The 143,884-nt window shown below is 50.2% G+C and overlaps 1 protein-coding gene across 3 annotated transcripts; it reads right to left on the minus strand.

Annotated features, from left to right (window-relative positions):
* Window positions 1-5,863: 5,863 nt before the first annotated feature.
* Window positions 5,864-70,617, minus strand: NR3C1 (nuclear receptor subfamily 3 group C member 1). Of its 3 annotated transcripts, none has more exons than XM_068206257.1 (9): window positions 70,307-70,617; window positions 67,298-68,486; window positions 32,250-32,413; window positions 28,286-28,402; window positions 22,854-23,132; window positions 20,221-20,365; window positions 14,566-14,696; window positions 10,941-11,098; window positions 5,864-10,103 (listed from the first exon to the last, which is right to left on the minus strand). In XM_068206257.1, the coding sequence occupies exons 2-9, from the start codon at window positions 68,470-68,472 to the stop codon at window positions 9,951-9,953; spliced, it is 2,322 nt and encodes a 773-aa protein (XP_068062358.1). In that variant the 5' UTR covers window positions 68,473-68,486; window positions 70,307-70,617; the 3' UTR covers window positions 5,864-9,950. The 3 variants fall into 3 exon arrangements, with proteins under 3 accessions (XP_068062358.1, XP_068062359.1, XP_068062360.1); XM_068206258.1 differs by lacking the exon at window positions 70,307-70,617 and adding an exon at window positions 69,776-70,052; XM_068206259.1 differs by lacking the exon at window positions 70,307-70,617 and adding an exon at window positions 69,241-69,425.
* Window positions 70,618-143,884: the final 73,267 nt, after the last annotated feature.

The raw sequence follows: 143,884 nt of genomic DNA on the forward strand, positions 1-143,884 counted from the left end.
GCGTTTTCCTAGCTGGTCCATCTCCATCTTTGCATTTTATAGCCAACTTTTGTGCTATTTCTTGGCTTTCCTGAAGCCAAGGATGAGGCCAGGCTTTATCCAGCCCTGGCATCAGATGGGGCTGGGCTGTATCCAGCCTTGGCTTAGGATGAGGCCAGGCTTTATCCAGCCCCGGCATCGCTCCGTGGCGGAGGCTGGTGCTGGGACCTCGGGGCTGCCTGGGGCGGGTGTGTGAGAGCCCCTCCCTGGGGGTGGGAGAGGGATGGGGAGGGCTGATGGAAAGGATTTTTAAAAACCCTTAATATTTCATCTCTCAGCACTGTTTGTTTGTGTTTGTAACTGTCCTGTGCCGAGCCGCTCCCTCCTGCCTTCCCGGGCTGCTGCTGGAGCAGAGCGAGCGCTGGGGATGAATGGGAATTGCAAACCTGCCAAGAGCCCTCCAAAAGGCATTATTTGGGGACAGGGTATTTAGGGACCTGCTTAGCAATGCTGTGTGAGCACCAGCACTGCTGTGTCCCCACAAAACCTTTCCGTGCAGGGTCCCCCTCCGGCTCCTTGGATACTCCAGTTACTCTGAGACCAGAGTAAATTCCTTTTCAGAGGCACTTGGGAGCTTTTGGATGTGCTACCTAGAGAGTTTCTGGGAACAAAAGTCCCACACACATGTATTTACGAGATGTCTCCTGGAGGAAAGGAAATCAAACTGAGGCAGAAGTTATTGCTCTTACAGGAGAGCCAGTGGAATATTTTTTTTTTAATTAAAATTTTCCAAAAAGAAAAACTTGTCTGGAACGCTTACTAAATGTTCCCATTTTGAGCCAGCTTTAATAGTGTAGTAAACACTGGTTTATTCCAAGAGAAATTAAAGATAGGAAATATTTTTTTAAACCAGCCTGACACAGCATTTGATGCTTAATATTAAAGTCATCAGTCAAAATGAAACAAAAGCTGGGTGGTAACACTGCCAGTGGGCAGAGCCTCTCCCCTGGCCCCTGGTCAGTCACAGAGAAAAAGAGATGGAGCAGTGATGGCTGTCGGAACCGGCATCAGAAGAGTCTCTTGGTGCAGCCCTGCCATGTTTGACATCAATGGCTGATGTTCTACAAGTGCGCCGTAAGTTTGGTTTGGGTTTGGTGGCAGTTGGATTAATGGGGGTAGGCTGGGTTTGGGTTTGGGCTGGGTTTAGTGTTGGGTTGGGCTGGGTTTGGTGTTGGGCTGGGTTTGGTGTTGGGTTGGGTTTGGTGTTGGGATAGATTTGGGTTTGGGTTTGGGCTGGGTTTGGTGTTGGGTTGAGTTTGGTGTCGGGCTGGGCTGGGTTTGGGTTTGGGCTGGGTTTGGTGTTGGGTTGGGTTTGGTGTTGGGATAGATTTGGGTTTGGGTTTGGGCTGGGTTTGGTGTCGGGCTGGGCTGGGTTTGGGTTTGGGCTGGGTTTGGTGTTGTTGGGTTGAGTTTGGTGTCGGGCTGGGCTGGATTTGGGTTGGGTTGCTGGATTAGTTGGGCTGGGTTCGGCGTTGGGTTTGGTTTGCAGTGGGACTGGGGTTGGCTTGGATGCTTGAGGCCATCTCCTCTTGTCCTGTCCCTGGTTGCCTGGAGAAGAGGCCCCAGCCCTGGTTCATGGGCAGCTGTGGAGCACAGGGCTGGATCAGGGGCAGCTGAAGGGGAAGTCACCTGCACAGAGCCCGAGCGTGGAGAGACGTGTTAATGTTCCTAATGAACCAGAAACCTCAAAGCAATTAAATCTGTACATTTGGGCTAATTCAGATTTTTAGCTTTTGGGAAATAACAATTAAAAGCAAAGGTTTTTAAAGAAATAGCTGTTTAAACTCTGTTCTCTGGGTGAGGAGCTGATTGTTTGCAGGTAATTTAGCACGATGCTGACGGCTCACAAGGTAGCACCTACCTATTACTTATTGGAAATCCTCCCTTCTGCTAATGAAGCTTATTCTGCTTCTAAACCTCAGACAAAAGGGTCTAGAAAATCACACCTGGGCTCTAAACTCACTGACGCACGCAGGAAGGGGAAAAAGTGCAGGAGCCGGGTGCCCCGGAGACCAGCCTGGCTTGGATTAGGTGGGGATGGCAGAGCAGGGGCTGGAGCTGGGAGTGTGGGGGAGTTGGAGCAGTCCCATCTCCACAGGGAGATTTCTGTGTCCCTGCTGTGTCCCCATCCCTCTGGGAGCCCCCGCAGCCCCCATCGCTCCCCATCAGCTGCTCCCCCAGACCTGCCCTGCCCCGGGATCCAGCTTACCCCAGCAATCAGATAATTAAACATCTGCAGATTGCTCAGAGCTTTTGCTCACAGCCCCCTGTGGGCGAAGAGCAGAGCAGGAGGGACAAGGGATGAGAGAGTCTGGGGATGAGCCCCAGAAGGGCTGGAATGTGGCTGGCAGTGAAGGTTCCACTGGGGTGAGCATCTCCCTGGCACAGGGGGCTGGAAAGGACTTTAAGCCCCTCCAGTGCCACCCCTGCCATGGCAGGGACACCTCCCACTGTTCCAGGCTGCTCCAAGGCCTGTCCAACTTGGCCTTGGGCACTGCCAGGGATCCAGGGGCAGCCACAGCTGCTCTGGGCACCCTGTGCCAGGGCTGCCCACCCTCCCAGGGAAGGATTTCTTCCCAATCTCCCATCCAATCCTGCTCCCTGGCAGTGGAAGCCATTCCCTGGGTTCTGTCCCTCCATGCCCTTGTCCAAAGCCCCTCTCCACGGTCACACAGAGGTAAGTGCTCATTCCTAGCCCATGGCACCGTGTCCTGCTGTCCTGGCAGCCAGCAAGGAGCTTTTCCCAGGGCTGCCCCAGCTCTTGAGCAAACAAGCTCGTTCTGGCCCCGGGTACCTCAGCCAGCCCTGCCCATGGCACTGCAGTGACACCTCGGTGACACCACTCTGGGACAGTGCCACCTCTGCTGGCCCCATGGATGAGGACAAGGATGGGGCATCCTGGAGATGCTTTGTTCCTTTTTAAAGGTTATTAATTTTACTGCAGCATTATCATAAATATTTCTGACTCTGGGAGATGCACGTGCTGCTTTTCCCTCTGTTTTACTGCCGGTTATTTTTTGCCAAGTTTGTGTTTGGCTGGGCTATTTGTTCAGCCACTGTTGTTGTTGTTTTTGCCTAGTTTTTGTTGGGTTTTGCTGCCCTGTGTGGTACCCGGAGCGCTGCAGCCCCAGCCCGAGCAGAACCAATGACTCTGTGCCATCCCCATCGAGCTGCTGTTTATTATTTATTTCCCCAGCAACGGGGATATATTTAGCCCGACAGCTTTGAGCTGTTTCAGCCCCATTATGCTCAGCAAACCCAGCAGCGAGCAGTGGCCAAGGGGCAGCAGGAGCCCCCGGGACCCCAGCAGGGACCCCCGACCTGTCCTTGCCCCGGGCAGGGGCTGCAGGAGGGGAGGGCATGAGAGCCACATCCCTCGGGTTCCCTTGGACTTGCCAAGGGTTGGGTTGGGCTGGGCAGATTTTTAAAAATTATTTTTAGTAATTGCAGTGTTTGAGCCTCGCAGGCCAGTGCTGGGTTTGTTTGGGGTAGGAACACGTGTGGCTCAGCTGCAGCCAGCTGGAGGAACTCTGCCTGCGAGCCAAAAAGGGTAAAAAGGGAAAGGGCGGGAGAGAAATGAGGAATTAAAAATGCTGGGGTTTAATTCTGGATTTGTTCTTGCAGGAGCCCAGATAGGCATGTGCTGGGGCCAAGGCAGGAGCCCAGGGTGACAGGATGGCAGGGACAGCCCCCCTGGCCTGTGTCACTGCCTGTGCCCCCGTTTCCCCTCTCAGCTCCTCAGGGATGCAGCTCCCCGTGTCCAGTCCCTGGAGATGATTTCCCCTCCGTGCTCTGTTCCTTGGGGACACATCCCTGAGCCCCCTGCCCAGCCCTGGGCGCACCAGGTCACCTTTCTCAGCAGGAAGTGTCACCCCATCTCCTGCATCAGGAGCGCAATTAGTGCCCACATCTGATGCTGCCTCAGCAGTTTTGCCCCAACCTTTTTATGTGGTTTGATCTCAAATCAACAGATCCCGTAATTAGAAGTATCCAACTTGTTATTTTTTTAACCCAAGGTTCCCTGTTGTGACCTCAGAGAATACCCTTCATTATGCTCTGGAGCTGTGCCGGGCCTGTGATGGATTGGATAAGGCTATTTAATGCCACCACCCCTCCTCCAGGATGGATTTTATCAGCTGACCCACGGGCTCAGGCCCTGGACATCAGTGAGCTCCCTTCTGATGGTTCCTGTCCGTGCCGCTCCTCCACCAGACTTTGACAAGTTCAATATTTACACTTTTTTATTTTGAAATGTCCATGTACTATATATAATATATAATGCATTTTCAGGTTCACCAATTATTGAAGTTATTGGTAACCCTGGTAAGGAAATGCACCAAACTTGCTGGACCCTGGCAGGAGCTTGGCAAGAGCACTGAGAGCATCTGGGAGCCCCTCTGGGACAAGCAGTAATATACAGCCAAGGAGTCTTTTATTCTGTGAAAATCCAGAATTTGTGCCTGACAGAGAACAGCTCCGTGTGCCCAGAGCTCGACGCGAGCTCACGCTGCAGAGGGGACACAGCCAGGGACAAACCAGCCCACTGGGGACCCTCCCGGGAGCAAACACGAACTCGAAAGCTCAAATCTTAAATGTCAGAACTGTAAAAATGGCATTTAATGGCATCTTTTCCTAACCAGTTTGAAATGCTGTCATTTTACTGGGATAATGTGAACACAACAGAAGTCATGAATTGCAATCACATGCTGGGCTTCACCCGGATTTCTTGGAAGCTGAGGATAGAGTCCAGGAAAGCAATAACAGCAGAACAAGGTGGCAGGTGAGGGAGGGCAGCGGCCTGTGTCCCAGCCCAGCCCCAGGGCCATGGAGCACGGGAGGGTGCAGAGGGAAAGGGCAGAAATCCTGCAGGAATCAGATCCTGGGCCACAGATGCTTCTGCTATCAATGCTTTTGCAAATGGAACGGGACAAAGGGGATTTCGGGTGGAATGTGACCACACTGAGGACTTGGTGCACTTATCACGAGGCTGGAGCCCGTGAGGCACTGAGCAGTTCCTTGTCCGAGTGGCTGATGGCTCTCCTTATAGCATCTTGCCATAACTGTAGCCCGAATAAACGTGGTTATCGTAAATCCCATCCTTGCCTTGTCCCTGACCCCCATCCGCAGCCATCCAGCTTGGGAATTACCAAAGGGAAATTTATGTAAGCTTTGTTTTAATTGCAAACAGTTCAAAGAAATCATTCCCTGCTGGGAACTCGGCCTTTTCTGCTGCAGTTAAATGGGATTTTATTACAGCAGGCCTCGCTCTGTGGCTCGGGGGAAGGCTGAGCTGTGCTGGGGGAAAACCGCGGCGGTTTGAGGGGTTGGAAACGTCAAAAACTCCAACATGGCACGGAAGGAGCTTCATGGCAGCATCTTCTGCTCCAGGGCTGAGACTTTCTGAACCCAAGTGCAGCATCTTCACAGCCAGAGAGGCTCCTTTCAGCCCTGCTGATCTACCAAGTCCTTTTCCCATTTTCCTGGGTTCAATTCTGTCTCTGCACAGGACCCCACCACCCGTCCCCTGCCCAGGGCCTCTGTCCCAGCCCACACCTGGGGAGCCCCGAGGCTTTTCAGTACATTTTATTTCCCTCTACCACTAATGTTTGGCAGCTGGCACCTGCTGGGGGAGGGAGCTTTTATCACATTCTGATGAGTATCAGAGAGTTGGGAAACACCTCAGTGACAAAATACATTTAAAATCATAGACTTAAGGAGGGATTGATGTTGAAGGGACCATAAACTCAGAGTCCCTCCCCTGCCATGTGAGACCCGACCCTCTCCAAGACCACAACAAAAACTCCACAAAAGCATTTTGGAGCCATTTAATGAAAAAAGCAGAATTTTATTATATGGTTTCTGTCCATTATTCGGCATTGCTGTAAATGGCTCACATTTACTGCAACTTCTGTACAGATGTGTGGCTTTGTATTACCAGAACAGCAAATTTAAATGAAAAAATAAATGTTCAACAATTCCACACAAGCTTTTACAGTCCAACATTTCACTGAGTAGGTGAAAACTACAGACTTGTTACTACAGAATTATTCAGCATGAATAAAAAACTACAACTTTTATTTTTAAACAGGAGTCACTGGTTTATTTTTTTTTTAATGCTGTTTAAAATTGCTGTGATAAAAATAATGATTTTTTAATAATGCCATACACTGGTATGATATAGGATTTGTCCCCAGTATATATCTTTTTGTTTAATATACAAAATAGAGTAATGACCCATCGCTGCCTCTGCTGTGGGCAGGGGGCTGGAGGTGGGGCGCTCCCACACGCTCCCAGCCTTCCCTCGGACACGAGGCCTCTGGCTGGAGAGGCCCTCAACCTTCACGGAAAATTTGGTTCCTATGAGACATCGATGGCTCAGCAAGCCCTGGCTGCAGACTGGGATAAGGGCAGAGCGTGCCTGGTCTGCCACCATGGACTCCCAGCCCGGACTGGGTCGGACGGGACCCTAAAGCTCATCTGTTCCCCCCTGCCATGGGCAGGGACACTTCCACCAGACCAGGCTGCTCCAAGCCCCATCCGCGCAGGCCTCGAACACTTGCAGGGATATAATAATACAATCTTTATAAAATCTCACTCTAAGTCATGTCCCTGAAGTCCTCCCTCTCTGGAGTTCGGCTGCAGGATGTTTCCCACAGCCCACGTTCATCCAGGCACTTCCTCCTTTCCTACCTTTTCCTGTGGAAATGGCGAGGTCATTTTTCGGCATCGATTGGCACCGGTCCCCAGCCCCCCCGCCCCCCCGCGTCCCTGTCCCCGTCCCCGTGTCCCCCTAAGGCCATTGCGAGTCCTGAGCTGCCCCCGCCGTGCGGGCGGATCCGTGCACTTTGTGATAAGGCACTGAAGGGCCAAGGCCGAGTTCTCCCTGCTTTATCCAGAGTGCAGGGACTCCCCACTGCTACACGGACTACGGATAACAGGACACGGACTTCTCACTGCTGGCTACAGCACTACGGAGTCTCACTGGTGAATTTAAACTGAACAGCATGTACAGGACGATTCTTCCTCTAACATCACAGTTTCCTCTGTTTTTTCCTTAAATCCAGAGACTAAAAATGAATATACAGGCAAACAGACACAAGGGGCAGAGAGCCTCTCCTCCTATGTGACCGGTTCTCTCACAGGGGGATCACAGAACCCCACAATTTGGGTTGGAAGGGATCCTAAAACTCATCCAGTTCCAACCCCCGACTCCACCACCTGCTGGAGTTCACTGCAGTTGCTTTTGCTGGCAAAAATGACAATTTGGGGTCCTTGCACCCCGACCCGCACAGCTGTCCCCAGGCTCCGACCGAGGGCTCTGGGGATGCAAGTTTATAAAACATTCTCCAAAGTAAGAGCAGGTTTCCGCTACCCCACGGCCCCCCAACCCCACCAGTACAAACTCCTATCTGTATCCCAAACGGGCGCGGGAGGATTCCCAATGACTTGGGCTGGAAGTCGTAATTGAGTCCTTAGAAAAACTGAGTCGTAATTGGGCCCTTAGAAAAATCCTGACCTTTACCTATTACAAAATGTACATATTCCTTACAGATCAAAGAAGAGACTGATTATTTTATTATTAAAGATGCTATTTTACTCCAAAGTACTGAATATAGGATCTTTTTTAATAGGTATAACATTCAAAAAGAGCTTTAAGAAAGGATGAGAATTGGGTTTCCTATTTCAGTTGGAAACCAAGGTCTGCTCAATGTAGAAATGTGCTGTGAACACCCCACGCTCTGTATTTACATATTGCTGGCACCTGGATGTGGATTATTGCCCAATTTCTAAGCTGTTTTTGCTGTCAGAGCTGTGACAGTTTTTGCAGCGGGGTCTGGTTCAGCCGTGCCTCGGGAGCGGCTCCCGACCATACAGATAGGAGTATCCCCCCCAAAACCAACGGGAATTTTACACAGTGATTCAATGAACACAACCCAACCCTACAAACACCCACGGAGCACAGGTTTCCCCCTCGGAACTGAGCACTTCTTTGGATACCAACACCGACAGCCCCGGTGCTGCCTCCGGCCAAACCACGCACAACGGTTTCCACTCAGCATATCTGTGACCCCTACAAAAAATATAATTACATGTATCATGATAAAGCAATCTGTCATCTAAAAATCATCCTTATTATACACTATACAAGCTATTTTACAATCATTTAATAAATTGCTTTTAAAGCTGCAGTAGCCCTTCCCTTTTTTTCTTGGATCAGCGAATATACCGATTATACATATTTGAAACTATAACTAAATATAAAAATATATTAGGTTTTGTATTTTCTCAGATGATCTTTCTCATTTCTATTACACAAACGATCTGGCCACTTCGAGTAAAAATCAAATTTTAGAGTGGCATAGTAAATATTTCAGTTTTGAGATACAGAAAACTGTTAAGGTGCATGTAGAAAAGGCTACTACAGCTTCTAAATGTCGAAAATATCCTCATCAATGGCAACAAGGAGAAATCCACAAGGGCTGTGGGAATTTATGGCACGCCAGAAATTCAGTGTGAAGGGCTGCAGCCTTACAAAGACAGAAAGTTTGACGGACAACTCTAAGACCACGAACTCAGTAGCGGAGCTCTCCTGCTCTCCAGGAAAGAGGATGGAGCAGTCAGTGAAGGGTGGAGATGCGGAATTGGGTCTCTAACCAGGTGAGTTCGGAGCTGGGAGATCCAGTCCCAGCTGCGCGGACAAGTCCCCGGAGAGGAGGATCCTGGAATCCTACAGGAGAACAACCCCAGCCACTGGGTGCACTCGCACGTCCTCCCCCGTCCGTGGGGTCTCCAGAAATACTTGTGTGACGGCAGCTTTAAGTGTATAGAAAACGGAGTTTCTCCACACAGAAGTAAACTTTTCTGAAGCTATGCATATTTTCCTGAAAATTTCCTGATGGGCAGTCAGGACTGATCTTCTTGGCATCAATGCAGCCCGTGACTCTTTGCGTTATGGCTGTAGCATCATATGCAAAAATCAGGCTTCTTTTTTTTTTTTTCAATATATAAAATAACCTGCTCATTTACATCCAGTTAGGACTGGGTTAATTTTCTATGAATCTGCATATCCAACACTTTAGCAATGTACCAAAAGGAGTTGCTTCATCTGGATCTACTGAAATGAGATTTGAGAGTGTTCTCCCACCCACCCTGGCCCTTAGAAAAAGCCCAGTTTTCATGGCCATTTTGCCGGTTGAAAGCATTAGGTTAGAAAAGCCCAACCCGGTTTCACATGAGTCTACTCGAGTATTTACTGTCTAGAGGTCATTTAGGAAAGCTACGAGCTGCCCCACCTTAAAAAACCAGCTGTACAATAGGCATCTTGAAGTATTACAAAAAAATTATGTAAGAAAAAATGAACAAGCCGAGTTCACGGTATATAAAGTTAAAGGAAATTGCTAAAACCAGACAGTAATAGCTATAAAAGGCACAACTTCCCTTTTCTGATATACACTTGTAAACTTTCTTCAGGTTACATGCATAAACCAAAATACTACCTTAGCTTAAAAAAAAAAAATCCAAAACACTTTACTAAAATAAAAAAAAAAAAAGCCTAAAAAATTGTCTCCAGCCAACTGCAGCAATTAATTAATTAATTAGCAGAATGTTCGTAACAGCCTCAGAGCTTGTCACTGGTGGTTTGATGCATCCAGGGATGGTGCACAAGGGGAGAGAGAAAATTTCTGCCAAAACTGATTTCTTTTCCTTTCCTTTCTCCCCAATCCTTCCCCCAACGCGAGAAATCCGCTGCTTCTCCAGCCTAACTCTTGGCCCTCTGTAAACCACATGTAGTGCATAATTACAAAAGAAACACCTGCGAGGACAAAAGGAACAAGTTCTGTAGGTTTTCTCTTTACAAAACAAAGCTATCGTGTGACGGTTTCTTAAGGCAACCCTTTGTGTTAAGGCAGTCACTTCTGATGAAACAAGAGCTTCTTGATATTTCCATTGGAATATTTTGGTATCTGATTGCTGATGATTTCTGCCAACATTTCTGGGAACTCAATACTCATGGATTTATCCAAAAATGTCTGGAAGCAAAAGCTCAGAAGATTTTCAACCACCTACGAGTGATAAGACAAAGAATTACTTGCACGTGAAGATGTTCAGAGAACATTCACCTCCCTCCTCCCCAGCTCCTGCCCACAGGATGGGGCTCAGGCAAGACGTGCACAGGAATCCTCATTTAGTTCATTAATTATTGTCCATGGCACTCTGATATAAACCAAACAAACAGACTGTGCAAGGCTTTACAAACTGAGGAGATTCAGCACCAATTCCCACTCCAGCAGATGAATAACGCACACATGGATAAGCTAAATGAGACATTTCCAGGTGCTTGGTACAGTAACAAGAAAAAACAGTAATTCTGAGGTCTCAAACTTACCCTTGTCTTAAACACTGCTTTGTGCTACATGTGTAATTAGAATTAAACTGCCAAAGGAGACGGTCTGAATTGGAAATTCCTTCAAAATTAGATCACTGCTAACACCACACACAGTGCCGAGGCATTGTTTTAATGGAATGACAAACTATTCCATAAACTCTATTTCTTGGGCTCTGAGATAAGACTGCTTTTAAATGTCACACTTCTGCTTCTACTGCAAAGTCATTTAGCTCCTGAGCTCCTCCTCTTTAGAGCAACGTAATTTCTAAAAACTGGAGAGACTGAAAATGAGATTAATTGTACAGTTAATTGCTGTGGATTGCACTGCAGAGGCAGCCCGAGAGGACCATGTTCAAGGCTGTCAATTTGCCTTCCATGAGACAGCAGAGGAGCAGGGCCTCCTCCTCCTCCTCCCTGATATCTGTCCCTTTAAATGAAAGAGCTGGAGGAGCTCGCTGTCCCCGCCCCAAACGTATTTCTCTGGAATGCCTGCAGCATTCCTGTCAGGACTTACATCATGCATAGAGTCCAGCAGTTTAGTCAGTTGATAAAATCGCTGCCAGTTCTGGCTGGAGTTCCCTTCCCTCTTGACGATGGCCTTGCCCAGCTCCTTGATGTACGTCATGCGGATCTCCTCAAACAGGGACTGGCTCTTCAGGCCCTCCTTGGGAACTGCAACATGGACACCAACCTTTAAAACACTGTCAAACTGAGCTGTGGCATGACTGAAGTTCTCTGACATTAGTTACACAGAGAGGGAATCTTCATCAGGAGCTTCAGTGACAGGTCAAGGAGCAAGAGGGGAAATTTAGGTTAAAATATGGAATTCTTCCCTGGGAGGGTGGGCAGGCCCTGGCACAGGGTGCCCAGAGCAGCTGTGGCTGCCCCTGGATCCCTGGAAGTGTTTAAGGCCAGGTTGGAATAAAATGAGCTTCAAGGTCCCTTCCAACCCAAACCATTCTGTGATTCTGTGAAAATGAGCAAAAGGAAAAGGACTTGGACTGACTGAAATGACAGCAGAGAGACAAAGAGAGAGCAGGATGGGACAGTGACCAGCTGAACACAAAGCACAGGCTTGTTGCAAAATGAAAAAAAAAACTCCAAAGGTACTCCACCAAAAAACAGTGGGAAGGGAACTGGACCATGGAGGCAACAACAGCCAGCCCTGGAAGCACCTTGATGGAGAAGCACCAGGGCTGGAGCTCCTGTGCTCTCCAGCCCTGGGGAAATGTGACATTAGGAAGGTTCCTTAAAAATTCTGCATGCCCAGGGAGCAGCAAGGGCAGGATCACAGGATGGCTTGGCTTGGAAAGGTTCTTGAAAGATCATCTGGTTCTGAGCCTCCTGACATGGATCAAGTAACGGGTCCAGGCAAGGCAGTGACAGACTGGACAACAAACAGACTGCACTGGCCATGGGGAATCCGGGCAGGGACACAGCTTGTTTGGGACAGGGCTGGGACATCGAGACAGCGCTGGGCACATGAGGAGCTGGGGACAGAAACCCAGGGCCTGGGGATTCAAATCCAGGTGAAGTCCCTGTGCCTGTCTCCTCCTATGGGGCTGGTCCCGCCATAGGCCAAGGACCAACCTGGACAAATGGAGCACGTGGACTCCAGAAGTCCTTAAGGTGCTTCCTTTTGAGGCCTCTGATCACCTCGGGGAAGGGAAAGAGTTGAAGACAGAGAAGAGGAAGAGCTGAGACAAAGGTGACTGAAAGCACCTTTCAGACAGGAGGACAGAGGCCATAGAGCACATTCCCTTCCCTGGGAAATCCAACCTTCCCTGCACTGTCAGCACCCGAGAGATTCTGGAATGAAGTCTCTTGTCTGTCTTGCCTACACAGGAGATGAAACCTGTCAACTGTTTCAATACTTCACATGGAAAAGGTCTCTGAGCTACGTCTGTGTGCAAGCTACAAGTCTAGACCTGTGTGGGATTCCTGTTTTACTCCTCCTCCTCCTCCTCCTCCTCTTCTCTTGGAAAACTTAACACAGAAACACAATAAACAAATTCAAATTGTCAAGTCGTGGCTTAAAGAGCTATAGAAATTTCAGCTATTCAATTGCAGAAGTTCCCCCATGTACCACTCACACAATGTATGTACTCAGCAAAATGAAGATAAATTGTCTCCCACTGGAAATGGAGTGGAGAGGCCTCTCTGGGCAGTGCCAGCCCCTGCCCAGCCCCACTGCTGGAGGGGCTGAATCCTGCCAGTGCTGCCTCCTCGCCACTTCTGCCATGGAAATTTCTCCGTGGAAATTTCCAGCTCCTGTGAGGAAAGTTGGCCTACAGTACACCCGAAACACTTGAGGAATTTCTGGGAGAGATTTCAGAATCAAACAGGAACTGTTTGAAATCTGCAGCTTCAGGGAAGTTTTAAGTTCCTACAAAGCCCACGGCCGTGAGAGGCTGAAAGTTTCCTCTGAAAAGAGCCCTTGTCCCAGTTCTGGGCTTGGCTGTGAGGCAGTGCTGGGCACTGCCAGGCTGGTGGGGCACTGGGGGAACTGGCCATGGCACCCTCACACCCCCCTGCCCTCACCCATCACCCATCACCCTGATATGTGAGCAGTGCTGGGGCTCCCAGTCCTCCTGCTCCTATCTGAAAAAAGCCCAAGGTGAACAAATTCTCATTTCTGTATAATAATCAATGCTATTATTCACTGGAAACATTAAAGATAAGGAATGTTTACACCTTCAGTGTAATAAACTTAGTAATATTTACGTTTCATCACATTTCAGGTCCCTTCCAGGCCAAGGCACCTGATGAGGATGATGTACAAGCACCGAAGTCTGTTGACAAATCTTCACTTGCTCTGCTGCCACCTTTCAGACACGCTGGCACCTCTGTCACTGCTCTGAACCAAACCCCTCGTGCCAGGCAGGAGCAGGAACACGTCAGGCCCTGCCTGAGGCAGCTCCCTTGGGATCCTCTGAGCGTGGGATGGGATTTCCCAGGACACAGAGGCTGTGCTGGAGCGAGGTGCCCGGCTCACACCCACCCCAGCACACTCACACCCACCCCAGCACACTCACACCCACCCCAGCACACTCACACCCACCCCAGCACACTCACACCCACCCCAGCACACTCACACCCACCCCAGGACACTCACACCCACCTCAGCACGCTCACACCCACCTCTGCACACTCACACCCACCCCAGGACACTCGCACCCACCCCAGGACACTCACACCCACCCCAGCACACTCACACCCACCCCAGGACACTCACACCCACCCCAGGACACTCACACCCACCCCAGCACACTCGCATCCACCCCAGGACACTCACACCCACCCCAGCACACTCACACCCACCTCTGCACACTCACACCCACCCCAGCACACTCACACCCACCCCAGGACACTCACACCCACCCCAGGACACTCACACCCACCCCAGCACACTCACACCCACCTCTGCACACTCACACCCACCCCAGCACACTCACACCCACCCCAGCACACTCACAACCACCCCAGCACACTCACACCCACCCCAGGACACTCACACCCACCCCAGCACACTCACACCCACCTCTGCACACTCACACCCACCCCAGGACACTCACACCCACCTCTGCACACTCACACCCACCCCAGGACACTCACAACCACCCCAGGACACTCGCACCCACCCCAGCACACTCACACCCACCCCAGGACACTCACACACTCTTTCTCTCTCTCTCTTTGCTCTCTGAGTCCCTGGGTTGCAGCCGAGCCTGGGCTCAGCTCAGACCCTGAGGGAGCTCCAGCCCCACTGAGCAGGAGAGAACAAAGTCACTGGCTACCAGTGATATCAACAGAGGGGAAAACCAGCACTGTAAAAGGTATTTGCACATAATCACTTGATACATTTACACATAATCCCTGTGAAAGGTATTTACACATAATCACTTAGGTTAGTTTATTTCTGTATATTCTAAAAGGACTGTTTTTGACACTGCACTTTGAGCTTTCATGCAGTACAGACAGAATTTACTAAGCTGTCACTTGTTTAACTCCAGCATATCCTACCTAAGGATAAAAACCAGCATGCAGCATATTGTATAAATCTGTCTCACAATATCTATTGCAAATCCACCACATACTTCTGTAGAAGTAAAAGGCTTGGGATTGAGGTGTTCACCTACTTGTAGAGAGGAGAAGCAGTGTCTTCATGCAGAGATACTCCTCGTAGGAGACTTGGAGCCGGGACAGCTCGCGGGCCACCATGAGCATGTGTTTGCATTGTTCATACATACATGGGAGATTCATCCTCTGCCTGAGGAGTAAAGCACAGCAGTTAGTGCAATGTCTGCCTATCTGCACGCCCGGGGTCTGTTTTTGCACGCTGCAGATGCGGAGCTGCAGGTGAGCCGGGGCACAGCGAAGGAGGCTCCATTTCCCAGGGCGCCCCTGAGCTGACTGCCTTGGTGGCACAGGCGAACGCTGGCCCTGAGGGCAGGAGGAGCCCCGTGCCACCCTGAGTCCCAGTGCTTCACGAAGGCAGCCTGTCTGCACCAAGGACTCGGCAGCCAGCTCTGCTCTCAGCAGCCCCAGCACCAGCGTGACACAGAAATCAAGTTCAGCCCGAGCTCCTCGAGCCTGGCAGTCCCTCTCATCTTCCCAGGGAAACATGATGGAGTGCCACACTAGAGCTGGGATTTCTCTAATTCTTTCAATACCTTTGAGAACTGCACCTAATTTAATGCATCTATATATTTATATTAAAAAATACATTAAATATTTATAGAGATATAAAATATATAAAAATATAAAATATATACAATATAAAAATATATATTATATAAAGATTTATATATTTAGGAGTATCTTCCTGTAACTTCTCAGTTTTCAAAGTGACTTTATACTTGTGCCTATGTTCCTGAAGCAACGACCAGCACTGCAGTTAAACTTCATTATCTTTGTACTGTAATAAACTTGTTTCTAACCATAAATGGAAATTCATGTTGACAAGCAAAGGCAAATCTTGGAATCAGAATAACAAACATTATGTTTTTGTATTTTTTTTTCCTATTTCAATGAAGCCTTGCATCAAGACAGGAACTGCTTTTATCTAATGCCTCATCTGACACAGCAATCTAGCTTATCTGTGCTCTTACAGCTGGTTACTGTGAATATTGCAGAATTAGTTTTGAGTGGGAAATGAAGAACAGACTAATTCTGAACAGTGTAAGACAGATTTATGGTTTTCCATGGGTTTTCTTTCATAGAGAAAAAGACAAGCAAAATAACTCCATGCAATGAGTACACAATCTCTCTGCAGCGATGCCAGCACTTCATTTTTTTGTTAATAACGTGTCACCTTTCCTTGGTATCACCTATACAGCATTGTAATCTACACAGCCAAAATGGGACCCCTGTGGGAGTTACGAGTAACATTTGGTTATGAAACAACAATTCCTCCAAAGTTGATCACGTTTCCATTCTCCTGCCTCAGCCCTTAAGGAAGATTATACAATTTTCTCTCACAATCACCCTGGGAAACCCTGAGTGGAAACAGGGAACAGCCCCTTCTCAAGGTGCAAAAACCAGGGGGAATTCTGATGGCTTTTGAAAGACAGAAACACAAACTACTGAAACTGCATTAAAGCAGACCAAGCACAAGAGTAAAACCCCAGCATTTCCAAAGGCAGCGGCCGGACAATTCCTGCCACACGGAACTGGGCCACGTGTGGCACTGCCCCACAGCCAGAGCTCCGGCCGTGGGCACTCCCAGCAACCCAGACACCCCGGCCTCACCTCAGCACTGCACCACAGGGAGCACCAGCACGAGGTGCACACCAGGTGATGCTGCAGGAAACGGGAGCAAGGGCAGCGCTGGGCTGTGGGATGTTTCTCAGGGCACTTGGCACAAAGCCACCACTTGGCCAGGTGGCAAACACTGTCCCAGCCCCTCTGGGCTGTACCAAAGGGCATCTCACGTATTTCAGATTGAGTAATTTAAACCCATTCTCTGCCAGGGATCAGCAGTTTTCCTCGGGTAAAACTGTGCCCATTTCTGGGCCGAAGGTTCAAGTAACCATTAGGAAAGGGCCTGTTGTTTGTTTCTGCCTGCTGGGAATGCAACCCCATCCAGGAGGCTGAGGATGCAGAGGAAGACACACAGCTTTTGGGCAGGGCCAAGGCTGCACAAGCTGTAGTTCCCAGAGCACGGGAGCAGCCACGGCCCCTGTGCTCAGCCAGGCTCTGCCCCGTGCCCGCTGTCAGAGCACAAGGAGGCTGATTCACCACCCTGTGCCAGGTCCCAGTGCTGGCACGGCTCTGGGAACAGCTCCCAGCCAGGCCCATCCTGGTCAGGGCACATCAGATGATCTCAGCTGGCACAAGGAGCTGTCCTGGGGACACAGCTGGGACAAGGGCAGGGCTCAGGGCTCTGCCTGCTCAGGATCCCAGCTCCCCTCCCTGCACTGGGCATTCAGCAGCCCCACGGCCCCACTCACCCCACACAAAGCAGTGGAGCCTTCACGGGTGCTACACTCAGCTCATGGGACAGACTCATGCTCGGGGAGGCAGCACACACCTGCCTTCCCAGCTGCCCTGCCACGAACAGGCTGAGCCCTCCTTGTGCCCCCAACACCCACCCTGTGCCCCAGCGCAGGCCTGGCAGTGCCCAGGGCACAGGGATGGGCATGGGGATGGGCATGGGATGGGCATGGGGATGGGCACGGGGATGGGCATGGGATGGACACGGGGATGGGCACAGGGATGGACACGGGATGGACACGGGGATGGGCACGGGATGGACACGGGGATGGACACGGGGATGGACACGGGGATGGGCACGGGATGGGCATGGGGATGGGCACAAGGACAGACACAGGGATGGACACGGGATGGACACGGGGATGGGCACAGGGATGGGCACGGGATGGGCACGGGATGGGCACGGGATGGACACGGGATGGACACGGGGATGGACACGGGATGGACACGGGGATGGACACGGGATGGACACGGGATGGACACGGGATGGGCACGGGATGGACACGGGATGGACACGGGATGGGCACGGGGATGGGCACATGGACGAGGGAAGCACGGCAGGGTTTTTGCACTGCTCTGAGTTACCCAGTTCAGCAGAGCTGCACAGCACCAAACCCCAGTAAACAAGATGCTGCTGTTCTGCAAACCAGATGGCACCGACTCCACACAAGGAGTTACAAAAGAATGTTGGGGGAAAAATTCGGGGAAAAAGGGAACTGACAAAGCGTTGCTTACAAAACTGACCTCACTTGTTGTTTTGCTGCTCACAGCCAGCAGCACAGCTACCCTGCACGGCACACGAGATCAGGAGGACAAACGCGTGACCTCGCTCCTCCCAGCAAGGAGCTACAGTGACGAGCATGGAACCAGAGACAAAATCCTGGGGCCCAGGACTTCCAGGAACTTCTGCCTCCAGCTGGACAGCAATTAAATGGCATCTGCTACTCGAAGAACACCACTGTGCACTGTCACTGTGCTCACTGTAATTTCAGGCACCCTGTGACATACCCAGAGGACGAAAGCTGAGCAGAAGCAGTGCCAGTTCCAGCAGGGCATGTTTTCAATCACAAACTGGGGAAACAGTTATACAACACTGCAAAATCACAGGTTTAAACCCTTTCCAAGTACTAAATAATGGCCTAAAGCCGAAGATATATTCAGCTGCCAAACTCTTCAGCAGCTTGAATCAAGTTTCATGTGTGTGTGTATAAAAACACGTATAATATATATAAAATTGCCAGCTAGTATAGACATACTTCCATAAAAATAAATAAATTACAGGAGCACAGACATAAAAGTGGAATATTCAATAAATATTAAATTTTTAGGAGAAGACTGAGCAAATGACTAATATGCCAGTTTAAACCATAAGAAGAGAACTTAATCCTCTTTCCTACCACAGACTGTGAGCTACTGGGTGTTGCTACTCCATGTAAGTAGCAGTAAATACACAGGAACACACTGGACAGGGCTGCCACAAGGATAAATGCATGAAGGACTGATGCTGCTCAGATGCATGAGGCTAAAGAAAGTCTAATTCATCCCATAAAGAAATCTGTCAATAACTGCCGTTCTGCCCAACTGAACCACCGAGTCTTGGAGAGATGGAGTTCCCCTTTGTGAAGCTGAAGACACTGAACTGCACCCAACACGAGGGTAAGTCCCACAAGCTCACAAACAGAATAAGTGGTTTCTAAATGCCTGTAAAAGCCCAAGAGAATTAACCCCTCTCTGTAGCCACGGCAGTGGCCCCTGCCCCAGGGGCAGCCGCTGCAGCCCCAGCTCAGCACCGCTCCCAGCCCTCAGCTCACCTCCCCACGTGGGCACAGCTCATCACCCAAACCCAAGGGTATTTATTTTTGTCTGCCTGCCCACAAGGTCTCTCCTGCAGGGCTCTCATGTCTCCCTTGGTGTCTGTCAGGTTCCACCCCGAGGTGGCTCTGTTTTATTGAGGGATGGGACATAAAAAGTTATGAGCAGAGAGTTTTATGGAGAACCTGTAGCTCACTGGAAGGAGCTGCAGTGCTCTGTCAGCTCAGTGTTTTATTGAAAACAAATGTCACTCTGATCTACGATTCACCAAACTGTAGCTGGAAGGAATTTGGGAATTACTGTTTGCTGTAACAGCATTACTCTTTCAATTCTGGGGGTTTTCAAGAGTTCCAACACCTAGCAGTGAAGCTCTGTGGTTTTGACCCACTGATAAAACAGCAGGAGACCTCTGGCTTACAGCAAATTAAACGTTATTACACTTAGTGACAACCTCAATTATTTCAATTCCACCACATACAAACTATTCTGCTCCAGGGACACATTCTTAGCACTTTAATAAACACAAGGACACAGATGGGCCCTCACCTGCCATCTCCTCCTCAGCTTTTAAAAAAAAATATTATTATGAGGCAATGATTACAGTTTATAAAAGCCTGGATAAATATTTACAATGAAAAAAGAAAAAAAAAAGCAAGGGAATAAATAAACATGAACTATAAATCGCTGATCCCACAGAAAATGCAACAATTATTATATTTTTTGAAACAGAGAAAATATTTGGGAGATCTGATTTTGAAGTGAAATAGGACCAAAAATATTAAACTGTACCAAAGCAGGCTAGGAGTATTGCCTCCATATCAAAACCAGAAAAGAGACACATGAATAAGATCCAATCACCTCAACAATCTCAAATTCCCTCTTCCCTCTTCTACAGCACAGAATTACTGCACAACACAAAGCTGGAAAAATACAAGGAAAACGATGTGTGGTGCGAGAAAATATATATTCAAACATTCCACCAAATTCAGCTCTGCTTGAAAGCTGACAACAAAGTTCAACAAGCAAATATACACCAGGCAGGCTGTTCCATCTTTAACCTTGTCTTTTCAGCCCTAATTTCATCAGATCAGACAGAAATGTTTCACTCTGGCAAACTCATAGGGCCATATTGCCACTTTGATACACTAAACAGACAGAACATTATGCAATTTGCCAAACTTTTCTCTCCATCCCAGGCATATTTTTAGCTGTGACTGTGTTGGCTCTGATAAAATGAATGATTCTAGTGAATGGTGCAGGAACAGTCACAATATGGAATGTTAAAGCACAAACACCTCCCACAAAAACTTCTGGATATAAATACACTTTAATATCTCAATTACCTTCCGTTTGACTCAGTGGAAAACGCTAAGCAAGCTGCTAGGGACAAACAAGTGGGGAAGGAGAGGGGCTGTGGGTGCCTGGGAGGATTCAGCAGCCCCAGATCCACCCCCAGGCACAGCCCAGCACTGGCAGCTCCTACTCACTCGTTAATGATCAGGTCTGGAGCAAAGCACAGCAGGTTGCCATTGGACTGCTTGTAGGATCTCCAGCCTAAAGCAAAAGCCATCAGGAACATCCAGGAGTACTGCAGAAGGGTCATTTGGTCATCCAGGTGCAAATTTCGGAAACCTGGAGAAATAAAAATTACGAGGGGATGGTGTCAGTTGCAAAAAAGCAACAAAGGACAAAAAAGTAGCATGGCTTGGAAAAGGAGCAGGGTTATGAGCAGCACAACTGCTGTGTTATCAGTGCACAGGTACTACAGGGAGTAAAAGAGATGTAATATTAAAAAAAATCACAGCAGATATGTGTGTGGTTATCTGGAACTGATGGTCAGTCAGATACATCACAAAAGGCAACAATTATAGTTCACATACACTGTAATTCACTGGGCTGCCTTCCAAAAATAACAGGTTTAGCTCCTTTTCATGAGAGCAGTCTGCTAGACAATAAATGGTTTAATATCAAATGTCGTTCTTATTCAACAACAATTGCACACTGAACCCACAAAGTAAGTACTGCACTAGTTACCAGCATGAACTGCTTCTAATCTCACATGCAGCATGAACACAGGCAACTGAACAGGGAGGAAATGAGTAAAACCTGACAACTGGTCCCTCAAAGAGTCTGAAAATGCCACCAGCTTTGGATTTGCAGCACCAGCTCATATCAGATCCAGCCTACACTTACCAAGAAACCATCGTGCCATACGGAGCCATTATTAGACCCTGAATACAAGCTGATTTTATCTATTTTTATTAAGCATCTGACATCTAAAGAGCTCATAACATCTGAAGAGCTGCTTCCTGAAGCTGTGCCAACAGACAGAGCCAGTGGATGAACGTGTAACAAACTTGGTGGGTCTAAACACAGCCCTCGGCTTTGGAGCCACCAGGAATGACCAGCTTCTGCCTCTAAATTACAAAGAAAGGGTCTCAAAGTGATTCCAGTCTTTCTGGGTCAAACCTTGAAATCTGTGCTCAAACCCTCCCCAGGAAAAGGTTATTTTGAAATCCCAGCTAAAGGGTTTGGCAAGGAATGCTGGCGTGCTGTCAGCATGGCTGATGGGCTACAACAGGAGCAGGATATACAAATTAAACACTCATGAGGAACCACCTCAGCAAACAAAAGAAAGGAGATAAAAATGATAATAGTTGCTATTAATGTAGCTATTAAAGAGAAGATTGGCATTTTCATTGAGAGCATAAGCTCTAACCTGAAGGGTTTGGCTAATTACAAACATCTCTGCTGAGCAGAGATGATGAACAGAGAAGCGTTTTATAAACGGAATCTAAATCTGGATCTGGGAATACCAGATGGTCTCCCAAAAACCTGTCCCAGAAGGAAGTGTGTGCATGTGAGCCTCTCCTTGAGCAGACTGAGCTAATTCAGCACAAGTGCCCAGCGCAAACAGCCCTGACACAGAATGCCAGAATCGCTGAGGCTGGGAAAGTCCCCCAAGATCACTGAGTCCCACTGGTCCAACCTGCCCCACCTTGTCCACCAGACCCCACACAAACCTCTCCAATCACATCTCTGCTGGACACAGATGTATTTGAGTTTTCCAGCCTTTCTTTCCTACTGTTAATTTACTTCCCCTGCTCAAAGAGACACAGTTATGACTCATAAATCTCATTATCAGGCTTTTTTCTTTTTTTTTGGCAGACCTGTTCTGTGATGTTATTTTTGGGCAACCTATGCGTCATGGAGGTGTTTTTGCCAGGGATTTTGAGAACAGGTAGTGAACAGCACTGACAGGGGTGAGAGGGAGATAAACACTGGGCTTTGTTCTGTAGGAACAAACATCTTCAGCTCCCCTTGGCCCTGGCCTCTCCAAGACAGATGCCACGTGTCACATCCAAGGCTGAGATCTGACATCACTTCTTCCGTGTCTCACTGTGTCTTTAGGTGGGAGCCAGAACAGCAGCAAACCTCCCTCTCTGCCCAGGTAAGAGTCAGTTTGAACAGAGCAGGAGAGAAAATAACACCTTGACTTCCACCCTGGAGCTGGACAGTGAGGGGGAGTTGGGAAAGATCCACCCATGAACACAGACCCGTTGAGCCAGCACAGTGATGTTGGGCTGCAGAAGTCAAGAGAACTTCATTGCTAAAAATATTCAAGAAATAATTGTTTAGTGCCCAGAGCAGCTGTGGCTGCCCCTGGATCCCTGGCAGTGCCCAAGGCCAGGCTGGACAGGGCTTGGAGCAGCCTGGGACAGTGGGAAGTGTCCCTGCCATGGCATGGGTGGCACTGGGTGGGCTCTGAGGTCCTTCCAACCCAAACCATTCTGGCATTCTGTGAATCTGAGGTACATCCAGATATAGAGGTAAAGATAGAGCTAATACAAAAAGTTCTCTGTAATACTTTTACAACAAATATCCATTTAAATAAGAATTTCAATATTCAGTGGTTGAAGTGTTCAAGTAAAACGACCTAATTTATGGTAAATAAATGTTTGCAACTGCAATTTTTTCTGCTTTTCTCCTCCGGAAGCCCTTGAGACATGAAGAAGCCCCGATGCTACCAACACTTCACGTGTAGAGCTCCGAAGGAAAAAAGGCAGATTTAGGCTCAGCAGGAAGCCTGCAGGCAGCACTCCCTGTGTGTGTGCCTCACCTGGGATTGCCTTTGCCCACTTGACTGCAGCGACCACCTGGCGGCCGCCCAGCATGTTGAGTGTGGAGAGGATCCTCCAGCTGGAGTCGGGCAGGGAGCTGTCGTAGCCCGAGTAGAGCACCTCGGGCTCGATGACCTCGAGCAGGGACACCAGGGTGGGCGTCAGCTGCGGCAGCGAGGCGGGCACGATGCTCTTGTTGCCAGCCGCCTCCGGAGCCTCGCGCGCGCCCGCCGCGCCGCCCTGCTGCAGCCCCTTGATCTTCTTCTTCGTCTTGCGGGCTGCAAAGGGTGGGGAAGCCACAGGTGAGGGCTGGAAATGACCACACAGAGATAAACACAGCAGAGGAAACGCTGCTCTCCTCCCCCCACAGCTGGCAGCAGGGCAGCGAAACCTGCACGGCATTGGTTTGCAAAGTCAGGATTTTCACATTCATTCCAAGCAAACTTCCAGTGAAAATAATACTTTGTGTTTTAATAAAAGTCACATTTATGCCAATGCTTCCAAATGTTCAGTAATGTCTGCAGGTACCTTAAGAGGCTGACCCTAAAATACAAGGCTCAATCCCATCGCTGGAAATATCTGCAGGACTGCACACTTTAAAAGTTCCTTTAAATAGCAAACAGAGAAACTAGGCAAAAGAAAGGAAAAAATATGTTTAATGGGTAAGAAGTTACTGGATCTCTCAAGCCAGGGAAAATGTTTTTTTTTTAAAATGCTGGGCAGGAGGAACTTTTTCTCTTGCCAGCTCCCTTGCATATAAATCACTGCTGCGTAATTAAACCATAAAACTCGTTCGCCAAATAAATAAAACATCACACAGAGATGTTAACTGCAAACTACAAAAAGCTGGAGCAACGATTTTATTAGCATCTTGTCCCTAATGGAGTCTCCTGCTTGGCTCTGGCTCTCCCGGGTGCAGGCGGCCACACGGACCTCGCTGCTAACGGAGACCAAACGAGCCCAGCTCCTTCCCTGGGTGCCTCAGTTAATTAATTGATTTCTGCTCTGGAACTTCCGAGATAAATCTGTAGCCCGTAAAAGCATCACGTCATGTGGTTGTGCATTCCAAGTTTCTCCTGACCTGCTCAGAATGCCTGAGCACCCAAAATGCACCAAGCCCGCAGTGCCAGCACACAGAAGCCCCTCGTGGAGCTGCGTCTCCCTCCGGCTGCAGCAGAGCCTTCGGAAATCAACTGCCAAAGACAAGGAATCCTCTACAGACCTTGGATAAACTGCATTTTCCCAAAGTTTTGTAGACTGGCCACATGTGCCAAGCCTGCCATGAGGGAATAGCAAGAGTTGTTTCCTTAGAGAAAAGAGCTTCTTGTTATTCTTATCTCAATTTTGAAATGGCTGCTTCAAAATCCTTTCATATTCTGGCATTTTTTTGCCCCATTATCCGTGTTCTGAAGAGCAAATGAACTGCTTTTACTTAAATTTAGAAGCACATGCCTTCAGCTTCCTGCAGACACCTGGATGGAGTATTTCCAGCCCAGAAAGCCTGATAAAATTATAATCAAAATAAACAGATCTGATAAGACAAATTATTATGCAAGAATTTTTATTAGGCTGTTACCAGTCCTGACTTAGATATATAGCGGTACCTCACAAAAAAAAAAAAAAGAAGAAGGTTGAGATAATGTATTTCTTTGCAATTAATTCTCAAATAATAATAAAGACCACTAATTTAAAGCCAGCTCCTCAGGGCACGTTACAGGAGATAACCCCCACAGATAAACTCAGCGTGGAGAGAAAAGCATGCAGGATTTTCTGTTCAAAACAAACAAAACCCCCCAAGCCCCAGCCTCCTGCAGTCTGGCATCCACCAGGCTGCAGCGGCTTCCTCCTCCCTGCCTGGGGGCAGATGGCCGAGCACCTGAGCCAGGTGGGCAAGGGACCTGCCACCACCCCCGGCAGCCACACGGCCACCAGGCACTGCCCTCCTCAGCTGGCAACCAGAACCAGCCCACTGCAGGCAGAGCAGGGCAAAGAATTAGAAAAAAATACAGATTCCTCAAGAAATTGAAATAAATTCCAAGTGAAGACTGCAGAAAAAACCTAATTAATTGCCAAGTTTAACTGTAAAATGCGGCATGAAAAGACAAAAAAATTGTAAGACTGTTTTTTTTACAGGCATAAAACCTAACAATAAATCTTTTCTTCCAGCACATCACAAAGAGAGAGGGTGCCAAGGAACACCAATTAACAGTGAGAGCGGAAATGAGAACTCAAGGAAATAAAGGCTGGAGCACAAAATATCATCATTGTGCTGTGTAAATCTCTGGTACCTGCAGCTTGATAGTCTGATGTTTTTCTTCTAGTCCCCTACGCCCCAGAAAATATGCACTAGAAAAAAGAAAGTTCCAGAAAAGGATGATATGCAGGGCCAAAAGGATGACTGACAGACTTGAGGTCTTTTCCAACCTTAATGATTTTGTGGTAAAAAAGACTAATAGAAAATTATCACGTGACTAGAAAGAGGCACTTTGAACTCAGGACGAGAATGGGTCAATTAAAATACTGCACGATGGAATGAACGAATGAATCCATTAATTTAGAAATAAATTTGTTTTCTACCCAATACCTAACAGTGAAATCCACTGTAGGTACCAGAAACTGAGAGATACCCAAAACAGGACAGGCTCCTGGAAAAAGTCCAGCAGGAAGGCAGGTGAGTGCCAGGGGCCCAAGGACTGATGGGCTGGACACTGGGATCTCTTCTGACCACTCTACTGGCTTGCTACAACCATTGTTCATGCACTGAGGATGCAGCTGGGGACTTTTCAAAAAGAAATTACTGTCTAAAAAACATGCAAATTTAATTCTCTTTTGAACAACAGTCATTCTTGAACTGTGACCCTAAAATAGACAAGATAAACTGGAGTCTGTTCTGCACTTTTTGCTGCCTCCCAGTTTGCTTTTCTGCATGACCACTTCTCCATCTGTTCAGATCTGTCCCCAAAATCCTTGTTTTCAGGGTGTTTTTCACCCTTTCACACTACTCTGGGTTCTTCCATTTTGTGCTCCTGAGTTTTTAGATTCCTTTTCCCTCTCAGCCATAAAAGCTTCCCTCTCCCCACCATCTCCAACAACTTATATAACAAAATCCACCCTCCAAAACCTCACTACTCTTTAGGATTCTCTGTGCCAAAATTCAGACACACTAGGCTGGAAGGGCTCCAAGCTACACGTGGAGAAGTGACCAGAGCCCGACGCCCTCGCCCTGCGCCTTCTGTGCTGCACAAAGGGCCAGGCTGCACCGGCGTGGGGCCACCAGGGCCAGGGCAGCCCGGGCTGCAGGAGCTCTGAGGACTTCCCAGCCCAAAGCTCCCCACAATTCCCTGATCCCATGTCCTAGAGCCACAGACAGCAACTCTGGTGTCCACTGGAAGTGATGTGGGAGGGAAAAGCTCGCAGTGGGAGTACTAAACCTGAGTGTTAGAGAACTATTCCTTACTATGAGAGCACTTTTTCACATAGGTAAATACATGAATATCACAGATGCATTTTGAAAACAACTTTGAAGAGGAAAAACCAGAAATCAACCTTAATGAAAATGCATTCTTTCCCACCTCAAAACCAAACCTGTGGGGTTTGGCATTATTTAAGCTGCCTTTAGGCTCTGCTGTTACGTGTCCTTACTCCCAGCCACACTGGCAGGGCAGTGACCTGTCCCCATGGACACCAGGAGTAGGCAAGAGACCTGTCCTGCTCTGACCTCTGAAGGATGAGGTCCAGCCCACTGTGAGTGTCAAAAACCCAAATCCAGCTCCTGGGAGACACTCCCAGACCATCCACGGCCTTTAGGGATTTTTTTCAGAACCCACTATTGCAGGTTTTGGCTGTAGCCTCCCCTCCTGCACACAGATGATGACAACAGCTCAACAAAGGGAGCAGCAGCATGCCAGCCTCCCCTGAGGAGGGGATGTGCCTGGAAGGGCAGGTCCAGTCCCCTGCAGCCCAGGAGAAGTGGTGCTGTGTCCTCTTGAGGGAGGCTGGGAGCAGAAGAGGAAGGATGTGCTAACACAGACACCAGCCTGTGCTTCACTGATCTCTTTAACTTATCACTTACACCTCACCAAGGATGTTAGCCCTGACTGACATGAAATTCTGTTCATCCTTGGAGCTGACAAACACATCTCTGACATTTTTATTTTATCTGACAATTTTGATTATACACGTACCACCGGGATAACTGCACTAGTAAGTGCTGCGTTAATCTCTGCTGCTCAGGGAAAAATAGCAAACATAAAATGAAGCTGACACTAATAAAAGTGTTTTATGCCATTTTACAACTGCTGATAAATCTCTGGTTGATGTGGCCTTCAGATTCTCAGGAGTCATTCAGGACTCAGCAGAGAATCATGTAGTGGTATGTTAAATTTAACCAACGTTTTCTAGAGAAATTCTGACAGATATTTAAGAAGTATCCACAGCATGAACAGAAGTACTTTAATTTTCCTCAGCTGGAAGATGCAATCCCCATTCCCATCCCTGTGCTCCATGGTCTGTGTCAGGTCACTCAGGCAGCACACCCTCCTACAGGTGTTACACCTCCCTCCAGGTGTTCTCCAAGAGTTCTGCTGTCCCACATTCCATGAAAAAGCCATGAGATGTATGTGCTGAGAGGAACGAAGAACAGCCCCTGTCTGTGTGCGTGACTCACTTGTGCTGAACACACAGAGCCAGCAAGTGAGCCCGGACAGGAGAAGCTGCAGCACCAGCCCTGCTGTGTCTCATTACAATGCCCACAGAACGCAGCACAGACTGAAGTTGCCCAGCAGATGCCCCAGCAGTTACCCCAGCAGCTGTCCCAGCAGCTTCCCTGGCTGTTGCCCTGGCTGTTGCCCCAGCATTTCCCTGGCAGTTACCCCCAGCATTGCCCTGGCAGTTGCCCCAGCAGCTGCCCTGGCATTGCCCTGGCAGTTACCCCCAGCAGTTGCCCCATCATTGCCCCAGCACTGCCCCAGGGTTGCCCTGGCAGTTGCCCAGGCAGTTGCCCCCAGCAGTTGCCCCAGCACTGCCCTGGCAGTTGCCCCATCATTGCCCCAGCATTGCCCTGGCAGTTGCCCCATCATTGCCCCAGCACTGTCCCATCATTGCCCCAGCACTGCCCTGGCAGTTGCCCCATCATTGCCCCAGCACTGCCCTGGCAGTTGCCCCATCATTGCCCCAGCATTGCCCTGGCAGTTGCCCCATCATTGCCCCAGTACTGCCCTGGCAGTTGCCCCATCATTGCCCTGGCAGTTGCCCCATCATTGCCCCAGCACTGCCCTGGCAGTTGCCCCATCATTGCCCCAGCACTGTCCCATCATTGCCCTGGCAGTTGCCCCATCATTGCCCCAGCGTTGCCCTGGCAGTTGCCCCATCATTGCCCCAGCACTGCCCTGGCAGTTGCCCCATCATTGCCCCGGCCAGCTGGCAGTGTTACCTTCCAGGTTCATGCCCGCCTGCAGACACTTGCGGTAGCGGCAGGCGGGGCAGTTCTTCCTGCGGATCTTGTCGATGATGCAGTCGTTCCTGCCGGCACACAGGTAGTTGTGCTGCCCTGGCACAAAGACAGACAGACAAATGTCAGCTCCCCACGGCACAGACCCACTCAGCCCTTCCCTCAGCGACAGCCAGGACCATTGAAAACCTTCCCGTGCTGCACTGCGTGCCTTGCAGAAACATCAGTGCTCACCTGACTTCACCAATCCAAACCCATTTCTCATGTTTAGATCTCAAAGCCAATACATTTAGGTAAAAACATTATTTTCTATTTGTTAACACCAGGCAACTTCTGGTTTTAAAACTATTTCCCCTTGCATTTACCAAAGCTGCCTTCTACAGCAGGTTTCCCATTTCTCTAAATACTTTGACGTGAGACATAAATAATGTGCACAAACACATTCTGAGAAAACATTTGTAAACATTTCTACAGAACACAGACACAGCTTCATCAGCTGGACAGTCATGAAACCTTCCTGTAACTTACAGCCTGACCTGGACAAACCAAATTCTCTGACATTTTTATGGATTCGCAGATTCAGAGCAAAACTGGCCCTGAAAACAGGACAAGTTTAAGTACATAAATTAAAATAACTGTATTTCTTAGCTGCTTAGAGCAGGCCAACAGAAGTATCTATTCTTAATTATATGGGTTATGTGAATGAATGTCTGAATGTAACTTATTTAGGGAAAGGTATTACCGAAGAACAGATCCTTCTCCCAGACAGGGGTCAAAAAGCATGTTTTTCCTGAGGGCAGAAAGCTGCAGCCTGGGCTTTTACTCTGTATTGCAAAGTACTGACAGTACAATATTGTGAGAAACAAACAGATTTTCCAAATACTGAGTTATTAAAAACAGAGTCCAAGAGTTTTCTCACAGGAAAACAGCTTGGAGAAGGAATTTCTTACAAGTCAGCTGTGAAAATTATGGGCATGCAGAGTTCATTCCTATGGCTTTGGCCAAACTTCTCCTGTGAAGCGTCTCAAGCTGATATTCCAAGGAATGTTTTTCTGAATGACGGCCCTACCTCTTCCACTCAGGGAAGAGAAGCCTTCCTGACCCTTGTGCCAGCTTTGTGTTTAGTTAATTCAGACAACAGATCCTCCACTCACCATTCTGGCTGCCATTAGCATCCTAACACACAGGAACACACACGAAACATGACTGATGCCCACGTGCCAGCACTGCAGTGGAGCAGAGACAACAGCTCCATGTCCCTCCGTGCTGTCTGATGAGACCACAGTTTCACACCTCAATACAGACACTTCAGGTGAGGATGCTCCTGAGCTGCTCCTAACCAAGAGCTTCCTCTCCACAAATGCTCCTTTTCTTGTATTTACTGCTCACCTATTCCTGCCTTTTCTAGGACCAAGCTACACTATTTCTTTGTATTACACCACACCAAAGCCTCTTGCCACGTGACCATTTTGGGGGCGAGTGAAGGGAAGTTGGTGCTCCATGCCCGCCTGCTGCCCAGGGATGTGCCAAAGGAACGCGCTGCGGTTCTCTCTGCTGCTCAAACCCAGACACTCCACAAACACTCTGCTAAAAACCAGGAGTGAGCCAATGCAGCAGTTTCCAGGGGATCTGGGGCACACAGGGGCATTTTTCAGAGGCTGGCCAATCCCATCCCCATCCCCACGCTGCCCACAGCCCCGCTGGCACCAGGGGTCTGATGCACTGTGGCACCAACAGCTCTGTGCCCATTTGAGCACAGCAGCCTACAAAAAGGTTGGGAATTGCAGACAAAGGACTTCGGAAGATGGAATGGAAAGTGCTGACGAGCAAGGCTGATCTGGAGCAGAGCAGGAGGGAGAGGTGCTGGGGAGTCTGCAGGGAAGGAGGTGTGAGGAGCTGTGAGGAGCTGGGGAGGATCCAGGTTGGGACACTGGGTGAAGGGCGGGGAGCTGAGCGGGGCTGGGGCTGGAGAAACTCAGTCACGAGGGCTCTGGGCTCTGAAACACCACAAAATCAGAACTAGAAAATGCTCTCTTTGGCCAGCCTGGGCTCCTGAAGAAAAGGCTTGTCTGCCTCAAGAACTGCACATAAATCGACAGCTGCTGTCCCACCTTCACCCATCCTCTTCTCCTCTGGTTCTACTCTTTGCTGAAAAAATGCACTTTATATTGACTTCCTAGACTCTGACACTTCCAGTTTCTGTGACTATTTCTATCACAGTACACAGGCCTGGAGGCAAAGGTGGAAAAAAGGGCTTTGGCTAAAGGCCGGATAATGAGTGTGCAGAGTCAGCTTGATCTGAGCACTAACAGGTGCCTGGCAGCCACTAATAAAAAGGATATTGCAGAAACAAATTCTTTTTACATGTGTTCCTAATAAAAAAAATGCCTATAAAAGATAAAACCAAATTATTTGTTCCTTGAAGTGAGGACTAGGACGAAGGGATCCTGGAAGCGGTCCTACAAACACCCATGTCATCGAATGGAAGGGTTTAGGATGCTCAGGCCTTGGTGCTGTGGCACAGCTGATCGGTCAAAGGCTCAACTTCATGAACTTGGAGGTCTTTTCCAACCTTAATGATTCTGGGATTCGGTGAAAAGTGGGATAATTTGTGGCACAGTCAAAATGGAAGCAGAGGTGAGCCTTGAGGAACTGATTGCCACAAGCCTGCTTACATTTTTAATACCAAGACAGCTGATTTATGGTGTGCCAAACCCAAAAGGAATCACTGGGGTGATTCCTTCCAGTATCAATACTTTTGTGATATATTTAAGCTTGAGAATAGGCAAACCCATGGCTATGGCACCTCTCCAGCTGCCTGATAAATTGTCTTCTGAGGGATCTCTGGTGACCATGTTTTAATCAAAGGTACAGATGATTATTTGCTTTGCACTTGAGCTCATTCCGCCTTGTTATACTTCAGCTGCCACAGAGCCAACACCCCTCTGTGACCAGCAGAAACCACGACATGAGCTTGACTTTCCTGATCCCTCCGAGGGGCTCTGCCCTTCCACAGAGCTCCCCATGGCACCCGGTGAGCCAGGAATTGGGGGAAGTGCTGCTTCTGAGGACTGAATAGTGGCTTGTCTTCGTCAAACAGCCGTCCCTCTCCTCCAGTGACCCCAGCTTGCACAAATGTCAGCAGAAAGAGCCTGGTTCAGCGAGGGCTGCACGAGGAAGGCACAAGACACGAAACCCTGAGGGCCAGAACTAAGAATGATGTTCTTCAGACCTAAGGAATCACCATCTGCCCAGAAACACTGGGAATATGCTCCAGTTTTTCTGCATGTGATACTGAAGCACGGTCAGATCTTGAGGTACAACCTAGTCCCTTACAAAATGGCTACTGACGCACCCAAAAATCACACAGCCCTTATTCATGTTCGTTTTCCATCACTTCTGTTTTCCGGAAGGATTTTCTCTAATCACAACGAGACAGAAATCTCAGTGATCCAGTCCCACACATGTACCTGGTACCCAGCGTTCCTACAAATAACACCCAGGGACATGGATGCAACCAACCAACACTGTTTACAGGAAAACTACAGTAACCTCACACACAACAGATTTACCAAGTTCCATGTAAGTTTTCTACACAAACCAACTAACCTTAAATTGAAAAATCACAAACTTTACAAATCTATTGCACACAGACAAATATCTGTATAAAAACAGGACAAATAAACAAAAACAACAGGGAAAGAGACAAAAGCCAAAACAACAATAAATTCTTTTACGCAGAGTGAATGGGAGCATTTTATCAATGTGAATGGAATCTGTGCTTTGGATAATGCACCATTATCAATGAGATTTACTATGACAAGATCAGTGATCTAATGGATGGGATGTTCAGTAGGATTCTGGCAAAACCATGGATGCTGGGCTTGAAAATGGATGATGTGCGTGGGGATCTTATAAGCAGCAAACTCATCCAAGCAGGTCCTACCTTCCACTGCCCTTTTGAAGAACACTTTGCAGCTGCCACACGTCAGGACACCGTAGTGGCACCCGGAGGCCTCGTCGGAGCACACCAGGCAGAGCTTGGGAGGTGGTCCCGTAGTTGTTGAGGTTGTGGATGGAGAAGAGCTTACATCTGACCTCATTCCAGGGCTGAAACAAAGCAGAAAAATACCTTTAATTGGGATAGAGGCGAGCACAGGGCTCGTACCTGCCAGGAACAGCTTGTCCCCACCCTCGCTAGGGCAGGTCTGCACACAGAGCGCACCAGAAACAGTTAAACAAGGATTTCTGTAAAACCCCATTAAAGCTGTATGGATTTTTCACAGCCTATTTGGCTGCATCAAGATTCCTTCCCTTACACGTTTCTGAAGCCAAGTTTCTTGCACAATTATCCCAGCCTTTAAAATTGACTCTTTAAACACGCTCTTACTCCATATTGTTTCCATTACTGCCACATTCCCTGCAGCCTGCACAAGGGCTCCCTTCCCAGCACCACCACCGGCTTTTCTACTGGGAAACTGTTATGCAAGAAGCTGTGCAAATTGGGCCATATAGCAGCAAATATTCACAGTAACAAGTGATCCTTTCACCCCAGCAGTTTAGGAGAAGAGTGAGAAATACTCCTCATTTCAGGATCTGGATGTAAACACCCAGCCCAGCTACAAATGAAGGATTGGTTTGTTAAGAAAAAAAACCAAATCCCTCTTATAACAACAAACAGTCCATCCTAATCACCTTGGAGCTGCTCCTAATTCTCAGTGCTGACCCAGCAGTGCTGGGCCAGAGCTCAGGGGCTGATTGTATAGAGCTCCGTGGCACTCTTACAGACCAACCATGACCTTATAGACCAACCGTGGTCTCACAGACTAACCATGATCTTACAGACCAACCACGATCTCACAGACGACCCAGGCACTGCATCACAGCCCTGGAAAGGCCCAGCTGTTGAGTTCATCCACCTCCACATGAGGAAGAACTTCCTTCCATGGAGGGTGGCAGACACTGGAACAGCTGCCCAGCAGGTCATGGAGTGTCCCTCTCTGGACACATCCCAAACCCACCTGGACACGTTCCTGCGTCCCCTGCTCCGGGTGACCCTGCCTTGGCAGGAGGTAGGACTGGATGATCTCCAGAGGTCCCTTCCAACCTCAGCTCTTCTCTGATTTCCAGCTAAGTTTGAAACTCCTAAAACATGATTTCTATACTGCCTGCTTCACTTGAAACTGATTTTCACAGAAAATCCTGTTCACCAGGGTTCTAGTCACTCTCCAGATGAAGCTAGAAAAATGACACTTTTATTTAAGGTTTTGGTGCCTCTCCTTGGAAACTCTCCAGACCATCCACATTCCCCGATGTGGGCTTAGCATTTGTATGTGGGATGGCTTTTGCATGGAAAATTCCTTTTCCCCTCCTCAAGGAAGTCTGACCAGATTTGGTCACACATTTAAAAAAACCCACAGCTCCAACACGCTCACGCAAACCTTAAAATTCCATCCCAAATGAAGACATTCCAACAGCTGGGAGCTCTGCTTTTGCACAGGTCCGTATGTCCCATCCCTAGAGTGCACCTGAGAAATGTCCCATCAGTGAGCCAAAGGACTTTGCCATTGTGTTCATCCTTTCCTATAGGGATTGAGGCAATCAAAAGATAAGGAGCAGGATCCTCCCACTCAAACACAGAGGGATCAAAGTCAAACCACAATAAACGTGTCAATGAAGTTCTCACTTTGACAGAAATGGAACCAGAAGGCAGAGAGAAGTGATAATTACTTGCGTTAGGGGGAAAAATGAGACTGCAAAGGCAGGCGAAGACCTAAGGGATGTGCAGACCCCCTAAAAGCAGTGTCTGAGCTGGGGAGAACCTGAGCTGTGTCTCAGAGCAGAGAGGGCTGGGCAGAAGAGAAAACACCACACAGGAACACAGCAGCAGCTTCAACGTGCTGCAAGAGCAGTGGGAAGAGGAGAGCAGAGTAAGAGCAGAACAAGGGTGGTGCAAAGCCCTCAGTAGGAAAGGCTGGCAGCAGGAATGGAGGAGAATGAGTCAAACTTGAGGAAAAAGGGAAGAAAAAGGCCCCTCTTTTCCCAAAGGGAAGCATGCTTCTTTCCAGAACTTGGAAAAGAACTCAAATCTGTCACATCGCTCCTCGGCGTTCAGAAGTATCCGTGGAATGTTCAACACGTCTCCTCCGTGGCTCTGCCACGAGCTGCCAGCCCCCACAGCGCGTCTGTCAGCTGGAGCAGTGCTCACTGATGGACTGCATCCCTGCTCATCAGCCATGGCACAGCTTTCCTGGCTTTTCCTGTTAATTAGTCTTCTTCTAAAGAGCAGCGTGCTTTGATAACCCTCTGGCTGCACCAGGCAGCCCTCGGCGCCCGAGCCACGGCAGAACAGAATCCAAGCCAGTCCCAGGAATCCATGTCCATAGGAACACACCCCTTTAGTTACAGGCTCACCCTGCTTTCAGGCCTGCCTGCCTCAGGTGCATGCACCTCTAGGAACAGCTCTGGCAGGACGGAGGAGCACTGCCCTGTCCCCTCCGAGCACGGAACTGCCCCGCTGCAGCTCCCGGCTCTGCGGCTGCAGGAGCTGAGACCTCATGGAAAGGAAGCTGAGGATTCACATCTATTTCTGCTGCGCTGGCTCTGGCTCTGCTGCTCCGTGGAGATCTCAGAAGGAGCCCAGAGACGAGAGGAGAACCTCAGGCTTGAGAGCTGCCCTTGGTTCTTTGCTCTCTCACAGCCTTCCTGTCTGATCATCAGAAAAGGAATTTTGACCTCAAAGCTTTGCTTCCTTTCATGTCATACGCATATTACTTTCTTCTTTCATTTCTTTTTTTCTTCTCTCCCCAGCTTACTGATATATTTGGAAAAAGAAATTTATTTCTCTACTTTTAGACTGTCATGTGCAAAAAAAACCCCAAATAACAAACCCATCACTTACCTCAAATCCAAGCAATACCCTTTCTACAAGCAGCAGTCACTGTCTGGCTACTCTAAGATGCCTTATTTTCCCTAGAAGTTTAGGCCCAATAGCTCCTTTCCTAAGACTAAATATCTCAGATTAAGCAATGAAGTACAGGCTAGGAGCTATGAGTTTAAATAAGGAATATGTAACTTGAGAACTTCGCTTCATTAAAATTATTAAAAAGATGGAAACATCTTTCTATGTATAGTTTTGAAGACAGCTAATTTAGATACAAAAATAAAACTCTTTATACCTCTCAAATTTCTGACAAAAGCATTTTTAAGAAACATTCATCAGCTGTCAGGGAAACCATGACAGCGCCAAACATATTCCACTGAAACTTTTCAGTCACCTTTAATTTTTAAACAGGGCTCATTTTCTGTACCAGCACCACAGAAAATGTAATATGAGAAAGAAAACAGATGATATGACTTCTAAAACTAAAAATAAATGATTACATTGATTAATACAGCAGTAGCCAGCAATCTAATCCGGGCTGCAGGCATATCTTCCCAGCCTGGCTGTATCAGATAAGGGCAATATTTACTAACCGTGTGGAGAGCTGCCAGACAGCCCCGCTTGCAGAACACCACCAGGAGGGATTGCAGGGCAGCAGGGCTCCTGCAGCAGCCACAGCTAACCAGCCTGACATTTAATAGAAATCTCTCACCTATAAAGTTATACACAGTAAAAGGCAAATGACCACTTCCTAAGGAAGTGGTAAGGCAGGGAAATTACACTCTGAGATAATATAATAATGGAATACCTTTCAGTATTTACAGAAATTGCTTTCAAGTCAACAAAACCCTAATAAACTGTGAGTCTTATCTAGATAAAAGAAAAAAATCAAGCAGCATAGATTAGAGAGGGAAAAACCTCCCAAATTTCAGGGTTCCAAATTGGTAAAAATTTGATTAAATTTCATTTTGGGAGGCAAGGTATTGGTATGGGGTACTAAACCTAGTACATTCCCATGTATTTTTCAGAAATTATGAATATATAATCTGATTTTATTTCTTTGTATAGATGTGTTTATCATTGCCAGTCAATGGGACATAAAGGGGCAAAATGGGAAGCCTTAAAGAAGGGGGTGAAACGGGCAGTTTTAATGAAGCGGGCAAAATGGAACGGCTTAAGGAAGATGCCGCGCCGGTAACGAGCTCTGCAGAAATCAAGCTGTTTAACTAAGGCCACTGCAGGGTTAATCATTGACCAGAGACCTCTACCCCGGCTCAAGGGTCACCTGCAGCACCGGGGTGTGGCAACGGCGCTGGGGACGGCTCCTGTGCCGGGGTCCTGCTGGGGGATGGTCACAGCCACAGCCTGGGCAGCAGGACACGCGGACACGGACACGCACACAGGGACACGCGGACAGGGACACGCAGACAGGGACACATGGACACACGGACAGGACACACGGACAGGGACACGCAGGGACACACAGACAGGGACACACAGACAGTGACACACAGGGACACGCGGACAGGGACACGCGGACAGGGAGCACCGGGCTCTGGCCCTGCCACCAGCCATGGCCACGGAGCAGATGCAGGGCAGGAGGGATTCACAGCGTGAAGAAATAACCTCTGCCCAGTGCAGGGCACTGCTGAGGAGAACATTGCTGGTCTCTCTTCTTTTCCTCTTTGCTGGGAAGGACAGAAATCCCCAACACACGGAATGGGCACAGCCCCACGTGCTGAACCTAGCAACACTGTAATGGAACTTAAGAAATACAGCACCCTCCTGTTGCTTTGCATTATTAAATGAAAATCCAAAAGTACTGAACTTTCAAGAGCAGGTTTAGATTAGGCCTTGGGAAGAAATCCCTCCCTGTGAGGGCGGGCAGGCCCTGGCACAGGTGCCCAGAGCAGCTGTGGCTGCCCCTGGATCCCTGCAAGTGCCAAGGCCAGGCTGGATGGGGCTGGGAGCACCTGGGACAGCGGAAGGTGTCCCTGCCATGGCAGGGGTGGCACTGGATGATCCGTAAGGTCCCTTCCAACCCAAACCATTGCATGATTCTCTGATCCTATGAAAAACAACTCTAGAGAGACAATGACAAGGGGAACACTTTCAGGAACCAAAATTACTGATCATTTCCAGCCTACAGCCTGCACCCCTTTCCACCAGTGTGTGAAAGGGATGGCCAGCCTGGATCACATTCTGTGCAAACAGGAGGTCACTGCTGACACACCCAGACACCAAAACGTGGCCACCACACATCAATGGATTCCTAAAAGCAAGTTACTTATTGGTGTAAGTGGTATCACCAAACTAAGAGTAAAGAAACCATTTTCAATGTCATTGCCATCTGGGCCTCCTCCTTATCTTCCAGCAATGAGAACAATGTAAACACTAGGCTGTGGACACCGCCTGATTACATTTTTTGAATTGTTTATTTATTTCTTCATTAACTAGAGAAACTATTAATTATTTTTATATCCTTTTAGGCAGGGAAGTAGTGAGTTCAAGCAGGAAGAAATTTTAATCCAAGGCTGTTGACATTAGACTCGCCATGACTATTAAAACAGAACTGTGTTTGCCAATTTGAAATAATTCCAAAAAGGCATTTTGCTGAGAACCTGAACCATTAGTTTCTTCTGTGTCTTGAAATGTTTTCACTTGGTTTTGAAGAGACTGAGAATTGGTAAGAACGCAGGTTTTCCTCCCGGGCTGCCTGAACTCTGCAGACACAGAGCCCTGGCTGGCTGGGTGCCACAGAGAGGGCACAGAGCCACTGCAGAGGCACAAAGCGCATGGTGACAGACTCCAAGCCAAGGTGTCCTGGGGTGCTGACTGCTCATAAAGCCACAAATCCTCCCTCGCATAACTTCCTTACAGACCCACCCATTCTTCAGTTCTCTTTCCTATTTTCTGTCTAAAATGGAGGCCTGGATGGTTTTGGTAGGAGTGCAGGTCTTGACGACAAGCATGTCCACAGTGATGCCGTAACAATTGAAAAATCTACTCTGGAGTATTTAACCAAAGCCTGTAAATAAAAGCCCCCAGCATTTCTGGTTTCCAGCTGCTCTGAGAACCAGGACGATTAACACGGTTTCCTTTATCGCACATCCAGATAAACACTGTATTAAAAACCCTGATAAGCCAGGAAATCAGCTTTTGAACTAACGGTCTCATTTCGTGCAACATGCCTACGACACGGCCAAGATAATGCCACCGTGAGGGATGTGTCGCTCCGGAAGGCCACGGCCGAATTTCCTTCACTGCCAGAGCCAGAACCTCACAGCACAGAAACTCCTGGTGTGCACTCAGAGGGGCAGGAACTGTCCCTCCTCCTGACCCTGCCACAGAAAATATTGCTAGGGCGCTGCCACGGTTCTAACAGAAACATTTAAAATACGAGAGACACCTCAAGAAGCAAAGCCTCGGGATCATCCCCCACCTGCAGAACACCCCTTTTACCATCCCTTCACACAGCTAAAGCTGGCTGCAGAACTTGTGGGTTTGTACAGTCAAACAAAGACTGCTGGCAAATGCCAACGGCACGGAAGCAGAAGAGGAATGTGCAGATGGCCAACCCAGCACACGGAGCACAGCCGCTCCGGCAGCCACGGCTCCCCACGGCCGGCGGCGCCCCAGCCCTCCCCGGGCCCCAAATCCCGAGAGCCGACCGCCGAGGGCTCGCCGAGCTCTCTGGAGGCGCCGAGGAGCCGCTGGCAGCTCCAGAGGCACCGGCCCCGAGGCCAGCCCTGGCCCTGCTGTGAAATGGCGCCCGCTCCCATCTTGGCATCACTGGGAGCGACGCCGGAGCGGCCGCGCTCCCGCTGGAGCCTCTCCAGAACGTAAAGGTTTCAAGGGCACAGGCAAAGCTTTCTTGGAATGGATAAATGGTAATTGATGTTGCAGCTGCAACCCCAGCCAGAGCTCTTGGGATTTCAAATGTACTACAGACTTAAAGCATTTATGGCCAGAATATGATAATTAAATTATATGTTCTAAACTTTTATATTTATTATAGTGCTCCAGTAAAGCAGCCAAAAAGTCTTACCTTCAAGGGTAGAACTCATTTCTATATGAATCAATTTAGGCATACTTTTCCAAAGCTTTGTGCTGTTTTTTAAATTTCATTCACCCTTCCTTCCCTAAATAAAGAGGAAGCAAAAAAAAGACGCAGACAGAAGCCAGCACCTCTATACTTAAATACAAACTTTACAAAAAAATATGGAATCAAATTATCCTGGGCCATACTAATTGCTTATGCTTTGCTGGATGACAAAACAGCTATTTGATCTACCTATATTTACAGCCTGTGGATCATCTCAAACCTGAAGGCACAGGGACACGCTCCGTGCTCACAGACTGAGGTGAGCCACGACCACGACAGCTGCAAAACAATGCACTCTACAATAAAGTGCAAAAGTCTGAGTAGAATTAAATTTTTTTTAAATGTTCAGTGCATCCCAACAAATGTCTCAGCCTGGAGAAAAGGAGGCTCCAGAGGGACCTTGTGGCTCTGCACAACTCCCTGACAGGAGGGGGCACCCAGGTGGGATTTGGCATCTGCTCCCAGGGAACAGAGACAGGAGGAGAGGAAATGTCCTGAAGCTGGGCCAGGGGAGGCTCAGGTTGGACATCAGCAGGAATTTCTCCATGGAAAGGCTGGTTGGGCATTGGCAGGGGCTGCCCTGGGAGGTTTGGAGTGCCCATCCCTGGAGGTGGCACTCGGTGCTCTGGGCTGGGAACAAGGTGGGGATCAGGCACAGCTTGGACTCAATAACATTAAAAGTCTTTTCCAGCTTCTGTGGGTTCTGTTTCAGCTCTCAGCATCCCCAGAGCTGCTTTGCCCTTCTTGGAAGCAGGTTTTTCTTTTTCTGAACCTTGCAAATTAACCAAGAGCCAAGATACTGCCCAAAAATGCATTGTGTTAACACTGACCCTTTAACACACCAATTCCGTGGGCCAGCACTTGGAATTCAACAGCAGCAGAACTGCACTGAGACATTCTGCAGTGATCACAGGAGATTCAAGAGCTCAGAGCAGCTCACAGCATTTTGGCTCTTCCTCCACAGTCAGCATAGATCGGATCTGACCCCTTATTCCAGCACACATTAATGTTGTACCAGAGGAACTGAACTTAAAATATTAAACAGCACTTGTTCCATTAATGACCTCAGTGTGAGCCGTGTCCAGTGCTTGTGTCAATCACAGGACTGTGTGCAGGCTGCCAAAGTGATGCTGCTAGGAAAGGGGAGAGACATCTGGAAAGCTGATTCTAACATACATGGAAAAATATTAATGATACAGAAAGAAAGGCAGTAAAAGATTAAACTAAACTGCAGTAGAATCACAGAATCCCAGAATTATCTGGATTTTAAAGGGTCTTAAAGACTCCCTGCCATGGGCAGGGACACTTTCCACTGTCCCAAGGTGCTCCAAGCCCTGTCCAGCCTGGCCTTGGACACTTCCAGGGATCTAGGGGCAGCCACAGCTGCTCTGGGCACCTGTGCCAGGGTCTCCCCCCCTTCAATGTCCCACCTAGCCCTTCTCCCTGGCAGTGGGAAGCCATTCCCCCTTGTCCTGTCACTCCTTGTCCAAAGTCCCTCTCCAGCTCTCTTGGAGCCCCTTTAGGCACTGGAAGGGGTTTCAAGGTCCCTTGGAGCCTTCTCTTCTCCAGGCTGAAAAGCCTCAAAGCTGCAGTATAGTCCTTCCACAGTCAAATAACCATCAAGATATAAACAAATTTAGACTTGTAATTTGTAAGTTCATTTCTTCTATTTTGAAAAAAAAACCCAATAAAATCAAGACTCTCCTGCTGCCAGTGGAACAGCGGTCTGGACTCAGAGTTGTACCAACGTGGACACACAGACTTATTCACCAGCTCATGATTTTACCTGCACTGCAGAGCTAATTCCTGCTTTACAACAACAAAAACCAGAAGAAATATAAAGAAACTAAAAGTAATGTAACTCAAACACAAATAACAGAGCAGAAATAGCACCTTAACTCTGAGCAGGAAGAAGAAGAGGAGAAGGGGAAGATGAAGAGAGGGCAAGAGAAGCAGAAAGGAATGCTTTTTCCTTCATTCCTCCTCCAGCCCTTCCAGGAAGCTCTGTTCAGAGGGGAAGTGATACTGAAGCAACCGAGGCTGCTGAACTCCTCGGAGCACAAAGCCCGTTTCCCTGTTTCCCTGTCCCTCTGGAGGGAGCCCTGCAGGACACAGGGGTCCTGCCCCGCACGGGCTCTCTCAATGGGAGGCACACATTCACACGTGCAGCACTTCTTTATGGAATATTAACCAACGTGTTGCACTCTGGGCTCTGCTTCAGTGCAAATCTATGGAGAACAGGGACGGGGACCGGTGCCAACTTTAGGTTTTGGCCTCGGTCCATTTGGTGCAGGGCCAGGATGACTTGGTTGACTGTTGAGTCATCAGTTGGTTCAATTGACATTATTTTACATTTGACTGGTTATTGTTCTTTAAACTTTGAACAGAAGTCCAGAAGCTCAAAAAACACCAATGGACCAAAAAGAAAGCGGCCAAAGCAGAGTTTAGACAAGGCATGTAAGCAAGAAAAATAGTCTCCTTCAATGCTATTTGCTTTTAGCAGAAACTACTAAAAAATCAAAACCCACCTCGTGGTTTAAAACATGTCTGTTATATTCCCAATATCTGTAGGAAGGAAAGAAAACTTTTTCCCCCAGAATAAATCAACCAGTGAATGAGAACTGTATTTTTAACAGCAGAATATTCCTGAATTTTGGATGGGCATTGGGCACACTGCTCATTTGCTTCAGCCACCGCTCAACCTACAACTGAAAATGAAAAGATTTAACCCCCAGAAGTTACTGCTTCAGTATGGAAGACACCCTTCTGTTTGGCAGAAGAGAAGCCCATGAACTGTACTGGTTTATTTCCACATGGATGTGACATGAAATGAGCTTGTTACACAGATCATTTGCATTTACCAACAGGAATTTGTACTGACGGCTCATTCCTGTTGTTTTCAAACTGTTTACTAAGCTCACTGCGTTTCCACTCTAACTTCAGGTATGTATTCAGTACGTTTTCATCCCCTGAGAGGGAAATTCATTGTTATATCCACTTATTTTCATCATCAGCTAAAGAAATCACCGAGGAGGAGCTTGAGCTGGCTTTAATGAGAAGAGCAGTGGGAAGGGAGGCTGGGCTTTGCTACAATAAACCCGCCAGGACAGAATCAGCTTTCGTGACGGCTTCCAAGAGCATGAAAAACAAACAAAAACCAGTAAAAACATCATATCCTGGGTACTTTGCTGGAAGACAAAAACACTTGTGATGATTTTGAGATCTTAGTCACAAGGATGACGACTGCAAGCTGCTGTCAGCGCCACGGGCCCGAGCCGAGGTGCAGCGCCAGCTCGTGTGGATGATGCTCCCCATTTAGTCATGAGCACTGACGTCGCTTCAAAGGGTAGAGATTCTTCTTTACCACCTTACAGAGGGAACAGGAATTCTTGCAGGAAAGACAAGGAGCAAATTCAAAATTCCTGTTGATTTAAAAATCAGAGAGTTGCTGACGGACTAGCACGGTGATGGCGCAGGGCCCTGAGGGAGAGGCCGAGGCCTCCCCCCAAACCCTACAAAAAGCTTTTCATTCCTGTTTCACATTTAGCTCTTGGTGCATTTTATCTTTCATATCCAGATCAGTGTGTCTACATAACAGAGCTCAAAATGGAGTGAATCTGTTCAAAAACCATTTCCCAAACTCTTACAATGAGATTTACCACCCTTCAGAACACAATTTCACTGCACTTTAACTGGCCCCGACACAGTGGATGCAAAGAACAAACACGAAACCACTCTTCCCCGCATGAACAGGAAGAAAAGCACATCCTAAGTTTGCTTATTGACACAAAATCAGCCACAGAAACTTGTGTAATATTCTCAGAAGGCCAAGGAAGGAGTAGCACCCCAGACCTGTATGACATGTATATTGTATGTAATTTCCAAGGCACTTTTAAGTCAACTTTACTGAATTATCCAGTAGAGTGCTGTAATTACTTTTGTCAACACTGTTAAGCAATTACAGATACAATTTCTGCTATAACATGCACACACAGTAGGTTATTACCTGCTTTTATTTCCACTTGGCAACCATGTCACACACTCAAGACTATAAAGATGTTTCACCACATCCCTCCTGCTGCCCACACCCGGCCTTTACAGGCAATTCTCACCTTGGGGCTTTGGGCTCCTTTGTGGTGTGCTTTTTTCCCCCCATGATCCTTTTAGCTCTGTCTTCTCTCCCTCTCCTGGGCTTCTGGTTTTATTTTATCCACTTTCCTCTGTCCTCTCCCCTCCCTGTCAGCTGAAGGAAGCTCTATTCCTTCCTCGCTGAACCTCACACTGTTTCCTGGCCACATTGTTCGTCTCTGCCTCTTTGTGTATTTTCTCTTCCTGAGCAGCACTGGGAGCCCCTCCCAATTAAACTCCATCTGTAAACTTCATTAATGGGCTGTTTACCTCTCTCCACAGCCACCACGACAGGGACAGACAGACAGACCCCGAGGTCTCCACACCATCCCTCTCCTCCTGCGTCCTCGGGGCCGAACCCACTGCAAGTGTCCAACAGCAGCAATCCCAACATTCCTTCCGCAAAGTATTAAAAACTTTCCTGCTGGGAAACTCGTTTCTTTTCCTGAATTAGAACATGTCACAACAGCTCAGATCAAGCATTTTAACTGTGGTCATTACCCAAGATTTACTCAAAGGAGTATACATTGCATTCACAGCTGCAACAGGATTTGAAGTCATCTAAAGACTGTTCCAGTAAGAGAGCTGTTGTATTACGGAAAAATTACTGGGCTCTTACTGCTGAAATGTGGGAAAGGCAGAATTCACTGCATGCTGGGTTTGGGAGGTGAGCTCACTCTACTCAGCACCTGAAGAAAACAGGTGTTTAATTCTGTTTTAAGACACTGTATTAGTCCCTAAGTCCCTATATCCTTACATAAGCATAATGACACAGGAGGTGACAGAACAGGTATGGCAGTCTGTTTCCCATATTACTGATGAAATCAAACTATAGAAAAATATCAAAAAATGCTTTTTGAGATGCAGCTAGGAAAGGTTTCAAAGCTATGGGCACCTGAAAAGAGTGTATCGGAGACAAAAACCTGACAAAGCCAGACTCAGGACAGGGTAGGAAAAAATGAAAGTTCATCAGCCAATTCCTTCAACCCACCAGGTGATGAGTCAATCCAACAATCCCACCTTTAAAAATATTAACATAAAGCAAAGGAGAAAAAAAAAGATCCATTTCAATCAGACATTACTGAGAAGACCTCACTGGGGTACAACTTCATTTACCTCAGTCTCAGCTTCATAATCAGCTTTTTCAGCAGCAAGTACCAGAGAAACAAACCAAAGCAGCATTGAAACTCCCAGGGTGCAGACCCCACACAGGCGCAATCACACACACCAAACAAGCTTCCAAATAACAGGGGATGCTGACATTCACAAAGCCTTCAGTTTACAAATGAAAAGCACATGGAGGGGCTTTTATCTAAAACACAACATCCTTGTTTCAACAAGCATTTCTGTCTTGCTTTAACAGCACAATAACTTCAACTGCTACTGCATCTTTGAGAGACACTGATCCAATGGCGCAGCCAACTCCAATGCAGGGATGAGGTTCCCTCAGAAAAACAGCTTTTCTACCCTTGAAAAGCTTCTTTCAGATTCGTGGGGCTTTAGAGAAATTAGCCCTGAAACAAACCACCTTTAGGAAACAGAAAAGTGGTTAATCTTTCCTTGTTTTTACCAGTGGTTCAAGGCAAAGCAGCACGTGAGACTCCAGACATGTCAGCACAGCCAGGGCTCTGAGAGCAGAGGCTGGGACCAGCCTGGCTCCCCAGCACAGCACTCCCACCCAGGCTCTGAACAGCCCCCAGAAGGTGCAGCCACCCCAGGAGTATTTTTAAGGTGTAATAAATACATGTATGACCAAAGCATCACTGTATTTCCAGGCTAAAACCTGCCTGACAATGTCCAACTGCTCCTATGTCACTTACATGTTCTGTCTGAGAAACATTAAACAAAGGTCACGCTGACAAACACATTTGCAACAGGAACAAACCCAGCTCTGACTGCACACTTAACTCTTTGTGAGGAGAGGGCTCTGCGGGAACCTGCAGATAAGGCCTTGTTTGGACAGGGATTCACCTGGCACAGGTTTGTGGCTGCAGGTGCAGGGCTGCCAGCAGGACCCGCGGGGTGTCAGGTGGGATCTGCTGTGCTGGCCCTTCCTGGCAGAACAGGAGCTCCTGGTGCTATGGGGCCATCCCACTGATTCCCAGGAGAACAGGAGCTCCTGGTGCTATGGGGCCATCCCACTGATTCCCAGAACAGGAGCTCCTGCTGCTATGGGGCCATCCCACTGATTCCCAGAACAGGAGCTCCTGGTGCTATGGGGCCATCCCACTGATTCCCAGGAGAACAGGAGCTCCTGGTGCTATGGGGCCATCCCACTGATTCCCAGGAGAACAGGAGCTCCTGGTGCTATGGGGCCACCCCACTGATTCCCAGGAGAACAGGAGCTCCTGGTGCTATGGGGTCACCCCACTGATTCCCAGGAGAACAGGAGCTCCTGGTGCTATGAGGAGAACAGGAGCTCCTGCTGCTATGGGGCCATCCCACTGATTCCCAGAACAGGAGCTCCTGGTGCTATGGGGCCATCCCACTGATTCCCAGGAGAACAGGAGCTCCTGGTGCTATGGGGCCATCCCACTGATTCCCAGGAAAACAGGAGCTCCTGGTGCTATGGGGCCATCCCACTGATTCCCAGAAAAACAGGAGCTCCTGGTGCTATGGGGCCATCCCACTGATTCCCAGGAGAACAGGAGCTCCTGGTGCTATGGGGCCATCCCACTGATTCCCAGGAAAACAGGAGCTCCTGGTGCTATGGGGCCATCCCACTGATTCCCAGGAAAACAGGAGCTCCTGGTGCTATGGGGCCATCCCACTGATTCCCAGAAGAACAGGAGCTCCTGGTGCTATGGGGCCATCCCACTGATTCCCAGGAGAACAGGAGCTCCTGGTGCTATGGGGCCATCCCACTGATTCCCAGGAAAACAGGAGCTCCTGGTGCTATGGGGCCATCCCACTGATTCCCAGAAAAACAGGAGCTCCTGGTGCTATGGGGCCATCCCACTGATTCCCAGGAGAACAGGAGCTCCTGGTGCTATGGGGCCATCCCACTGATTCCCAGGAAAACAGGAGCTCCTGGTGCTATGGGGCCATCCCACTGATTCCCAGGAAAACAGGAGCTCCTGGTGCTATGGGGCCATCCCACTGATTCCCAGAAGAACAGGAGCTCCTGGTGCTATGGGGCCATCCCACTGATTCCCAGGAAAACAGGAGCTCCTGGTGCTATGGGGCCATCTCACTGATTCCCAGGAGAACAGGAGCTCCTGCTGCTATGGGGCCATCCCACTGATTCCCAGAACAGGAGCTCCTGGTGCTATGGGGCCATCCCACTGATTCCCAGGAGAACAGGAGCTCCTGGTGCTATGGGGCCATCCCACTGATTCCCAGAACAGGAGCTCCTGGTGCTATGGGGCCATCCCACTGATTCCCAGGAGAACAGGAGTCCTCTGCTTTTATGGAGTCATCCCACTGATTCCCAGGAGAACAGGAGCTCCTGGTTTTTATGGAGTCATCCCACCACACGTGGGGCTTTTCCTTTCCACCCTGCCTAGGAAAGCTTCCACTATCCAATCTACTCGTGGCAAGGTAATAAAGGATCTGTCCGAGAGACAAACCAGGTTAAAAGTTAAGACAACATGTGGATCATGCAAGATGTATACAGTCATAACATTTCAGTGTCTCAACGTCCAATCTGTAAAGTATAATTGAGACTATTAACAAATAAACCACCATCACAGAAAATGAAAAATAAAAGAACCAACACCTCCTAAGAACAAAATAGTAAAAAAAAAAATCTAGGGTAATTTTTGCCCCCCAAATTAATTTCATCTCACTTCAGGAACCAAAAGAGGTACTAATTTTAGAAGTATGGCTATAATGAACACTTACCTGGCAATACAGAGAAACACTGAACAGCCAAGAACAATCCAAGCCTGTTTCTCCTCCCCACTGCCTCCTGGAGAAAACTGAACTATGGATAATTATGCTCTTAAATTTGAGTCCTCAGCACGTCTGAATTTAGATGAGATTAACCAACGCCTGAATATAAATTATCATCAAAGTGACAGGAAGGAATGTCTTAAGTTTGGTATTTTCTAATTCGTGATGCTGAACATGCCATCATTACCTACAGCTTTTCCTACCTGTAACACAGATCTTCCTCGTACTCTAAGCTGTATGTGGAACCTACAGCTGGTTCTGGAAGAAAAACCCAGGAAGCACCATGAGAGAAATACAGTAAATTATAACACAACAAGAGCAGACCCACCAACTTCCATTACTGCTGCTACTTCTCATATTTCAGAAGCTGTGGTGCTTCAAAAAGCTTGGAAAAGTCACGAGTTCACCCCATTTTCCCCTGCAACAATCCATAAGGAAATACCAGATCCAGGCAAAAGGCTGCAGCTCCTCACCTCAGCTGGAGATAAGCAGGTTGGCCTTTCCAAGGAGACAATGATGAGTGTTTCCCTGGACTGCTTATTCTTGCAACTTTCATTACAAATCCTGCAGCATCTGGCACTTCTCCTTCAGCTTCACTTAAGGGCTGACAATGAAGAGAATCTGTCTTTTCTCAGAAAATCTGCTCTGGGCTGAGAAATGTATGTGCAGAAGAGCTAAAGAACAAAGCAGCGCTTCTGATTTCAGCCAGGGAGAGAAAATGGGCTTAAACCGATGCACAAAGAAAAGAAAAAGGAAATATTATTGCTCCCAGCTCCTGCATCCTTCAGCCTGGGATAAGGTATGGACAGGTTTGGAAGGAGCTGCCCAGGGAGGGCTGGAGTCCCCATCCAAGTCCCCTTGGAGATGTCCAAGGAAGGGCTGGAGGTGCTCTGGGCTGGGGACAAGGTGGGGATGGGGCACAGTGGGGCTGGATGGTGTAGGGGGTGTTTTCTCACCTCAGTGATTCTGGAATTCTGTGATCCTGCATGCCCTTTTCTCAAAGACCTCAAAAGCTTCCTTCCTAATTGCCCAAGCCTCAATATCTGAGAAGCTCTTTCCCTAATTTTAATATTTAGGCCAGGAAAGCAATTTATTTGGAGAAAAAATGTTTTACTTTTTGTATTTGAAAGGAAATTACCAACTAAATCTCACAATTAGATTGAACCTCAACCATGACCTGGTAGTGTTTTTAAGCTTTGTAAGAGGAACTTGAAATATTTTATGGACTTTGTTGAAGCAAGGAACAAATTCCACGTCTCAATGCTAACACCAGGTGACAGATCCCAGCTCCATATGCAGCCCACTGTTCCCAGGGTGCAGGAGGTTAAGGACCAGCCCCGAGGGGAGTACCCGTGGCCGTGTTCACCTGCACAGCCCTACACGTACGGACAGGCATTTTCCAGAAATTCGGTGTATTATGGGAACATAACGTGTTCAGGTGCCCGAAGCCCTGCAGGGCCTGCACATGGCAGCCTGGCAGAGGGCTCCTTACAGCCTTAACTGCAGCCAGGAATGTGCTCCCAAGACACGGAATAAACCCACGGTTACTGCTCTCCTGCTCGGTGCCAGCCTCCTCCTTCCCCCAGCAAGAGCCACCCAAGAGTGCTGCAAAGTCAGAAATAACCAAATTCATTCCTCCCAGATTCACTTTTTCTGCGCGACATTTTTTAATAACACCACCAAGTAAAAAAAACAGTTTTATAAATACCACAGGGACTGTCATTTACAGAAAGCAAGGCCTTGAGAAGATCAGAGAAACCACCAAGTAATCTCAATGTGATCGTGGAGACGGGAAATGGACTTGATAGGCTTCAAAGTGCTCAAATGGAAATTAATAATGAAGAAAACTATTCAAAATACTCAAAACCAGTTTCCACTAAGTATTACTGATTTCAAAACCAGCCTTTAAATTCAGCCCTGAATTACAATATGAAAAGAAAGTTCTTACACACTTTTTAAAGGCAAACTCCCTCACACCCTTGGTGGGTAAAATAAGCATTTTACTTGACATTTATTGGAGGCAGCTGGAAAAGAAGGTGGTTCCTATCATCAGCCTTCACTCTCCTGAAAGCCTCCGCTATTTTGATTTCCCAAGATACAGAATGCTGGATCTCTGCTCAGACTTTCTGCAGCCTCTCAAGAAGCTCAGAAGACACATCCATATGCTCCAAGCCAGCCTCCCCCGGAGCACTGCCCTACGAGCAGGGGCAGCTGCGCTCTGCGGAGGCAGCTCTGTCACCCCAAGGAGGCAAAACCAGCCCAGGAGTTGCCAGAAATGCAACTGCTATTGCAAAACAGCATTACATGGACAGAGACAACAGATCAGAGGAAGAGATAAAATTAAGTTGGAAATAGGGTTCTGTAGAATAAGTAAATTAACCCCAAGATCACCTGTGCTGCTGTTTCAATCCCATTGCCAAGGCACCCTCTGATTTCTTTTTCACCTCAAACTGGAGTCAAGAAGAGAGATGATATCTAAGACTGCTGTGTAAGAAACGATTACTGTGAAGTTCCCTGCAAAAGCAGATTTACTCCAACATCCAACGATAACTCCTTGGTATATGTAACACTGGTGAAAGGATGCCATCAAAATCACAGAATCCTTCAAACTGGAGAAGACCTCCGAGGTCATCAAGCTGTGCTCAATCCCCACCTTGTCCCCAGCCCAGAGCACCGAGTGCCACCTCCAGCCCTTCCTGGGACACTCCAGGGATGGGCACTCCCAACCTCCCTGGCATCTCTTTCCAAACCTGCCCATACATTATCCCAGGCTGAGGAAGCCATGAGCTGGAGGGAATAATACACACATTGTGTTGGTGCCCTTGAAAAAATCCTTCTCACATCAAAGAAGGAGCCACAACCACGAGCCTCGATTCACGTGCTGAGGCTTTCCCAGCAGAAGGATTTTGTTTTGGAGTTTCTGAGCACATTTTGAGGGGAGAAGGAAAGGGATGCGGGAAAGGAAGCAAATTTCCTGGCAGGTCTTTAGTATAATAACCAGCAAAAAGATCAATTACAGGCATGCATTCAGTCTAACTATTCTCCAGCTTACAGCATAGACATTTTTAACTCCACATTACAGAAATGTGATTGCTCAAATACTGGATGAAAACTAGTCACAGTGCTGCAAAACACCACGATACTGGGGCCAGGTATGTCCCAGGGTGCTTCAGGTCATGTTCTGAGTTGCCTTCCCCACCCTGGAGTTCAAAACATGCAGGAAAGGGGATTTTCCAAGCAGAGAAAAATCTCAGCCTCAGGGACACAGCCCATGGGGGGTCAGGGCACTGCCCCTCAAGGGCTCTGTGTGCCCCACCACCACTCTCGGGGCAAGCACAGCTGCCACAGACAATGCAGGCCTCAGCCAGGGAGAGAAATTCAGTGTTGAACTCCCCCACAAAGAAAGGGGGGAAAAAAGGGATGAATTTCAAGCCCAGTCACTTCCCAGCCCAGCGACTGTTTCTTGAGGGCTTCTGTGCAAACTCAAAAGCTGCCTCCCAAATTGCCCAAGCCCCAATATCTAAGGAGCTCTCTCCTTAATTTCAATATTTAGGCCAGGAAAGCAATTTAATTGGAGGAAAAAAGTTTTATTTTTTGTATTTGAAAGGAAAGGAAATGACCAAGCAAACAGGCATTCTTCTGGGGCTGAAAGCAAGTCCCGAGCTGCCGGCTGCCAGGGCCAGCTGGCCAGCAGCCCATGTACAGTACGTGTTTACTTGTTGTCTAACCACTGATAACTCCAGAGTGCATCCCCAAATGCAAAAAAGAACCGAGTTTTCTGGTCAGAGAGGAAGGAAGAACAAATAGACAACAATAAAAATATTCACTGCTGATGGTTACTACACTCACTTCTGAATATATACAGTGATTAAAGAATCCAGCGTCAAATTAAAACTCTTACGTATCAAACCAGCAAGAGTATTTAGAAACAAGCAGGAATTATATTATTATAGAGAAATAATGCTGCTATGTACATGTCCCCCATGTAAAACTCCAGCTCTCAGGATTCCGTGCTCCTTGAGCCAGCACAAGTACAGAGCACATGCAAACCTGAAGCAGACACACAACACAGATGTTTGCTTCCTTCCAAGAGCTCTCTCAGTTATTTAAAACCAATCTTAATCTTGTGATTCAAGTGGAAAACCCTTGCTGATGGGGTCTGGCAAGTATTCCACAAGCCAAGTCCTATAGTGTACAGAGAACACTGTCACAGCACCTTCACCGCTCACGTCACTTGGGAGTCACAGTGCTGGTGTCCCAGTCCCAGCCTCAGCAGCCATGTGCCAGGGGAGCTGGAGCCTTGGCACGGCTTTGGGAAGTGCCTCTGCCCCTCACGAGCAGGGAGCAGTGGCTTCTCCAAGCAGTTTCTCCTCCCTTGTAGCCATAGAAAGCACGAAGCTTTGGGCTGAGCCCCTTGCTGACCCCGAGCACTGCGGGAGCTGCTGCTGCCAAAGCCAGCCTGGGAGCAGCTCTGGGAGCAGCAGGGACAGCAGGGGCTCTGCCACCAGCACCTTCGTCTGCCACCAGCACCCTCCTCTGCCACCAGCACCCCTCCTCTGCCACCAGCACCCCTCCTCTGCCACCAGCACCCTCCTCTGCCACCAGCACCCTCCTCTGCCACCAGCACCCTTCCTCTGCCACCAGCACCCCTCCTCTGCCACCAGCACCCCTCCTCTGCCACCAGCACCCTCCTCTGCCACCAGCACCCCTCCTCTGCCACCAGCACCCTCCTCTGCCACCAGCACCCCTCCTCTGCCACCAGCACCCCCCTGGCAGGCTGAGCTGAACTCAGCTCACTGCACACACCCAGCCCGGGCTCCAGGAGCCACGGCCAGCACACAGCTCCTGCTGCTGGCCAGCCTGAGGGGCTCCGTGGGCGTGCAGAGACAGGGAGAGGGTCCCTGATCCCAAATGGGGAGAGGATGCCTGATCCCAAACAGGGAGAGGGTCCCTGAGCCCAGACGGGGAGAGGATGCCTGATCCCAAACAGGGAGAGGGTCCCTGAGCCCAGACGGGGAGAGGGTCCCTGATCCCAAACAGGGAGAGGGTCCCTGATCCCAGACGGGGAGAGGGTCCCTGAGCCCAGACGGGGAGAGGGTCCCTGAGCCCAGGTGCTGCTGGGCTGGATCTGCAGCTGCACGTCAGCCCCAGCTAATCCTGCTCCGTGATTCCAGCAGCACAGGCTGCAGCAGAGCTGATAAGGAGCTGGCAGGGGATAGTGGCCGAGTTCTCCCTGCCTTCATGTGGACAGTTACAAAACCCGTGGTTTGTTAAAAAAAAAGACTTGGTCCTTGACCATCTCTCACAACCAGACACTCTAATCTTGTCCCACAGGCTGGGACTGACTAACAGCCTTCCAACCTGTGGCTCAAAGTGTTTGTCTTACATTTGCATGTCTACCCAGAGACAAAACCGGCACCCTACTTCTCTAAAAATATTAAACATCAAATACAGACCTTCTATATTTGCCTTCTAATCTAAGTAAATATAAGTTTCATAACAGAAAATTTAAAATGTACTCCCATATGGTAAGAGAGATAATCACAGCTGGTGATTTAACAGAAAAAGGCATCACTAGGGTGAAGAAGCAGTTTTCACTGGGCAAAAGGATTCACCAAGTGAATTCCGACACGCCTGTCCTGTCAAATGCAAACCCAGACACTGCTTATTTATCAAAGGCAATTGCAAAATCCAGAATGACTGGCCTGAAAACTAAAATTTGGACTGGCAAAAGGTTACTTAGAAGGAGACAAAGGGCACTTTCCTTTTTTACACAGGGCTGGGGAAAGGCTTTAAACTGACAGAGGGAAGGGTTAGATGGGATTTTGGATGAGTCCCTGGCACAGGGAAGCCGTGGCTGCCCCTGTAGTGCCCAAGGCCAGGCTGGACAGGGCTCGGAGCAGCCTGGGACAGTGGAAGGTGTCCCTGCCCATGGCAGGGGTGGCACTGGATGGGCTTTATGTCCTTCCCAATCCAAGCCATTCTGTGATCCTGTCTTCACTGTGCCGGCAATAATAAAAAAAGAAAGTAGAAACTTCACCAGCTCAGGGATCCAAAATAAAAGGTGAATGTGTCAGTGCTGGAGTGCTACAAAATTATCATCAAATATTTGATTCCACTTTTTGAGATGGAGGGTGGTAAGAGACACAGCCCCTCCCCAGACAGCAGCAGCTTGATGAGCATGATGCTGCAAAGGCATTAATAAAGGCAGGTGGCAGCTCAGCCACCTGCAGAAAGAGGAAAGTAATAACGTTCTGCAGATCTTCTGTGAATGGAAAATAACAGCAACAAGACAACAGGTTTGGTTAGAACAGGTCCAAAGAAATTCAAGTGCTCAGGCCAAGAGACAGGCTGTGAGAAGAAGCATCTCAGGTAGTCCAGGGCAGTGAGAACAGTGGAACAGCTCTTCCTTGAGAAACTGCTCCAGTGTGCAGTGACACAGCTCTGCTCTTCCACTTCCGTGCACAAACCGTGGCATCCTACAGCAAGGATACCACTGCCCAAAGACTGACTTAAACCAAAAAAATACTGCTTTGGAAGTGATCTGATAGCCTGACTGAGCTCCAGAAATAAGAGCAAAGCAACGTGCCCTGGAGCAGAGCAGCAGCCATGGAGGACAGAGCCATTAGCTGCTCCCAGCCTGGTCTCACTCATGGGCACAAAAAGGTCTTCAAAATACGGGCTGGAGAAGCCAGTGATTGTCATTTTAACACAACGTCTCCTAGGGCAGCATCTCATCACCAGCTTGTTTGTATTACTGTTAATTTTCACATGTTGTGCGAGGCTAAGTCCAAGCAATTAATGCTCTGCAGTGTCTGCACGTTGACTTTCTACTGGAAAGAATTGGAAACCCCCTCAGGGCAGAAATACGCAAAGGATTCCCAACACCATTCCCCGCTCCGGCATCGAGAACAGCTTTATTCACTAAAACTACAATTCTGGGAAAACTGTTGAGATTCATCATCACCCTGGGAAATGTACAGCAGTAACACAATGTACTGCACACACGGGGTGTCTGAGGAGGGATCTGCGCCCTCGCATCGGCCCCGGCATCCCCCAGCCCCAGCCTGTTCCAAACACACCCCAACAGAGGCAGCTCCTCCCCGCAGCCCCACTCCTCACCTTGGAAACCCCCTGGATTGAATGCACCTTCAAAACCAGGAGTCTGAAGTACCACAGCACACTGTTAACACAGCAACAACAAACGCAATCACCTTCCCTGGGAAAGAATGACTGGCGAGAGGAGAGCTCCGAGTTCTATCTATATTTCTATAAAGAAAAATAAACTACTGGAATGGCTAGACCATGGTAAAGTTCTCATTTTTCTTGAACAACTAAAGTTCCTTCTTGCTCTGTTTGTAGAAAATGCATCAAAATATTACTCTTCAGTTAAAATTTTGTATTAATTCTATTATATTGACATTCATTCTATTCACTACAATCTCCCTGAAGTTAAACTAGTGAAAAAAATTGATTTTTGCCAAACTGGAGTCTGGCTGCTTTTGGTAACACATCTGTGGCAGCAGCACAGGAGTGAAAAGAACATTCCTCAGTGCTGGTACAGCAATCCAAAGCATGTGGGTCCAACAGGGACAGCCAGGGAAACTACTGATGGTAATATGCATGACAGAGTAACCCATCTTTATAATAGAAGATTTTAATTTCCTAGATGTCTCTGGAATGATGAGTACAGCATGGAAGAAGTGAAGGATGGCTTTCAAGCCCTTAGGAATTTTCCCAGGCAGCATCTGGCAGTGCCTGTTTCCTATAATCACCTTGATTTATTTGAAATTTTAAAGACAAAATGAAGTATGGAATTTAACACATGGAGCGGGGGGAATACACAAACATGTGAATATCCCAGTATCAGAAACGAGGAAAGGAAAGAAGTGATGTGCAGGAGGACATCACTGCAACCACCCTGGCTTTGCCACTCTCCCCCCTCCATTTTGGCTGCTTATCTGGTGGAGTCTGGGGACAATTTCTTAAGCACTGGAGCCAAACCCATGCAGAGGAGTGAGGAGCTCCTGGAGCCCTTTCAGGAACAGGCAGCAGGGAAGGGGCAGTGCTGGGATGGGAGCACAGCCACAGCTGCTCCTCCAGCCTTTCCGGTGACAAACGCCCTCATCCACCCGCACACTGGGCTAAGGGTGCCCCAAGAGGACCAGCGACAACCCAGAAGCCCTTCCCGAGTCCCAGCCGGCAGCTCCGAGCTCCGTCCTGCGCAAGCAGTGCACGGGTGATGTTCCCCAGGCTCACAGCCTTACATTTCCAGCTGCAGCTCCCTCTCTGCTCGGCTCTGCTGGCAGAGCTCTCCAGCCTGGCACTCAGCACCCAAAACAGCTCAGGATCAGCTAACCCAGACACCTCTGTGCATGCTCCCTCCCCAGCCCAGTGCTGACCCGCAGGGAACCAGCGGCCACTCCTCAGCCTCACCAAGCACCCCCAAATCCTGCCCCACTGCCCAGCTCTCCAGCCCATAAAAAACTGCTCTTCCAGTTCCATGACAGCCTGGGGGAGTTGTTGGGCTCCTTCCTGTGAAGTGGCCTCTGGCAAGGAATCGTGTCCAAGTCTTGAAGGAAGGAGAAAAAGCAATTCCAATCTATTTGGGTTGACTGAACTTCCAGCTCATCGACAGCCTCAGAGAAGGCCAGGACGCTGGATGAGGGGATGTTTTCCTTCCAGGAGCAAGGACAGCTCTTTCGCAAGAGCCTCCACGTGCTCAGTGACCTTACAGGTTTACAGCCTCCCCCTGTGCCAAGGGCCAGAGCTGGGCTCCCAACCCACAGTGCTCGAGGTCCCAGGCAACCGCAGGTGCTCCAGGAGCCCCATCACGGTGCTGGTTTCACTGCAGGCATCTTTGAGGGCTGGCAGCTCCTCCAGGTCTGCTGGGCAAAGCCACCCCAGCCCAGGGGATCGCTGGCACTGCACTGATCCCATGGAGCTCGCCCTGCCCAGGCTGAAGGGTCCCAGACCATGTGCCAGCAGCCCCACTGGGCTTGGGCCATCCCTTCCCACTCATCTCCTTCCACCCTGCCTGGGCTTGAAGAGCTGCGTGCCAGGCAAAAATAGGATGGTCGGGATGTTTTTGATAAAATCTGGAACTGCAAGTTTTGCTATTTCCATGAATTTTAGGGCTTCCCTTGTTAGCCCCCTTTCATTTTGAAATTAGGACAGCTTTAAAATGTCCACGCCTTGAAACGCCGCATGCAGGAAGCCAGTGCTGGTAGCACTTATGAATACTTGGAAAGATTCAGAGAGCTGAATGCTGCATTTCCTTTAAAGCTCTTCCTCGGTTCCGAGGCTGGGGTCAGCCAGGAATAGAAACCCAGTCACTTCCTCCTCCCCAATGGTATGCCGTGCGACTCAGCCGGGCTTTGATCTGCAACACGGAACAAGCCCAGGCACTAAAATAAGTGGACTTAGAAACCTCCAGATTGTTATTTAATAAAATATCACATGGCCCAACCTTTAATGTGTTAAAAGAGTCTTTAAAGATTTATCTTTAAAGATTTATCTTTAAAGTGATAAAGTAAGTCCAAGCTCATTTGTCAAACCAGTTGCTCTGGTTGGAAAGTAGCTGTCAAGTATCTCGATGACTCAGGATGTTGTCGTGCCGGCATCCTAATATTAACTGCTCCCTTCAATAAGAGCTGAAAAAGAAATGCTCTGCTACTCATAATACAGAATTCCAAGCACTCAGGTTCTTACAACACTTACATTTTAGATGAGGCAGTTTCAGCACTAGATTTTTTATCAAATCATGCACAGAACTTGCAAATCACCTGGCACTGCATGAGAACAGACTTGTCTTCTCCAGCTACGGAAACCAAGACAGCACAGAACTTGTTAGATGGGTTTTGTTGAAAAAGAAGGTGTCAGAGAAGCTTCCTTTTCAGTTCAGAAAATGGCAGATGTGTGGGGCTTAGCAGAAACACGTGTCCAGGAAGGGCAGAATTCGTAAAGTGACATGAAAATGAAACCGAGGGAACTCATACCAGAGCAGGGCTCGGACCCTACACCAGAGAACCTCCCCCACAGGCAGGGTGGCCAAGGGACCTCTCAAAAGCCTGGGCTGGGCTAGGACAAAGTAGGTCAGAGAAGCCTTTGCTGAAATATGGATTAAAGCAGCAGTGCTAGTCCAGCTGGGAGAGCCTATCTGTGATCCAGGATCACAGCTACACTTCGTGCTGCTTCAAACAAGAGCATAAATTTAACCTTCAGTTTTCTTTTAAACCTGCAGCTTAGCAGGATTGTTTGGTCAAAGCAAACAACCCCAAAAGCATTACGAGTCTTCCTTTTCCCCCAAATGGGATTACATAATTTTTTAATCAAAAGGCAAAGATGTAAGAGCATTCCCTACAAACTAATTTTAATTCATGTCTGGAAATCCCAGTAAGGTACTGAAAACAACCTGAACGTGGCACTCAGTGCTCTGGGCTGGTGACAAGGGGTCTGGGCACAGCTTGGACTCAGTGGTCCAGGAGGGCTTTTCCAACCAAAATGATTCTGTTTGGAAATGACTTTTTAATAAAAGCCAGGTCTGGGGAACTCCAAAGGCCACTCCAATGCCATCACTGGGGTCACTGCCAATCCTTACCAACAGGCAGTACATCCCCCACTATGCCATTGTCCCAGTAAACAGGTGATAAACATGTATTATCTTACTAAAATTACGGTGTGAAGTGAAATTCAATTCCATACATCTTCAGCATCCAAAAACTATTCTGCACACGAAGTTTAAGATTTCTAATTGTTAAAGCTGTTTTAAAAGTCTGTTTTCAGATACAACTGTTTTTCTCATACTGCCTTATGTTCTAATCTAGTCCATGTTTTAAGAGAGCCGAAATGCAGAAAAAAATGTCTTATTATACCTACATCACCCTCATACGGGGACAGCACAATTGATTTGGGAGCAATTCATATGGAACACAAGATTAACAGAAATTCAACAGGCAAAAGAAATCATCAAAGGCCCTGGCAGCAAAAGTAACCCACAGAAAAAAAGCACAAGAGGGAAAACAACAGCCGGGTAGTAGGAAACTGAAATCGACATGCAAACTGAAATCCACATGAAACTATCAAGTCTGCCAGTTCTTTTCTTTATTTAGTTTTGGTTTTTGTTTTTGAAGTTAACAAGCCTGAACTGCATTCTTGCACAACAAATCCACACATGTGCATGCAGAACGTGCACGTTTTCAGCATGGATTAATTCAAAACCTTGCTGATGGCTTTAGGAAGTTATTGCTTCAGAAAGGTAACAGAAACTCTTAGGGGAGGGAAAAAACTGAGCAAGAGGAAAAAAATATATGGGTACACAGCAACGGAGAGCGTGCCTGTGGATAGGTGTGTTAGTTTAAAACACATCATTCTGAATTCACAGCATCTGACCAGCTGAGAAGCTACCGAAATCACAACTAAAATGTCGAGTTATTACATTACAGCTGTACTCACCCCCCCACACCCCATTTTTAAGCGATGGGGGAGATCCCCCTGCCCTTTCCTGGCAGTGCATCCATCGGAACACGGCCCCTCCTGCACAGCCACACCGCAGCTGGGACGAGCGACCGCGGGGACCAGCGACCGCGGGGACCAGCGACCGCGGGGACCAGCGACCGCGGGGACCAGCGACAAGCTCAGCACAGCCCCCCGAGCCCAGCCCAACCCAGCTCCCCCTGCCCACCCAAACCCCGAGAGGCTCCCCAGGACCCCCTGCCCACCCCAGGTACCCCAGAGGCTCCTGCAGCTCCCCCTGCCCTCCCCAGCCCCCCAAGAGCTCCCCAGCTCCCCCTGCCCTCCCCAGGTACCCCAGAGGCTCCTGCAGCTCCCCCTGCCCTCCCCAGCCCCCCAAGAGCTCCCCAGCTCCCCCTGCCCACCCCAGGTACCCCAGAGGCTCCCCAGGTCCCCCTGCCCTCCCCAGCCCCCCAAGAGCTCCCCAGGTCCCCCTGCCCTCCCCAGGTACCCCAGAGGCTCCCCAGGTCCCCCTGCCCTCCCCAGCCCCCCAGAGGGTCCCCAGCTCCCCCTGCCCACCCCAGGTACCCCAGAGGCTCCCCAGCTCCCCCTGCCCTCCCCAGCCCCCCAGAGGGTCCCCAGCTCCCCCAGCCCAGCCCCCCAAAGCCCCCAGCCCCCCGCTGTCCCGGCCGTGCCCCAGCCCAGCCGGTGGCACCGCGGTGTCGGACACGCTGTGGCAGCAGGGCCCTGGCACGGCTCCCCGGCCACGCCGAGCCCTCCCAGGCCCTGGTACTGCATCCCTACACACCAGCACACCTTGAGCAGGTTCTCCAGCCCTGACGGCGAAAATCACCCGTGTCAGCTGCTCGTTCTGTCACCCATTCCAGACTCCTGGCTCAGGGCAGAGCGGCCCTGCTGGAGCTTGGCAATAAACATCCCCGAGAGCCCCAAACCCCGCAGAGGTGCTCTCAAAGCAGCCTGGAAGGACAGGGAAGGCAAGGGGACACCTCGCAGGCTGAAGCCCAAAGCAAGGCCAGGCGCACACGCGCCACGCAAAGCCGTGTCCTTCCCACTGTCAGCTGGGAAGGAAGAGACCCACGGCAGCCCTCCCCTGTCATACCCAACTCACACAGCTGGAAAGGAGCCGTGCAACACCTGGAGGATTCTCATCTGAGGGCAGAACCTCACTTTGTAAAAACGTCACCGAATTTCTAACCCCAGATGTGCTGTTGTCACATCCCTCTCACCAGTGAGACGCAGCCAAGCCGCTGCCCACTTGTGAGCAAAGAGGTCACCCACCTTCCAGCCCCTCTTCTCCATGAGAACTGCCAGCAGGAACAGGGATTCATCATTCAGGGACAGGAACACGCACCAACCCCCCCCCAAATCACCCCTGCAAAGTTTCTTATAAGAAAACACTGAAGTCCCTGCTGCACCCAGAAGTTCACCACAAGGGATCTTCTGGGTAGGGACAATGACAGGACCTTTTCCAGGTTTCTTGGAAAAAAGAAAACCAAGCCAGGAAGCTATGAAATCACTTCCATTATTTGCTTCTAGAATAGATGACAGACTTCAATGATACTTCATGATTTGCTCCTCCTTGACTCTACAGCACATTTCTGAGTTTCTCAAGTAGTATTTTGAGGCAAACTACTCATTTGTGCCCTCATTTCCTTCTAAAAAGTCCCATCTTGAGCAATACTTGCTAACTTTAAACTCAGCTACACAAATAAAAGCAACGAGAAATAAGAAGTATCTGAATAAAGCAACACAAGAGTAAATGGCGCCCTGCTGCTCACAAGCTTCATATTAAATCTTGTGTGACCGTGGTGCAGAAATTTGATGATCTCCAGCTGCTTTCTGACACACAGTAACTGTACAAACATATTACAAATAGTATGAAGAATGTATTACTGTAAAATCCAATATGAAACTAGTTTTCTCTACTAAATTACAGTAGCAGTGAACTGAATTCAAGAAAGACATGATCATTATTTTAGAATTCCTTCCCCAACAGTACCTTTGCATTTCCAACGTCACAAAACCCAAGATATTTAGTCAAAAAGGGGAAGTTGTGTATGATATTGCATCCCCACAGCCAAGTATTGGAAGTCTGTGGGATATTAATTTCCAAAATACATCAGGATTGTCATTTTCTAGGAAGATTTAGCATGGGCTGGTTGCTCCACAGGTAGAGCTGGAACCTGGAGGTTTAATGGTGACCCACTGGCACTGGCTGGATTAAAAAGGCAGTGGGCTGGTACAGAAACACTCTCCACACACAATGTCAAGACGACTTCTGAAGAGCACAATTTCCTCCAGAAATCCAGACAATTGTGGTGATTATTGATTTAAGACACCAGGATTATAGAACTCTACATGATATCCTGGGTAAGTAACACCATGTCCTGGAGTCCAAACTCGCTTTCCACACACGAGCAGTGAGAAAACCCGACCTCATCTCCATCCCCTGCATTCCAAAGCAGCTCCAGGCTTACGGCTCCCTGAGCCAGAGGAGCTGCAGCTGCTCCTCCTGCTCCTGCCAGACACCTCTGGGACACGGAGGTGACACAGCCAGCGGGCCAGCCCACGGCAGAGGGAGGAAAATCCTCTGTCAGGGTGTTCTATAGCTCTATTTCAAGCAATACAGGCATGGCTTGAGCACAGGGAGACACTGCTCCATGCAGGGATGGAATCCCAGCAGGAAACATTATGGCAGAGGTCTGTGGGAGCTGAGTCAGGCCAGGATATGGGAGGCACAGGCACAACACCTTCTTTGGAGTAAAGATGAGGTAAGGAGGAAAACCCCCAGGAGAGGCACAGTAATTGTGCTGGATTGTCCTCCCAGCCCAACCCTGCACTTCTGGGGACAGAGTTACTCACAGCCCAGTGAGGACCTGGGTGCTGGACTGGTTACACATGGGGACAATCCACACCTGCTGCTTCTCCTGCCCACAGGCAGCAAGAGCTGCATGGCCAGAGCCTTCCAGCTGCCCCTCAAGTCTGGGGTACCAAGTGCTCCAAGCCACGGATGGAGCTCGCTCCGTGCAGGTGACCCTCTGCTGACGTCCCTCTGCAGGTGACCAGCAATGCCACAGCCACAACCGGTCACACCCTCACAAAGGGGCAAACAAACCATCGACTGCGTGTTTTGTTTTTTTCCCACAGATAGCCCAAAAGAGCTGCTCTGGAGTCAGAGCCAAGACAATGAGATGAAATTATTCTTTTTTTGCGTGTGTCATCTATTCCAGCTGTACTGGTTCACTCCTGTCCCAGGGGGACGAGGCCATCCACTGACAGCATCTGACCAGTATTTCCAGAACCCAGCACTGAGAACAGGATTAACTCCTGCTCTGCTAGGGCCTCGGCCGTTTAGGCAAAGGCTGTGTTACAGAAGGGCATCAGTGGATCTCCCACTACAGTGGCTGTTACAAATGGTTATCAACGGATCTCACACTAAGTGAATCAGCCGGAAAATCCCTGGGATGAGAACAATCATCTGTACATGCAACAGTGCCACACATTAATTCTTCAGTAAATAGATTAAAATCTGTGTATACTTAGGACTCCGGGAGACAAAGGCTGGGAAACCAAAGAGAGCTTAACCCAAACTCCCTGGGTCTGGTGCACAGCACTCAGCACATCCCAGTGTTCTGCCCAGAAACCACCTTGTTGCACACACACTTGTTCTGTGCTCCTGAGTTCCAAGCTGATCACTTTACAAAGGCATTTCCAAGTTCATTTCCCTACACCAGAGGTGACACTCAGTTATTTTAACAGCACAAACCCAAGGTAATTGTAACCACAGCTCTACAAAGCTTTTCCCATTGCCCGTAACTTGGACTGAAAAGAGGATTTTATTGGGATGTCGTTTTCCTCCAGACTGATGCCATGGGGACTGTTTGCAGAGTGCATACATGACACTGCAGCAGCAACTCGGGTTGGCTCCAGCTACCCCAAAAATGAATGCAAATCCAAAGAGGACTTGGGAACCTTTTAAAGTGCAGAAATAATTCCAGTCTGCAGTTACATATACACAGAATATGCACCACTTGTTCACTTCCAGAATGAGCAGCAATAATCAAAGGAAGAGGGGAAATTTGCTTCCCCCAGATAAATTGCTCCTACTGTAAAAGTCATCTTTAGCATGGTAAACACACAGTGTAGGAGTTGGATAATACCTGTATTTCACATTTCTGGGAAGATTCGTGAGTAGGACTCATTCAACCACAGCTTTGCCTTCACTGGCAGCAGGAGAGTACAAGGGGTTTAACCATGGAGATTAATTAAAAAAAAAATGTATGGACAACAAAAATAAGGCTGTTTTATAAGCCAGAATTAAGTTTAACATGGAGATCATTGTCGGGGGAAATAAATTTGCAGAAGGTAACCATTTGGACTGGACTTGCAGCAACCTCCTTGGCTATGAACTCGATGGAAGGATCAGCCAAAACTGGGAAAAGTGGATTACATCTTGCATGACCTCTCATTTATCCAGTTACCTTTTCACAGCACCTCAGAGCACGTTCTGCAGGACATTCCTGATTCACCCCTTTCTGCCAGAACAACGGGGTTTTTTGCCATGTACTTCCAGAGTCAAAGCCCCGAGTACAGTATTACATTAAGCTGTGTTGTTAAATCACAACACAGACGACTGGAACCCTGAGCACTCCAAACACCAGGCCTGGCTTTTATATCAATACAGAATGATTAAAAAAGCCCCGATTGCGGATGTCCCATACATTTTACTCTGCTGAGTCAGGCAGCACTGAAAGCACTGCATCCAGCCCTGCCAAGCCACCGGCCTTGGCCAGCAGCCGAGGGAAACAAAGCGGCAAGACAAACGGACAACTGACCTTTACCACTGCTGGCAAACGATCCCTTTCTTCCCCTTCCTTCTCACAGCACCTGAGCCCATCAAGAATCCCAGCTAAAGAGTCAAGGGTAGAAGGGCAGAAGGGTAAAATTTTGGAAGCAAGGCTTTGGACTGGGACCGACCAGCGAAACTCTTCCTCCTTCCAGACTCTCCTCCTCTTTAATGGCTTCTCTCAGCTCTTGCCCTTTCTTAAACTTCCTTAATGATCCTTATCCCCCACAAGCTTAAGTACTAGGAATGATTTCAACTGTAATAAGAGAAGCCATAACAGTGCCAGTGGGGCCCAGTTTCTGTGAATTCTGGCTGTGGGAGCAAACCCTGCATTGCTGGGCTGGTTCTTGGCATCCTTCGCTCCCCCCACAACAAGCCACATCTCCAGGAAGTCAGAGCAATAGGAGCTGAGCAAAGGATTTAATGTATATACCACACAAAGGCCCCACGAGTGTGCGTTGCTAAAAGCATTTCCTTGAAATGGAACGGTTTTCCCTGGGTTTGTGCAGTAAATCACAGCAACATCCCATCGGAGACAGACGCCAGCAACCCTCCAGCCCTTCAGGGAAGCACTGCAGCGCGATCTGCTCCTCTTCCAGCTGCTGTCTCGCTGCCATTGAGGACAATCTAAGGTAAAATGTCTGTAAGCCTACTTTTTCCTCCCTTTCACTCTGTCCACCTTCTTCACGGACCGCACTCGCTCCGAGGGGAGACCCGAGAGATCCCAGACGAAGCCGTCCTGAGCCTCCCCGCTGCTCAGGTCTGGAGTCTGAGGAGCTGCAGCTCAGTGCTTCAGCAGCTCAGCACAAGCACAGGCTGGCTCTTCCACAGACAGCAGCTTATTGATTATTGCCAATTCATTCCCATTAATCAAACTCCTGAAGTTTGCGTTCTGCTTGTTAGCTTCCGGATCCCTGCTGCAGTTCACTGCAAATTGATTGGTTTTCTTGGGCCTGATTATCACTCGTCTCATTAAAGCCAGCATGCTGGGCTACCTGGAGGAGCAAAACCCCTCAGAAATGGCATGACATCAATTCCAGCCTGAGTGGACAGAAAGGGACATTCCAGGTTTCCCATTAAACAGGCAGATGAAATACAACCTGAACACCAGGGCTGAACTGCAGCTTTTCTTCCCCTATGTTCAGTCTACAATTAATATGTTATTAGTAGACAAATAATTCTACAAACACCAAAGAGTATTTCCTCCTGGAAACTGAAGCTTCTCAAAATCCCAGCCTCCACCTCTCACATTTAGTACCTAAAAAAAACCAGACCACGGGAACCTGGCAAGAGAGTCCTTCCTTTGTTTCTAAAACAAATGCCAATTTTGTTAAGTCTTCTGCAAGAAAAACAAACAAATCCACAATACATCACCTTAAACTAACCCAGTTTAGACCAAATATTTCTGGCAAGGTTCAAGAAGAAAAAAAAACTCCTGCTTCAAACCCGGGGTTCATTAATACCGCAAACACTGTAAAAGGAAGATGGACTTGCCTGAATGTTATAGAGTAAAAATAATAAAGCAAACCCAAACAATGCTGTTTTTAGAACTGGATTTTGTAGCTGGAGTGTATAAAAATCCTTGGGAAGCAAGAACAGCTTCCACAAAGTTGTGAATAATGCATTTTTATGCAAAGCTCTACTAGGAGCCACCTCGAAATTCTTTACACATTCCATAAAGAAAAAAAAAATCCATTATCTTACAGCAAAAAGGAAGCAATAAAATGTAAGATGACCTTGCAGGAAGCAAGAACGTCAGTGCTGAAGCCCCAGCGTGGATAACCCTGGGCAGTGGAGGAGGCAGCTGGTGCCGGGATGCTCCGGGACGGTCCCTGCGCCGGCCCGGGCACTGCCAGCCCTGCCCCAAACTGCTCCAGACAGCCCAAACCATCTCCCCCTACCTGCCCCTTCCCTCCAGGAGCAGCTCTGCCACGTTCACAGCCCAGAGGAGCTCCCATCCCTCCAGGATCACACACAGGACTCGCCGCCGGTGCCTGAGCTCCGCGGGGCCGGGCACACATCTGCTGCCCACCCCGACACAGCTCTGCCTGCGCAGCCCGGGCAGCACCTCCTCGGAATTACCCTCAAAAGCGACACTGGCATTACCTGGGGGAATCTGCTTGTTTCAACTGTCCCTGAAAGCCTCCTCGCCAGTGCAGAAACATCTCTTGCTTTGACACCAAGTTTATGATTATCATTAAAGATACAGTAAGAACAGAGGAAATAAACTCCCAAAAAAAACCCCACGAAACAAACTGAACACAACACAGAGCTGGACTAATTATGCAAAAGGTTAGCACAATCCAGTCTGTTGAAATAAATGGTAAGACACGCTCAATGTTCACGTATCAAGGTGGAGTCTAGCCACAGATTTTGATTTTCTTTTTGGGATCACTTACATTACAAATTGCTTTAAACACTTCAAAAAAAAAAAAACAACAAACCAACAAACATTTAGAACAGAAATCAAAATCTATGAAAGAAATTGAGAAGGAAAGCAAGCTAAAAGCTGTCTAACTGAAACAAAGAAGGAATCCTCGCACACTTCATTCCAGCCATGGGAAAATGGAGCAAATATTGTGCAGGGAGAGCCCCGGGACTGGTGGGAACACCCTGGGGATCCAATTGTCAGCAGAGCAATAAAACCCAGAATGTAAAACCAGATCCTTCATTAAAAGCCTACAAATGCCGGGTTTCTGTAGAGGCACTTGCAGGGCCATTTTCTAACAGATTCCACAAATCCTCCTCCGGGAAGGCTGCTCCTGCAAGGAGCTGTTGAACACAGAGCAGCTGAGGGAGACACAGAGCTGGGCGTTCCCCTGGAACCAGAACTGCTCCGGTGGCACAGCCGAGCACCCCTGTCCCAGAGCTGCCCCAGAGCTGCCCCAGCCACGCTGCTCCTCCAGCAGCGCTTCCCTGCAACACCTGCACCTCTGCATCACTCCAGGAAACACAACCACCAAGGCACTGGCCACAGGTAGGAACCAGCTGCCCACACCCCCTCCCAGCAGCCCTCCTGCCGTTCTACTTGGAGTTAAATTCCAGGTACGTTTAAGTCTGACTGCAAATACTCTTATCTCCTTAAAGGCAGTTATTGAACAAGCTGCTGAGCATTTCCCACTCGGAATTTTCTTTGTCCATGTAAGGTAAATGCGATACCGAGCACAGCGAAAACTCGAGTTCAGCTTAAACGTAATTCTAGAAATTTACCCAGCAACCAAGTTATTTTTGTGCATAACATTTAAGTAATGCTAGGAAGGAAAAAAAAAAGCCCACAGTGATTGATCCTCTAACCCCTGGGAACGAAGGAGCTTTTGTATACATTTAAATACTTCCTTCCATACTGCCTGTGTATGGATCCTGCTACCACATACTCGATTTTTCCTCTAGGCTGCATCTTGGACGTTTTATTTTTATTTATTTACTTCTTAGAGCACGCCAGCTTCCCTCCAGTTTTCTTCCCTTTAATACCAATAATTGAGTAGTTGCTTAAAGCTGATGTTGTACTGTGGGATAAACACTCCCCAGTGATGTCTGATCAGCCACACATACCAAATGGAAAAAGAAAAAAAAAAGGAAAAAAAGCCCAAGCAACAAACCAGCACGCATGGAGTTGTGCTAAACACACTTGAAGCATTTTAATAAAGAGCAACACAAACTAATTACCTTGAATAGCCATTAGAGAAAGCAGGTCTGCCAGAGAGGTTGAGCGTTCCCAGCGGAGCCAATGCTTCGTCCCCCGATCCCTGGCACCTATTCCAATTTTCTGACCCGGCAGGAAGAGATGGAATGATATTAAAAATTGGTTTCTGATCCTGCTGCTGAGAGAGCGACGCAGTATTTAAATCATAGTGGTACATCTGTCCCCCAGAGGTGCTGACACCGTGGATGGAGATGGCCGAGACTTTCGTACCCAGCAGGTTCGGCCCGGAGAAGCTGGCCTGGCAGTACAGCGGGCCCACGTTTTCCTGCTTGATGCCGGGAGTACACAGTTCAATGAAGTCTTCCTTTTCTGTTTTCACTTGAGGCATTGGCATTTTGGAACTGGGTAAAAGGTCACCACGGTCATTAATTTTAGGTTTAGTGTCAGATAAAAGAGGAGGCTTGCAGTCTTCGCCGAGACTTCCTTCCAGGAGAAAGGCGTCGTCCGCGGATATGGGGGAGAGCAAGCCACCGTCATCGAGCAACGGGTCCAGCCGCCACGGGCTCCCGTTGGGCTCCTTGCCCGGCGACACCGGCGGCAATTCCAAATCCTGGAGGATATCCAGGGTGCTTTGGTCTTCAGAGAACAACTTCAGGTTGCCACCATTTGAGCTCACCTGGCTTTGGACTGCAGCTCCCGACTCCACGGGGACGCTGCGCCCGGCCATGCCTGGGAAATCCGGCTCGAGCGGCACCTCAGAAGACGCGGTTCCCTTCGCGTCCTCGGCCAGGCTCGAGGACTTGTTCAAGCTCGCAATACTTTCCTCCAGGAGCCTGAAGTCCGTTTCTCCAGAAGAGATGCCGATTTGGCCCTGGTGCGAAAATCCAAGGTCGTTTCCCATCACTTTTGTGTCTGTTTCACCCATGTACAGTCCCATCGAGAGCGACACTGCCTTGGAAAGGTCTGGCTGAGGCACATTGTTTCCTAATCCTTTTGGAAAGTCAGCCAAAGCAGGTTGCTGACTGGAATCCGACTGAGAAGATGCAGGGAGAGGAGAAGTAGACACAGGGGCTTGGACAGTAGCTCCACCCCTGAAGGGTGGATGGAAGTCCATCACGATCCCTCCTTTGGTACTGATGAGTGCATTTTTCCTGGTTTCATCTTGATCCAACGGGTTAAGCAGTTCTTTGGAATCCATTACTTTACCATTAACTATAAAAAGATGAGAAGCAGTCAAAGTCAGCACAGCAAAGACACATTAGTAACAGCTTTAAAATAAAAAGTCTAAATCCTTCGCCAGGCTAACCTGGCTCTGCTGTTGTGAGAGCGAAGGCACGGCACACCACACTCTGGGCTGGCACGTGCACATCTCTCAGACACACTGCGCTTGTTTTCAGGGGGTTTTAGGTTTTGGTTTCTGTCTAGTGAGGAGGAACTATGTATTTTAAAGCTTTATTAAACCTGGATGAAGGAGTAAGTCTGCCTGCACACAACTCAGAATCAAGCTACAGCACGTGACATCTGTGTGCACACTCTCCAGCTCTGTCACCGATCCCTGCACCAAGAAACTGTAAGAACTGCTAAAGGACCCAGTTCACACATTTTGCCAGGTAAATTTCCCTGATATTTAACTACACCTTAAGCAGGGGAAAAGGACATTTGCCACCTTTCCCAGTAAGCACTCCTCTTGCAGAGCAGGTCGGAGCTCCCAGAGGCAGCACCTCCATGGCTTGGCATTCCCCAGGACTTGACCTCCCCACCACAAAACACAGCGTTTGCCACCTTTGCACGGGTTCAGTCTTAAAATGCAACCTGCCCACCTCGCAGTAAACTCCGCATAACTCTTTAAATACATCTCAAATTTATAAATAACACCTAGCTAAAAATAAAGCAGGATTTTTATCAGCTTCCAGCACTCTACCCGTTCACGGTTACTCTCCAAACACACCCAACACTGAAAACAAACCTCGTAAGTTTCAGATGTTTGTATTTGCTACGTGTTTTTTTTTTTTTTTTTTTTTTCCCAGCGGAGAGCATAAATATTTGGAGAAACACTGTAAATTCTTCGGCAAACTTCCGACACGGTGTCCGGCCTTCCCCCGGCAGCGCCCAGCCCGCACTGCCGCAGTCCGGGGGGCACTGCCAGCCTGTCCCCTCCCGTGTGCCCGGCACGGGGACACCGGCACAGCCCGCAGCCGGGCTCACCGCGCGGCTCCCGCAGCCCCGGCCCCGCCGCTATTTCTGTGCGCAAAGTTAAGGCTGCGAGCGGCAAAAAGGCCCCACGTGTAAAACCTTAAGGTGGCCCGGGCGAGCTGGTCCCGGGCGGGAGCGGTCAGCGCCAGGAGCTTTCGGCAGCGGGGCTCCGGGGGTCCCGTCCGCGCCGCCCGGGGAGCGGAGCCCCAGGGACCGCAGCCCGGCCCGGAGCGGGAGCGGGGCACCCCGAACTGCTGGAGGTGGACACCCAGCAGCGACCGGAAAGAATACAGAAAGCACAAGAATACCTCCAGCGCTGCCTTCTTCCCTTTTACCGTGAAGGGCAGGGAAAAGGTAGTTATTTCATTTGACAATTCCCCCAACGCCCAAAAAAAACAAGGCAGCGAATCACCCAGCGTAGGAAACGTGTCAAAAATCAGCTGCGAGCGTCTGCCCAAGGGCGGAAAACGCTGCAAACACTTAAAACCGCCGGATTGCAGTAAAATCGCCTTTGCAAAGTACAGTTTTCAGAGAAATGTGTCGGGACCTGTTGAGCCGTCTCCTGGCACACCCACTTCTGCAGAACCAGCCCCGCGCGGGGCTCGGCCGCGCTCCCCGCCCGCGCCCCCCGCTCCCCCGGGACACGGACACCGGGGGCCCGGCCCGGGGGTCCCCGCGCCCCGCCGGGGCCGCCCCGCTGCCGCCCCGCCCCGGGCTCCTCCGGGGGCGGCTGGGCTCGGCTCCCGCCGCCCCGGGCATTCCTGCGGGGACCGCCGCACCCCCCTCGGCAAGTTCCCCGGGGGCAAGCGCAGCCCCCGCGGGACCCCCGCCGCCCTTACCTCGTCCGGGGGAGGGCGCTGGGGCTCCTTCAGCCGCCCACGGCCATGGCGCCCCGCGGCGGGGCCGGCAGCCGGCTGGGGGGGTCAACAGCCGCCCCTCGGGGCCGCGGCGGCGGCAGCAGCACCGCTCCCCCCGCCGCCGCCGACGCTGCTCCGGCCGCTGCCGCTGCTCCTCCCGCGGGCCCCAGACCCCGACCCGTCCCCGCCCGCCGCCGCCGCGGCGCCCCCTCCGTTAATTAGCGCTAATTGCCCCCGCGGACCTCGCCCCCCCGCGCTCCCCGCCCCGTCCCTCCGCCGGGCAGCGCCGCGCTCGGCGGTTCTGCCCCCGCCACAAAATGGAGGACGGCGGCGGCCGCCTCCTCCCCGTCCCCTCCCTCTCTCCCTCCCTCCCTCCGCCTCCCCGACGTGGAGAGGGAGTGGAGACAGCCGGCTCGGCGAGGGGCGGCCACGGCCGGAGCTGCTCCGCGCCCCGGCTCGCCTCGCCTCGGCTCTGCCGCGCCGTGCCCAGCCCGGCTCCGGCCCCGCCGCCGCCGCCGCCCGGCTCCGGGGGCAGCCCCAGCCGAGGGGGAACGGTGCGACCTGTTGGCCGAGACGGGAAAGTGCAGCCGGGCCGGGCTCCAGCGGGCACGGCAGAGCGGGCAGAGCGGGCTGGGCAGGGCAGAGCGGGCAGGGCAGAGCGGGCAGGGCAGAGCGGGCTGGGCACGGCAGAGCGGGCTGGGCACGGCAGAGCGGGCAGGGCAGAGCGGGCAGAGCAGAGCGGACAGGGCAGAGCGGGCTGGGCACGGCAGAGCGGGCTGGGCAGAGCGGGCTGGGCAGAGCGGGCTGGGCACGGCAGAGCGGGCAGGGCAGAGCGGGCAGGGCTGGGCAGAGCGGGCTGGGCACGGCAGAGCGGGCAGGGCAGAGCGGGCAGAGCAGAGCGGACAGGGCAGAGCGGACAGGGCAGAGCGGGCAGAGCAGAGCGGGCTGGGCACGGCAGAGCGGACAGGGCTGAACAGAGCGGGCTGGGCACGGCAGAGCGGGCAGGGCAGAGCGGACAGGGCAGAGCGGGCAGGGCAGAGCGGGCTGGGCAGGGCAGAGCGGGCTGGGCACGGCAGAGCGGGCTGGGCACGGCAGAGCGGACAGAGCGGACAGGGCAGAGCAGAGCGGGCTGGGCACGGCAGAGCGGACAGGGCAGAGCGGGCAGGGCAGAGCGGGCAGGGCTGAACAGAGCGGACAGGGCTGAACAGAGCGGACAGGGCAGAGCGGGCAGGGCAGGGCAGAGCGGACAGGGCAGAGCGGACAGGGCAGAGCGGGCAGGGCTGAACAGAGCGGGCTGGGCAGGGCAGAGTGGACAGGGCTGGGCAGAGTGGACAAGGCTGGGCAGAGTGGACAGGGCAGGGCAGGACAGACCTTCTGGCAAGACAAGAAGCTACTGGAGAGGGTCCAGCGAAGGCCACGAAGATGTTGAGGGGCCTGGAGCATCTTTCTCATGGAAGAGGGACTGTGGGAGCTTTGCTGGGTTAGTCTGGGGAAGACTGGGAGGGGATCCCATCAATCCACACAAACATCTCCAAGGGCTGGCAGAGGATGGTGCCAGACCCTGCTCAGTGGTGCCAGTGACAGGACAAGGAGCACTCAACTCAAACACAACGAGTTCCACCTCAGCACAAAGAAGAACTTCCTTTCCCTGGAGGGTGGCAGGCCCTGGAACAGCTGTCCAGGGAGAGGCTGGAGTGTCCTTCTCTAAAGACATCCCAAACCCACCTGGATGAGTTCCTCTGTCACCTCCAGGTGACCCTGCCTTGGGAGAGGGTTGGACAAGATGATGAGATTTTACAGCACAATTATATGTCCTCTTGTTGTTTTGAGTTATAAGTTTTTTTCAGGCCACATTGACTTTTGGAAGCTGTTGTTTTACTTTTAAAATGCAAAACACATGCACACAATGGTACATTAACATTATTTTTTTCCCCACGAGTTATGAAAAATGGTTCTAAAAATTATAGCTCTTCCCCATTTTTGAAAGATGTGTTTAAAGCAGCCCTCAAAACTGTCTTGTGGTGCATTTTGAATGATGCAATGGATTTACAGCTCTCAGGAAACGCTTCTTCCCATGCGAGGGAACTGGAATAGCAGAAGTCAGAGTGCTCACAGAGACTGTGAAACCTCTGTCACCAGTGCAGGGCTGTTGTAGAGGTCCTGGTTGTTCAATAAAGGCAATGACGTCTCTCAAAGCATGAAATCCTAAAGTGCTGCTGGGACTACCCCTGGGAAATTTACACTACTGCTGTGTGAATGTTCTGTTGCAGAAAATGTCCTGCATTTGGGGACGCCTCTCACTCCTTCAATTTGGGGAACTCAAATACTAGGGTACATATGGGAGAACATCAGCCTGGAGGAGAGCTGTAGCTCCTTCTGTAGTTTGGGGAAACTGGAATAACAAAGCTGTTTATTTCTAAGACATTTAGATGAGAACATCTGTTTATAAACACCCGTTCAGATGTTTAATTACAGCTGGGTTTGTGCAGTAATGGGGAGGACACTCCTTCTCTAATGAATAATTCTTTATCTTAATGTCACCTTTGATCCGAAAGAACCCGATTTAAATTATTATACAGAATGTTACTAAACCCTGGGAGAGGGGCAGGCCCTGGCACAGGTGCCCAGAGCAGCTGTGGCTCCCCTGGATCCCTGGCAGTGCCCAAGGCCAGGCTGGACGGGGCTGGGAGCACCTGGGACAGTGGGAGCTGTCCCTGCCATGGCAGGGGGTGGGAATGAGGTGACTTTGGGGTCCTTTCCACCGCGAGCCGTGCTGTGGTTCTGTGAACTCATCCAGCCCGGGGCTCAGTGCGGCGCTGGGAGCGGCGGGCGCGCCCCGCTCCAGCTCGCCCTGCGGGAGCTGCGGCAGGCGCTGTGTGCGGGACGGCTCTGCCCGGGCCACGGCGGTCCCCCTCTGCCGAGGGCCGTTTCTCCTCGGCGCTGGCTGCAGCAGCGCTCCGTGCCAGCCCTTTTGGTGACACTCCCGCCGTGTCCCCGCAGCTCCGGCCGCGCTCCGCCCGGCGCTGCAGCCGCGCCGGGTCTGCACCGGATTCTGTCCCTGAGATCCGTTCCTTTTAAAAGCTTTCCTACTGAATGGAGCAGATAAAAAATATCAGACGTTTTCTGCCTCTCTGTATAAAACTGGGAGAAGAATGTTACAGGCTCGCCCTTGTCCAGGTGCGCCGCGGGCGGGGCGAGCCCGGAGCGTCCCGCGGGGCAGCGACCGGGGGATGCTCCTGTGCCCGCGGCTCCCCTGGAGCTGCACAAACCTTTGTCACACAGCCCTCTGGGGCTCAGCCATCCAGCAAACCACCTCCCCTCGCTCTCCTTCAGACAGAAGTGTCCCCTCGGACACTCCTACACTGTAAGAATAAATGTAATGTAAAAGCTGATAAGCTGTGTTTTCTGGGTGCTTTACAATGTTAACGTGTATCCAGTACAGAACAACTTCAAATGTGTTATGTGATGATGGCCAGAGTTAAATACAACTCATCTTTGCTAGTTTATACAAATGCATGGAGTAAGTTAGGCTTTAAAAAACTTGTGATTTTTTTTTTTTTCGAGTAAGTGCAGGGCTGGTAGGAGCCCAGAGCCCCAGGAACTTTGGGGAGCCACAAGGAGAGTGGTGCCAATTGTCATACTACAAATTTCAAAAATCTATAAATGGCTGCACATTCCTACACCACAATGTAATAATACTGCAGAGAAAATGAGCCTTGACCTTAACAAACACTAAATATAGGCTTTAAAATATAGAAGTGGAGAATATTATTAAATCATTAAACATCATTATGGCTCTCATTGAGGAGATCAGGCAATTCATGGAAGCAGGAGCCACTTTGAGCTCTGTGTGGAGCATTCCAAAGGTCAGAAAGAACATCTGAAGGGAACTCCTGTGGCTGCCAGAGGCTGACATAAATCTGCCTGGGGTCAGCACAGACAATGGGGGCACCTGGAGATAAGCAGATCCTGTCACATCTGACAGAAGGGAGCGTGCAGAACGTGTGCCACAGGAAGCATCTCGGTGTGGAGTCACTCGGGGAAAGATCAGAGTTTGCACTTACGGAATGAAGGCTGTATGGACTCCACACATTATACCTCCTAAAGTCCTTAAGCCTACTTGGAAGTGCTTCCAAAAGTAAGGGTTGTGTTGCCTTTTCCTATGAAATGCCAGTTGTGTAGCTGTGCCTCAGACAGCTCATGTAAAGCAGAGTTTTGTAGTTTTACAGTTTTATATTGCTCCTCCCTCTGCAATCTGCTCTCTCCCAAAAGGGCAGTGACATGCCCAGTGACTAAGGCTCTTCCCAAGCCCAAATCTTTGAAGATCTTGATTGCCTTGTAAGGAGCTGTGTTTTGTTTCCTATCAGCTTGAGAGTAATTCTGCTTAATTCTTGAACATGCATCAAAGTCGCTGAGCCAGTGCCTGCAGCCTGTCAATAGCTTTGCAGGGAAGCCAGGATGGGATAAGGATGTTCCCCAGCTGTGGCTCCCACAGCTCAGGAGCTGCTGCTTCACCAGCAGGACATTACAGCATCCTCCACGTGCTTGTCAGGGGAGGCTCCTGGCTCTGAGCTCACTCCAAGTGTGCTTTTGCCATTAGCTGTGGTCAGACACAGAGTGAGGCACAGAGGGGCTGGGCCATGCCCTCCTAACTCCTCCTTGCATTAGTGACTCCTGGTATTTTTCCTATTTTTACCATGTTTTTTCCTGTATTTCCCAGGGTAGCCCTTGTCTGTTGTGGTCTATTTTGTGCTTTGATTTCCCACCAGGTCTTTCACTTCTACATGAATCACTCTGTAGTTCTCCCTCTGTGACATTCTCCTTCCCAGCTCCTTCCTCTTTTCATGTATTGATCTGCTTCATCCTGAATCCCTTCCCCTAAAGGATCATGGAATGGCCTGGGCTGGAAGGGACTTTGAAGCTCAACCCATTCCTGTGGGAGCTGTGACAAAGGGCTGAAACTCCAAGGTGCTGGGACAGACAGACAGTGAAATGCAGTGGTCAGAAATGGGGGTGAGAACGGGAGAGGAATTAATTGGGTTAATTGATGAGGAGGAGGAGCACTTTGTGACAGGCATGGGGTGAAGTCATATGCAAGTACACAAAAACAACTTTGTTGTTCTGGAGCTTTGCAGAAACATCTGGCAACAACATGCAAGGAAGAGGAAACCTTTGGTTTATGCATCAAGACCTCTATGAAAAAAAGAAAACTTGAGCTAATTACAGGATGCCTGCAAGAAGAGAACCACCTTTGATTGCAGCTGTATTTTTTCCTGCAGCACAATGCCTGCTGAAATCCAGTAGCCAGTGGCACACAGATTTGAGTGGAGTCTGGGCTCTGTGGCATTGCCAAGGCAGCCCCTCCACGGGCAGGGGGGCTGTAGGGGCTCCCTGTGTCACAGAGACCCGAGGGCAGCTCCCAGGGCCACCTTGGCTCAGCTGTCCTTGGGGACAGGGAGAAGTTACCTGGACAGGTGAATCAACGGAGGCCTGACCTGGCTCACCAGTTCCATGAACTGCCACGTGCAAGGAGCCAGGCAAGCAGAAATGATGAACAGCAGTGTTGGGAGCTCTTTGTTTTGGAATGTTGTGGTGGTGCTGCTGCTGCAAGGGGGCAAATTAACACCACTGCCAAGGCAGTGCTGGAACCAGAGTGGGCACAGCTGTGTATTCCCAGGGAGTCTGGAACTGCATTCCCACGTGACTCCACCATGGCAGATCCATTGCAGAAGTGCACCACGCAGCAGGCTGACACCTATTTTGTTTTAAAGCAAGTCCTACTTCCCCGCGCTGGTGATTTCAAACCACGTTCTATAAATCCAGGGCTTGTCAGCAATAACGCAGAGTTATGTGCAGCTGGGTTCACTAATGAAACAAATTCAGCTGTGACACTGGCAGAGTTTTCAGCTCGGACTCAGGAGTGAAATATCTAAGTAAAGGTATGAAAAAAACCAAAATGTTACCACTAAAAGCGTGTTTTATGAAATGCCACGTGCCTTTTAAAACACTTGCCTTTACAGCAAGAGATACAGTACCTCTTCAAACTGAAACCGTAATTCCAAACTCTGCCATGTTTAGTACCCTGGATGGGTCCTAAATTAGAGCGTGAGGCAGCCCCAGGGGCCAAGGGGAAGGGCTCTTGGACTTGCAGTATGAGTGCCATATGAAGAAAGGATTTTTAAACCTTTTCCTAAATATCACATACCCAAAATGGGAGAATTCAAAGGGAGTTAGGTAAGGAGCTGGGACATAAAAAATTAAAATGATTTTTCCGGAAACAAGAAAGGAATACGGTAGAAATTGATTTGATGCAAGGTCTTGATCTTTTAATTCCTTATGGAAAAAGTGCTTAATTGTCCTTATCCTTTGAGATCCATCCTCTTTACTCCCTCTGTTTTGTTGTATCCAGTATTTACATGGATACAACTTTCAAAGCACTGCTGATTTAAACGGGCATTTTCTGTGATTTAGTTGGGAGTTCTTATAAAAAAACAGAAGACTTACCAAGGCATTTCCTCTGTGGGATTGTGCTTGGCATCAGATTTACATCACAGAAATTGGTGCTGAAAAGAGAAAACAAATAAAAAGAAAATCATATTGTCTTGTCTTATTTAAAGATGAGTTTAGAGACAGCCTAAACATTCTGGTAACACAAAGCTCTCCAGAACAGGTGGTTATTTTGCCACCTGAGAGTTCCTGCATTGCCAGCAGCATTGAAACCCAGACTTGCGAGTGGCTCTAAAGCACTTCAGTGTAAATAAGCAGCAGCTCTGTCAGAAACAGCCTCACTTAAAATATTTCAAGGAGCAGGGCCTCTCCCACTTTTTGTTCAGAAATAGCCTGGAGCCAGCCCCCTGCAGCTCCTGTTCTCCCCTGCAGCCCTCGCTGGGGCTGGGGTCAGCTCTCCCCAGGACATGGGAGCAGAGGGGACGTGTGTCCCGTGTCACACCTCGTGCCACAGAGCTCCCCAGGGGCAGAGGCACAGTGACAGGAGCCTCATCCCCAGCTCCAGCACCACGGAGCCAAGCAGGAGTGTGTGCTCTCCAAAGCTGCTCTTTTGCCCTAATCCTATTTCTTGATCTTTTCTACAGCTTTTCTATCTAGATATGCTCGCTGAGAGGGGCGACCAGAAGCACACACAGTACACAAGACATGGTCACACAAAGCTCTTTTCTCTCCCTTCCCTCATCGTTCTGAACATTCCAGCGGATTTTTCTGAAAGCCAGAGGGGAGTTTATTTCAGAAGAACTCCATATCTCCAGTGGCAATATCTAATTTACAGCTTGTCATGGCACACACTCATTTGTTTTTCTTGCTTCTCCTTGTGTGCATTATAATCTTCTGTGCATTATAAATTCAGCCTGGCATTTGATCACCTGTTCACTCTCAGGTCGGACACTGGTCAGGTACTTCAGCAGCTCTTTACAGCTAGATTTTGGGTTTACTGCTTTGAATAATTTCTTTTCAGCAGACATCTTTGTCACTTCCTGCCACCTCCTCTCCTTTTCCAAGTCATGTATGAATATTTGGAATGGCAGAGATCTCTGTGGGACTCCACTTAGTTGTGAAATTATCTATTTCTTACCACTTTTTGCTTCCACATTTTAACCACTTTTTGACCCTTTAAAGGATTCTCTCTGTTTCCCTGGGCAGCTCAATTTGTCTGACACGAAAGCTGCCTTGAAGGGGCAAGAAAGCAGAAAACGAACCTGACCTTTTATTAAAACCCCAGCAAAGAGAAATGACGGCCCAGTTCTGCTGTGGGTGCCAGCACAAGGAAATCAAGAGATTCCTGCTGAGAGGAGCAAGAGCCTGACTCACCCTGCAGACAGAAACCCTCAGCTGCAGCAGCGAGGAGGAGCTGGCGCTTTTGCCCAAGCACAGACTCGCTGTCAGGATTTAAACTACTCAGCTTGCAAACTTCTCCCCAAGAGAACATGAGCGAGGTTAATTGGCTTAGAGGCACTAACGAAGCTGCAGGTTTGGCCTCTCCTGTATCAGTGCAAAACTTAAAAAAAAAATGTTTCTCCTGTGAAACAAGTCTTCTCTGGTTTTTCAGGTATGGTGTGGAACTCGTCGTTAATTTGCAGGTAAGAGCCAGCCGCACCCCTGCTGTCACAGCCGAAGGGGCTGCGTGATGGCAGAAGTCCTGCAGGTGTGATGATTTATAGGGTTTAGCAGCGATGAAGAGAACTCGAGGCTCGGCACTCGCTGGGAATTAATACAAAAGTTCCTCACGTCTCTCAGGAGCTGAAGCTCCCCGGGTGCTGTGAGCAGTCCAGCGTTGAGCCTTGCTGCATCATTTGCTGCAGGAGAGGGTCTGCCATCACACGGGGGTTTGTGGTGTGTCAGCATCCCCACCGTGGACCTGCACCCACGGGCACGGCCTCCTCAGGGCGTTCTGAGTGCTCACAGCACGCATTTCTTTTTGGGAAAGCCGAAGGAAATGTTCGGAGAATTAGGGAATCCCAGACTGGTTTGGGCTGGGAGGGCCAGTAAAGGTGATTTTGATCCAACCCCCTGCCACGGGCAGGGACACCTGCACCTTAAATGAGCAGTGTCAGAGGATACTCGCCAATGAATGGATGGGACTGGGAAATATTTACTAATAAACGAATAAATACTAATTTAAAATAACTCAGTCATCATCAGAGAGGAGGGAAAAAGCAGACTATGAACAGTAACTTTTACCGAGACTTGTAAAGAACCACAGGAGTCCTCAGGGGTTGTTACAGTGCCCCAAAAGGCTCTTTTGTGCTTACACAAAGGTCAGTGTTTGACTTCTCCCATTACTGTTTAACAAGCAACAGGACCTGAAACAACTGCAAAAGGCAAATAAAAGCTTTACAGCGTGGTCTCCTTGCCAAAACTCTGCTATGCCTGCAGCCCCCGAAGGGCTGAGATAGAGGCAAGAAAACTGGAGGCCAGATGAGCGCAAATTCCACGGCAGGTCCCGGCCCGGGAGCGCGGGGCTTCCTGCGCGCTCCTCCCGGAGCGTGCACCAGCTCCCTCCGGGGTTCTGAGCGGCTCCACGGAGGGGCTGCTGCAGGGCGAAACTGCCGGGGGGCATCTGCTCTCCCCGGCAGAACGACAGTGAAACTCCGCCGCTGATTGCTGCCCGTGCCCTCGGCCCCTGGCAAGTACGTTTGTAGCTTTAGTATCTCCTTTAAATGGTATGTTAATGTATTATAGCATAGTTATAATAGAGAAATCATTCAGCTTCTGAGCTGGAGTCAGGCATCCTCATTTCTTCCCACCGGGGTCGCCTGCATTTACAATCCTCAGCCTTCAGACAGCGCAGGGGGACGGCCTGGGCAGGGACAGGGAGCAGGAGCTGGGAAAGCAGTGCGCTGTCAGTGTGCTCCCAGCGCATCACACACCGCTGGCGTTTGGAAACAGCTGGTAACAATGGTCCGGAGAACAGTAACGTGGATCAATGTACAAATTCAATTATGAAGAGAAAATGAAAATATTACGTGGAATGCTAAGCTAACCTGATATTTTAGCCTTGAGTTTAGAATTTGTTTGGTTTAGAGGAGATGTTCTAATCAGATTAAAAGGAGGTTTCAAAAAAATTACTAACAGATGTGAATGAAATAGATAATGATTTTCATTCCTGATTATGTGACCAAGGTTATAGATGGGAGGAGGGAGTTTAATGGAAATAATGTGGCCATTATGTGTGCTTAAGTGTGCTTATGCTTTTCTGATAAAGATTAACTCTTTGCAGTTTCTCTCATTTAGCGAGTGCCCAGTGATCCATTCCCGACTGACCTGAACCCAGGAAGGAAAATTGACAGCCTCAGTTTCCGCCTGCTGTCCTCAGAATGTAATCAGTGTCTGAGCTATGAGATTCCTTCTGTGGAAGGCCAGAACACCTTCCCAGAGGGAAGCAGTATCAGGGCTATCCTTCACACTGAGAGGATGCTACATCTTCAGCCCAGTCCATGAGATTTCCAGCTCACAGGCTCAGGGCACACACAGCCCCAGGACCTGCTCTCCACAGCCAAAGCTTTCCTGATGGACTTAAACTGTTACAGCCCAGAACAGAAAAAGTAAAGAAATCACCTCTGGAAGCAGGGACAGCCAAGTGCACAAAGCCCTGAGGGAATCTGGGAGCTGTCACTGCAGGGGGGGAATTGCTGGAACTGTTTCATTCTGCACATGGAATAAGAGAATCTGTAGCTTCTTGCAATTTCCTGATAGGCACAACTCGTGGAGGGACCAGTTGGACTCACTGGTGAGACAGCTTCACTCTTCTCCTGTCATTCCTCCCATGTCCAGAACATGAAAAGAGTGATGGCAGAACCTCTCCATCAGCCCCTGAGATGGCTGAGGAGTGTGGTGGAGGGGAGTGGGGGATGCTGCGGGTGAGAGCATCTCTGTGGAGCATCCAGGGCACCTCAGCCAGCAGTGCCAGGTCACTGTGTTCCAAATAATGACCTGGGAGCAGCACTGCTGCTGCTTGGCCTTGCTTGGAAAAGCTCCATGGAGCCAAAGGCTGCCAGGGTGGGTCCATGTGGCCCCTGTGGCTCCATGCCAGGGAACACAGCCCTGCTTCGAGAGGACAGCTCCGACCCCGGATCAGTTCCTGGGATTTTACACTCTCTGCACTTCTCAGATCTTCTATAACTTCTGAAATGTCTCAGTTGCAAGGAGGAATTTTGGTAAATGAGTCAAATCTTGTCTTTAGAACCTGTTCAAGCTAACAGCCTGAGGGGTAAGGGATTTCAGCCTTCCCTTCCCCTCCCATGTCATATTTACTTGGTTGTGTTTCACATCTTTAAGCTTTGGAGTGAAGAGAGAACAGAGACAAATATGTTGTTTGTTTTCCCAGTGCCAGATGGATGGATTCAATTTTCAGATTCCTTAAACTGCCAACATTGCAAAATTGTAAAGAAAAAAACACCAAAATCATTTGTTTTAAAGATCTGTTGTGGTTTCTATAAACTGCACAAAATTCTTTTGGCATTTATAACAGAATTGATGCCACATGCACATTATATCACCCACATACTTTAGTGAGAAGTTTAGGTAAGGTGAAAATGAATCAATATATTGCTTCTTTTTTTGCTACTACATTAATTTAACCACAGAGCTGCAGGTAGAACTCCTCCCACCCTGCCTTGGGTGTGAGTAGCACACCCAGGCTGTCCACAACCCCACCTGTCAGGGCCTCAGTCCTGTCCCCTGGGGTTACCCCTGGAGCTGGTGGCCATGTGGAACCCCCTGCCCACCCTGCTGATACGCTGAAAGGACTCAGGAAGCAGAAAAGCTGCGTGGAAGAGTTCTTTCCAAGCGTGTATTATTCCCAAACAGGCTCTGTAGCCTGAAGAGCATTTGGAGAGGGAGCTCTCTCTAGCAATCTACGAAAGTCTTGTGTGAATCACTAAACTATCACAACAATCTGGAATAATTGGCAGTTTTCCACTCAAAACCCCTATTTTATTCTGCTTCTGTCTGCTGGGTCTGAAAAGAGCTGTTTTTGTACAACATCCAGAATTCCAGGAAAACCTGCCGTTCCCATTACTCTGCCATTTCTCCGCTTCCAGAAACAATCTGCCACTACCCAGAGGCTTCCAATCATTCTGCTGAGCTGACTTTTGCCTGCTAACTGGGGAATGTTTGTGCCCTCTGAGACTTTCCCAGCTCCTGGATGAGGTCAAACTGCTCCTGTGGCGTGGCAGAGCTCGCCCGGTCCCTGCCCACACCGCCATCCCTCGCTGCCTGCCCCAGCGGTGAGCAGCGCTCTGCGCTGCACTGGAGCCATCCGGGGATGGGTAAAGCTGCAGTCCTGCAGCTGCATCCTCCATCGAAGGCCAGCTCCTTGCTGTGCACAGGGAAACCCTAGGAATGCCCCCAGTGCCTAAAAAACCAAAAAAGCTTTTTCTTGCCCATTTTATTAATCAAAATTCTACTCACTTTTCCAATTATAGACTGAAAAATCTTCTGATTTAATGCCTCATCCTGTTTTTTCTCCTTGTGGAGGCAGGCCTCACATTAGACAATCATGGGATCATTTTCCTCTCAGTGGCTTGGGACTTTGCTAACCCAGATCCACAGAGCAGCAGTCACAGCCCGGTGGCAGAATCAGAAATTCATTTTCATTTACAGAGTGCCTTGAAGATTTAGCATTTCCTGGGACTGGACCATTAGAACGGACTAAAACTCCAGCATTTTAGATAAAACAATGAGGTTTCTCTCCACCTGGTGCCCCAGGGTTCCAAGGGTTAAACAGTTTTTGGCAGCTCTGCTGGGCTCAGCCCAGAGAGGGCAAATTTCTGCAAGCAGGCTGTGCTGTGGGGACACCACCAGGAGATTGCTGTGGGTGTCATCACACACCAGAGCCAAAGGCAAAGTGCTCCCGAGAGGGGACTGCTCCTCCTGGAAAGGGGGCTCAGCACAAAGGGGATTGGGAAAGGGGATTGCTCCTCCTGGAAAGGGGGCTCAGCACAAAGGGGATTGGGATAGGGGACTGCTCCTCCTGGAAAGGGGGCTCAGCACAAAGGGGATTGGGAAAGGGGATTGCTCCTCCTGGAAAGGGGGCTCAGCACAAAGGGGATTGGGAAAGGGGGCTCAGCACAAAGGGGATTGGGAAAGGGGATTGTTCCTCCTGGAAAGGGGGCTCAGCACAAAGGGGATTGGGAAAGGGGATTGCTCCTCCTGGAAAGGGGGCTCAGCACAAAGGGGATTGGGATAGGGGATTGTTCCTCCTGGAAAGGGGGCTCAGCACAAAGGGGATTGGGAAAGGGGATTGCTCCTCCTGGAAAGGGGGCTCAGCACAAAGGGGATTGGGAAAGGGGGCTCAGCACAAAGGGGATTGGGAAAGGGGATTGTTCCTCCTGGAAAGGGGGCTCAGCACAAAGGGGATTGGGAAAGGGGATTGCTCCTCCTGGAAAGGGGGCTCAGCACAAAGGGGATTGGGATAGGGGATTGTTCCTCCTGGAAAGGGGGCTCAGCACAAAGGGGATTGGGAAAGGGGATTGCTCCTCCTGGAAAGGGGGCTCAGCACAAAGGGGATTCGGAAAGGGGGCTCAGCACAAAGGGGATTAGGAAAGGGGATTGCTCCTCCTGGAAAGGGGGTTCAGCACAAAGGGGATTGGGAAAGGGGGCTCAGCACCAGGGGCCCATTGCTCTGTGTGTGCTGAGACCTGCAGGAGCAGCTTCTTGGGGTTGGGCTCCTTTGTGCTGTAATTGAACATTTCTAAATCTGCAAGGCAAAGGGAGCACAAGTGGATTTAAATGGCCTTATTTGAATTTAACAATCTATTATTATTATTTTTTTTAAATTAGAAGAGCTCTGGCCATGCAACAGCAGCGAGGGCTTACTACAGCCTTGAGCAGCAGTAACTATGACTCAGACTTATGTGGTTTATTCACTTATTTTCTCTGATTACAGCAAGAAATGCAGATTTGCCATGGCAATCTCTTCATCACATGTCAGGACACCCATTCAGACATAAAGGGCTTCTCTTCCAGAGACCCTCTGAGGTCACTGCTGCTCTGAGATCTTTGGGGACAGAATGTACACAGTTCACTGAGAGGGGCTTTTCATATAGTTTAAGAGCAAGATGGTCTCTGGCTGCAGAAGTAATCTAACAACAGCCTTCCTTTGGTAGATTGTTCTTCTTTTTTTATTTTTCTTTTTTTTCTTCCCTAACATAGTAGGAGAATATTTTTAAAGGCTTTTGCCTGGCTAAAATAGATATGAAATTGTATGTATTCCAAGGGTTTAGGGAGATATTAATTAGTGTGGGAAAAAATTAAAAGAATAAATAAAGATTAAGTAATTTAAACTAGTACCTGAACAACCTTAATATTTGATAGAATCTAGATATTTGATCTAGGTGTCAACTCTGTTTTTCCTTTAAGGAGCTACAATAACTGAAATTCCTGTTTGCCAAACCAGGATGCTGTCAGTAAATCAGCCGTGATGAGGAGCCTGAGCCTGCCCTGGTGCATGGCTCCCACTCCTGCAGAGATCTTCTCCAAGGAATGGAGTTGGGATGAATCCTGGCAATGGGCAAGAGCCCAGCACGGTGAACAAGGAGAGGCAGAACTGCAAGTGCAACACCTCATGCACAGGGCACTGTTTAATTGCTGTGCAATGAGCTCTGGAAGGCAGCCAGCCCAGGGACAGCAGGGGAGTGAGGTTTGCCCTCAGCTGGGGAAGGGGTGCTCATGATGGGGCACTGGGCAGGTAGGAGCAATCCTCACAGCTTGGTAGCCACAATTTTCCAGGTCCTAGATTCCAGTTTACAATAAAACAGAGGCCTGAAACTCTCAGTCCTCCTCTCTGCCCAGAGTCCAGCATGGGTGGGGTCCCATCTGTACCCCAGATTTTGGAGACTGCCCCGACCCATTTGCTGTGAGGAGGTAACACAGCGAAGTCTGAGGCCACAAACGCCTGAAGAACCTGCCTGGCACTGGGACATTTGCTTTGTCTTTGCAATAATTCCCATTCCAATCTCCCCAAGACAAAATCCTGAGAAAACAACCCTTGACACCCACGGAATTCTGTAAAAGTTAAAGCACTTTGTAGATCAAGCATGAACAAATATGCGATGAAAGGCCCTTTAAACGAGTTGAAAGCAAGATGGTTTTGCTCCACAAGATTATGCATTTAATAAGAAACTTCTAAAGAAGCTGCTCTTTTCATCTTTAGGGAAAAAGAGCCCGTGTGTGGGGGTGATGGAGCCGTGCAGGCAGCTCAGCCCCGGCAGCACCTGCGGCACAGGGGAGGCAGAGCACAGCCGGGATGCTCTGGCTGCACACCGCACCGCTGGGCAGGGAGAGGAGGAAGCGTGCTGGGACAGGGCTCAGGAGGCAGCTGCAGGATTGACCGTGACAGTGGGAGCAACAGCAGCTGGGCCACCACCCAGCAGCGGTGTCGCAGCGAGGGCTTCAGGGCTCAGCTGCTCCGGGTACAGGGCTCTGCCAGCCCAGACTGCAGTGAGAGCCTCGCCTGGAGGGAAAACGGGGCATTAAATCAGGGTTTGGGCTTCCAGGTGACATGGCAAGGGGAACAGAGGAGAATGAACCCCAGGTGTGGCCCTGGCTGCCCTTTGTCCTGCCCGGGTCCAGCCCTCGGTGCGAGCTCCGTGCTGGGACCCTGCTCTCCCTCAAGCTGGCAGAACGTGGAGGTGCCACCCCTTGGCAGCGCCAGCTGCAGAGACACGCCTGTCCCTGGCTGGGGGGCGACAGGGACAGCATGGGCAATACAGTGTTGACCACGTAAAGTGTATTTAGCATTTTTTCCTGAAATAAATAATCTCTGGAGCATTAGGAAGTTGCTGAACGGGACTGTGCTAGGGAGAAATAATTGCCTTGCCATCAAAGTGAGTGCAGAGGTATGATTAACACAGTATTTATGCAATTTCTGGGATCATATAAATAGAGTCGCTGTGCAGAGATGGAGCCTGTGAATCACTCATTTGCTTTATGAGAGTGCATAAGCTTTGACTCCATCAGTGTTATCAGCTCTGAAGAAACAAGCCTAATGCTATAACCACAGATCCTTCTACTGGAATTATTCTTTCCGAGTTATCTCTAAAGCAAAATACATGATTTCAAATTATCTCCAAAATTAAACACTTCCGGGTTAAACATAAAACAGATGCTTCCAAACACAGCCAAGTCTTCCTTTCCTAAGGGCTCACTGGGCTCACTGGGCTCACCCAGGGCTCACTGGGCTCACTGGGCTCACCCAGGGCTCACTGGGCTCACTCAGGGCTCACTGGGCTCACCCAGAGCTCACTGGGCTCACTGAGCTCACTGGGCTCAACCAGGGCTCACTGGGCTCACAGGGCTCACGGGGCTCATGGGGCTCACTGGGCTCACAGGGCTCACTGGGCTCACCCAGGGCTCACTGGGCTCACTGGGCTAACTCAGGGCTCACGGGGCTCACTGGGCTAACTCAGGGCTCACGGGGCTCACTGGGCTAACTCAGGGCTCACGGGGCTCACTGGGCTCACTGGGCTCACCCAGAGCTCACTGGGCTCACTGGGCTCACCCAGAGCTCACGGGGCTCACGGGGCTCACTGGGCTCACCCAGAGCTCACTGGGCTCACCCAGAGCTCACTGGGCTCACCCAGGGCTCACCGGGCTCACTGGGCTAACTCAGGGCTCACTGAGCTCACTGGGCTCACCCAGGGCTCACTGGGCTCACTGGGCTAACTCAGGGCTCACAGGGCTCACGGGGCTCACGGGGCTCACGGGGCTCACCCAGAGCTCACGGGGCTCACCCAGAGCTCACTGGGCTCACCCAGAGCTCACTGGGCTCACCCAGGGCTCACCGGGCTCACTGGGCTAACTCAGGGCTCACTGAGCTCACTGGGCTCACCCAGGGCTCACTGGGCTCACTGGGCTAACTCAGGGCTCACAGGGCTCACGGGGCTCACCCAGGGCTCGCAGGTTTGCTGCAACCCTTTACTGGCAGCTGGAGAACAGAACGTTGGGGTGCTCAGTGGGAACTTTCAGCATCACAGGAAGCCCAGCTGCACTCCCAGCCGGGAGCTGCTCTGGGCCACACTCGTGGGGCTGTTGCCAGCACTTTTCTAATTTGGCTGCAGATTTGGTGACACCTGCGCAGGGTCCCAAAGGCCACGGGGAGCTCAGAACGTGGCTCCAGCCATGACAGGCACAGGGATGCTGTGCTCCAGCTCCCAGGTACAGGGATGGATGTTCCCTCTCTGCTTTCCTGCTGGCAGGAAAATCCACTGCACCCATTTACTGCTGCCCGGAGCAGTTTCAGCACTGCCCTCACTCCCACTCCCACCCCAGCAGGACGAGGGGCCAGAGCCCTCACGGGGCTGTGCTCAGCCCCCTGCCCACCACAGCCCTGTGCAGGCAAAGCCCTTGGCATATTTTTAAATCCCAAGATAATCTTAAATGATTTTCTTAATTAGAGCTTGGAATTTTTTGAAATTATTTCTGGCTGCTTGGGATTCTTGTTCATTAAAAGGAAAAAAAAAAAAATCTTTAAATCTGCAGTGACTTACAGTACAATTTTATTGACTTCATATTTGAGGTATATTACCTGACTCCAACAAGGCTGCAGAGGGAATTACAAGCCAGGCCAGAACATATTTCCAACTAAGACAAGCATAAAAACTTTTTAAAATCCATAGTTCAATACCAAATGCATCATTTAAAAAGAGCTGCAATAATTAGCCAAGAGGGGAAGAAGACACGGAGCCACAGGTGGAAAGCAGACGTCAGAGCCCGTGTCCTTGGAGGGGCCAGCAGTGCTCGTGTTCTGCAGGAGCAGCAGGCAGAATTTCAGGGATCAGCAAGCAGGATTTCAGTAACTGTTCACGGATGGGTGGACTCAAACATGATTAGGTCCATGTGTGCAGCCACTGGGGGTGAACACGGTGCTCAGGGCAGGGCAGGGTCCCCTGCCCACGGCCCCGGGGTCACAGCCCAGCCCCGACCGTGCCACCCCCCGCAGGGCTCCACCAGCACCTGCCCAGAGGGTTTGTGTCCCCAGATGGGAAGTGCACCCCGTCCCTGGGACACCACAGAGTCACCCTGGCCACGGGCTGGGGCGAGGAGCGAGCAGCTCTCACTCAGCCAGGGCAGAGCAGCACGGACTGCTGGTGTTTGGGGTGACTGTGCCCGTCCAGGAGGCACAGTTTGCATATTTTCCTTCCCACCCCCACAAAAAGCATTTGGTTGTGTTCAATGTGCATCGCAAACAAATTTCAGTCTAAGAGCTTTCCAAAAAATGACATTCTTGTGTTCCAGCCAGACCTGCTCACTTCTGCAAATTCAGTATTTTGATAACACAGTGAGGGCTGAGCAACAAATTAGCCAAGAAATGAAACTGATTTTAAAATCCCCCTTTCTGAAGAGATGCCCTTTGAGAACCTCTTTATGGTCTCCTTGAACTTGAAGAAATGAGTTGAGTTTTTTATCACTTTTACAACTTTAGACAAGCAGAGAGAAAAACCAGTGTTTTATGGAGGCAGAACGGCTCCCCTCAGAGCTCCTTCACCAACAGGAGGGGGAAATGAGACTTTGCAGCTCTCTGGGCAACTGAAAAGTAACTGAAGATCATTGGATAAAGATGTAATTGGCAGGAATAGTTTGTGCTTCGCTCAGCTCAGCAAGAAATTGGCTGTAGGTCACAGATATCAAGACAGGGAGAGAGGTGAGGTGGAGCCACACACCAGGGTGTGAGGACATCCAAGTACTGGGGAGGAGATGCACTGGCAGAAGGAAGGGGCAGGGGAAATTCCCAGACCCAGAAGTGGGAAATAGCTCTAAGCAGTAAGAGAGGGCTGTGATGAGCATTTATTTAGTTATTTATTGTCTGCTGTGTCCCCACATCCCCGGAGAGTGCCCGTCCCCAGCAGGTCTGGAGGGGAAACGCTGTCCCTGTCCCTCAGGGATCTGTGAGCACTCTCACACCAGGTGGGAGCTGGCACAGGCTGCAGGGACAGATGCTCACCCTGAAGGAAAACTCCAAAAATAACACGGAGAAAAGCCCACATGAGGTTTGGAAGGTCAGATCAGTGGGAACAGCTCTGCAGAGCCCCCAGCAACCTGCCCCAGAAACTGGAGGCAAACCAGCTTCCAGCCCTGCCTATCTGGAGTGCCAGATGAGCTATAGAAACTATAAAACCCAAATGATTTATGGTCCATAAAGCCCAGGGATGCTCAGTTCTGCCTCCCCACATCTGACTATACATGGTGGGGATCAGAGGTGCTGCAGACCTGGGAGGAGGATGGGATTAGGAGAGAAAAGGAGATTTTAGAGCCGAGAGCTCGACAGGGGTGACACACTCCAGACTCCCGAGCCCCATCCCAGCAGGGATGCCAAGCTCCTGGCAGCAGCTCCAGGGGCTCCACGGCCCAGCACAGCAGATGAATCCTTCTGGAAGATGTACAGTACAGCTCTCACTGCTGCCAAGGGCTGAGGTCATCTTGGAAGGAATCTTATTTATTCAGGAAATATTTCTGGAAATATTTACATGTCAAGACTACATGTTTAAATTCTTTGACAAAGCAAGCTCCGGGCCACTTGCAGAATTTCTGAAGAGCTTTGCAAGTATTTCTGTAGGGTTTTCTGCAGACAAAAGGCTTTACTGCATCACCATTCTGGTGGAGGCATCAATCTCTTTTCTAAACTAAAGACATGCAGTTCTGTGTTGGAGAGTCCAGTCCGAGCAGGAGGCTGCAGCTTTCATTCTGTGCAAAGACACGGAATGGGAGGCACTTCCAGTGCATGGGCTCAGGACCATGCATCCAGAGCCTGTTTCCCAGTGCAGGGCTGTAAATACAGTGAAATTCCTGCCCAGGACAGGGACCCCAGGCTGCCTGCCTGCCAGGGCCCCCCCATCCAGCTGAGGAAGCCCTGGAAGCTCCACTGGCCCTGGGCATGGTTAGTATTTTGAGTTTCTGCCAGACCTAGGCACTAGTATGGGAGAAGTTTTTCAGTCTTCTTTAAACATATCTATGTATATGTGTGTGTATATATATATTGAATAAAGCTGTTTCCAGCTCTGCAAGACCATTACCAGCATGAAGAGCAGACCCTTCAGGGATCACTCCTGCTCTGGAACACACACAATGAAGCCCTCTGAGGCACGGTCTGTCCAGGAGAGTGGCTTTGTGCTTCCCTGGGGTGCTGCAGGGGGCAGGAGGAGATGAGCAGGGGTGAGGGAGAGCTGCGGGTGAGAGAGGAGCAGCCAGGGAGTGACTTCAGCCCTGGCTGCAGGGGATGCGTGGGGACCCAGCCTGCAGAACGACCAGTGGCAAAGAGAAAGGAGCACACCTGGAGTTACCCAGCCAGGGCTGGGAGGACCCCAAGCTGCACAGAGGGGACGTGCCAGCTCCTGCCCACCCTGGTCCTCCGGGGCACATTCCCTCTTTTCTGCTAAGTAACAAGTTATCTGAAGCCAGAAAATGAAGACAGCATGAAGTGACAACTGTGTGTGCTGGTTCTGATTTGCCAACATGCTGCAATATCTACTCTACCTTCCCTCAGCTGTTGCCTAATTCATGAGGTCGAGGTGAAATTCCCAGAAACGCAGAGGAACTGTGGCACAGGACCATCTCCTAACAGACTCAGCAGTGTTATTCCTGGGGTTACACACAGTATTCCTGAAGTTACAGCCAGATCTGCACTCTGCCTGAAGCATAAAAAAAACCCAGGCTAATTAAATACCAGACAAGAAGACACTGCAAGGTAGGTGAGATTATTCATAGAGCTTCAGGCAACACCACCTTATCTGGTTAATGATAAAATCACAGCCATTCCTGTGAGAAAGAAATACACCAACCCTTCTCCAGGCAGGAAAGCCTTGCACTCAGCCTCTCCATGGCTCAGCCTCACCCAGCACAAACCCACCTTGAGCAGACTCAAAATTATACGAAGTATTCACAGAAAGCACCTTTGGAAGAAACCCCAAACCACAACAAGCACAGCACCAAAGTAACTCCCATGTTTTGTAACACCGGGATGCTTTTGCTTTGCCCAGGAAATCTCAGGGAGGTATCCAAACCATTCCCTCCCGAGGGGCTGCAGCACAGTGAGGATTTTCCCCTCAGGCTCCCTCTGGAGACTGCAAAGAACACCAAGCAATTCCTCTCTGTAAAAGAACAGAAATCCACATGGAGAAGCAGAGCAGGGGTGGCCTGTGAAACAGCCTGTCCTGGATGGATGCAGGATGCCAAATGTACCACGTACAGCTCCTCACACTCCCCTGGAAACTTCTGGCTATGGCTTGGATGCTCATCAGCATTATTTATGGGATGCATATGAAGATAAACACAACAATATATTCTTGAAAGAATATAATTCTGATGAGATTGGGGAGATGCTGAAATACAGGAGCCCTGGGATTAACAGCCTGAACTAATATTGCGATTGTCATCGCATTTAGAGGCTCTCGGGAGACTGGAATATTGATATAACTGTGGTGTGAAATCAAAATCTTGTCATTTATAACGAGAAAAAAAATGTCCCTGGCATGCAGACAGCTGGTTAGGCTGGAGTGTAGCACATACAAACCACAGCGTTAGAAAAGCCCCAGGAGAGGCTGTGATTCCGCAAATACAATAAAATACTCAATATACCCAAATGGAAAAAGTTCATCTTTACCACACTCCTCAATCAGTTATTTACATAATTTCAGGGCTGCTATCCCGTTTTAACTTTGATATTCCTTATTAGCACCATTTGTGGCAATTGAGCTGCGTGCAAGACTTGGCTGTAAAGCAAAGGTGCTGCCTGCTGGGCAGGGAGGGGCAGCAGAGCTGGTGCTTGTGCCACACACAGCTTATCCCTCAGCCAGGGCCGGACTGGGAATGCTCCCCGTCCCCTCCAAACACCACCACCACTGTGCTTGGCTGCACAAGCAACTCCTCAGGCAGCCCTTGGAGCAACATCAGCAAAGCTGCTCCACCCAAACACCCACCTGAGCATTGTCTCACCCACCTGAACATCATCTGAGCATCATCTCACTCACCTGAACATCATCTCACCCACCTGAGCATTGTCTCACTCACCTGAACATCATCTCACTCACCTGAACATCATCTGAGCATCATCTCACTCACCTGAACATCATCTCACCCACCTGAACATCATCTCACTCACCTGAACATCATCTCACTCACCTGAACATCATCTGAGCATCATCTCACTCACCTGAACATCATCTCACCCACCTGAGCATTGTCTCACTCACCTGAACATCATCTCACTCACCTGAACATCATCTGAGCATCATCTCACTCACCTGAACATCATCTCACCCACCTGAACATCATCTCACTCACCTGAACATCATCTCACTCACCTGAACATCATCTGAGCATCATCTCACTCACCTGAACATCATCTCACCCACCTGAGCATTGTCTCACTCACCTGAACATCATCTCACTCACCTGAACATCACCTGAGCATCATCTCACTCACCTGAACATCATCTCACCCACCTGAGCATTGTCTCACTCACCTGAACATCATCTCACCCACCTGAGCATCACCTGAACATCATCTCACCCACCTGAGCATCGTCTCACTCACCTGAACATCATCTCACTCACCTGAACATCACCTGAGCATCATCTCACTCACCTGAACATCATCTCACCCACCTGAGCATTGTCTCCCCCACCTGAGCATCATCTCACCCACCTGAACATCACCTCACTCATCTGTGTCACCTCCACAATGCCACCTCCACTCTGCCACTTCTGCCTCCACAGTGCCACCTCTACCTCCACACTGTCATCCCACACTGACACCTCCACAGTGTCACCTCCACCTCCACACTGCCACCTCCACCAGGACTATTTGGGAATTGCTCCTTGCAGTCACAGCTCCACCACCCCCAGCTCCTCCCATTTCACAGAGCAGGACACAAACCTGAGCCCTACAAGGTTTTTTGCTTTAGCCAGCCAAGTTTCTGTTGCCCATGGAAGGCAGAAGGTCAAATGTCTTTTAGCATCATTACAGGGGGCTCAGGAAAATGCAGCAACTTGGATGCTCCTGGAAATCCCCCTCCTGAACCTCTTGGCTGAAAATAGGAGTAATTGGAATAGGAGGGCTAAATGATACCTGTGCCCATTACATTTTCCCAGTCCTGATTATAATATAGACGTGAAATCTGGATACTTAATTTAGAAAATGTGCATCTATAATGAATAGAGCTGACAAGTAAATGAAGAAAGTAAATTAAGTGCTGGTTTCTTCATGACTTGAAGGCAAAATGAGCAAATAGGTATTTCACCTGTTGATATGTAATGCAACCTAAAGCTAAAATATTATATTATAGTATATATTATATTAATTATATTATATTATATTATATTATATATTACCCAGAGAAGCTGTGGCTGCCCCTGGATCCCTGGCAGTGCCCAAGGATCAGTGTCATCCAGGGGTGACACTGGATGGGCTTTAAGGTCCCTTACCATTCTGTGGCTCTGTTATTCCATTCTAGTTGTCAACATCGTGGGTGACATTAGCATTGTATGAAGTATTTTATTTATATTGTCTCCTCTTGGGAAGAAAAACTGATTTTGAAACTGATTTTTCCATAAGGAGGGCCCCGTGGACCTTGGATTATCAAGGTCTGTGGATGAAATAAAGTGTTCCAGCTATTCCAGTGCACTCTCACAAGAACACGTGGTGGGAAGTGGAAATGCAAACACCGTGTGCTCTTATTGAGGTTGTAATTGATGTATTTGGGAAAGGAACCAATGTAAATTATTTTTCATAACAGTGAGCCTTTATATAGGGTTGGAGTCTTTAAAAGCCTGCCCACTGTGTACAGGCAGCGAGGGAAATGTCAGGCCATGTTTATGAACAGTCAAGGTTGAGTTGATTTTTGTCAAACTCTGCAGTAATGGTTTCTAATTCTGACATGCAGGAGCTCAGGTCTCCCCCACAGTTCATAAAACATGTTTAAATCCAGGTGTGAGTGACTCCCTGCACCATCGGGATGGGGAGGGCTCACTGTGCCCAAGCAGGCCTGAAGACACCAGACAGGCTGGAAAAAGTTTTAGTGGAGCTCCTGTTTTGGATACTGGTACCAGCTGCCCAGAGAAGATGTGGATCCCCATCCCCGCAAGTGCCCAAAGTGGGGACAACTGGGAGAGGGGCAGCCAGTGGCACCTGCTGGGCTGGGGGTCAGCTCTGCAGGGAGCTCCATCCATCTCTGCATCCCTGCATCCATCCCTCCATCCATCCCTCCATGCATCCATCATCCATCCATTATCCATCCATTATCCATCCATCCATCCATCCATCCATCCGTCATCCATCCATCCATCATCCATCCATCATCCATCCATCATCCATCCATCATCCATCCATCCATCATCCATCATCCATCCATCCATCCATCATCCATCCATCCATCCATCCATCCATCCATCATCCATCCATCATCCATCCATTATCCATCCATCATCCATCCATCCATCCATCCACCCATCATCCATCCATCATCCATCCATCATCCATCCATCCATCCATCCATCCATCCATCCATCCGTCCGTCATCCATCCATCCATCATCCATCCGTCATCCATCCATCCATCCATCCATCCATCCATCATCCATCCATCCATCCATCCATCATCCATCCATCATCCATCCATCATCCATCCATCCATCCCTCCATGCATCCATCCATCATCCATCCATCATCCATCCATCCATCCATCATCCATCCATCATCCATCCATCATCCATCCATCATCCATCCATCATCCATCCATCCATCCATCCATCCATCCATCCATCATCCATCCATCCATCCATCCATCCATCATCCATCATCCATCCATCCATCATCCATCCATCATCCATCCATCCATCCATCCATCCATCCATCATCCATCCATCCATCCATCCATCCATCCATCATCCATCCATCCATCATCCATCCATCATCCATCTATCTATCCATCCATCCATCCATCATCCATCCATCCATCCATCCATCCATCATCCATCATCCATCCACCCATCATCCATCCATCCATCCATCCATCCTCCCATCATCCATCCATCCATCCATCCATCCATCCATCCATCATCCATCCATCCATCATCCATCCATCATCCATCCATCCATCATCCATCATCCATCCATCATCCATCCATCTTCCATCCATCCATCATCCATCCATCATCCATCATCCATCCATCATCCATCCATCATCCATCCATCCATCATCCATCCACCCATCATCCATCCACCCATCATCCATCCATCCATCATCCATCCATCCATCCATTATCCATCCATCCATCCATCCATCCATCCATCCATCATCCATCCATCCGTCCCCCCGCCCTCCCTCCCTCCATCCCTCCCTCCATCCCTCCCTCTGGCCCCTGATCCCTGCACTGTGGTGGGAGGTGGACACGGGCAGTGGGAGAAGCCCCCCAGCAATGGAACCCAAATGAGCAGACAGTGCTCGGTGCTCATCCCCATCTTGAAATACGTTATTAATGTTCATGGTGTTGCAATTTGGTGAAATGTGGTTGTGGTGAGAAGGATTCCGTGCGCCCTGGTTCCACTGGCTCATGGAACACAGCCAGAGTTAAAGCTCTGGTCCCTCGTCCCTCTGGCAAAGGCTGAGCTGAGCTCGGCCTTAGGCAGCCACGGCTCCCCAAACCCTGGCACAGACAGCCCAGGAGAGGGGAAATCAGCATTCAACATTTCATGCACCAGAAGATGATTAATTTTCTCCCCACTAATTAATGAAATGAGATCATTTTCCACCTCCTGATCTGGCGTCCAGCAAGATCAGCAAAAAGCCTCACGTTGACTTGCGAGGACTTTGCACGGTGTCATTTCATGGTTCAGTTCAGCAGGATGATACATTCTATGGGGAAAGGGAGGTGGTGGGCTCTGCTAGGAACAAGATCATTTTTCAGAAAGAAGGATGTTTACCTACATTTTCTCTGCTGCTACGGCAACTGAAAGAAAGCGTTGTTGTTTTGGTTTTAATTAAAGTTTTTAGCATTAGTCTCAGCCACCATATTGGCTTTTTAATCTATGAATAAATATTAAAAAACACATATAGTTTCTACTCACTGCTCTGCATTTATTCACTGCAACTCAGAGGATTCTTTACAGTGCCCTCAGTTACACATTTTCAGCAGCATCCTGCCACATCTTAAGGAAAAAAAAAAAAAAGTAGGGCAGAAAAACCACCAGATTAACCCACAATGTCCCAAAATGAGCTGTGCTCTGCTCCCAGCAGCCTCGGTGGGTTCTGTACCTATCTATAGCCAGGAGGCTACAGCATTTCTGAAACATCCTGCATGCATTCAAGCTCTGCACTCCCCCAGCGCTGCCAAGTACCATTTTGCTGTTTTCAGACACCCCAGACACCCCAGGTCCCACCGTGATGGACCCGGAGTGGCCCTCGGGGATCCCAAGGGCTGGGAGCTGAGACAATCAACACAGTTTGGGCTGAAAACATCCCTTGGCCAGAACCCAAACAGGCTGGAGGAACCTGCTGGGTTCGAGGCATTTCCCACACGCTCCTCAGCCATTTGCCCTGTCTCCTGAGCCCTCCTGGGAACGGGATCCCCCCAGAGCTCCCCAAGCCTGGCTGGGCATGGGGCTGCACCAAGTCACCTGGAATTTTCAGCCTGCGCTACCTGAATATTCTCAGAGCTGCCTCCTCATGCCCACAGATAATCAGACACAGAAGGATAAAGAGTGCAGGAGGTTCCGTTTGCCCAGGAACAGGTTTTCCCTGTGAACAGCCCCGGGGTGCCAGGATGGAAGCACCAGTGATGCCCACCTCAGCAGGTGTGGGGACAAGCTGGCAGTGCCAGCCTGGTGTCGGGGTGGGGAGGACAGACAGGGCACAGAGCGAGTGTTAACGAGGTGATAAGCTGGGGAAGGGAAGGGCTTAGTGTGGAAAGGTTAATTAAACCAGCCAAGCTCACGGCTCTTTTCCCTTTAAATATTCTGAGGGAAACTTCTCTCCCCTCCCTGCACACACACAAATAAATAAATAAATGGAGTGAATCAAGCCGACCACAATTCCAATTAGTCCCAGCTGTTATTTCTCCATCCTTTACGGCCTTGTCTGCAGCGCCTGGCAATCGGTTACACATGGCCTCGTGCAAGGAGACATGAAATAATTGCTTCAATCTGAGGCAAGAGTAACTAATTTTGTTCATGTTTTATTCAGAGTGACAGGGACATTACTGTAATAATTCCTGCCTTGTTCCATCTCCTCCAGAATGGTGGATAAAAAGGCATTTGCAGCCACACGAAGGGGGATGAGCCACATCTCTGGCTCCACCTTGCCCTGATCCCTGTTTATTTTTAACACCATTCCCAAATCACACGGTAACCATGCTGCTTTTCATAGCAAAGGTTCATTTTGGCTGGAAGGATGAGGAGAGCTCTTCCTGAGCCAATGTGACCTGCTACTGATTTAGCAGAAATAGATGATGCCACTGGAAAGAAATTCTAAAGAATTTTTTTTCTTTTCCTCCTAAGGACAGAAAGAACGACTTTGGTAAGTCACTCAGCAGGAAAATTAGGAAATGACTGTAAGAAAGTATGTTGGAAGAGGACACCTTTAGGTGCCAATAAATTTATTTATTGGCTGTTTATGGCGGTGCACATTGCAGCCTAACTTTAAAAAGTGTGGATTGTGATTTACTGACCTGGCACTGTGTTTAAAAAAAAGGTGGTTAGAGTTGTCACTCTTAAATAAAGGAGAGAAAGAATAAAAGCAGGGGTGAAAATAAAAGAGAAATCAAAAAGGGCTAAGACATGAAAGATGACAATGGGTGGACACATGTACCTGTGTGTCAGCTTTTTAATGGAAATGAAAGTGATAAAAATCTTAAATACGTTTCTTTGTATAAGTGTCAAAGTTGCCCTCATTTGAAATCTCTGGGACTGTTCAAATGTTGAGGTTTTCTCCTTTTTCCACCCCATGTATCCATTATCAGGCATTAGGAGCAACAGACCAAAAGAAAGGCCAAAATGATGGTTTTGATTACAAAACGTTACATGGACACAGTCTGAAATCTCGTCCATCAAGGCTGACAAAGAGACCCAAGGTGTCCCAGGCCTGGGTAGCTCCTGGGCTGCTGGTTCCCAGCTCTGGTGGCTGCCCACGTGCAGCTGGAGCACTCTGGAACTGAGAAAGAGCCCAGCAGAAGGAGTTTCCAGCTAATCAGTCTGAATATTAACTAATATGTAGTTAATAAATTAGTAAATATATTAGCAAATGTGTTGGAGAATGAATTAGTAAACCGATTAGTAAATGTGCTGGTGTACAGGGCCCAGGAAATCTGTCAGTGCGTGGGGCTGGTGGCTCAGAACTCTCCCAGAGTCAGGCAAACAGCTGAGCACAGCCAGAGGATAAAGTCCATTCCCCACACATCAGAGATGCAGAAGTTACTAAGGCTTTAGAAACCAGCTGAAAAACAACACATTTTTTCCAAAAGCAGCAGAGCTGGGTGGGCAGAAGCGTGCCAGGGCCTGCACACGGAGGGTCAGGTGCTGGTTTCCAGTGGTTCCTGCTGACTAATTACAGCCTCTGCAGTTACCACAGGGCTGCTATGATGCCTCAGCACAGAAACATCTTGTTCACTCAATGCTGAATGTTTATTTACTTATCGCATCTCTTTCAATAGCTGAGCAAGAAGGAGGCGGAGGGTGACCCACTTTTTGTCCCCTGAACAGTCAGATGGTCCTTCAGCAGAAAAAGGTCAGCAGACTGCTGTGAGAGAATCCCTGGCTTGTAAAACCTTATTCTCATCCACAGAGCTTGCTCACACCAGCTCAGGATTAGCTCAGTGCTAAAAGTTCACCAGAAGTTCTCTGTGGAAAATGTGGGAGCTGCAGGACTGACGGACAGACCACCCAGCTGGGCAAACTTCCCGCAGGTTCTTTTCTGTGCACTTCCCACTCACAGGGGTTTTACTGCAATTTAGGGGCTGAAGTAATAGGTTAAAATGGTACGTTGTAGTAAAACCAAAATAAATCCCTGTATTGCATGAGTCTTGGCAGTAGAGCTGAGGAAAGGCTTGTCAGCTAAGGAAACACTGCCATGAAATTCCTGATAAAATCTCCCAGGCTGGCCATCCCCAGGCTGAGTGTGGTCAGTGTCAGGCTGGAGAACAGAGGTGCACCTTGCTGCCAAGCCACTCCCCGGCTGGAGGCACCGTCCCTGTTCAGACCCAGGGCAAGGTTCTGCTCTCAGTGGGGCCTCTCCCGTGGGGCAGATCCGGCTCCTGCGTGCTGAGTTCTCTTTCCCTGTTGAACGTGCCAGGGGATATCACAGGGAATGAAACCATGTGCTCAGGCACCTTCTCCTTCAGCATTTTCTCTCCTCTCCCTTCTCAGAATTAAGCAGCGACTTTGAGGGTTCCGGGCAGGTCCCAGGCAGCCTCCTGTCTCTCCCAAGCCCTGCACTGCTGATCCCAAACCCCAGCCCAGCCCTGTGCCCCTCTAACGTGCCCCAAGCACCAGCTCAGGGCTGCCCAGGAGCCCCGGAGCAGCCCACACCCACTCGGGGTCTCAGTGCTCCCCAAAGGCAGGCAGAGCACTGAGCTCAGCTCCAGCTCTGTTTTCTCTCCGTGCTCTGAGCTCCGGGCTGGCTGCTGCTCCCAGGCCCTGGTGGAAGCAGCCCAGCCCAGCCCAGCTGGCTGCAGCCTCAAAGGCGAGCTCGTGCTGGGTCGGGAGCCAGCGAGGAGGCCGGGCTGTGGAAGCCCAGCACCGCGCTGGCAGCCACCCAGGAGCTCCTCACCACGGATGTGCCGCTCTCGTGTCCCCATGAACCTCCGAGTGTCCGAGGAAGGAGCCTCTGGCAGCCCAGCCAGCTCTGCAGAGGGACGGGGGGTCCCTTCTGCCGTGTCCACCACGGCTACCACAGGGAGAGGAGTGAGGCTTTTCTCCCCAGAAGTAGGGCTGAAGGGTTTTTTCTCGTGGTCACCATAGCAGGGCTGTGTCCCTGGCCCCTGGCCGGTTAAACCTCCACGGCAGTGCTCGAGCAGGGCACTGTGGCTCTGAGCTGTGCCCTCTCCCGTGGGGATGCCCCTCAGCCCTCTGCCCGTGCCTGCAGGAATATTGAGGTATCTTTGCATCCCGGTGCTGTCACTGCCCATCTCACCTTGCTTCCTCTGTCTGCTGCTGAGAACGTTCTTACAGCTTTGTCAGGTAAGGCCTTATTCCTTTAAAAAATAAATTAGAAAAGCCATCTGGAGTATTTTTTTCAAACCAACACGAACTCCTCCAGCTGTTGGGTGACCTCATCCTTTATTAATTTCTGTAGACTCGCATTTACCATTGAGATCAACCCTACAAGTGTATAATTTCCTGATTTCTTTCCAGCTCTTTATTAAAGACTGGGGTTAGAGATTTGCCCCCCGAGTCCCCCACTAACCCTCCTCTCTCGCAGGGGTTGTTAAGGAGCAGATGATGCATCACGGGTTCCTTTATAGCAGCAATAATTGTTCTGCTCCAGCAGCCACCGTGCCTTATATACTGCCTTTTCCTGAAATTGTTTTTCTTCTTTCCCTTATTGCTAAGGAAGATATTGGCACCAAAATGTGATTTGAGAGCTCATGTTCCCTTATTTTCTCCGTACCTGAGCCAGGGCAGATGCGGCGCTCGCGGTGCCACCGCTGACATCTGCGTAACCCAATCCTGCCTCATAAACAGGAAGCAGAAGTGACAGCAGCAATTTCAATCGGTGCTTTTCTTCTGCTGGAGCCATTTCTTGGGACAGGATGTATAAATCACGGCGTGTCTGATGTGGCCAGCTCCGAGGCTGAGGCAGCGCTGAGCCCCAGCCCTGGCCTGGCTGCTGGCCCCAGGCGCTGGAGCTGGGCTAGGGGAGGAGGAGGAGGAGGAGGGAGGGATGGTCATTGCCAAAGGCCAGGGATGGGTCTGGGGGCTCTCAGCCGGGGCCGTGGCTTTCTGCAGCAGCAGACTGGTCACACACTGCCACTGCAGGCCTGGCTTCCACACCCAGCTCCTGACAACCGCCACAAGCGGTGACATTTCACTGCTTCTGCCCTGCAGAGCTGGAGAGACAAAGCCACCTCGTCCCGCAAGGCCACACCACAGTCCAGGCTGAGAGGTGGCTGGAGCTGGGGCAAAAAGGGGCTGGGGGACAGGGTTAGTACTGGGTGGGCAGAGGGAGGGGGAGGACGGCACTGCTGGCACTGGGAAGTGGCAAATTACTCTGATTCCATTGCATTTGAACACCTGCAGCTCTGAAGGGACATATTTTCTTCTTGTCAGTTCCATATTCCCAATGCACCACAGAAAAATTTAATAGAATGTCATCCTGCTCCTCTGAAAGGCAGAGGGGGGATTGTAGCCCCCCACCAGAGGCTGAGCAGGATGGGGGATGGGGGAATGGGGGATGTGGGGATGGGGGATGTGGGGATGTGGGGATGGGGGATGGGGGATGTGGGGATGGGGGATGTGGGGGTGTGGGGATGGGGGATGTGGGGATGGGGGATGTGGGGATGGGGGGATGGGGGATGTGGGGATGGGGTGATGGCGGGGTGGGAGATGTGGGATGGGGGGATGGGAGATGTGGGATGGGGGGGTGGGAGATGTGGGGATGTGATCCTGGCTGCCCCAGGCAGCCCAGGACACACCTGAGGCCCCAGCAGCACCTGTGTCCCTGCCCTGGAATGATGGAAAAGGGGCAGAGTGTGTTCAGGCCTAACTGGAAACACAGAGGTTGTGTTTAACATATCAACGGGCAAAAAAGAAAAGGGTGATTTATAAATATTTGCATGCTGTAATTGTCTTTAGGAAGGATCAGCTGGGTTGAGCCACAGCGGGGCCGTTTCTCCGGAGGAACAGCCGAGCTGTTCACAGGTTTCATTTCCACCACTCCAGCAGTTAATGGGCAATCCCTCAGTCTGATCACACTCCTGCTTCCAAGTGGCACTCCACGAGGGACCACCTCCAATCCAACATGTTCCTCCAGCCTCGTGTGTGGGAAGTGACTCTCAGACACCCGAAGGTTGCCGGGATGAGTCTGGATGTCAGAGATGGCACTCCTGAGTGATGGGAAGCACAGTCTGTGGCTCTTTGTGGGGAAGAGCAAGCCAACAGCTGGAAAACAGTGTGGGCTCAGCTGCTCATCTGCCAGCTCCTGGTGGGAGCAGCGGAGGCAGCTGAGGGGGTCAGACCTCGTCATGTCTGCGTGGTTTTCTGGACCATGAGACACAGAGAGCTGCAGCCTGAGTCGTGTTTAATTCTGAGTTTAACAATTCCATTCCAAACCGGAGCTGAGGCCACGCTGAGGGGGTAGCAGGGAAAGCAGCCTGGCCGGACTTTCCTCTGGCTAGGAAGGGACTAGAGACCCCGAGACTGTCCTGAAGACACTTGTGGACATGATCAAATATTTAAATCTTCTTCTCTAGCTGTTCTCTATGTTGGGAGGGGCTTTTCCAAAACTTCAACCCCTCTGCAGTGGGATGCACATGAAGAGAAGCAAAAGGCTGTGAAAAAGGCGAGGACAAGGTAACCCTGGGGTGACACAAACCCTGGGAACAATGTCTGCATTTAGATCCCAAAGGCAGAGGAGCTTCAACACAAACCACCGACCCTGAGAGAGTTTGGGTGCAAATGCTGTGGCTTGGGCTGGACATCAGATCACGGATAGGGGATGAAGACGCTGCAGAGTTTGTCCAGGTCCCAGTGGCAGATGCTGCAGTGCTCACCCTGCACTGACCCACGGCTGCATCGCCAGGTGAGAAAACTCAGAAGGACTCCGTGGATGGAAGGGCTGTGGTAATTAAGACATTTCCTCTATTTACACTAAAATCAGCACTGTGGAAAGAGGCCATAAATAATACAAGATGTGGTGAGAAAACAAGAGCAAAGCCTCCACCCTTCAGTCAGAGAATGAACAGAATTTGCTTCCTTCAATAAGCAACAGGAAAAAAGAGGAGCTTATCCTAAGAGGGGCTGGGTGCCCTCACTTATTACAGCACCCTCACACATTATGGGGCATTTCATGGGTCCAGGGCTTCCCAGCTGAGGGATGGAGCTGCTCCCAGGGCAGCCAGTTGTGTTCTGGCCTCTCCAGCACAGCCAGGACCCTGCACTGCTCTGCTCTGCCTCTGCAAGGCTTTGGCTTGGACAGAGAACCTGTTGTTGATGTGGCTGTGGAAGCACCATGTGGGGCCAGGATAAAATACCAAGGGAAAATGAAGGATTTTAATAATGCCTATTTTTATTTCTACTAGATGCCAACCATCTGAGCTAATAGAATGTAATTGGAAGACACAATTTAGTAATTTTCTTTATTATTATGTCTTGATGTACTTCTGTCAACTCCAAAATACTCATTACATGTAATTAGGAGGAAGATTAGAGTGCTGCTAAGATGTGGAATAATGATGCAGCTCAACCAGGGCCGGTGAAAAAAACAACCCGCTCAGGAAAATATCTCCAAAGTGCTGAGCAGTGGAGGGCATTTAAAAAACTGATAAAGCTGAGAGCCAGTGCCAGATAATGAAGATGAGACTTTGAAGTGGGGCAGAGTTGATCCACTGAATCAAAGCAGTTGATGACTCTGCCTCCCTCTCAAGTGAATCCCTCGTGTGTATTTGGATGGCTGAAGTAACTTTAATAAGATAATTCCCTAAGAACCACCCTCTGTGTCTTTTTCATAAGCTCCCACCCCAAACAGCATAATTAATTTTGCTGTTGTACAGAAGAATAATAATAAAAAATCCTTTGGGAGGTAGGTGGTAATTTCTATCTGATGGAAATTGAGATTAGACACAGCACATAAAACTTTTTGATAATTTATTCACCAGAATTTGCCGTATTATACCTATCAGAGAGCTGGTGATATGAAACTTAACAAGCTGATATTTCACTCTGATTTCTTTGAGTATGATCCAATTTATTAAATCAAAATTCTAGATTAGCTTTAATATGAAAGAAGATTTTTCTATTCCAGACTAATGTATGTCAGAATGTACGAAACCGATAATGGGAGCCCTGACAGGAGTTAAGTTTTGTGCATCACTGAGAGACAGGTTCGGAATGAAAAGGACAAATTTCCCAAAATTTCTGAATATTTCTGTGGAACTGGGGGATAAGAGAGGAGAAAAGAGAGCAGGGCTGTGCCTGCAGCACCGCCCAGAGCAGCACACCACGAGGCATTGCCGTGGGGGAAGCTATTTCTGGTTCTATCATCAACTCCCCATATGACAGCAGAGGAATTATTTCAGGACACAATCGCTTTTCCAATGGATACGGAATAAATAGAAAAAGCTGTTGAGAAGCCCTTGCTGTTTCCTGTCTCACCCTCTGCAGTGCCTCCCTGCAGGCAGGGTGCCACCGGCCCAGCGCAGCACCACGAGGTGCTGGTGGCCACCCCGATGGGTCCGGTGGCCAGTGGTGCCGAAGGTCCTACCCAGCGGGTGCCAGTGGCCACCCCGGCCAGGCGCAGTGAGTGGGGGGGCTGCCCACGGTGGGGCTGCCCACGATGGCCCCTTGCCCCCGCAGGCTCTGCACAGGTCTTCCGCGTGTTTTTCCTGTCTCCGCTCGCGTTTGTTGGTTCGGGGATGCTGCGAGGCCCCTGGCTTTGCTCTGCCCTCCCGGCCCCTCTCTGGAGACCCAGCAGGGGTGGAGGGAGGAGAAGGCGTGCCTGGAGACTGGGACGGCGTGCCAGGGCTGCCAGGAGGCTCCTGCTGCCCAGGCTGTGCGGGGGAGCTGGGGGGCAGCCCACGGGCAGGAGGACCCCCAGAGCTGGGGACAAAGAGGCTGCAGGAGCCCGGAGCGAGCTCAGACCATGCCCAGAAAATGAAGCTGTGAGTGCTGAGCCGCGAGGGGTCCCAGGCTTGGAGAGAGGAGAGAGACGAGGTTTCCTGAGGCCAGGAAATGTTCCTGCAGCAGGTGTGCCAGGGCAGCGGGGCGGCACCGAGCCCAGCCCGGCCCTGCCAGCGCAGCCCGGTGGCCAAGGGACCCGAAGTGTGCTCGTGTCCCCTCGCTGCCGTGCGAGCAGCAGGAGGCAGCGGCAGGGCAGGGCGCGCTGCTGCCGGGGGCATCACCGCGCCAGGACTGCGATGGGCCTGGTAGGATATAGGGGATACTTCGTGCGTATAAAATGGTTTGCATGTCCTATATATTTTATTGGTAAGAAACATTCTTATAAAAGGTGTTTAAGCGCACAAGCCGGTGTCGGGGATTGCATCACAGTGTGTCGAAACACCCTGGACAAGAGGGAGGAGAACCTCATTTACAATCGAATGAACGTGGCCAGCCCGGAGATGGGCCGTTCCTCGCGGTGATCTGGGGAACACCGGCACGGTGAATCCGTGATAAATGTCTAAGACTGAGATAGCCGGAGCCACCGGAGAGACACATCTCAATGCCGGTTCTGGGAACTCAGTCATGGACTCGCGTCACTCCCCGGACGTGGTTTTGTTCAGCTCAGCGCAGAGAAAGGACTCCTCATGAATATGTGAAACTCGGGAAGGAAGAAAAGGGACTCAGCCCCGGGCAGAATGAACTGTATAAAAATCGCCCGTACAGGACGGTTGGTGTGGACATAGGGGGATCCTACTCTGTAGCGGTCGGACCTGTGTCTCACCCAGCGCCGATCCCGGGCTCGGCTCTGTCCTTTTTGATTGGATTGCGGCTATATTGGACCGTATCTTGGTCGCGTAATAAAAATCTATTTTTATTAAATATTAAATTCGGCTCAATTAATTTTTATCTATAACAGACCAAACCACAGCTGCTTAACCCCAGAGCGGCACCGGGGAGCGGCCGCTCCGGGGAGCCAGCGGTGCCAGCGGTGCCAGCGGTGCCAGCGGTGCCAGCGGTGCCCCGAGCCCGGCCGTGGCACTGCCAGCGCTGGGGACGGGACCCGGCACTGCCGGGTGGCTCCCGCTGCAGCCCAATCAATCCCCTCGGCTTGTTTATAAGTATCTGTGACTCACAGACGTTTTTCCTGCTCCTTAATTGCCAGTTTCCTGAGAAACCATCGCAGGCAGCCAATCGGCTGCGCGGCTCTGACTTAGAGACTGGAGACAACTGGGAAAAATAAATCCAGCGTTACTGGTAAATTGAGCGGCACTTTCCTAAGTACAGCACGTATTTATAAACAGCACATCTGCAGGAAGCAGAGCCCCCTCGCCCTGCTGCGGGAGGTCTCTGAAGCCCGCTCCCCTCCTCTCCCACCCTGCGCGCTGGATGCACGGAGCGGGTCCCGGTGGCCCGTGCCCGGGGAGTGGCTTTGGCCCCCTGCTCCCCTCCCTGCTCCCCTTCCCTCCCCAGGGGCTCGGGGGGCTTGCCCGGGGTGCTGGGGGTGCACACCTGGGCACAGCAGGCAGGGGAGGGGCACAGCTGCCTGTTTGGCTAGCATCCCTCTGTCCCGCTGTCCCCCTGTCCCTCTGTTCTTCTGTCCCTCTGTACCGCTGTCCCCCTGTGCCTCTGTCACTCTGTCACTCTGTCCCGCTGTCCCTCTGTCCCCCTGTGCCTCTGTCACTCTGTCACTCTGTCCCGCTGTCCCTCTGTCCCTCCAGCTCTCCCTTACATTGTTTAATCCCGATCTGAATGCTGCATCTCCCAAAGCATTCTGCCTTCCTAAGAGCCCATACAGATTGGTGCGACAATTTTAATAAACAAACTGAAGTCCTGGGAGAAGCCACAATACAGTACTGGTCATTTTATTTGGCATTATTATAAAAGTGATGCACGAGATCTAAATAAGAGCAGAAATCTCTGCGCTGAGTATTAGTCACTGCTCAATCACAGCTCGATTCAAAGCCGTTCACTGGTACAAAGAAATCAGCCTGTGAAGTCCCCCTAGCACAGCCTGCGCCTTCCTTGATGCTTTTAGTGCATGATGATGTTTGGGAAGCTCAGAAGTCTTTTTTAGTAATCAAAGAAAGCCATTCTGATAGCTGCTAAAAGGCTAGGAAACACAGAGCCGGCTAATTTTGGAGGAGTTCACAGGGAACTGGGGGAAAGGATAGAAAAGATGTAATGGCATGAAGCTGGGGCTGAGCTGGAGGAGCCGCAGCACCTCCACAGCTGCGTGGCACACCTGTGACCCGGGCAGGGCAGCACAGGGCAGGCCACTGGGAATTTCTGTCCCCACGTCCACAGCCCATGGCACAGCCCCGGGGACTCCAACTGTCCCCCGTGAGCTCCGTGGGCAGGGGGGCTCTCTGCTCCCTCCACGCTGGAATCGGACCTGCGAGAAGCTGCCCCGGCCTCCTCATGCTGCTGGCACAGCTGGGAAACTGAGGCAGCACCAAGGGACTGCCTGAGGGGCAGGCAGGCAGGGGTTCTGTCTCCCTTCTGTGGGGTGGAGAGCAGAGGAGCTGTTGGTGGCACTGAGCACCCCAGGACAGCCCCTGCCCGGCCCATGCCCACGGAGCCAACGGTGGCACCAAGGCTGGGGTGAGGAGCTGGGCACCCAGTCTGCCTCCCTGCAGCTGCAAGTCTCTCTCTCATCTGTCTGAAATTCACACCTCTGCTGCAAATGCTCCGAACCTCTGTGCTTCGAGCACAGAGCAGGCAAAGTCTACTTGCTATAATTCCAACAAGGGGTCTTAGAAATGAGGAGTTCGGTTTCTTTCTTCCCCTGCAGCAAATCCATCATTTTTCTGCAGGCTGACACTTAATCTTTGTGTTTGCCCTCAGAGCCAGAGCTCCCACTGTAGTTCTGATCAAGATCAAGCTAATTTCAGCTGGCCAGCGGTCACCATTTGACATTCCACCTGTTTGAAGCAAAATTGGAACTGGTATTTATGATGAAGATTAGCTCATGGCCATTAAGAGCTCTGGGCTGAAGATGGATATTTGCTGTCAAAGAGGTGGTGGTGATTTATCTCAGAAAAAAGTTCCCTCAGCTCTCTGAAGTGACTGCCACAAAGCTCTGCTGGCACAAGAAACCCGGCAGTGTTCCTGAGCTGCGTTTCTGCAAAGCTGAAGAGCTGACCCTGAGATGCGTTTGCAAAGACAAGAAGGGAGCTCTGGCTCTCTCCCTTTCCCAGCCCCGCTGTCTGAATCACTCGGTGCTGGAGCAGCATCAAACAGATGGCAGAAAAAATGGCAAGGAAATAAATTCTTTTCTACAGTTTTTGTTGGTCAAAGAAGACGGGGATTAAAACAAATCTGACAGTTGCAAAAAATTCAAACCAGGTCCCAAGGTCTGTATTTAAAACTTGCTCTGCGAGTGACGGCAGCCGCAGCACATCTGTGCTGGGTCAGCCCTCATGGCCCAGAGCTTCCAGAACCTTCCCTCCGTCTGCCACAGCCCAGAGCTTCCAGAACCTTCCCTCCCTCTGCCACAGCCCAGCGTTTCCAGAACCTTCCTTCCCTCTGCCACAGCCCAGAGCTTCCAGAACCTTCTGTCTGCCATGGCCCAGAGCTTCCAGAACCTTCTGTGTGCCCCGAGCAGGTGGGCAGGCTGAGCTGGGGCTGTGTGAGGCTGGACAGGGACGTGTCCAGCTGCAGACCCTGCCCCGGCGGGGCCGTGCCCCCCTCGTGTGACCACTCCCGGCCTCATTTCCAGATCAAACTATAGAGAAATGGAGTGCATGGACCTCTCCCCACTTTTAAACCTGTTCACTTTCAGTGCCTGATTTCCCACATCCCAGCCTGTCAGCAGGGCAGGTTCCAGTGGGAGCAGGACACCATGGGATCCTTCAGATCACCTGAGCAAGAGATTTCCAAAAGAGACTGTTCCCTTCTTTCCCATGGCAACGTTTTTGAAAATCTGTCACATTTTTCTTTCTAAATAAACCAGCCCAAACTGCCTCCAGAGGGTTTTGCCATCCTTACATTTACTCCAGCAGAGTAATCTTCTAGGAAGATAAAATACCAGAGCAACTCAGGGAAGTGCTGAGCAGACAGGCACAAACCTAAAGATGGATATCCAAGTTCAAGCCTTTCAAGCCCAGAAAATAAATCAAGATGACAACAGTCCCAAAACATCAGAAACCCTCAGACTTATGAAAGCCAGAATATCATAAGTTAATACATTTCCAGCTCAGCCGTCTGGAAGCATGAGCTCTGTTTCATACTGCACACAGGCTGCTGGTGCCCCCAGCCCCGTCCCGAGGGCCAGAGCAGGGACGCAGGCAGGTGAGCGAGCAGGAGCTGTGGGCTGGTGCTCAGGGGAGCTGCTCTGCCCATGCCAGCCCTGGCGGGAGCCCACATCTACCCCAGGGTTATGCCCTGGGGGAGGGAGCCCTCTCCTCAGCGAGGGCTGCCCACCCGCCGCCCTGGCTGGGCCTGGCAGGAGGGCTCTGGGAGCCTCCTGCAGGGTGATGTGCAGAGCCCTCCCTGTACCAAACACACACCTCTGTTCCTGGAAAATTCTCCTGCAGAGGATATTAAAACTGTCTCTTCCAATTCAGTTCAGGGGCTCTCTAAGCAGTGTGTCAATAAGGCCACATAATAATAATCAGATGTTTCAGCTTGGCCCAGATCAGCGAGCTCCTGGAGAGCAGCCAGGCCACTCTCATCCACCGAGGTCAGATGCCAGCTCGGAATGAGGAGTGATGGTAAATGCCAAATCTCTTCAGTTTTATCTAGAAGTTAAAATTAGGAACCGAACCAAAATACTTGTTCTTGGGCAAGGTCGTATTGATTTAGTTTAGGTTTGGTTACAGAGGCTGGAAGAAAGCACATTTACTGAACATAAACTCTATTCGGTCGTGCCAGGGAAGAACCCCCTGGAGCCCCATTTTCCTGACACCTTTCCCAAGTCCCCAGCTCTGTGCCACCCCCTCGGCCAGCCCAGGCACCAGGACCACCTGTGCTCACCTGAGCCCTTCATTTGTCAAATCCACATGCCCAAAATTACAGCTGCCCTACAACGGCATGGAGGCAAAACCTCCACGTAGAGCAGTTTGATGTTTACAGTCAAATTGCAGCTACTGACATTTGAGTTGCAGAGCTGAGAATTCGTGATATAATTGGGGTTTTTTATTCCCTCCTGATTTCTACAGGCTCTGCACAGAGGGGTGTGTGACTTCCCTGAGGATCATCCTCCCCAGGCCATCGTTTCCCATGCTGTGCCCTTGCTGTCCCTCATGTCACCTTTATTAGCACTGAGCACAGGCAGTCAAAGGCTGCCAAGGGCTGGAGAACTGGGAGGAAACTGAGGAGGAGGTCAGGGAACGATGTTCTGAAAGGAGAAGGATCCCCATTAATACAGTCATGGATTTTTCAGGGTGCCTAAGCTGGAGGCACAAAATAATTAGAAGGTCATACAGTGGCAATCAGTAAAAGTGCACCAAAAATTGTGTTAATCTCATCATTTGATTGCTTCTCTATTTAGACTTACACTAAATATAAACAAGCAAATGGAAGAGAGCCCTTTTGGAATTCCAGCCTCAGTATAAATTCACCATCAGTCACTAAAGCAACCGGAGCAGTGCAGGTGCCCCAGCCACTCTGAACTCTGCTTTACACCTCCTACAGATGGGCAGAGTGCTGGGTTATATTCAGAATAAATGCTCAATGAACAGCAATTTCCATAATTTTGCCTCTATTCCATTATGACACCACTGCTCCCCACTGCTCAGTAGCATTTCCTTAGGCCTTTCACAGGGTACTTTGTTTAAATTACCTTTAAAAACCTATTTCTTTGCACACTTCTCACATCATTTTATATCAGCCTGGCTTGTGCAGATGGAAGAGGAGGTAATTTAATACTGGCATCGAAGGATGGGCAAGAGCTGTGGGTGTTACGACTTCACTGATGGCAGAGGGCTGCAAACACAGCCTGTGACAGGGGTCTGCTCAAAGCTGAGACTAATCACTCAGCCAAGTTCAGCTAATTGCATTGATTAGCTCTGCATCGACGAGCCAGTTACTGTGGGATTGTTTGTGTCTCTCTCCTGAAGCATCCCTTGGGTTTGGGAGACAGTAACAAGTACTCAGAGCCGAACAAAGCTGTTTTTATTTGACTTTTGCCCAGGCTTGATCCAGTGCTGGGTGTCCAGGCAACAACTGTAAAAAGCAATTTTAATGTTGAATTTTAACTGCTATAAAGATTCTGGTATAGTGTTTCAGTTTGGTTGTTTAGCAAACATAATTATTTCGAGGACACACATCAATGTTATTTATTACTCTTTAACTGAGCCCTGGAGGACCTGATCCTGTTCTTCTGTTACTTTTGCAGAGGGAACCTCCAAGCTCTGCTCCTCATGTACAAACACTGACATGAAATCCGTGCGGAATCTGCCTCTACACTGCAATTACTGCTTGCAACAAAAACTGTCTTGCATTTGAGGACTGGGGAGAGCAGCAGTTTGAAATCATCGTCCATCACAGGAAAACATTCAGCTGTAAAGCTGAGGCAGAGACCTTCAGGCATGGAGCTGCATAAACACATTGGCTGGGGTCCACCATTAAGATTGTCAGAGTAAATATTAAAGAGAGTTTTGTATTGAGCTAAAATAGCTGTTTACAGATTTCTTCTGCTGAAGCTGCATATTGTACAATGAAATGAGAGCTCCAAACCCATTTCTGTTCTAATAACTTTATAAACTCTGCTATATACTTCATGGAATTTGAATGTATGAGTGGCTGGCCCAGAACTCCTTCTGCAGGAGATGACTGGGAGAAACCATTACCATATGTCAGGAGGATGGCAACATCCCATCGATACTGGAGAGGATCTCAGCTCAGCCCAGCCCTGTGTTTATGCTGTGGCAATGTTTCCATACTTCACATATTGGTACCTCTGCTTGTATAAACAACATTATGGCCGTGGTTGTCAAAGACACTTAGGGGATTCCAATGAAAATAAAAGTCAATTTCTTCTTCCATATTTTCAAAAACCCCTGCTCCTGCTAGGCCAGCTCTGCTGGTGAGAGAGCCTGGGCCACCACCCCTGTGCCAGCCTGGCACAGAGCCCTGCCCCAGGGCTTTCTGTGTGTGCCTGGGGTGTCCATGGGACAGGCTGAGCCTGCAGAGCTCACTTAAGTGTGAGTCTGAAATAGGGTGAACAGAAATCCTTATTCGACAGTTAGTTACGCTTTTCCCACAGGCAGCTCCTGCTCCAGGCTGACGCTTTTCCAGGCAGTGATCTCCCCCCGGGCTGGGCTGGGCTGGGCTGGGCACTGCTCCTCTGCAGCCCCAGAAATCCTTCTCCCAGGCAGGAGCAGACCTCGCTGCTGTGGAGATTATCCCTATTTCAGAGCCAGCCTTTCCTCCTACTTAACATTCATTACTGGGCCAAAATTCTTCACTTGAAGATCATACCGGCCGTGAAACCCTTCCATGGCCTTTCAACAAAGCAACAAGTAAAGTGTCTGTGATCTAATTCATTCTCTGAGCAGGATCTGCTCCTGCCTCAACACCACCACTTTGGTACAGCTGGAGTGAAGCCACAGGAGAAGTTATGTGAGTAAAATTAGCAAAAATTTACTCAGGTCCGAATTCTGGGTGTTCTGGGTCTTTTTTAAGAGTTTGTGTGTGATGCTTTATTGCTTTTGATGTAAATTGTTCATTTAAGCTGTAGCTTTTTTGATGAGAGGAAATTACAAATTCAGACCATTAACTTTTGTTCCTCTGAAATTTCAGAATAATTTCTTAGCAAGAAATATTTTTTTTTGTACCTTGCATTACATTTCAGTGACAGAAATCCCAAGAACAGTGTCCAACCATGCAAACAAGGGCTGATATTTGGGCATATATCTCACACTGTGAGATATTCCTAGGGCCTGGCAAGGCTCCTGCCCCAACAGCGATAGTGTTCAGAAGGTGAGAGGTGAACAACCTCAGCAGCACAGTTTACAAAACCCTTATGATCAAAGCACTGAACCCCTCCCCTCAGAGCCCACAGGAATGCCAGAGAGCAGGGCTGGTGTGGCACCCAGGACCTGGCACGGCCGCAGGGACATCTGCCATGCCGGGGCTGCAGAGGCCAAGCTGAGCTGAGGGGAGCTCCCTGCAGGTGACACGGACCTGTCACCTGCACCCGGGACAGCTCCAGCAGGGGAGAGCAGCACCCGGCCCTGGTGGATTCTGAACGCACCACCTGGATAACCACGGATTTCCCCAGTTCTGGAATTTGCTCCGTCCCGAGGGCAGAGTCACTTGAGCCTCAGGCGTCAGAAATGTTTGGCAATCCGTTGCCAGTTGGCAAATGGATCCAAAGCAGGAGCCCGAAGGAGCCAAGAGCCCTGGCCGTGGGGAAGGGAGGACATGGGGGAAGCCTGGGAGGGAGGGCTGAGACAGGACAGGGACACGCTGGCGCTCAGAGGCCGTGGGAGGAGCAGGGGGTGGCACAACTGAAAGGGCAAAGGGGTGAAGGCTCAGTGTGAGTGTTTGCTGGTCTGAAGAGCCCTGGTGTGTGTTTCCTGTGACTCTGAGGTCACCAATTGTTCCTCAAGGGTTTCATCCCCAGCTCTGTGTTGTGGGTAACCAGAGAGAATGCTCTGCTCGTGTTTCCCCAGCAGACAGAACGTGGGGCAGAAAGCAACCCCCAAGGCCTGGGAAGAATGAGCTCTGAACTCCAACGATTTCAGAAGGCTAATTAATTACTTCCTTATAATAGATTATACTGTAAGTATATTACACTAACAAGAAGTGTCACTAACTAGCTTACCCCTGACTTTCTGCTGAGCCCTGACACAGCTGCTGGATCCAATAGGTCCATGAATCCAAACACCATCACCAGAATCCAGTCAAGCAATCACCTTGCGTAAACAATCTCCTAACACATTCCACATGGGCACAAACACAGGAGCAGATAAGAATTGTTTTCTCTTCTTCTCTCTGTGCTTGTCCAGGAGAAAACCCTGAGAGAGAGAACTATGTCTCTCTGTTCAGAGAATGTGAATGCCACAGGGCAGCCCGGACTCAGGGAGCTGTCCCACCTGGGCTGGCAAACACCAGGCAGGGAAATGGCAGCTTGCTGCGTTTTGGGTGCTTTTACCCAGCCAGATTCACTTAGAGTAAACTAGAAATCAGGCAGAAAGTAAAATAATGGAGTTGAAAATATCTGGAGTTGAAAGGGACCCATGAGGATCATTGAGTCCAGCTCCATGTTCCTTGCAGGACCACCTGTCCTGTCAGAAAGAGAAATCTATTCTATCAGTACTTTCCACTCTGCCAGCTGAGCTGGACTTGGCAACACAGAGGTGTTTGTCCAGCCCCTCCTCACGCCAGTGTTGGTATCCCCTGCTGTGACTCCCCATCAAAGCACAGCGCTGAACAGGTGATGGCACTTCCTTAGGGATGGCACAACATTCCTTGGCGTGCTTTTCCATCCTTTGGCTGCTGATGCCAGTGAGAAAAAAAGATTTAATATCAAAACTCCCAGACAACAATGTCCCATTGTTGGGTGACCTTTCCACGTGTCCAGGTTTGAGGATTCACCTCGCTCTGATGCCAGGTGCAGCAGGAGGGGCAGCAGCCCATGGGAGCTGGGGCTGTGTGATCCCCTCCAGCTCACACAGCAGCACAGATCCTCCCATGATTTCCTCAGCCCAGCTGCCCCAAAACCAGCTTCCACGTGAACAGAGCAAGGCTGGGGACAGCCCAGAGAATCCCCCAGGCCCTGTCCTTCAGCCCCTCTGAAGCTGCTGGGACTTCTGGGCGCTTTTCCACATGAGCAGCTCGCAGTGAGCTGCTCTGCTCTCTGTGTTTTCTATTAAACCAGTCACATCTTCCACGGCTTGTTTCCGTTGGCAGCCCCTGTGACTGTCCCAGATTTCTCCCTCTCTCCTCAGTACTGGCACAGATAACAGCTCATTTTTCACTCCAGCAAAGAGTCCAAGCACACTTTACATGGTGCAAAGACCACAGCTTATCCTCAGCTAGGCAGAAAAGAAAGGAATGACCAGAGAAGATGATGAACAGCCCGTAGCATTTTAAACTGGCTTCCAGGCAGACACTGGAACCATCCAGAGCCTGGCTCCTTTTGAACATTCCCTTTCACCAGCGTGAGGGAGGAGCTGCCTTACCTGGGTGGTGCTGCACAGGATTTACCCCACAGTGGCACAGAAGGGAATCTTTGGTTTAGTGCCTTTGGATCACCCAAGTGAAGACATTAGACAAGATAAGGATTTCTGCTCCTTGGAGCTGTCACCAAGAGAAATGTAATGACTCTGGAAATAAGGAACAAGAGACTTGCTCCGTTTCTTGCAGGAGATTAAATATACGCTATCCAAAAATAGCTGATGTACATACTTTTCTCTGGAAAATGGAGACAATTCCAAAATCAAAGGTGTCAGCCAGGGATAGAATTGATGCTGCAGAGGCAGCCTAGGCAGTCAATGGGGCTGGGAGCAATTTTCATAGCAACCCCCTGGCAAAACATCTCCCGCTTTGGACACAATCACAAACCCAAACTCCGCTCAGGCTCGTGAAGTTTTCAGCCAAGCTAAGCCATATAAGAGAGAATTCCTGCAGGATGCTGCCTGCCTGGGCAGTGCTGAGCCCAGGACGGGGGGAGGAATAGCTCAGCACTTCTCCACAGCCTCTCTTCTCTTCCCTGCAGCTCAGTGTCCCAAGGAGCTGCTGGAGGCTCACAGACGCTGCAGGGCAGGGCTTACTTTGGGCAAAACCCTGCAGGAGTTGATCCTGCTGAGCAGGATGGACCAGGTCCCTCGGGAGGTCCTGCCCAGCTGAGGTCAGTCCATGGTTCTGTAGGGTTTCACTCCTTTCCCTCTGCCCCGATCACTGAATGAGAACGGAAACCTGTCCTTTAAGACTTTCTGTGTTCCTGTGGCCCATTTCTCACCCAAAGCCACGGGCTTCAGTGAGCACAATCATTGCCACAGCTGGGAGCTGAGATGTCACACACGTGGAGCATGATGGATTCCAGGAGGGAAACACAGTGCTGGAGCAGCAGGGCCGAGAAATCCATCAACACTGTTGTGAGTCAGGAGAAGAGGTTTCAATCCCCCTCACATCTGCTTGCAGCGTTTCTCTCCCCATCCCTGAGTGCCTGAGCTCTGCTGGGATGCCAGAGCCCATCTCAGGAGAGGCAGGGCACGGACCTGTCCTGAGCTCCTGGGCTCATCCACCTGACAGTGGGAAAGGTGGGCTGAAATATCCAGTCTCCCTCTCCATTTTGTTCAGTCTAAAAAGAAGGTAAAGGGACAGAAAGCTTTTATAACATGTTGAAGTTGTGTGCAGCTGGAAAGAGGAGTGGCTGAAGCCTCATTCTGCAAACCAGGTAGTGCATGGGGGCAGAGCTATCCAGAGTGACCCCCAGCACCTCTCCCAAGGCAGGAGCAGAACTCCTGAGTGATCCTGCCACAACCTCTCCCGCTGGGGTTCCCAGAGGGCAGAAACAGCTGAGTCCTGCTGGGCTGTTCAGGAGATGCTCACAGAGAGCAAAGCCCTCGAGAGGAGGGACCAGATAATGCTGCTGTGCCTCCAGAGCTCAGCTCCTCCAGCCAGGACACAGATGCTCCCAGAGCAGGTGGGGAAGTGGCAGTCACCTGTGTGCAAAAAGCAAATTAGAAACAACAGGAGATGCCAATTCTTTGGTTTTCTCCAAAGATGGACTCTCCAAGGCTCTGAAGCTGGGGGAAGAGGGGCTGGAACACTTGATGGCAAAACCAGGTTGATTTGGCCAGAAATACTGAATTAAACACCCGAATCAGACATGGGCAGAGCTGCTTCCTCATCAGCTGTTTCCCCATGCCTAACCTGTGTTGTGAAGTGAATACAGAAAATCCCAGAATCCCGGAGTGGTTTGGGTGGGAAGGGACCTCAAAGTCCACCCAGTGCCACCCCCTGCCATGGGCAGGGACACCTTCCTCTGTCCCAGGGTGCTCCAAGCCCTGTCCAGCCTGGCTCTGGCTGGATAACCACAGAGCTCCATGGACAATAAACATCTTTGGAAGTCTGATTTGTAGGTACCAGCCGTGTCCTCCTGCTCCCTGGAGCACCCCAGGGATGGCAATAACTGGACACAGCCATTCACTAAAAAAGGACAAAATGGTTTTGAACAGAACATTTTACCTCATTCAGGTGTTTCACAGCCTTTCAAGGCTGAGACAGTCTGAGGTGGGAAATGAGCTCTCAGGTGCTCCTGGCTGCAGGCTCACAAGTGCCCAGGGGTGAGTTCTGCTGGACTCAGTGAAACTACAGAGGGGTGAGCAAATCCCTTCCAGTGTTCCACGGCTATAACCTTTGCACACTCTTCACTCTTTGCTTGGCCTGGCCTGGGTCAATGGGTTTCATTTTCTGAAAAGCATCCTTGCCTGGAAAAGCTGCCGGGAAATAAAACCCAGTGTGGTTTTATTTGGCTAAAGCTCACCAGGCAAGTTTTGCACATCCTGAAGCCAAAATCACTTGTGTGGTTTGCCTAAATACTCTAATTCCAACTTGCAAAGTCACGGGGATTTGGAAAGTAACTCCAGCTTTGGCCCACCTCTGTCAGGGAATATGAGCCGGGGTATCTGCTGTCAGGGCTGCAGAGTTCTGTCACTGCATGATTCCAGCTTGAATGAAGTGAAACGTCTGAAAGGATCACAGGAGTGTTTGAGAGACAGCACGCAGCAGCTGCTGTGGTCTGACACTCGCAGTGCCTGTGCACGTGGGCTTTGGGTGTGAGGGAGCTGTTTCCAGACTGCTGAGTCCCTTCTGCCCATCCTGCAGGCAGACACACGGCAAGCAGCCCCAGCAGTGTGGCACATCCCCTGTTGGAGGCAGCTTCTCACACAAGGCTGAAACGCCCATGCTGAGCATAGGAAGCGTGACATCTGTATCTACATCTGTATCTATGTCTATCTATCTCCATAGAGTCTGGAGAAGCAAATGTAAAGAGTGACTAATACAACTGCTTTTTGAAATTAGAAAATGAGCAAATGATACGTTTCATGGAGGTTTTTAAGATCAAGCACATGATCAGATTGTGCATCAGTTCTGCTGTTAGTCACTTCACTCAAGGAGTTAATAAACCAGCCCTGAGACAAGAGCTCAAGGCAGAGCCCCCTCCTCGCTGCTCACTGAGTAATTTTTTGAATGCTCAGCTCTTCCTTTAACTTAACTCAAGCAGAATTTGCTTAAAGCCCTCTCTGTTCTAATTCTTATTTATGGAACTGAAGGGTTTGGCTCAGCCTGACTCTGCACAGTGGCTGCAGCTCTTGCTTCCAACCCCATCCCCACGTTTGGCTTCTCTGGGGAAACACCAACTCAAGGCCACTCTCTGCAACACAACAAACCCACCAAGCAACAGGAGAAGGAAAAATATGTAAACATTTAAATATTTAGAGAGGTGGAGCTACATCCCCCAGAGGTTTAGACCTTGACATGTGCTAAATTACAAATTGTGTCCAACTATTTGCACGCTCATTTGAAATGTAGTAAAAAATTCCCCTAGAAAGAGGGGAAGGAACATTTGGAAATACTGAAACATCTAAATTCAACTGTATTTTCTGAGAATTTCTTGGAAATCATGCAAAACAAGAAAGAAGTCATCCAGTCCATTCTCTTGCTCCAAGTCAAGATCAATTATAGTTAAATCATTCCTGATAATAACTGCCAAAATTATTCTTAAAGACTTCCCATGATGGAGTTTCCTTAAGCTCTGCTGGCAGCCCAGGCCGTGCCTCACCATTTTAATCATTAGCAAGGTTTTCCTGATGTCTGGCCTAAACTGCCCTCGCTGAAGTGGGATGTTTCATCAGATCTGCTCTTTGAATAAAGAGCCCGATTATATTAAAAGGGATCTGCATACTCAAATTAAGGATTTCATTTGTAGGAAACTGTTCCATCAGGAAAAACGTTCACAGCTGCTCAGTGCAAAATCAAGGAGCCGCACCACTGATGCCAGGACTCAGCTGAGCAACGGGAGCGTCCAGGGAGCCAAACCGCTGCTTTGCTTACGCGTGACACACGGAAGGAATCCATTCCGCATTCTGGAATATTCTGGGATGCTGTTTGGACAGACAGGCTTACAACCTGGCCCCAAAAGTGGGGGTTGGGATGGGAGAGCAAAGTGAGTTGGAATTTCTTCTCCAGAGCCCTGTAGAGCACAGACCAGTTTCCTCCAGTCAGTGGGACTGGGACAGCCTCAGGCACAGCAAGATCCCAGGGAGAACCCCAGCAGTCCCCAGCTGCAGCAGGGCAGAGGGGGTCAGGGCTCTGGGGTTCCTCCAACGCTCTCATTTAGTCTCACTGCTCAAAGTGCTGAAGCCAAGCAGATAAATACTATTTTGATCAAGATCTGAAACAAATGGTAAAAGTAATGCTTTAAATACCATTTTGTGACTCTCAGCCTGCCCCCTCCTTGTTCAGCGCCTCACAAGAGACAGTTGCTCTTGGATTCCTTGGAAATTAATAGAGGCTGCTTTTGTACTTTCAAACCAGTCTAGGAGAAGAAAATTGCAAGAATATTTTCAGGTTAATGAGTCTGAATTACAAAATCTGAGACGAACATGACACTAATCACTAAATCAATGCTGCTCGGAGCACAGCTTCACCCTCAAGTCTCTTCTTCTCGTTATTGTGACAGCGTGCAAAGAAGCATTTGTCAAATAAATGACATTTTTTTAAAAAAGAACATGGATTTCAGCAAATCATGCAACAATTATTATGTTACCTGTCCCAATGAGAAACACTTGGGGCAAATTATGATGGATTTGGAGACAGACTGGGGAGGATCTGGTGTTCTCTATCAGACACTGCCCGATTCCCTGGGCTCTTGTTTGTGGCAGATCCCTCACGTGCAGGGATCCCCCAGAAACCAGCCCAGGGCAGGAGGAGCATCCCAAGCAGCAGGGGAGACACTGGCCAGGCTCAGAAGGACATCTCGGCCCTCAGCAGGCCAGCAGAGCCCCTTTGCCACTGGTGAGGTGTGGTGAGAGGCCACTGCGGGGCTGGAGGGCTGAAGGTGGGCGAGGGAACCCTGCAGTGACACAGGCACAGCCAGGGTGACACAGGCACAGCCAGGCACAGCCAGGGTGACACAGAAACAGCCAGGGTGACACAGACACAGCCAGGGTGACACAGACACAGCCAGGGTGACACAGGCACAGCCAGGCACAGCCAGGGTGACACAGACACAGCCAGGGTGACACAGGCACAGCCAGGCACAGCCAGGGTGACACAGACACAGCCAGGGTGACACAGGCACAGCCAGGCACAGCCAGGGTGACACAGACACAGCCAGGGTGACACAGACACAGCCAGGCACAACCAGGGTGAGCAGGCACAGCCAGGGTGACACAGACACAGCCAGGGTGACACAGACACAGCCAGGGTGACACAGGCACAGCCAGGCACAGCCAGGGTGAGCAGGCACAGCCAGGGTGACACAGACACAGCCAGGCACAGCCAGGGTGACACAGGCACAGCCAGCGTGACACAGACACAGCCAGGGTGACACAGACACAGCCAGGCACAGCCAGGGTGACACAGACACAGCCAGGGTGACACAGACACAGCCAGGCACAGCCAGGGTGACACAGACACAGCCAGGGTGACACAGGCACAGCCAGGCACAGCCAGGGTGACACAGACACAGCCAGGGTGACACAGACACAGCCAGGGTGACACAGGCACAGCCAGCGTGACACAGACACAGCCAGGGTGACACAGACACAGCCAGGGTGACACAGGCACAGCCAGGCACAGCCAGGGTGACACAGACACAGCCAGGGTGACACAGGCACAGCCAGGGTGACACAGGCACAGCCAGGCACAGCCAGGGTGACACAGACACAGCCAGGGTGACACAGAAACAGCCAGGCACAACCAGGGTGACACAGGCACAGCCAGGCACAGCCAGGGTGACACAGACACAGCCAGGGTGACACAGACACAGCCAGGCACAGCCAGGGTGACACAGGCACAGCCAGGGTGAGTCATATCCCTGAGCACCAGGGATTCTCCTGCACCCAACTCCAAGACCTCCCCATCAGCGTTCCGGGCCGGGAGGGAGGGTTTGGTGACCCCCAGGGGATGGCAGAGCATGGGGTGTCCCTGCCAAAAGCCCGGGACAAAGGCACGAGGGGTGAAGCTCTCCTGCTCCTTGGGGTGCCATGAGCTCTGCCCAGCGCCTTCCAGCTGGACTTGCCTTGGTGCTCGCAGCTCTTCCCCTTCTCCAAGTCCCTGCTCTGGCTCCTGCTGCCAGGTGGGGTGGGGGGCCAGCAGCAGCCCCCCAGCAGGATCCCAGCAGACCAGCAGGATCCCAGCAGGATCCCAGAGCCCAGCAGGAGCCCAGCAGGATCCCAGAGCCCAGCAGGATCCCACAGCAGTGCCTTTCCCCAGGGCCAGCAGGGCCCATGGAGCAGCACAGAAACGCCGTGGTTTGCCCGAGTTCAGCCATGGCTTCAGCAGCAGAAAGGCCCCTAGAGAGGGGTGGTCCTGGGGGGGTTTGGGGCTCGTCACCCCCTCCTCAGCCCCCTCTGCTCCCCCAGCCCCGCCAGGCTGTGCCCAAAGGAGCCTCTCTGCCCGGGGTCTGTGTTTGCTGCAGAGCTCAGCCAGGCAGAGCCCCCAGAACACCAGGGGAACATTTAAATATAGAGTGAAACCTGTGTTCTTCTTGGGGAAAAGCAGAACACACCCACGGGTCCTGTGGGACCCCTCAGGGACAGCCAAGGCTTGGTGGCTCAGGAGAGGGACTGACAGACATTCTGTGCTGAAGAGCCCCTCCTGCCCCGCTCACACCAAAGACAGGCGTCCAAAACATCGAATCTCATCACCCCCTGGCAAGGCTGGAAACAAAGAGCCAAACCCAACAAATGTGGAGCGGCCCAGAGCCCCCAAAGCCATTATGGACTTGGGGATTTCCTCCCTCAGAGCTGAATGTGGCATTAAAGGCAAATAGGAAACTGTTCTAGGGGATAGAACCACAACATAACTTCTTCGGCTGCTCCACAGATTGCTGACATTTCCAAGGGCTCTGTATTTTGAAAATATCATTCAATAAGTGGTATTTTCCATAAGTATTTTTTGCATCTTTCCCTCTACCCAGCAAATGTTTTTTCCCCAGCACTTCTACCAGGAAAGAAGTGTCTGGTACTAGAGAAAATTCAGTTTTGCACTTTCAAATGCAAATATTAACACAAGCAGCCTGGCTTCTCTTGCTGCTTTTGGCAACACAACATGAGTTTTTTCAACTACAGGCAGAACTGTCACAGTCTGAATAGCAAATATTAAATAACCACGGAAAAATACTCAGAATTAACTCAAGGAAATAAAAATAGGGAAAAAATATTATCCTGGTATTACAGGGGGAGGAAAATAGAGTAAATCGGAAAAATTAGAGCAACAGAGATCAAGTTCCATAGGTTAATTCTAGAAGACACTTTCCAGATTGTTCAAGTCCAAAGGGCCCAGAAGTGAAGGTTGGAACAGTTGGTTTCTTTCCCATTGGTTTGGTTTGGTTGGTTCTCCCTCTCACTGAGTACATTCTGCTCTTATTCCATACAAGGTGAATGATTTTTAGTCTTTTCAGTCCCTTTTGTTCTACTCAAATGTGCTTCCGAAGCCGAGCACGTCAATTTATGTACAACAAGCCTTCTGTCTGTATTTTCAGTTTCTAATTACATACAAACAGGGACAAAAAATTCCCCAAGGATGAGCTGAAAGATTATGTTCCTGTGGAGATGCATTGTGATAATCTTTTCTCAGAAACCATCGTTTTCAGCAGCTCACGGGGAAGTTTGGTCCCTTAAAGGGTAAGAGCTGGGTTAAAGGAGGGACTGTGCTGGTGCTGGAGCTCCTCTGCCACCACAGGACCTGAGAGCTGCCCCCAGAGCCACAGGGCAGCACCAGGGCAGCTCAGAGCCCTGCTGTGCCTCAGCCTGGGCTGGCTGTGCCAGGGCTGGCCTCACTCTGGGGATGTGCCCCAGGTGTGCCCAGTGTGACCTGGCTCAGGGACGTGCCCCAGGTGTGCCCAGAGCTGGCCTTGCTCTGGGGATGTGCCCCAGGTGTGCCCGGTGTGACCTGGCTCAGGGACGTGCCCCAGGTGTGCCCAGAGCTGGCCTCACTCTGGGGATGTGCCCCAGGTGTGCCCGGTGTGACCTGGCTCTGTTACTCACCCCAGGTGTGCCCAGAGCTGGCCTCACTCTGGGGATGTGCCCCAGGTGTGCCCGGTGTGACCTGGCTCTGTTACTCACCCCAGGTGTGCCTGGAGTGGTGCTGCCCACACAGGGAGTGACTCCTGCTGCCCCCTGCCCAGCCAGCTCTGGCTCCAAAGGGAGCCTGAGGCTGTTCCTGGACAGGGAAGGGCTCCAGGGGCACAGAGACTTTTGCAAAGGAACCACTCACGAGCTTTTCCCCGTTTGCTGTTGCCAGCCCCAGCTCCCAGCTCTGCATTATTTATTCATCCCTGATGCTGCTGCTGGGGCTTTAAACTTTATTAAAATTATTTTCAGACAGCAGAAGGTAATGCTTTAAAACAATAATTCAGATTTTGTTCTGGCGTGATACCTTCCATGTGTATACCCATGAAATACATCTCACCATGTATAACCATGGAGGAGCTGCTCCAAGCTGAGACCTGCTGGTGGCTCAGGAACCTCCATTTCTGTGCTCCCAGCTGCAGTTTCACACACTCAACACTCAGACTTCAATTAAGTGTTGATGAGAGCAGCATTTAGTTTTATTTTGACTTTTGCAGCTGTAATAGTTTTAACCAGAGACTCACCCTCAACTGTCCTGGCAGGACTGAGGCAGAAGAGGCCAGAGAGGAGCAGAGTCTGGCTGGGGGAGAGCACTGGTGGAAGTTCACTCAGTGGTCACCTGTCCATCAGATGTTTGTAATGCAGCTTAAAAGCTTGTCCCCCACTTGGAACAAATATTGTGCTTTGCTTTTGAAAGAATTCAAGTTGGTGCAGAAGAGTGAAAACCTGTGAACAAACATCCATAAAACCATCTAGAAACTCAGATGTTTTTTCCCCCTGTGTATCTATTTATGATGAAATAGAGACCCTGGAATCTGAAGATGCAATTTGAAGAGTTGGGTTATGGTCATAGAGGAAGAAACATGCTTTTCTATTGATTGCCACTGTTACTCATCATCCTTTTACTGTTATCAACAAGACAGGAATAGAATGAACAGACAGCTAAACAATAAGGCAAAGTTCTGCAGCTGCTTAAAATAAAATAACTTTTATTGACGAGGTTATCAAAATGTCAGATGTGCCAGCTCAGCTGGCATTCTTCTCTGCCTTTTTATTAAAATCTCATACTGAAGTAGAACAGGCAAGCAGAGAGTTCAGCATTTGGAACCTTTCCTGACCTGATGGTTTAGGATCTCTTTTAAGGATTGGTTTTCGATTTGCATCTGTACATAAATAAAATGCACAGATGGATGGGCATAGTGATTTGGTTTGGGGCTTTATTTGGGGTTTTTGGGGTGCAAGAATCACATCTCTGTTGCAGATGCACAGTCCCACTGTCTCTCCCCCATGGTCCCAAAGGAAAGGCAGGACCGGGGGAGAATTCTCTGTTTCTGGGCAGGTTCCTCCCAAAGGAACCTGCCTGGCTCTTCCCAAGGAACCTGCCTGGTCCTTCCCAAGGAACCTGCCTGGTCCTCCCAAAGGAACCTGCCTGGTCCTTCCCAAGGAACCTGCCTGGCTCTCCTGTGCCTGGCTCTCCCCTGAAGAAGTGCAGCCCCCAGCAGAGCCCAGCCCAGCACCCATCCCTACAGCCCATCCGAGCTGAGCCCCAGCTCCAGGGCCAGCACCCCCCTGCGTCTGCTGCTCTGCTCAAAGCCCAAATGTGCCGTTCCCAGCCCAGCTCTGGCTGCGGCCAGCGGCGGCACCGGCTCTGGCATTGCCTTGGCAACATTTTTTATGCTTTGATTAAGGAGCAACTGATGCAATATTTCAGGAGACAGGGGGAAAATGGTTTGATACTGAGAAAAACATTCTGGCTGTTCTGTATTGTCCTTGAGGACTTCGGCGTGTGCCGTCACTGAGTGCTTAGCAACAGATTGGTAGTGGCTGCAAATCAATCTTTTCAGAGCAGAAAGCACAGTTTACAATGCAGCGTGTTCCAATTCAAGAGATGCTATTGGGGAGCTATATAGGCATCAATTATGGTTTTTTAGATGGAGTTAATTATAGCAGGGAGAACTCTGATCAGAAATCAGCTTTCCATACTCCCCCTTCTGCCTTTTAAAAATCACAGGAGAATTACTATAGATTAGCAAATTAGAAATCGCAAAAATGTAATTATCCAAAATTAAGATGGGTTGTCAGGCTCTGTTTCTGAATGGATTTGTGCCAGAAAAGTGAAGAAAAATAAACTTGCCATCCTTTAAAAAGTTTTAAATTGAATTGTAATTATTCTGTGGTTTGGCTTTTGATTTTTTTAATGTACTATTAAAAACTATTTTTTTAAATTAAAACTTTTATATAGGGCTCTATTCCCAAAAATATACGCAGACATCAAAACAGAAAAAAAAAAGTGGACAGCACAAGTAATACAGAATGGAGAGAAGTTAAGGAGAATAAGGGCACGAGAATGAGGCACATCCCTGAGGAGCTGGCCCTGGCACAGGGCAGGGCAGGGGCTCTGTCCCTGCTGTTTGCCCGGGGATGGGAGCTGCACCAGGCACAGGCTCCATCCCAGGAAAGCCACGGCTTCCCAGCACACAGTTCCGAGCAGTGCCTCGGTCTCTATCAACATCTCCGCTGAAATGTGAATGCTCAGAGCCCTGCAAGAGCAGCAGGGCAGGGACTGAGTCCCTGGGCAGGGCCCACGGAGCTCCGGGTGTGCCAGCCCGGCTCCCTCGGTGCAGCTGGGGAGCTGCTGCAGGAGGAGAAAGGCTCCTTCCTCCTCCTCGGGACCCTGGCACAGCGGGGACCCAGAGCTCGGGCACAGCGCTGCCCTCGGCACCAGAAAGCTTTGGAGGGAGAGGCTGGAGAGCCCTGGGGCTGTCTCTGGGCTCCCAGGGGATGGGCATAGGAGGGGTCCCTGCTGCCCTACAGCACCCACAGCCCCATGGACAGAGCCCACAGCCCCATGGACAGAGCCCACAGCCCCTTGGACAGAACCCACAGCCCCATGGACAGCACAGCACCCACAGCCCCATGGACAGCACCCACAGCCCCATGGACAGCACAGCACCCACAGCCCCATGGACAGAGTCCACAGCCCCATGGACAGCACAGCACCCACAGCCCCATGGACAGAGTCCACAGCCCCATGGACAGCACAGCACCCACAGCCCCATGGACAGAGTCCACAGCCCCATGGACAGCACAGCACCCACAGCCCCATGGACAGCACAGCACCCACAGCCCCATGGACAGCACCCACAGCCCCATGGACAGCACCCACAGCCCCATGGACAGAGCCCACAGCCCCATGGACAGCACAGCACCCACAGCCCCGTGGACTGCACAGCACCCACAGCCCCATGGACAGAGCCCACAGCCCCATGGACAGCACAGCACCCACAGCCCCATGGACAGCACCCACAGCCCCATGGACAGCACAGCACCCACAGCCCCATGGACAGAGTCCACAGCCCCATGGACAGCACAGCACCCACAGCCCCATGGACAAGACAGCACCCACAGCCCCATGGACAGAGCCCACAGCCCCATGGACAGCACAGCACCCACAGCCCCATGGACAGCACCCACAGCCCCATGGACAGAGCCCACAGCCCCATGGACAGCACAGCACCCACAGCCCCATGGACAGAGCCCACAGCCCCTTGGACAGCACAGCACCCACAGCCCCATGGACAGAGCCCACAGCCCCATGGACAGCACAGCACCCACAGCCCCATGGACAGCACCCACAGCCCCATGGACAGCACCCACAGCCCCATGGACAGAGCCCACAGCCCCATGGACAGCACAGCACCCACAGCCTCATGGACAGAGTCCACAGCCCCATGGACAGAGCCCATAGCCCCATTGACCTCCAATCACCAAATGGGATTTCTCATCCCTCTTGATTTTGATGGAGTGAAAATAATGGAATGGTATTTGACACTTTGAACTCCCAGCCAGTACCTAAAGAATCCAACAACGTGTGAGCTTACAAATATTGCCCTGTGACTTCAGTTCCCAAAGGCTTTCTTGGTTGGTTCACATTCTGGCTGATTAATAGTTGGACGGAAAGAACAAAATAAGTAGAAATTACAGCACCTTAACATAAAGGAATGTCACTTGTGCACTTGTATTCAAAGAGAATTTAATTTCTCTTTTGGAGTTTCTCCTGGTTTAAAAGCTTGAAATGGAGATTAAAAGCTTCCCTTTCCCAGCTGCATCTTATCAAACACGATTTCATATCTCCACAGCTTTCTGGAATCCCTCAACTATATCCCTTAAATTCTGTGCTAATTGAATTTAAAATTAGTCCCCAGTGGGGACTAAGTAGAAGCCAAGCAATTTAATGGTCAGACAATTAACAGCTCTGCATTAACCAGGGCTCTGAACAACAACTGTGTTGGGTTCTGCAGGCAGGCTCACACTGGGCAGGCTCTGCCTCCCTTCAGAGGAGGGAGACCACAGCTCAGAGCTGTTACTGAAAAATGCCACTTTTGCTGCCACAGGATGATTAAATGGTGGCTTTTTCCCAAAACAGAGCAGCTTTGTGGGCCCCCTCAGGTCGATTTTATCTTAGCAACTTCTTTCTCTGTTTTCATGTCTGATAACCATATCTGGGCCATTTGGAAGGGTTTTCATTGCAGGCTGGGTAAAACATGCTTTTGTAGCAGGCAAATGTCAGGTCATAGTCTGGTGTTAGTTCCAGTCAGCCCTGGAAATGGAGTTTCCATTTACACTGAGTGTTCTAGGAGCCAGGGAAATGTCAGCATTTTTAAAAACAGGAGACATCCCACATGGATGCAAATATACCAGCATCGCTGCCCCTCATGTGGCTACACAAAACCACCTCTAAAACTTCAAACAAACCCTCCTGGAGAGGCTGTTGCTAAGAGCTGCTCCTACAACAGAGGCTCCCTCACATCTCACAGGGACCACGACTCCACACCCTCCGTTCACTCCAGTTACCACCAGTGGAACCCAGCAGGGCTCCAGGACCTCACTGAGGACGGGACCATCCCTTTACCTCTTCCCTGAAGGTTTCCCCATTTGAGGCACCACTTAGAATCCCAAATGGTTTGGGTTGGAAGGGACTTTAAAGATCATCTCGTTCCACTCCCTTATACTGTGCTTAGATACATTACAGCAAAATATTATTTCCTGCAGTGGTTACAACTCTTTATTTGCTGGGCACTGGGGTTCAGAATTGCAGCCTGTGGTCTGGGACCTAGAGCACCTCAGGGGGGTCCAGCCCTGCAGAGCCCCTCAGCCCACGCTGGGCCAGACCCCTGGAGGCTGCAGCTTTCAAACAATCCCAGGAATTCCACTTTTTCTTTCACTACTGCTTTCATTTTTTTGGGACTAATGAAGACAAGACACGTGCTCAAGTGCCTGAAGGGTGGAAGTCTTGCAGCTTAAAGAGTTGTTGGAAGTGAGTTACAGCCTCTTCCCTGCCTGCTCCACAGGAACATCAAATTCCCTTCTGCTCTTCCCAAAGTATCCAAAACACCCTCAGAAAGTTCCTTTCCAATGCAAGGATCCAGCAATAAAATGGGCAAACCTTCAACCCAGTCATCTCTGACAGCGTAGGCTGCGCCCCATTATAACCTTCCAGCTCTGAACCACACACAGCAAAAGTCAAAATTACTGGGAATCCCTTCATGAAATACATTTTTAAGTGCTGTTCACTGCATTATGGCTTCACCAGAGTGCAGGTGCCTTTCACACACTCCGTTTTCCCCCCACTGCTGCCCCTGTTCCCGTGGCTTGGCCCTCCCTGGGAGGGCAGACACAGTCCCAGGGGAGCAGGGAAAGCTTTCCAGTCTGGGAATGGCTGTGGAAGTAGAGGTGGGAGGCACCCAGGGAAATTATCACGGAGAGCAGCAAAACCACAGCCCCTTCGAGGTGCACAGGAACTTGTCAGAGCAAGATCTCAACTGCCTCAGTGCCAGAACAGGAACGTGACTTGCATTGTTTTACTGAGACAAAATAAAACCCTATTCTTTTCCTGATATTCAGTATACTTGGAGAGACACCGTAACTACTGATGGCAAAATTATAAATAACAACTCATTAGGAGGGGGAACAAAACAAAACAGAGCTGCCACCTCAGTTATTTCACCCTCAGAGCCCTCACTGACGTTTGTGGTGACCCTGGAGCAGGATCCCCCTCTGTGCAGCTGCTTTTGGTTTCAAAAGAGGCAGGGCTGGGTGAAGGTGACACTGCCTGAGGGTTTGGGGACACCCCCAGGGGCAGAGGGCTGGGGTGGGACACGTGGGGAGCAGGGCTGGGGTCTGAACAGCCACGGTACAACCTGGACCGTGAGTCCCACTGCCCTGCCACAATCAGGCACAGCTTTGCCCTGTCCGAGTGCCAGAGCAGCCGTGGCACAGGGCAGGGCTCGGGGGCACAGGGGCATGAGCTGCCTGGCAGGGGCAGCTCTGCAAGGCCAGTGCCCCACACAGCCCTGGCCACCACGGCCACCACGGCCACCACGGCCACCTGCCCTGCCCTGCCCTGCCATGCTGAAGGAACAGGACACGTTCAGCTGCTGAGGCAGATCTGGCAGGTAACTGCAATCGTTCTTTAATTAGCCTAACACCTTCCATCCATAATTAAGCAGTGTGGTAGGGAAAAGACTTTAAGATCCTAATTGTGCATGTTCACAGGAGGGGAGATAATTGAAGCACAAATTAAACAGACTTTCCTCTAAAAAAAAGTAAACAGCTATTTTTTGTTAAATTGAAGCTCTATCAAAGTCAGAACTTGTCTTTTCTAAATGCATTTCTTCCCTAAAAACCCTTCAGTGCCAGCTTGTGCAGATTTCTTCTTTGACCAGGCACAAGGAGCCATTCCTACATCCTGGAAAGGCAGTTAGGACAGCCCTTAGATACTTCCGGAGAGCTGATTATTTCCCTTGCAGACCCCAAGCAGTGGCAGGAGGAGGAGGAAGAGGAGGAAGAAGGAGCAGCTTGGTCCTGCTGCCCTGGAGCCCTGGGACCTGTCCTTCATCTCTGCACACCCGGGTGCCAGTCCTCAGGAGAGGGCACCCAACCTCTCCCCTGAGCTGCAGCACCCAGGAATAGCCCCCAGGCCACACTCACCTGCTCAAGGCCACCCCAGGGAGCGTCCCCTGCTCTGCCCCTGCCCTGTTTTTACTGTCCCCTCTCTCTCTGGGGTTTGCAGCCTGCCCCATGCCATACCCGTCACAGTTCCAATGGAGTTCTTCCATCCCAGTTCCACACAGAGCGTTTCTCAGCTGCCTTGCAGGTCTGAGTGAGCTCTCCCAGCCCCTCCCAGCGTGGATTTCCAGGTACAGTGACCCCTGTTCCCTGCTGGGGCAGCAGCCATTCCGAGTGCTGCGAACAGGGCTGGCTCCCCTCAGGGAGAAGGCTGCACCTGGAGTGCCAGGAACACCCAGGTGTGCCAGGGCTGGAAATGGTCTTCTTCATAAAACCCTGCTGGCATTTTAGGAAATGATCAGAAATGGATTATTGCTCGATAAACATGCCATAGGTCAAATCTGGGTGATGGCAGAGCCATTGTTGTTCCCCATTCTCACTTCACAGACTCCTCTCTCCTGGCTCCCCATGGCAGGAGCTTCATTCCTCACGATTTTTATCCTACTGGCAGCAAGTGCCATTTATAACTCAGACAGGCTGTTTCCATTTTTACTTTGACCAAGCTCCATTGGTTTCTGCAGAGAAATCCCTGCATTCTTAGGCAAGAGGAAAATGGAGCATGTCCAACTCCAGAGATGTCAATTTACACAGCCAGAGGGTTTGAGCCCCGTTTTCCTTCTCCTCTTTCATCCCCTGGCTTCAGGGCTGTGAATTAAACCCTTGGGATTCACTGAAATGTTTATTCATTTTCCCCAGTGCTGCATCTCTTGAATGGTGCAAAATGCACATCTGAAGAATAAGAAAAGGCAAATGGAATGAGCTGAGTGTGAATGTAGGAGGTGATAAATGGGCACAGCATCAATTTTGCAGGAGGAGGGATGATCTAATGCGCTGCTCTGTGCAGCCCCACGTGGTGCAGCTTCATTTAAACCACCCAAAGCCCTCCCTCCATCCCCTGCAGGGTCCCTCACCCTTGTCTTGGGTGCAGAGGAGCATCCCTCCCCACCGTGGGATGGGCACAGTGTTTGGGGGCAGACGGGGCAGTGCCACCAGCGACTCTGGCCCGGGTTTGTCACCTCCCCCTGCCAAGCTCTCAGAGCAGCAGCCTGTGGTGAACATGAGGTGCATCTGCATCTCATTCTCACTGAATCCTGCATGGGCACCATCCAGCTCCAGGAACTGCCTTTGAAGCTGGAGCCTCATAATTTTATGAGAGAAGTTGGAAAAAATTGTTTCACTCCTTTGAAAATTAATGAAGATTTTGCATTTCATGCTAACGCTTGGTTTGATCAGTGTTCCCCGCCTCTGATGAACAGCTCCTGGTGTCCATTCACTGAAAATCGGGGACATTTCAGAGCTGCCCCAGAGTGGGTGGCCCTGCAGGGGGGTCCTCCAAACCACAGGGAAAGAAGGGACTGGGGGGAAAGAACTTGAGGGCTTTCCAAGACCTTCATAATTGTTTAATGCTTAAACAAGCTGAGTGAAATGAGCTGGGAAATCAAGGAGGAAACCAAGCGGAGTGTGTATGAAATTAAACAGGACCTGGGCTTTCTCCACAGCTCTGCTTTCTCAGGAAGAGCAGGAATAGAAGTGCAGCTCCCCGTGGCTCTCACGGATAAATGGCAGCAGCTTTCATTATCAGAATGACTACATGCCTTGGATGGAGATAAGGTGCTAGTGCATGAAAAATAACAGAAAATATTTTATTTAAGAGACTTTCTCAGGTGAACTCATTTCCTTTTGCATGGCATTAATTTTTTAATCTCTCTGCTGCTGCTTTTCTTCCACTTCTCATTACAGCACAGTTATTTAAAGCTTCAGTTTATGGTTACAATCCCTATGCAAAATTTTAAATAAATACTAATGCATCATTAAAGACCAATTAATAAATTCTTTTCACGTATCGTTGCTATTAACTTCCATTTGAAGTTAGCTCTTCTCCTCTCTTCATGGAGCAAGATTCTGCATTGCAACAGCCCGGATTCACATACAGAACCATCTGTTTGTGCTGCTCCATTCGCAGTTGGACTGGGCAGAAAAATTCTGCAGATGCAAAAAAATCAAGAGCCTGAGCACTGGAAGGCTCTGGGAGCCTGTACTCACTCAACATTTGAGTCCAGAACATTCCTTGAAGAAACACCCTGTACCTGTATCCTTGTGCCTGAGCAGGCAGAAAAAGTTTTCCTTTCAACTGCATCGTGGTGAAACATTCTGAAATTTCCATGCCTTGGCAAGCCAATCGATCCAGAGAAAATACAGCATCTGCAGCCAAAGTATGAACTTTCCCCTGACTCCAGGAGAAACGGGCTCCCTGGGGGGAGCTGGGACACCTCCAGCCCTCGGGGGGCTTGTCCAGCCCCGGGAGGGTCCCAGGGCCGGAGGGTCCCAGACGCTGCCCCGCGGCGATGACCACGCAGGGAATTACTGATGGAAACCTCTCTGAGTACTGAGCAGCCACAGAACCTGCTCCAGGAGCTCTATTCTTAGCACCTCTGCTGCCAAGCTTTATGCTCAAGTGTCTGTTCTGTTCGCTGCCTCCCAGCTGACAATCCATCAAGGGCAGCAAAGAAAATCCTGCAGGAACTACAACAAGCCTCGTGCCAACAATAATTGCTGTCTCTGTTAACACAGGCAAAATAATGCTGCCATTCATGCTGGGAAATGCAGACTTTCACCTTCTCCTAAGAGAGGTGCCTTGCAGAAGCTTTTTCTGCTACACTGGTTTTTAGTTGAGCTACCAGTGCAAGGAGATACGTTTGCAGGAGTCACGTTATTTGTATTCCAGGGCTACAACACAGCCCCAAGAAAAGACACTCTGATCCTCCTCTCCTCTCCTCTCCTCTCTCCTCTCCTCTCCTCTCCTCTCCTCTCCTCTCCTCTCCTCTCCTCTCCTCTCCTCTCCTCTCCTCTCCTCTCCTCTCCTCTCCTCTCCTCTCCTCTCCTCTCCTCTCCTCTCCTCTCCTCTCCTCTCCTCTCCTCTCCTCTCCTCTCCAATTCTGCATCAATCCAAGATTTCTATGAACAGCCACATTCCCCAGTGTTGACTCTCTAAAGGTTTTTACTGTTTTCTTCCCTTTGCTTTCCTCCTGCTCCCCCACAACAGAGAGATCAAGGCTGTCCTCTAAGATGAGTTATGGACAATTGCCTCTCCTGCTGCAACACGGAATTTCTGAGCAGCAGTGACTGATGTGTCACTTACACTGCTGACAGCTCTGACAGTGACACTGTTCAGGAATTCCTCATGGGCACGTGGTGATGGCTTGGGGAGCTCTCCCTCCTCCAACAGCCCGGACTTCAGTCACTGTTTTCACTTCTGGTCCAATTAACAACACCCAGTTAAATGGGCCTCAAACCCTGTAGCAGTACTTTTTAGTTATTTTGCCTTCTAGGAATGTTAAGCTGGTTGTCTGTACCTGCCATGGAGCTCTTCTCACAGGCTGTGGTTGGGATTTCAAAGTCTGGATTTCAAAGGAATTACCCATGGGGAATAATTCCAGCCTGAGGACTCAGAGACATTATTTATTTTTTAGTGAGGTGAGACTGTATCTGTATTCATTTTGTTGCCCTTGGTGTTCAATAGATTACAATGATATTTTGGAACAATCTGTGCTCAGTTTACATGCACACAGCTTTGGGAAATGACGTTTCCCAAGGGGATGTTTTCAGCCCTGACCAGGGAAACCCCTCTGTGCAGTGACCCAGAGGAAATTTGGGCTGACATGAAGGCAGTGGTGCCTTGTGGAGCTCTCCCTGGTGACCGGGTATCAAAGCCAAAGCACACTCGACCTCTGCAGGGCTCAGGTAACTCCAACATTTATTTTCACATGGTCTTGAGCAGCTGTGAACTGGGAAAATGCAGCAAAGCCCAAATGGACAGAGCCGTTTCCTCTGAATCAGGGGAGCAGAAAAGCTGCTGAAGGGTGAGGAGTGAAATGGGAGTGTGAAACCAGAGCTCAGTGACCTGGGTGTTCTCCAGAGGAACCTGCCCCAAAAGGGGGATTTGGGGGGAGGTCGATCAGGGATGAGTGTTTGAAACAAGCTCCCAACCAAACTGAGCCCCAGCTGGAGCCAAGCCCTGGGTGTTCAGAGCTTGGCTCACCCTCCACTCTCAGGAAAGGGCTCGAGGGAGGCTGCTGGGGCAGTCTGTCCTTGGGCCAGGGGAAAGGATGTCCCTGTGGCCAGGAGGGGACAGCCACATCCCCTGGGATCACCCCTGGGGTCACCCAGCCCTCAGAGCCCAGGGAGAAGGCACAGGATGGACAAGAATTGGTGCAGAAGTCAAATCCAGCAGAGTTTTGTGTATCTGCTCTCTCTTGGAGCCAAGAGATTGCTGATCAGACAGCTTCAGACAGAGGAACTGTGCAGCCAGGGGGGCCTTGGAAAGCCCAGCACAGCTGGAAGTGACCTCAGGGACTGTAGTGCACCCCAGGGGCTGAGGGGGCACTTGGAGCACAGTTGCCACGGTAAAAAGAAGCACAAGAAGTGTTTCCAAACCTGAACGAAAGAGGCACGTTAAGGCTACCTAAAGCTGGAGTGATTTCATTTGCTTTTAAAGGCTTTAAAGGTGAGGTACAAGCTAAAGCGGAGGCCCAGGTATCAGAGGGTGCCCCATCTAACCAAGCCACGAGCAGAAGAGGAAGATGAACCTGGAGAAGAGCCACCAAACCCCTGTCCATGGCTCGTGGAGCGATGTTTAACATTTTACAGCTGCAGTCACTTAACCAGGAGGGATAAATGTTTGCTCCAGATCTCACGAAAAAGTCAACAGCTCAGGACAAAAATCCAGGTCTCCCTGATTGCACTGTCGTCAGCTCCGGGATCAGAGAAATCCCAGCCCGAGCTGCTGCTGGAGTGGGGCCAGGCTGCTGCTCACAGCTAACGAGCTGCTCACAATTAACCCCGGGGCGTTTGGGCTGTGCTGTATCGATTTCAGAAAGGCAGGGACCCCCCCACCTGGACAGTCTGACACAGGGACACCTCTGCTTTCCTGGCTTTGGAATTCTTACCACTACTGGGCAATTAATTTTATTTTAATTTGAATTAAATACTTCATTTGACATCAACGTTGGAATTCTTTTTCATTTCTGGTGCTGATCGATAGCTAAATCCATATAAACTCTGGAAACAGATTTCTGCTTTTTTTTCAGCTCAAAAGCTAAACCCCTCTCTAAAACAAATACAAGTCTCATTGGGGTTTTCTGAAAGTTTTATCCCCCTTTTTTAAAAATGAAAATAACTGCTAGAAGTCCCAAACAGGTTTTATTCTCTTGAATAGAAACTTCCCACCTGAGATTTAACAGATATTCACATATTTCCTTCATATATTATGGAAGAAATCAGTTAAAAACTTAATTCAGGCTTGTCCATTTGTCCTGGAGGGGGATAATTAGGGATTTTAAGAGCAAGGAAGGAGCTTTCCCACTTCAGCTTTTTGAGCCTTTTCCTTGTCAGCACAAAGCAGATGTTTTCCAGCAGTTCAGCCTGGACACTCCATTGAAGACAAAAAAATAATATCAATTTTAGGATATATGGCTATCGCTCAGCCTGACATGAATTCTGCACAGGCAGTTGTGAATTTAACTCCTCAATAATGGTATGAAGAGCCACCTTTCCCCAGCCTGAGGTACACACAGCAGGGCAGGATATGAACAGAGCATCTGCAGGACACAGATAAAGCGCTCTACAACGCACAAATAAACTCCTTTTGGCCTTGGAAGCCTTTCTTCCCCTGCTCCCAGAGCCTTAGCCAAGGATCTGTGCTGCTCAGAACACTTGAAATGAGAAATCGACTTCTTTTAGGTAACCTGACGAGATTTTGATGCCAGACCATGTAAGAGAGAGGCCCTGGCAGCCAATCCTTTGGAAGGCTTGGCCCCCAGGCTGGTTTTCATGGCATTTTTGCTGATCAGTAAACACAGTGTAATTTGTGTCACAGAGATGATTTGCAATTAAAAACTTATTAACAAAGTGCAACGATAACAAGAGCAATAAAATGCCAAGATGTGGAATTGCTTAATTATGTGAAATAGTTCTACCAAACCCAGGGCTCCACGGAACATTTTCCCCCCTCTCTGGTGAACAATCAGTTCTCTCTGAATTCTAATTTGCCTCAATAATGTTGATGCCTCTCAAGTATTAGCAGCAGAAAATGCAAAGTGTTTCATTAAAGCCCTGCCTTCAGGTGGCAGGAGCTGTGCAGAGCCCCAGCAGAGCAGGGGTGTCCCAGTCCCAGGCCAGCTCCCAGAGTGTCCAGGAGGAGCAGGAGGAGCAGGAGTCCCTTCCAGGCCAGAGGCACCTGTGATCTGCTGGGAGCCACTGTCACGTCGGCCTCTTGCCCAATCTGTTCCTTCCAAGCAGATTAAGTCTGTGAGCTTATCCAGACCTGTTTTAAAGCCTATTTGATCTTGAAATAGGACTGAAGAATCCAACAAGAAGAGGCTTGCAGGAGATTTTCTTGTTTAATTGACACTGGAAAGGCAAGAATTGGAAACTCAAGAACAGACCCCCTTCAGCACCTTCCTTTTGCCAAGATTACAAAGTACTGAAGCACTTGAAAACGAGATGACAACTCCTCTGATCTGCCAAGCCTGAACTGCTCCCAGCCCCAGCAACCAAGGAGCACAACAAAAACCACTCGGGAGAAAGTTCTGGGAATTTTGGCATTACAGACGCAGATCCCTCGTCCCTCTCTCAGTGTCACGTCCCCTCCTTGCTGCGGGACACGAGCTCTGCCTCACTAATTCTGTGAATTTCCCTGGCTCTGGTGTTTGCTGCAGTACCCTCATGCTCCCTTCCTCGTGTCTCCCCACAAGGAAGGAAAATAAAATGTTGCATTAAGCAGGAGAGGAGATCTGCACTATAGTCTGCAAGAATGAGAGAAGCAAGAAATAATTCATCTGCTCCTGGGTACGGTTTTATTCCTGAGAGTAGGAGGGAATTTAATTAATATTTCAGCTGAAGTCCAGTGTATCCATGAGCAAGCACAGCACCCACGGGCTGTTGGTGATGGCCATGGCAGTGAGGGCTGAGCTGGTGCTGAGCATCCCCAGGAGCACAGGGAAGTTTTCATTTTGCCAAATTTATCACGGTGAACACCTGAGCTGGCGTGTGGGCTGGAGTCCCACACAGGGGAGGCTTTGTGGAAAGGGCCTTCCCACGTGTTGTGCCGGTGAGCAGAGTTCTTAGAGCCCAGATGGAGCCAAGAGCAGGCCCCATCCCTGGAACAGAATTCCTTGTGCCTGCAGGAGCAGCTGAGTTGCTCCCTCATCCCCCAAGCACTCCAACTGCAACAAAGCTCTGTCTCTCCCTCTCAATCCACTTTCTCCCACTCCTCCTGGTTTTAGTGCACTCAGGCATTGACCCGCTGCAGATTTGCTGCTTCTCATGTCGCAGCAGTGAAGAGAAAGGAGCCCCGTGCTGAACGAGGGCTTCAAAACAACGGGAGGGAGCACCAAGCCCTCTCGCTGTGACAATCTCCAGCGGTCACAGGACGGCAGCGGAGTGGCGAGAGCTGGCGTCCCCACGGCGTGCAGAGACTCCACACGAAGCTGGAAAGGAGCGGTTTGTGTCTAATGACAAACCACGCGGCCTGCCCAGAACTCAGCCCTTGTTCTCCGGCCTCCTCCGGCCCTGAAGTGCTGCAGCAGGCAATAATTTCAGTTATGTAACCACACCGATGGGTGCAAAGCAAAGCAACTCTGCAGGGCCGCTGGTGGCGCTCAGAAGCAGCACGAGATGAAGCCGGAGTGGGGAAAGGCTCGGGAAGGGCTCCCAGGGCATCTGTCCTTGTCCCTGGGGCTGCAGGGGACACGAGCCCCGCCGTGGGCCAGCGGCATCCTGCCCAAGGGCTGCACAGGAGCTGAACGAGCCGGCTCGGGGCTCGGCACCCGCCTGAGGGAGCGCGGCCGGGGCAGCGCCGCTCCGGCCCAGCTCCGGGCTGGGCCCAGGGCCAGAGTCCTCCTGCAGGGCTGGGTTAGGCTCAGCTCAGAGTCCTCCTGCAGGGCTGGGTTAGGCTCAGCTCAGAGTTCTCCTGCAGGGCTGGGTTAGGCTCAGCTCAGAGTTCCTCCTGCAGGGCTGGGTTAGGCTCAGCTCAGAGTTCCTCCTGCAGGGCTGGGACTGGGCTGAGCTCAGCTCAGAGTTCCTCCTGCAGGGCTGGGCCCAGGGCCGGAGTCCTCCTGCAGGGCTGGGTTAGGCTCAGCTCAGAGTTCTCCTGCTGGGCTGGGTTAGGCTCAGCTCAGAGTTCCTCCTGCAGGGCTAGGCCCAGGGCCGGAGTCCTCCTGCAGGGCTGGGGTTAGGCTTAGCTCAGAGTTCCTCCTGCAGGGCTGGGACTGGGCTGAGCTCAGATCAGAGTTCCTCCTGCAGGGCTGGGGTTAGGCTCAGCTCAGAGTTCCTCCTGCTGGGCTGGGCTCAGGGCCAGAGTCCTCCTGCAGGGCTGGGGTTAGGCTCAGCTCAGAGTTCCTCCTGCAGGGCTGGGCCCAGGGCCGGAGTCCTCCTGCAGGGCTGGGGTTAGGCTCAGCTCAGAGTTCCTCCTGCAGGGCTGGGGTTAGGCTCAGCTCAGAGTTCCTCCTGCTGGGCTGGGCTCAGGGCCGGAGTTCTCCTGCAGGGCTGGGACTGGCCTGAGCTCAGCTCAGAGTTCCTCCTGCTGGGCTGGGATTAGGCTGGGCTCAGGGTTCCTCCTGCCGGGCTGGGCTGGGCTCAGCTCAGCTCAGCTCAGAGTTCCTCTTGCAGGGCTGGGACTAGGCTCAACCCAGAGTTCCTCCTGCCGGGCTGGCAGTGATTTTCTGACACGGGTCAGTGCTCGTTTCTCTGCATATCAGTCACAGAGGCTTTCAGACTGCAGACATCCACTCCTTCCTATTGCTTTGCCATTTCAATCCCATCTTCCGCTCTGGGTTTTGTCCAAAACCCATAAATTACCGTGTGTTAGCACCTAATGTGTGTCCACCTCCCCCAGCCTATTCACACTCCTGATTACCTCACCTTAACCAGCTTCCAGCTCATCTCCCTGTCCAGACACTTTTACCTTATTTACCTTTCCCTTTCTCATTTTTCTTCTATTGTAAGGCTCAAGATGTCTTTGCCATTCTCAATTTTACTTTCAACAGTGACATACGGGAAATAGAAGAACTCGAAGAAACCCAAATTTCTTTCACTCTGTGTTACTAGCTCAGTCCCCTCCTGGCTCCCTTATATCTATATTTGTATATAGATACAGATATAAATAAAATCAAACTAAAGTGAAAAAGAAGGTGAAATGGCAAGGAGAAACATGAGGAAACCTTTTGTTCTGGCAACTTTACACATCTGCCAAGGATTTAAAACCACTGTGACACCTGTGAACTCACACATCAGCAGTGAAACAAATCCCTGGGTCGTCGACTTGCCCAGCAAAAATTTGTGGAGCCAATTATCCAGGAGGTCGGCAGCTTTTCATTTTCATGTTAAAAAAAAAAAAAAAAAAAAGTTGTGTGCAAACAGTGTTCAAATCAATTATTTAGATTGCAGTACTTGCAAAGTCAATACTGTACAATATTCACGTCCTGCAGGGGCAGGTTCTGAGGAGGGCCAGAGCGGTTCCCGGCTGTTGGCTTTGGTGGGGATGCAAGCCCCAGGAGGGTCAGGCTGGACACAGCTCTGCAGCTGCTGGAGGTGACACCCAGACCTGCTGTGAGTCCTGCTCTGCACCTCACTGCACCTCTGCTGCACTGCACTGCACCTCTGCCCGCATTGCTCTGCACCTCACTGCACCTCTGCTGCACTGCACTGCACCTCTGCCTGCAGTGCTCTGCACCTCACTGCACCTCTGCTGCACTTTGCTGCACCTCTGCTTGCAGTGCTCTGCACTGCACTGCACCTCACTGCACTGCACCTCACTGCACCTCTGCCTGCAGCAGTGCTCTGCACCTCACTGCACCTCTGCTGTGCTGCACTGCACCTCTGCTGCACCTCAGGCTGAGGGGCTCAGGAGCTACTGCTGCTCACTTGAAAAGCTTTTTGAAGATCCCATTTCCAGGTGCAGAGAAGAACAGGCCCCGTTCCCAGTTTTCCATCACCTCCTGCTCCCAGGTTTCCATCAGCAGAGCCGCTCCGCTGGGCTCCGGGACCCTGCGGGACACGCTCTGCTGTGGGTGCAGCCGGTGCCACAGGGCACGGAGGGTTGGGGCTGGGCACCCCGGGGCTCGGCCTGGCTGCTTCCCACCTCCAGCTGTCCAGCAGCTGCTCCAGGCTGGAGCCCCGGGACAGCAGCACTGCCCGGCGGCTGAGCAGGGGGCCCTGGCAGCAGGTCTGCAGGGCTGCTGCTGCCCCAGGGCTGCCAGGAGGTCACGGGCAGGGCGATGCCACTGCTCTGGCAGACACCCGCGGCGGCTTCAGCCTCGCCCACGGACAAAAACCTAAATTTAAATGCCAAGTGATGCTTGCAGGGATGTGAGCAATGCCGACTCCCACTCTGACACAGTTTAAGGCAGGCTAATTAATGCTGAGTTTCCCAAGATTTGAAGCTAAAACTTAGCCTGGTTTCTCCTGCTTATTAATTTTTTTTTCCCCCTGAGTGTGGCTTTGCTGCACACAAAAGGAGCGATTCTGCACCATGGACATCAGGCAGCGTTATTTGCCGTTTGAGAGCTGGTGCTTTCATAGCACGTTGGATGAACGAGTCACCGAGGCACAAACTGGTCACTGGATCGGGGGCACGTGGGGGCTGTGGGTGCCCTGGCAGTGGGTCAGCGTGGGGTCTCCTCTGGGGCCACGGAGCCCGTCAGCCCTCGCTGCCCGGGGTTTGTGCGGGGTCAGAGGTGTTGCTCAGGATTCTGTGCTGGGTTTGGGAGCTCAGTGGGGCAGGGCCCTGCTCAGAGAGCAGGGGTACGGCTGGAGCACAGCCCTGCCCGGTGGGGTGAGCTCTGCTGGGTGTTCCTCAGCTCAGCTCAGCTCAGCTCCCCGCAGCAGCCGCCCTCTCCCACGCCAGCAGTTTCTCTCCTGCTCCAAGGACTTTTTCATTGTTCAGGCAAAGCCTGCCAGTTTGCAAAGTTCCTGCAGAGATGCTGTGAGGGACTTGCAGAGGTGAGAAGGGATGAGCATGCCCTGCTCACTGCTGGCCCGCCCAGCCCGTGGTCTCCCCAGTGCTCCCAGTACTGAGGTGCCTCACTGCCCGTGATTCTGAGCCAGGGCCCTCTGGGCTCCTCAGAAACGAGCTCAGCTCTTCACACCAGCACCTGTGCCTGGCTAAACAGGCTGTGTCCCTCACACCAGGGGTGGCTGTCCCTGTCATCATCCCCAAACCACCCAAATCTTTTCAGTACAGAAGCAAGGCAGGAGCCTGCGGGCAGCCCTGCCAGCAGGGACACAGCAGCGCAGCGTGTGGCACTGCTTGGGGGGATTTTCCCACACGGCTCCTCTCTGGATATTTCCTCTCCCAACTGCACAAACCAGTCGGTTCACAGGGAAGCACACTGAAATCACAACTGACTGGGAAACTCCCAGCAAAGCGCGCTCACACTGCCCGTAATCTCACACATCCCCTTGGCAGCCAGACAGAAACTTTTCAACACGTCTTTCATGCACTTATTTACTTTAATTAGGGACTACGTGGCCGAATGTGAAAGCAGGAATTAGAGTGTAATCCCCAGATGAAGAGAAGTCAGTTCCCACCCCGGGGCTCTCCCCTCTCACCCACTCGGGTTTGTCCCATCCCATCTTGCCCTTGGATGGAGCAGGGATCCCGGAGGGGTCCCAGCTGTGCCCCCCTCCCTGCCAGCACCACGGCAGTTCCCACATCGTCCCTGCCTGTGCCCCCCTCTGGCTCCAGGGCCCTGAGGAGCCACAGCTCTGTGGGACACCCCAAGGTGGGTTTTGTGCAGTTCCACAGCCCCTGGTCCCGTGCTGCCCAGTGCAGGAGCACAAGCACCTGTTGGATCGTTTTAGCAATCACTGAAATAAAATCTAATCACTAAAACTTTGACATGACCTTAACCAATCTTCTGGAAGTCTTGTAATCCCTTAATCTGATGAAGCATTTTGACCTCGGAGCAGTGGGTGGATTAATGCCACCACTGCCTTTGCAATAATTACTCCTCAAAGTCTCACACAGAACAAAAAATCTCAAAATGCTAAGTTCAGCCTAAACTTTTGGGGTTTTCTCTAGAAATAGCAGCCCCAATGTTTTCTAGTGTAAAAATCAATTACCCTGGATTTTCTTTTCAGTTTATTTTTCCTTACATGTTACTGCCTACTGTGCCAGAGAAATTATTAAAAACCCCCACATATTTATTACTCCTCCCTTTTCACTTTCATCTTTATTTCCAGGTGAACATCTGGATATTACTGGATTTAAACTCATCATTCCTAACAGAGGGAGCTTGGTTTTGCCAGCAGTGGGTAAGACATTGTTAGCAGGCCACCCTTGCAAGGCTTTTGGTTTTCACCAGTTTTGCCCAGTGAAAATATTGTTGTGATTTGGGTACCTGCATGTAGGAAATACAAAGCGTTTGTAGCATCCCACTGTCTGGAGAAAAATCCAGTAAATTATCTTTGCATGGGTTTGGTGTAGCCTGGAGAAACTCAAGGCTACAATTCAAAACTATATTTCATTTATAGTCTTCTTTTTAGAAGGGCCAAAAGCTGCATCCTGAAGGGAGGGAGTAAACCCCAAAGGGAGAGAGAACATCCCGGAGAGAGAAACTCCATTCCTAAAGTGCAGGCTGATCCCCAAGGGAGAGCCCACATCCCCCAGGGAGAGTGCAGCTCCCCAGCAGCCTGAGCCAGGCATCTCCTCCTAGGGAGGAAAGGGGGAATGGGGTAACCCCGAGCCCTGGGAGCTGACCTTGGTTACCCTGAGGATTCCACTGCTCTGTTCCTCCATCACAGAGGAACAGAGGAGGAACATCCTCATTCCAGTGAGAAGTGATCCTGTTGGGGCACGAGCCACTGCTGTACCCTTGGCCAGCCAAGGCCCAGTGCACCCCCTGCTCCCAGTTTCCATCACCCCCTGCTCCCAGTTTCCATCACCCCCTGCTCCCAGTTTCCATCATCCCCTGCTCCCAGTTTCCATCACCCCCTGCTCCCAGTTTCCATCACCTCCTGCTCCCAGTTTCCATCACCCCCTGCTCCCAGTTTCCATCACCCCCTGCTCCCAGTTTCCATCACCTCCTGCTCCCAGTTTCCATCACCCTGGTCCCTCTCCTGAGCCCACAGGCAGCTCCAGGCACCTGGAGCAGAGCTGCAGGGTCCCTCGTGGGTGGGTGTCTGCAGAGGAATGACTGTGGCCACCCTCCCAGCCCATGGACTGGGCTTTGGACTGGGCTCTGGCCCCTGACAGCTCTGTCAGGGACCTGCAGAGCACCGGGCACAGCATTTCTCGCTGTGCTGCAGCTGCTCCCGGCACATCCAGGGTCCCTGGGATTAAGAGTGGCCTTGTCACCTCCAAAGAAAAATAGAGACCATTATAAAACCCAGGCATCGCCCACACTGACCCAGCCTGAAGGATGGCTTTGGGGCAGCCCTGCGGGGAGCTGGGGACACAGCCCCACTTCTTCTGTCGTGCCTCTCATTATCTTGCTGCTCTCCAGGCCCCAGCTGGAAGCTGCAATTTCCATTCTAAATTGCCAGGGTGAGCTGGGACTCAGCAGTCCATTGCTGTCCAGCAGCCAGAGCAGCAGGGAAGAGATCTGCAATCCCCGTCTGCACAGCCCCCAGCACGCAGAGAAACAGGGAAAGCCGCCCGGCCCTCTGCCAGCCGCACACAGCAAACAAAGAGAGCAAATGTGCCACAGCCCAGCCTCTGCAGCGGGGCTGCCCTGTCCTGAGCCACCTCCTCCGGCCAGCACCGCCGATTCACTCGGATTTACACCATCTCATGCCCTTTAGAACATCCTTGCACTGCACCCTGCAGGAAAGAGGTTTTGGTTGCCATTGTGGTGCCCAGACACGGTCCAAGACCTCAGCCGCCTTCCCAAATTAATTCCTTGCTTCAGCAACTGTGAGGATACCC

The sequence above is a fragment of the Anomalospiza imberbis genome, chromosome 15 (genome assembly GCF_031753505.1).
Source record: "Anomalospiza imberbis isolate Cuckoo-Finch-1a 21T00152 chromosome 15, ASM3175350v1, whole genome shotgun sequence".
In the NCBI taxonomy this organism is placed as follows: domain Eukaryota; kingdom Metazoa; phylum Chordata; class Aves; order Passeriformes; family Viduidae; genus Anomalospiza; species Anomalospiza imberbis.

Bases quoted from the DNA above. Each gene is read 5' to 3' on its own strand.
- NR3C1 (XM_068206257.1), bottom strand. From the start codon at position 68,472: ATGGATTCCAAAGAACTGCTTAACCCGTTGGATCAAGATGAAACCAGG. The intron at 32,414-67,297 runs GTAATTAGTTTG...GCTTTGTTTCAG, and splicing joins TTCTCTAATGGCTATTCAAG to CCCTGGAATGAGGTCAGATG. The intron at 10,104-10,940 runs GTAAGTCCTGAC...TATCACTCGTAG, and splicing joins TGCTGGACTCTATGCATGAT to GTGGTTGAAAATCTTCTGAG.